The 132,229-nt window shown below is 41.4% G+C and overlaps 3 protein-coding genes and 2 long non-coding RNA genes across 5 annotated transcripts; 2 read left to right on the top strand and 3 right to left on the bottom strand.

Annotated features, from left to right (window-relative positions):
* Positions 1 to 17,746: 17,746 nt before the first annotated feature.
* LOC121269002 (protein LSM12 homolog) lies at positions 17,747 to 66,248 on the bottom strand. Its single transcript, XM_041173351.1, has 5 exons — positions 66,079 to 66,248; positions 55,526 to 55,659; positions 39,321 to 39,430; positions 33,230 to 33,356; positions 17,747 to 18,797 (listed from the first exon to the last, which is right to left on the bottom strand). Exons 1-5 carry the CDS (start codon positions 66,197 to 66,199, stop codon positions 18,702 to 18,704), a joined length of 588 nt encoding a protein of 195 aa, XP_041029285.1. The 5' UTR covers positions 66,200 to 66,248; the 3' UTR covers positions 17,747 to 18,701.
* Positions 66,249 to 78,080: 11,832 nt separating this feature from the next.
* LOC121269004 lies at positions 78,081 to 82,997 on the bottom strand. The gene is made up of 5 exons (XR_005941291.1): positions 82,762 to 82,997; positions 81,113 to 81,238; positions 79,114 to 79,381; positions 78,657 to 78,813; positions 78,081 to 78,363 (listed from the first exon to the last, which is right to left on the bottom strand). It is a non-coding gene; the product is annotated as an uncharacterized LOC121269004 (long non-coding RNA).
* A 716-nt stretch (positions 82,998 to 83,713) lies between these two features.
* On the top strand, positions 83,714 to 106,594 carry g6pc3 (glucose-6-phosphatase catalytic subunit 3). The gene is made up of 6 exons (XM_041173350.1): positions 83,714 to 84,163; positions 87,297 to 87,406; positions 92,265 to 92,355; positions 94,707 to 94,825; positions 97,908 to 98,049; positions 104,662 to 106,594. Exons 1-6 carry the CDS (start codon positions 83,943 to 83,945, stop codon positions 105,023 to 105,025), a joined length of 1,047 nt encoding a protein of 348 aa, XP_041029284.1. The 5' UTR covers positions 83,714 to 83,942; the 3' UTR covers positions 105,026 to 106,594.
* Positions 106,595 to 107,716: 1,122 nt separating this feature from the next.
* LOC121269003 lies at positions 107,717 to 115,079 on the bottom strand. The gene is made up of 3 exons (XR_005941290.1): positions 114,936 to 115,079; positions 114,014 to 114,090; positions 107,717 to 107,883 (listed from the first exon to the last, which is right to left on the bottom strand). It is a non-coding gene; the product is annotated as an uncharacterized LOC121269003 (long non-coding RNA).
* Positions 115,080 to 115,211: 132 nt separating this feature from the next.
* LOC121269064 (twist-related protein 2-like) lies at positions 115,212 to 118,475 on the top strand. Its single transcript, XM_041173494.1, has 2 exons — positions 115,212 to 115,915; positions 116,927 to 118,475. The coding sequence occupies exon 1, from the start codon at positions 115,425 to 115,427 to the stop codon at positions 115,896 to 115,898; it is 474 nt and encodes a 157-aa protein (XP_041029428.1). The 5' UTR covers positions 115,212 to 115,424; the 3' UTR covers positions 115,899 to 115,915; positions 116,927 to 118,475.
* Positions 118,476 to 132,229: the final 13,754 nt, after the last annotated feature.

Consider the following 132,229-nt stretch of genomic DNA (forward strand, 5'->3'; position numbering starts at 1 on the left):
CCTCCACTGACAGAATCATCAATCTCCTGCACAAATAAATTGCCATAGATCAGTTTAGAGGCATTGCATTAGCTCAGGCACTGCCATTTTCACCAACAGTGCTACCTAGCGTAAAAATAAAACTTTAATCTGAATGCTGGGAATGACCAAAGTGAACAGCAATTTAAAAAATATGCACTATAATGCTCAATCCATTTTAATATAAAATAACTTGCACATTTAAATTACTACTGGAATTATTACAATTCTCAACTTAGAGAATTTGAGTCACTAATATAGCATACACAATGCATTAAATAAATGCTAATAAAGGAACAGATATTTCCATTCAGCCTTAGAAATGGGCAGTTTTATCACAAAGCATCTCTACGCAGGGAGCTGTTAAATCACCTCTTAGCAAAGAGACTAGAAGTGGTCAGTTCCAAGCCAAGACTTTGAAAGTGATAAGGTCAAATGGTACTGTGGAAACTGTAACCAGAGAGGTTGGAAAGAAGCAGACTGAAGGTACTTGAAACCAGAAACTCTATATCACTTCACACAAGTGGTGTTCAGTGGTAGTTCATTAAGAGCAGCCTATATCACACCCACTGGCCACATGATTTTGATGAAAGCCCTCAAAACTATAGCCACACACAACAGAATTAGAATTAGCAATTATAAGCAGAGCAAAACTTCTACTTGAGTTTTTCCGGCTATTTTTGTTTTTGCTCTACTTCAAAACACATGGTTGAATAGGATCCAAGTCTGAATTCCTCTGTTAACCAAACTGGATCTTCTTCATTACAAAGAAATAAATTAATGCTAATTAGGCATCAATTAACCTATTAAAATGCACATCTGGTGCACTTCTCATCAGTGTTTTCCACTGTAAATTTGTTTATACAAGCTGATAACCAAAACTTTAGCACATTGTAATTACACTGCCCTAATGGAGAGACTAGTAGCACTACTACCTGCTACCCAAAATCCACAAACAGGACGGTCCCAGCAGACCAATCGTGTCAGCCTGTTTCTGCTCCACAGAACTCATTTCCTGCTATCTTGACTCCATTCTCTCTCCCCTTGTCCAGTCTGTTCCCACCTACACCCGCAATTCCTCCAACACCTACATCATATCAACAATTTCCAGTTTCCTGGCCCCAACCGCCTCTTCACCATGGACGTCCAACTCCTCTACACCTCCATCCCCCACCGGGATGGTCTGAGGGCTCTTCGCTTCTTCCTCAAACAGAAGTCCAAAAAATCCCCATCCACCACTCTCCTCCATCTGGCTGAACTTGTTCTCTCACTGAACAATTTCTCCTTAAACTCCTCTCACTTCCTCCAAATAAAAGGTGTGGCTATAGGTACCCATATGGGCCCAAGTTATGCCTGTCTCTTTATGGGGTATGTGGAACATTCCTTGTTCCAGTCCTACTCTGGCCCCCTCCCACAACTCTTTCTCCAGTACATCAATGACTGCTTCATGCTCTCGCCTGGACCTGGAAAAATTTATTAATTTTGCTTCCAATTTCCACCCCTCCATCATTTTCACACAGTCCATCTCTGACACTTCCCTTCCCTTCCTTGACCTCTCTGTCTCAATTTCTGGTGATAGACTGTCCACCAATATTCATTACAAGCCTACTGACTCCCACAGCTACCTTGACTACAGCCCCGCTTCCTGGAAGGACTCCATCCCATTCTCTCAGTTCCTTCGCCTCTATCGCATCTGTTCTGATGATGTAACTTTCAAAAACAATTCCTCTGACACGTCTTCCTACTTAACCGAGGTTTTCCACCCACGGTGGTTGACAGGGCCCTCAACCGTGTCCGGCCCATCTCCTGCGCATCTGCCCTCACACCTTCCTCTCCCTCCCAGAATCATGATAGGGTCCCCCTTGTCCTCACTTATCACCCCACCAGTCTCTGCATTCAAAGGATCATCCTCCGCCATTTCCGCCAACTCCAGCATGATGCCACCACCAAATACATCTTCCCTTCACCCCCCGGCAGCATTCCACAGGGATCGTTCCCTCCAGGACACCCTGGTCCGCTCCTCCATCACCCCCTACACCTCAACCTCCTCCCACGGCACCCTCCCATGCAACCGCAGAAGGTGCAACACCTGCCCCTTTACATCCCCTCTCCTCACCGTCCAAGGGCCCAAACACTCCTTTCAAGTGAAGCAGCATTTCACTTGCACTTCCCTCAATTTAGTCTACTGCATTCATTGCTCCCAATGCGGTTTCCTCTACATTGGAGACACCAAACGCAGACTGGGTGACTGCTTTGTGGAACACCTTCGGTCTGTCCACAAGCATGACCCAGACCTCCCTGTCACTTGCCATTTCAACACTCCACCCTGCTCTCATGCCTACATGTCTGTCCTTAGCCTGCTGCAATGTTCCAGTGAAGCTCAACGCAAACTGGGGGAACAGCAACTCATCTTCCGACTAGGCACTTTACAGCCTTCCGGACTGAATATAGAGTTCAAAAATTTTAGATCATGAACTCTCTCCTCCATCCCCACCCCCTTTCCGATCTCCCTTTTTTCCAATAATTTATATAAATTTTTCTTTTCCCACCTTTTCCCATTATTTTTAAACGTATTTCCATCTATTGTTTTATCCTATTTCGATCCTACCCCCCACCCCACCCCCACTAGGGCTATCTGTACCTTGCTCATCCTGCTTTTTACCCTAAATGTCACCTATTAGCACATTTCTTAGCTAATATCACCACCTTCAACACCTCTTTGTCCTTTTGTCTATGACATCTTTTGGCAATCTCCACCTATCACTGGCCCTCTATCCAGCTCTACTTGCACCCCGCCCCCCCCCCTTAAACCAGCTTATATTTCACCTCTCTTCTATTTTTCCTTAGTTCTGTTGAAGAGTCATACGGACTCAAAACGTTAACTGTGTTCCTCTCCGCAGATGCTGTCAGACCTGCTGAGTTTTTCCAGATATTTTTATTTCTGTTTTTGCTAGTAGCACTACTGTTGGCAGGAAGGTGTAATTACAACATGACAATTTTGCATTAAAAATTTCTATTATAAATGTGATGTGGGAGTTTATAAAGGAAATATAAAAATAAGGACAGGTTATGAGACTTTAAAATGGATTGACTTAAGCACCAATTTAATCTTGCCCCAGTACCTAATCCTATGTTAGAACCATAGAAAAGTTACAGCGCAGGAAGAGGCCATTTGGCCCATCTTGTCCACGCCAGCCCGAGGACACCCAGGCGCCCTTCCTAATCCCACCTTCCTGCACCCGGCCCATAGCCCTGCAGCTTACAGCACTTAAGGTGCAGATACAGGTACTTTTTTTTTTAAAAAGAGTTTAGAGTTTCTGCCTCTACTACCAACTTGGGCAGCGAATTCCAGACACCCACTACACTCCGCGTAAAAAAGTTCTTCCTCATGTCCCCCCTACACCTTCTGCCACTTATCTTGAATCTATGTTCCCTGGTTCTAGAAGTCTCCACCAAGGGAAACAATTTTATCCTGCCCACTCTATCTATTCCCCTCATAATGTTGTACACATCAAGTCACCTATCAGCCTTCTTTGTTCTAAGGAAAATAACCCCAACCTATCCAATCTCTCCTCATAGCTACACTTTTTTAACCCTGGCAACATTCTTGTAAACCTCCTCTACACTCTCTCCAGAGCTATTACGTACTTCCTGTGATGTGCTGACCAGAACTGCACACAATACTCCAGTTGTGGCCTCACCAGTGTTTTATACAATTCCAACATTATATCCTTACTTTTATATTCTATACCTCTGCCAATGAAGGAGAGCATTCTATATGCCTTCTTTACAACCTTGTCTACTTGAACTGCTGCTTTCAGGGACCTGTGTACTTGCACGCCAAGATCTCTCACTTCATCTATCCCTCTTAATATATTCCCATTTATTGTGTAATCCCTGTAACCGTTTGACCTCCCTAAATGTATGACTTCACACTTCATCACTACCTTCATCAACCCTTCTTGTCACTTCCTCAAAGAATTCAATCAAATTTGTGAGGCAAGACCTTCCTTTAACAAATCCAAGCTGACCATCCCTGACTAGTCCATGCCTTTCCACATGACAGTTAATCCTATCTCTCAGGATTGATTCTACTACTTTGCTCAAGATCGATGTAAGACTAACTGGCCTATAATTGTTTGACATTTCCTTTGACCCCTTTTTAGACAATGGAACTACGTTTGCATTTCTCCAGTCCTCCGGTATCTCCCCTGTATCTAGTGATGATTGGAAAATCATCCACAAAGCATCTGCTATCTCCTCCCTGACTTCCTTCAGCAGCCTCGGAAACAATCCATCTGGCCCTGGTGACTTATCAACTTTCAAGGATTTCAACCCTTCAAGTACTTCCTCTCTCTTTATGACTATCCCATCCAATATCTCACAGTGTTCCTCCTGGACTACTATATCTCCATCCTCCCTTTCTTTTGTAAACACAGAGACAAAATATTCATTCAAAATCCTTCCCACAGCCTCTGCATCTACACACAAGTTTCCATCCTCACCTCTGACAGGTCCCACGTTTTCCTTAACTAACCTCTTAACATTAACGTATTGGTAAAGCATCTTTGGGTTATCTTTAACTTAACTTGCTAATCTTTTTTCATGCCCTCTCTTTGATTTCCTTATTTCCTTTTGTACTTCGTCCTTGCACTTCCTATATTTGTCTGGGCTATCTGCAGTGCTTAGTTCTTTGTGCCTATTGCACACTTTCTTTTTCTGTTTGATCTTCCCCTGTGTTCCTCTAGACAACCAGGGGGGTCTGGATTTGGCAGTACCACTCTTATTTTTGTAGGGGACATGTCTACTTTGTACAATTAGATCTCGCTTTTTAGTGCTTCCCACTGGTTTTCCAATTTTATCCTCCAGCAGTGCTGTCCAGTCCACCTCAGCCAAGTCCCTTCTCATTTAAGCAAAATTTGCCTTCCCCCAGTTCAAGGCTTTTACTCCTGCCTTATCTCTGTCCTTTTCCATGGTAATGCTAAATCTAACTGAATTGTGATCACTGTCCCCTATATGGTCGCCAACTGTCACTTCACCCACTTGCCCTTCTTCGTTCCCCAAGACTAGGTCTAGAATTGCATTTCCTCTCATTGGGTTTGTCACTAATTGGTTGAAAAAATTTTCCTGGACACACTGCATGAATTTTTCTCCCTCAGTGCCCCTTATAATGTTTGAATCCCAGTTGATATTAGGATAGTGGAAGTCTCCTACTATTATTGCCCTCTTGTTCTTACAAGCAGAAATTTGCCTCCATATTTGTTCTTCTATCTCCCGTTCACTGTTTGGGGGTCTGTAGTATACTCCCAGTAATGTGATTGCCCCTTTTTTATTTCTAAGCTCAAACCATAACGCCTCGTTTGTTGACCCATTTAGTATATCATTCCTTCTCACAACTGGAATTGATTCTTTAACCATTAATGCAACCAACCCCCCCCCCCCCCACTCCTTTTTTATCTCCTACTCTATCGTGTCTGAAGACTCTATAACCAGGGATATTAAGCTGCCAGTTTTGTCCCTCCTTTAGCCAGGTCTCCATTATAGCAATGACATCCTGCTGCCATGTGTCTACCCGTGCCCTTAACTCATCTACCTTGTTTGTAATATACTTTGAATTGAAGTATAAACAGTTTAACCCCGTCAATTTCCCTTGCTGGACACTTAGTAAACTTTGCTTCTCCTGTAAATCCATGTCTATCACAATGTCCCTAGCTAATGTTCTACCTGTTTTTCTGATCTGAATCTGACTTACTTCCCAACAGACTAGCAAAAGCTCCCGCAAGGATACTGGTCCCAGCTCTGCCTGGATGCAGCCTGTCTGGTTTGTACAGGTCCCACCTTCCCCAGAACCAATCCCAGTGTCTCAAGAACCTGAATCCCTCCCGGCTACACCATCTCTCCAGCCACATATTCATTTGGTCTATCCTCTAATTCCTGCTCTCACTAGCATGTGGAACTGGGAGTAATCCTGAGATTACTACATTTGAGGTCCTGCATTTTAATTTATCTCCTAACTTCCTATACTGAGCTTGCAGGTCCTCATCCCTTGGTTTACCTATATGTCATTGGTACCAATGTGGACCACGACCACTGGCTGTTTACCTTCCCTCCCCAGAATGTCATGCAGCCGCTGTGACATCCTGGACCCTGGCACCTGGGAGGCAATATACCATCCTTGATTCATGTTTGTGATCACAGAAGCGTCTGTCTGTACCCTTAACTATTGAATCCCCTATCACTATAGCCCTGCCACTTGTTTTCCTCCCGCCCCTTTGAGCGGCAGAGCCACCCACGGTGCCGTGAACTTGGCTGTTGCTGCTTTACCCTGAAAGGCCACCCCCCCCCCCCACCCAACAGTATTCAAAGTGGTATATCTGTTAGAGAGGGGGATGACCTGCACTACCTTCCTGAGTCTTTTACTGTTTCTGATGGTCATCCATTCCCTTTCTGCCTGTGTAATCTTCACCTGCGGTGTGACCACCTCGCTAAACATGCTGTCCACAACTTGCTCAGCATCGTGGGTGCTCCACAATGAGTCCACCCGCAGCTCCAGCTCCGAAATCCGGTTAGCTAGAGGTTGCATTTGGACACACCTTCCACACACATGGTCACCAGGGGTGCTGGAAGCGTCCCTCATTTCCCACATCCTGCAGGAGCAGCATATCATGGGTCTGAGTTCTCCTGCCATGACATCCCTCTCGATTAAGCTAGTTACTCCCTTAAAAAAAACTCTAGCTCAGGGCCTTATTTATGTTAGCTAGGAACCTTGTTTCTTGACTAATACTTGTACAGTACTACTCTATACTCTTTTTCAGCTCCTACCTCAGTATTAAGCAATGAATTACTTTAATAGATTGAAAATAAAAAACTCACCAGGATTTACTCACCAATCAGCTGCTTTTTTTAAAATCCACTTTCAAAAGTGTCCCTCGCAGGTCTGGTGCACTCCTGAAGGTACTGCCTCTCTCCCTCTTTTTTTTTGGTTTGCAGGAGGGATGGAAACACTTCAGCAATGTAATGTTTGGGGCTATTCTGTTCTTTGACAGTGGGTCCTCCTCGATCCCCTTGAGTTGCAGTGACTGCGCTGACTTCTCCCGGAATGCTTCTCAGTCACTTCTCACTTCCGCCCTCTGTTGGATGCTCTTCCTCCTGTTAAAGGCAGGGGTCCTTCTCCTCGATCCCCTTCGGAATTGCAGTGACTTCTCCCAGAATGCTTCTCGGTCACTTCTCACTACCATCTTCTGTTGGATGTTTGACCCAAATGTTATATGGTTCCGACTCCCCACATTCATTGCCCTGGGAGATCTATTAATTTGTAATATTCCTTTATAATACAGTTCAATGGCATTGTTCATTAAAAATATTTAAAATGTAATAAGCATATATTCAGAAAACAAGAAATTCTAACCAAATGTCAAAAATAGAAAAACTTGAGGGGATTAGAAAAAAACTGATATTTCACAATTAAGAATATATTAAGTAAATAGTAATTAAGAATTTTGTGCTGTCTTATTATTTGATGAATAAAATTACCCATACTATTTAGCTTTTCTCAGTGGTAGCACTCTTCCCTCTGAGTCATAAGATTGTAGATCCAAACCCCACGCCAGAACATGAATTGCAGTTGAAAAATTGAAGGGACATCTTAGTTTGCTGTTATTTGATTGCCATCAATCTGCTGTTGGCACAATATGAGCACCCCAATTGCAGGAGAGTTGGGGATCACCTGGTTCCCACGCCAAACCAGCAGGCATGTTGAGAGAAGCCCTCCCATGCATGGCCAACAGGCCAGAGTTTTCTTCTGTGGGCCCAGGAGCGGCAATGCTGTTTTTCTTGGCTCCAGAAAAATACACCTAAAAAATCTTGCCACCTTCAGAGCGCCGCCATCACTCTCTTTAAAGATCACTGGTTAAGTTGCACAACACCTAGTACAAATATGCAGATCATTCACAGCCACTCTGATTTTGACTTCCACCTTAAATGGGTGCTAAGACTTGTCCCTAAAAGTCTAGGCCAACTTTCAGGAATGCTGTATTGTCAGGGAAAATTTTTCAATGAAACCTTGACCAAATCTGCCTATTCATGTGGACGTAAATAATGTGGGGACACTTTAAAGAGCACAAGTTCTGCTGGCTAGCATTCATGCCCCAATCAACATACCAAAATAGGCTACCCTGCCACCAACCCCCACCCATGCCATTAGTGCTAATAGGGGCCTTAACGTAAGCAGATTATTTTATATGCAAATATAGCACCCAATAACTAATTTCAAAAATAATTTATTGGTTGTGAAATACTTTGAGATCCTTACAAGATGAAAGATACAGTAATCAATTCAATTCTTTCTTCACATTGTTTCTTAGCATCTACAGCTAAAATAGCAGGACATGGGGTCACCAAAACACAACCTCAAGACTGCTTAACATTTATTAGCATATATCCTGTAGAAATTAATAAAAAATGTTCTTTTGAAGGGTCATGAGGACTCGAAATGTCAACTCTTTTCTTCTCCGCCAATGCTGCCAGACCTGCTGAGTTTTTCCAGATAATTCTGTTTTTGTTTTGGATTTCCAGCATCCGCAGTTTTTTGTTTTTCTCTTTGTAAAAAATGTAACTTGGTTGGTAGCGAGAAAGGGCCTCCCCATCAGATCCTTCATGAATGCCGGAAATCTCACCCCCTCTGCACGCTGTCCTCGAGGCAACTGTGGTGGGGTAGGAACAGTCACTCACCAACTTCTAGTATATGCCTTTCCAAAGGAGGTCTGGAAAGATATGCAGCAGTTTATTTGATAAGATTCATCCTGAGTAGCGCTGTGATACACTCCATGACAAATGTTGGCTGCTGAAGGACTATCAACTTGGCGAAGGATGCTCTTGGATCTGCCAGAAACTTATTGGTCTTCCAGTGCAAAGAGTTGTCCATGACCAAGTGTTGCAAAGTGGCACATTCCAAGGCTCAGGACTACCCACTGAGGGGTGCATTAAAGCTTGGGACAGCTGCTACAGACTCAATGCAGAAAGGACACTAAGATTGACCTGCCATTGATTCCAGGCTATCAGTATACTATGTAAAACTCATCAGGTGGTATCTTTTCCCATGAAATGTGTATTGTAAATATCACATGTTTATCACAATTGTATTGGGGCACCTCAGAGTGCCACATGCTGTACGGAAAGAACTGTATTGTACTTTCGGTAATGTCCAATTTGAACTGTTATGGAACATAATGTTACAATATTTTATGAATAAAGTGTATTTTTGGAAAAAAGAAACTGGAGCCTCACTGTTTCACTATTTAACAAAACGTCCTGGGAAATAAAGTCATTTTGTTGCAAGCACCCTCAAGTACCTGTATACTGTATTTCATATTTAGGGGTGATAGAAAGTAAGTTAATCTATACCCAAATCCCAGACAAGGAACTTTTACATTTATATAGCACCTTCAACGTAGAAGAACATCCCAAGGTGCTTTAGAGAGATATACAATCAGACAAAATAGACACCAAGCCAATGAAGGAGGAGGGGTGGCATAAAGCTTAATCAGGGGTAGTGGAAAAGTAGTGGAGGGTTTTTTGAATGTTTATTTGCAAATAAAATTGAAGAAATGGTTAGTAGATTGTCAAAAGCCACAGCTGCACAGAAAAACAGGATATGCGGAGGATAAAACTCAGAAGTAATCTATAAAGGCTTAGCAAATGAGCAGATGTTCAATGCTGAGAAATATGTGCACCAATGCTAAAATTAAAAAAAACGATTAAAAGGGCACCTAGTGGCACAGTGTGTTCCTGCACTGTCCTTGTGCTCATGGCACTTTAGTTTGAAGAGTCTGGAAAGTTTTTGTTCTTTTAGCTACAATGTAGAATGATGTAAGTGTGGAAACACTCACTCCATAGTCTGCAGGATCTATAGCAGAAACATAACTTAGAATTGACACCAAATAATCCATCTTACTACCAGAAAAGCAACAAAGCTGGTAAATGGAAATCTCATACTGAAGGGAGAGGGTGTACCCTGAAGCTAGGATAGAAGCGCATTGGCTGTAAAAAGGACAATTTTCCATGCCATACATGTACAGATGCTGGCACTGGTTGCAACTATGAATAAGACAGCTCTGAAGAATTCATACAGACTCAAAACGTTAACTCTGTTTCTTTCTCCACAGATGCTGCTAGACCTGCAGAGCTTTTACAGCATTTCCTGTTTTTATTTCAGGTTTCCAGCATCTGCAGTATTTTAGCTTTTAAAAAAACACAAGTTTCTTAAACATTTCTCAAACAGCAAGTTTCTGTTGTCCTGACGTGCGTGATGCTTTTCTCACCAACTGAATCTTGGTAAAAGGGAATAATGCTTTGAAGAATCATTAAAAAATAACATTCATACATTTTCAAGAGCCATGAAGAGCAAATAGAATGAAATAGAAAATTTCACAGAGACCCATTACTTTTGACTGAAATTGTCATCCTTTGACAATATTAAACCATATTAACCTCCATACCCCTCAAACAAAGAAACAATTTGGATATTGATGAATCTTCATAGAAAGAGTGCAAGTCAAATCCTTTTTGAAAAAAAAAGTGGGGGTGGGGCCTAATCCTACAGCAATTACATTTGAAAACAATCACTTAGCAAAATGGTATTGCAAATAGTCTCATATCTCTATTACAGAAATCCAGGCCACAGCATTTTTAAATACTAAAATTATTACCCAAGTTTTTAGGCATTTTCACCAATTAGGACCACTGGCATTTTTGTTATCTGCAAATTTCAGCTTTAAACTTACTCTTTGCACTCAACCCTCAATATCGTCAGTTTTTTTCCTTTTGTAGCAGCTCTTAAGTCTCATAACTGACAAGAAGTGTGTTTTTAAAATCAATTAATCTGCAGATTATCTGGTCATCACATTGCTGTTTGTGGGAATTTGCTGTGTGAAAATTGGCTGCCATATTTCCTGCATTACAACAGTGTCTACAAATGTACTTCATTGGCTGTAAAGCACTGAGACATTCAGTGATCGTGAAAAGCGCTATACACACTGATTTTCAATAAGAAATCAAAAAAGGGGGCAAAATAATTTCTAAATTTGAAATTACAGAATCCAAACATATAAGAAAGGACAGAAAGATATGATACACCCTACATCAAATACACCCAGCCTTTCCCAACTCTGTCACACAATCTCCTAAGAGAGGCAAGAAAATTGGGAGAGGAGAAAGTCCAGTTTAGGGGAGGGGGAGGTGGGGGAAGGGGGGAAATCCGCCTCCAATTCTTGAAGGCAAAAAAAAACTCCAAGAGACCACAGTCTCTAATTGATGCCACTACTTGAGTCCAACACAACTCCTGTAACTTCTGATGCCCACTCTGTTACCAACTTCTTTTGAAGGCTTGTAACTAATTAATGCCTTATCAAATTTTGACACTATTTCAGAAGGTGATGACTTTCTGCAGAAAGAAAAACTCCGTGACATCTAACCTAAGCCATGGAATTCCATGGGCATCAACCCACTGGTTGTGAGAGAATCTTGTTGATGACAGTGCTGAATTCAGACAGTTTGTGGAGTCACTGGAGTACATTTTATTTGTTAGTCATAATCACTATTTATAGGGTGCATTTCTAGTGCCTGCCTATACCCATGAACATTCAGCTACCCCTTTGTCCCCAGCAATGCACCAACCCAAGCAAGGGTGCTGATCTAGGAATCTTTTTCTTCACCACTGGCATGCCTGATCTTTCTCACTAGCAGCTACCAGTATTATGCCAGGTTCCCATTGAGCCTCAGGGGCAGAAACTACAGATAAAGGAGCCTCCACCCAGAGCCTGTCATTTGTTTTGGAGCTGGCTCTTCCCAACCCTCTTGAGAGTTCTGCCAGTTTCTAAACAAAGTTATGGAGTGTCATAATGTAGTAGTTATGGCAGCAGGTTAGTAATCTACCAGGTGAAAACAGAAGTGCTGAAAATACTCAGCAGGTCTGGCAGGATGAGAGGAGAGAAACAAGAGCTAACATTTCAAATCCAAAACAACTGCAGTGCTGCCAGACCTGCTGAGCATTTCCAGCACTTTATTTTTTATTACAGATTTCCAGTATCCACAGTATTTTGCTTTCATTTTAATAAATTAGAAGCTTGGGTTAATGGTCTGGAGCTACTTTCAAATCCCACCATAGCTACTGGGAATTTTAAATTCAAATAACTTAAATCCAGAAAAAAAAAGCTAGTAAACATAAAGCTACAGGATTGGAATTAAACCCCATCTGGTTGACTATTGTCCTTTAAGTAAAACTGCAGTCCTTACTCAGTCTAGCCTGCGTGACTACACACGATTGACTCTTAATAGCCTTAACTGCCCTCTGAAATAGCCTAGCAAGTTACTCAATTGCATTCTATTCAGCATCATTTTTTCCAAGGGCAATTAGAGATGGATAAATGCTGGCCTTGCCAGTGATGCCCATGTTCCATGAACAAGCAAAGAAAACATTAAGGTCTCTATAGTTCGGCATTCTACGCTGATGTGCCCGAGACCTCCCCTCCCAACTCAAGTAATCTAATGCACCAAATTGAATTGATTCCTTTCATTATTTTAAAAACTGCAAAATTTAAGCTTCTGCAATGGGGAAAGTACTCTGGAGGGAAGCAAGAAATTGGTTTAAAAAGTGTTAAATGCATGGGCAAAAGTATGACAAATTAAGTTCAATATAGGTATGTCAACCATGTGTTGGATCCAAAAAAAGCCAATTTGGAATATTTTCCGAATGGTAAGGAATTGTAGAGGAGCAAAGAGATTTGAGAGTCCATGTACATACATTGCTGATAAGCAATCAACAAGGCTAATGGAATGTCTGCCTATATCTCGAAGGGCTGCAACACAGTGCAGCTTCAGTTGTTAGGTCCTTTGGTCAGACTCCATTTAGTGTACTGCATTCAGTTTTAGCGCTGCATCTTCTGAAGGGTACATTGGCTTTGGAGGGGATGCAGTACAGATTTATCAGAATTATATCAGCACTTGACTGAATAATTTAACACTCAAGTTGCATAAACTTGGCTTGCATTATTTTGAGTTTAGAAGATTGAAGGGCGATCTGATCCAGATGTTTAAAATGTTGAAGGGATTTGATAGGATACAGATGAACTATTTCCTCTGATGGGGTGGTGGTGGGGAGGGAAGTTTAAGAACAAGGAGACATATCTTAAAATCAAAGCTAGGCCTTCCATTAGGAAGTATTTTGCACGCAAAGGATAGCAGAAATTCAGAGCTGTTACTGCACCGCCACATCCCCCCCAACCTCAGAAAAAGAGGTAAGAGTATCAAGGGATTATGGAGCAAAGGCAAATAAATGGAATTGAAATGCAGATCAGCCATGATCTAATTGAATGGCAAAGCAGGTCCTGGGGGTGGTGGGGGTGGGGGAGAGAAAGAGAGAGAAAGGAGCAGCAGCTGAATACCTTCCTCCAATTCCTATCCCAATAACCAACAGGCCTAAAACTAGGCATCAGTCTGATTAAAAATCTTTATGGGATGACACAGAAATAAAAGGGGAAAGAAAAAAGAAAGAAATCTAATTTAAACAATTAAAGGAAACAAGACTCAAACTTTTGTATCTGTACTTATAGTACACTGCCACTATTCCAGCAATATAGGTTTAGATGTGACTAGATTGCTCATGGAAACTATGGCAAGGTGACAAATTTGACCAAGCTTCAAAAAGTATTCATGCATTGTATAATTTTTTTTGCTCCAAGCAGCAAATTATGATACTTATTTGTCTTTATTCTTTATTCAATTTAAAGCACCTTTATAAAATGATGATCTTCATTTAATTGAATAAATCGGTCCAGCATCTGGGGATGACCACAAATATGCAACCAGCCGTTATACAGAAAGTATTGCAACTGGATAACTTGTCTCCTTAGTCAATACATCCATCTAGTGGGCACCCATAAGTACTGCACAAAACTTCCCCACCTGGTAAAACTCTATTATACGATCTTTCAGAATATTCAACACATGACCGTGCCAGCTCTTTGAAAAAGCTATCCAATAAATCTCACTCTTTCCCCAGAATCTGCATTTGGCAAATGAAATACGGTAAGCGAAACCTTTGGGGCGGACTTGCAAAGTAAAAGAATACCTTGTATGGGATGCTGGAGCTACTTTTTCAGTTAACAAGGAAACTGGCTTACTTTTCAACTTAAAAATGAAATACTGAATGCTGTTTAATGCACACCGACCAATTTTAACAAAGCCAACAGACCCTCAAAAATAGGTATGAAATAAAGCTCCAGTTGCTTTACGAGGGCTTCTATCAATTAAAAATAAAGTTGATAATTTTTTTTTTACACATCAACAAATTTAAGTTCAACTAGCTTGGTGTCAGGTGGATTAATTTGGCTTTGCAGCAGCATTTACTGGATTGAAAAACAACAGATAACATGGCTACAATAGAAATCAATTTCACTGCAATTACTTTGCTCAAGATTTGCACACATTTTTAAGTTGAAAAGTAAGCCAGTTTCCTTGTTAACTGAAAAAGTAGCTCCAGCATCCCATACAAGGTATTCTTTTACTTTGCAAGTCCACCCCAAAGGTTTCGCTTACCGTCTGTTCAATACGCACATCTCCTAACTCTTTTCAGTAGGGAAAGATACAAATAATTATTTTTAAATCAGTGCCATAAACAGTTCCAATAAATTTATTAGCAGAGTACCTTACTGTAAGAAGTAACTTACAAGGTGTCTGAATCAATAGGCGTCTGAATTGCCTGCTTGTCAATGTCATGCTACCTCAAAAACTAAACAGCAAGTATGTATTTTGTACTGGATTTCCAGTGGGACTTTAAATAAAAACTGCCACAATGCCGAAGTTCGCATGAAAAAAAAAGCCAGTTGATTGAAACATAACATTGATGTCACATGTAGAACAAAGTAACGGCACATGTGCTATCCTTCACTTTGCTAAGGAAAACTATCCACTGGTTGGAGTCATACCTAGCACAAAGGAAGGTGGATGTTGTTGTTAGCGGTCAATCTTCTCAGTCTCGGAACATCGCTGCAGGAGTTTCTCAGGGTAGTGCCCTAGGCCCAATCATCTTCAGCAGCTCCATCAATGACCTTCCCTTCATCATAAGGTCAGAATGGGGTTGTGGTTGTTCACTGATTGCACAATGCTCAGCACCATTCATGACTCCTCAGATACCGTAGCAGTCCGTGTCCATATGCAGCAAATCCTTGACAACATTCAGGCTGGATTGATAAGTGGTAAGTAACATTCACAATTTACAAGTGCCAGGCAATGATCGTCACCAACAAGAGAGAATATCACCATCTCCCCTTGGCATTACCATCACTGAATCCGACTATTAACATCCGGGGGGTGTTACGACCGACCAAAAACTGAACCGAACCAGCCATATAAATACCGTGGCTATAAAAGCAGGTCAGAGGCTGGAAATGTGGTGGACAGTAACTCAGCTCCTGAATCCCTAAAGCCTGTCCACCATCTAAAAGATACAAGTCAGAAGTGTAATGAAATACTCTCCACTTGCCTGGATAAGTGCAACTCCAGCAACATTCAAGAAGCTCAACATCCAGGACAAAGCAACCCACCTAAACAGCACCCCATCCACCACCTTAAAAAAAATTCACTCCCTCCAGCACTGGCGCATAGTGGCAGCAGCGTGTACCATCTACAAGGTACACTGCAACAACTCACCAAGGCTTCTTTGACAGCATCTTCCAAACCCACAACCTTAACGACTTAGAAGGGCAAGGGTAGCAAAAGCATGGGAACACCAACACAACACCACCCTGACTTGAACTATTTTGCCATTCCTTCATGGTCACTGGATCAAAATCCTGGAACTTCCTTCTTAACAGCACTATGGGTGTGCCTTCCCCACATGGACTGCAGCAGTTCAAGAAGGCAGCTCACCGCCACCTTCTCAAGTGAAAATAATGCTGGGCAATAAATGTTGGCCTAGCCAGTGATGGCTACATCCCATGAACAAATACATTTAAAAATAGTTCCATATTGCAGACACAATGCTGTATTGAACACTCATTGGAACTATGATTGCTGAGCTGCTCACTGCTTATCTTTAAGAGCAGAAATTCTCCTTTTGATTACAGAAAATGTGTGGCATATTGTAAATAAGTAAGCATTCCTCACCTCCTTCCCAAATCTTCTCTTACTGAAACATATCACTATTGTTCTTGGGTGGCATCCGGTGCATGAGATTACCAAAGACAGACTTCTTATTCAATCTGGAAAAACTCAGCAGGTCTGACAGCATTTGCAGAGAGGAACACAGTTAACATTTCAAGTCCGTATGACTCTTCAATAACTTCAGTTCTGTTGAAGAGTCATATGGACTTGAAACATTAACTGCGTTCCTCTCCGCAGATGCTGTCAGACCTGCTGAGTTTTTCCAGGTTTTTTTATTTTTGTTTTGGATTTTCAGCATCCGCAGTTTTTTTTTACTTTTTTCTTATTCAATCTGCTCATTTCACTCCTCATCCAAACAAAGGAGACACTTATGGTCTATGTTCAACAAACTGCCCAAAGGATGAAATCAACTCAACGTGAGACAATTTGCATCTTACCAACTTTGTGACACTATGCAAGATGGAACATCCAAAAGGTTGCATACTTCACAATTTAGGCTTTTGAAAAAAATATAAGAGAGGGAAGCAAGAGGAATTATTGCACTTACTCACCAGCTGCAACATGTCAACTCAAAATTTCCCTGAAGAAATTTGCGAAGATAAGAGTACAGTGCTACTAGAAAACTGATACCATAAACAGTTCACCAGTTTTAAAGATGAATTTTTGTACAAAGATTAACAAGCAGGAAGCTTTTGTACCAAATATAGGACATCCTGAAGAACCCAACTTGCAAACATTAGGAAGCAAAAGAACTCAAGATTCACCTGAATTAAAATTTTGTTGAACCCCAACTCCTCACGGGATAGCCTTCCAATTATAAAGGAACAAGGCATTTATCTATACTGTAATAAAGCATCTTTCAAGCAAACTTTACTGATTCACATAGCTGGATAATAATTAAATTCACATTTAATAAAATGAGCACTATGGTACCACTCAGACAATGTTTTGATTTGAAGTAACACCAAATGGCTTTTTTGTATGCAGAGAGAGAGAAAGAGGGGTGTAAGAAGTAATTATAAAAGTACCTGCTATTGAAGTACAGCAAAATGAAAATTACTGCATTGATAACTGTACACATAGTGAAAGTTCATTTCTGTACTCAATACCAAGCTCATGTCAGCTTGAATGGACTTGAATCCACCAGAAATATCATAGCTAACTGTGGTCAACACACCCTCCAATTTCTTTTGGAATGCTGGGCAACTTTTAAGTGTGCAGGCCCTTGAATTTTTTTGTGCAGCCGCCCATGTGCGGTAACTTAAAGGACTTGTACATTGCAACTTTTGGTTTTCTGTGCTTAGAGGGAACATTGACCGTAACGGTTTTAAAATTTGAGTAAGAAAGGATACAGACATAGTACTGGTTAAATAATCCAGAAAGGTTCAACTTGGGGGAGGATATCAAGGTTATAAATTTCCAGGCTGTGCTAAATTTCAATATCCCACAATGATATTTACTTGCCTCAAAATGTTTTGAACATTAAAATGATATTCCTTGGCACATGGCAAACCATTAAAACATCATGAAGGGAAAGTAAAAGTACAGAATAAAGAACACTGGTTACAAATTTCTTCTTACTCTCTTTAATTTCATTTTCTCAATCAAAATAAGACAATAACAGATTCAGCTTTAAAATGTTTTTTAAATTCCTCCAATTTATATTATAGTGTTGTGCTGACAGGGACTGCGAATAAAAATATACATTATCATAGATTCTTCACCAGCCTATAAAAAGGACTTTTTAAATGACTGTTACTGTCTAATTTTATTATGCAAAGACCAGGCGACAACCTTTTTCTTCCAATTTAATGAAGTGTACAGTACATGACACATGCAAAACTGCATGAACAGTTATATCCTTTAAAACGGCCACACTCTCCGTAAGCACTGTCTTAGCAAGACAAACCGATTCTGTACACAGTCAGAGGATATAAGCTAATGAGCCAAATCTTCCATCATCAGATACTCAATTCTTCACTGGAAGACTTTTCTGTGACGTTTAAAAAAAAAATTGGACTTATTCCTTCATTGAATAAGTTTCTCAAAAAAGGACTCAAAAAGGAAATCTCTCCTAAATGGGACAACCACTTAACATGTTAAATTACCTTCTTGCTTTGCTTTTTCTTTCGCCTCCTTTGAATGCTATGACTACAATCAGCTGATTTGTTACTCTAACAAATGTTTGGAAAGTTGTGTAGGTCACAAACAGCAGTTTAGGGTCTACCTAAAGAGTGTAATGGACAAAATGAAAAAGCAAATGAACATGTAAAAAATAAAATTCACAAAATATCTGACTTTTAAATTTTGTTTAAAAAGCAAACAAAGGAAAAAGGTAATTTATAGTTAGTCAAGTTACAATAGGTGTTGTCTTTTATGTTTTTTTTGTAAAGTCTATTCTGTTCTGGAAGTGGAAATGTCAGCTCACTGTAGATTCTCCCTGGAAAACATGTGGACTACCCCCTCCCAGGAAAAAAAATCCCCCCTCCCCCGATCAAGCTCTGCAAAGGACCTATCCAAGCCACTCAGGACGACAAGGCAGTTTCCTTCTGTGTTTGCTGTGCTTGTGAACGTTGTTGCATTAACTTCTGATTTTCCAAATCTCTAAAATGTTTCTCGACCTGTTAGAAAGGGAGAGAGAGAGAAATAAAACTGAAAAATACAAATACATTTTTTCCATTCAACAGCTAAGACTATTAATTGGCTGTTAAAGATTTTTGCAGAGCAAGTTTTCTTTTAAAGAAAGGCTGACATCCATTTTATGAGGCAAACATTATTGAAGAAATGATTACCACCCTCTGCCTTAACAAATACTCAGGTAAACAGAACTATAAATAATAAAATTGCAAGCTTCCTAATGAGCAAGTCAATAAACATATTATGTGGTACTGTATTGAGCTTTTCAGAGCAGATGGTCCCAGTTTAATTCTTGATAGAGGTATTCTAACCAACCAGAGAGGGCAGTGGGAGTTCAGTGTTTTTGATTCCAATTAAATGTCTACAAATGCACTGATAGGAATGGACTCAGGTGCAGCATCTGACCTGGACAGCATTTTCTTCCTTGGTAAAGACAGATGCAAAGTATTCATTTAATACATCAGCCATGCCCCCGCTTCAGTTTATAAATCCGCTTTTTGGTCCCGTGCACTGCCCCACGCCTCCTACCGCCCGTGCACTGCCCCACGCCTCCTCTTACCGCCCGTGCACTGCCCCACGCCTCTTACCGCCCGTGCACTGCCCCACGCCTCTTACCGCCCGTGCACTGCCCCACGCCTCCTCTTACCGCCCGTGCACTGCCCCACGCCTCTTACCGCCCGTGCACTGCCCCACGCCTCCTCCTACCGCCCGTGCACTGCCCCATGCCTCCTACCGCCCGTGCACTGCCCCACGCCTCTTAATGCCCGTGCACTGCCCCACGCCTCTTACCGCTCGTGCACTGCCCCACGCCTCCTCTTACCGCCCGTGCACTGCCCCACGCCTCCTCTTACCGCCCGTGCACTGCCCCACGCCTCCTCTTAATGCCCGTGCACTGCCCCACGCCTCCTACCGCCCGTGCACTGCCCCACGCCTCCTCTTACCGCCCGTGCACTGCCCCACGCCTCCTCTTACCGCCCGTGCACTGCCCCACGCCTCTTACCGCCCGTGCACTGCCCCACGCCTCTTACCGCCCGTGCACTGCCCCACGCCTCCTCTTAATGCCCGTGCACTGCCCCACGCCTCCTCTTACCGCCCGTGCACTGCCCCACGCCTCTTACCGCCCGTGCACTGCCCCACGCCTCCTCCTACCGCCCGTGCACTGCCCCATGCCTCCTACCGCCCGTGCACTGCCCCACGCCTCTTAATGCCCGTGCACTGCCCCACGCCTCTTACCGCTCGTGCACTGCCCCACGCCTCCTCTTACCGCCCGTGCACTGCCCCACGCCTCCTCTTACCGCCCGTGCACTGCCCCACGCCTCCTCTTAATGCCCGTGCACTGCCCCACGCCTCCTACCGCCCGTGCACTGCCCCACGCCTCCTCTTACCGCCCGTGCACTGCCCCACGCCTCCTCTTACCGCCCGTGCACTGCCCCACGCCTCCTCTTACCGCCCGTGCACTGCCCCACGCCTCCTCCTACCGCCCGTGCACTGCCCCACGCCTCCTCTTACTGCCCGTGCACTGCCCCACGCCTCCTACCGCCCGTGCACTGCCCCACGCCTCCTACCGCCCGTGCACTGCCCCACGCCTCCTACCGCCCGTGCACTGCCCCACGCCTCCTACCGCCCGTGCACTGCCCCATGCCTCCTCTTAATGCCCGTGCACTGCCCCACGCCTCCTCTTAATGCCCGTGCACTGCCCCACGCCTCCTCCTCTTACCGCCCTCGTACTCTCCCACTCCTCCTCCACTTACCGCCCTCGTACTCTCCCACTCCTCCTCCTCCTACCGCCCTCGTACTCTCCCACTCCTCCTCCTCTTACCGCCCTTGTACTCTCCCACTCCTCCTCCTCTTACCGCCCTCGTACTCTCCCACTCCTCCTCCTCTTACCGCCCTCGTACTCTCCCACTCCTCCTCCTCTTACCGCCCTCGTACTCTCCCACTCCTCCTCCTCTTACCGCCCTCGTACTCTCCCACTCCTCCTCCTCTTACCGCCCTCGTACTCTCCCACTCCTCCTCCTCTTACCGCCCTCGTACTCTCCCACTCCTCCTCCTCTTACCGCCCTCGTACTCTCCCACTCCTCCTCCTCTTACCGCCCTCGTACTCTCCCACTCCTCCTCCTCTTACCGCCCTCGTACTCTCCCACTCCTCCTCCTCTTACCGCCCTCGTACTCTCCCACTCCTCCTCCTCTTACCGCCCTCGTACTCTCCCACTCCTCCTCCTCTTACCGCCCTCGTACTCTCCCACTCCTCCTCCTCTTACCGCCCTCGTACTCTCCCACTCCTCCTCCTCTTACCGCCCTCGTACTCTCCCACTCCTCCTCCTCTTACCGCCCTCGTACTCTCCCACTCCTCCTCCTCTTACCGCCCTCATACTCTCCCACACCTCCTCCTCTTACCGCCCTCGTACTCTCCCACTCCTCCTCCTCTTACCGCCCTCGTACTCTCCCACTCCTCCTCCTCTTACCGCCCTCGTACTCTCCCACTCCTCCTCCTCTTACCACCCTCGTACTCTCCCACTCCTCCTCCTCCTACCGCCCTCGTACTCTCCCACTCCTCCTCCTACCGCCCTCGTACTCTCCCACTCCTCCTCCTCTTACCGCCCTCGTACTCTCCCACTCCTCCTCCTCTTACCGCCCTCGTACTCTCCCACTCCTCCTCCTCTTACCGCCCTCGTACTTTCCCACTCCTCCTCCTCTTACCGCCCTCGTACTCTCCCACTCCTCCTCCTCTTACCGCCCTCGTACTCTCCCACTCCTCCTCCTCTTACCGCCCTCGTACTCTCCCACTCCTCCTCCTCTTACCGCCCTCGTACTCTCCCACTCCTCCTCCTCTTACCGCCCTCGTACTCTCCCACTCCTCCTCCTCTTACCGCCCTCGTACTCTCCCACTCCTCCTCCTCTTACCGCCCTCGCACTCTCCCACTCCCCCTCCTCTTACCGCCCTCGCACTCTCCCACTCCTCCTCCTACCGCCCTCGCACTCTCCCACTCCTCCTCCTCTTACCGCCCTCGCACTCTCCCACTCCTCCTCCTCTTACCCCCCTCGCACTCTCCCACTCCTCCTCCTCTTACCCCCCTCGCACTCTCCCACTCCTCCTCCTCTTACTGCCCTCACACTCTCCCACTCCTCCTCCTCTTACCACCCTCGCACTCTCCCACTCCTCCTCTTTCCACCCTTGTACTCTCCCACTCCTCCTCCTACCGCCCTTGCACTCTCCCACTCCTCCTCCTCTTACCGCCCTCGCACTCTCCCACTCCTCCTCCTCTTACCGCCCTCGCACTCTCCCACTCCTCCTCCTCTTACCGCCCTCGCACTCTCCCACTCCTCCTCCTCTTACCGCCCTCGCACTCTCCCACTCCTCCTCCTCTTACCGCCCTTGCACTCTCCCACTCCTCCTCCTCTTACCGCCCTCGCACTCTCCCACTCCTCCTCCTATCGCCCTCGCATTCTCCCACTCCTCCTCTTACCGCCCTCACACTCTCCCACTCCTCCTCTTACCACCCTTTGCCTCTATTTGCCGATAGATGATATTTAGATTCCTTTTACATTAGCTGCCAGTTTCTTCTTATGCTCACATTTCCTGCATTTGCTTTTTCAATTTCCTTCTAAACCTTCTTTATTTAGCCTGATTCTCAATTGTGGTATTCACCTGACATCTGTTACTTTTTCTGCTTCATCTTTATTCTCATCTCTTTTGTCACCCAGGGAGCTCTGGATCTGTTTTCCCTACCTTTCCCCTTCTTGTGATTATACTTTGACTGTACTCAAACTCTCTCTTCTTTAAATGGCAGCCCATTGTTCAGTTACAGTTTTGCCTGCTAATCTTCAATTCTAATTTATGTGGGGCAGATCCATTCTTACCTCGCTCAAGTTGGCTTTCTCCCAATTATTTATTCTTACTTTAGATTGTCCCTTATGCCTTTCCATAGCCAACCCAAACCTTATTATACAATGATCACTGCCTCCTAAATGTTACCCTGCTGACACTTGATCTACTTGGTCCAACTCATTCCCAAAAAACCATATCCAGCAGTGCCTCCTTTCTCACTCGACTGGAAGCACACTGATGTAGAAAATTCTCCTGTACACACTCTAGGAACTCTTGTTCCTCTTTGGCCTTTACGTTAGTGCTATCACAGTCCATATTTTGATAATTAAAGTAATTTTTGCACTTTTCTCTAACTTGCTTGCAAATTTGTTGCACTATATCTTTCCCACTAGTTGGTGGCCTATAGACTACACCAGCAATGTAATTACACTTTTTCTATCTTAGCTCTGGTCAAATAGATTCTGCTCTGGAACCCTTTGGGGCATCCTCTCTCTCCTGCACTGTTATGCTCTCTTTAATCAATATTACTATCCATCTTCCTTTCCTATCTTTCTTGAAAATTATAAGGAGGATTCTAAAGAGCAGATAGAGGGAAATTATTTCTTTTCTTGCGCAAATCCAGAATAATACACAATCTTAAAATTAGGGCTCAGCCACTTAGGGATGAAACGAGGAAGCACTTGTACCTCTCTCCAAACAAGCCATGGTATTGAGTCAATTGAAACGTTCAAGACTAAGTCACAGATTTTTATTAGAGAAGGATATCAAGGGATATGATGCTCAGGTGGGTAAATGGAGTTGAGGTTCAAGTCAAACATAATCTAAGTGAGTGGCAGAACAAGCTGAAATAGTAAAAAGGGAATGTTCCTACACAATCATGAGGTGAAATCAGCTCAGGACTGAAAGTTTAAGGTCTGTGCACCTGCTAAGTTCATCAATTTTGAAAGGCCTTTTTTGTTTTTTTTTAACTCGAGCATAGTGTGCATTAACAATTATCCAAAAAAGGCGACCTCAAATTTTAAATTTATTCTTTACATTTTGTCTATTTACTGCAAAGTAAAAATATGGGGCGGAATTTTACAGCCCTGTCGCAGCAGGGGCAGGGCCAGAAAATGTGGCAAGCATTCAAAGGTCTTTGGTGAGACTGAAAAATCCTGTTGGTGGGAGGAGCCGTAAAATTCTGCCTATGAGATCGTGCTCAGAGTTAAAATGGCATTTGAAACAAGTCCATACACTGAGATAAAAGTACAGGCAACTAGAGTAACTATCACTTGAATAACCTTTTAAATATATTTCATTAACAAAGCCAGATCCAAGTCTACAACAGACTATGCTCATACAAAAGCAAAGTAGGTGCTACTACAGGAAAGGGACCCACAGAGAATGAACCTACTGCAAATCATCATTTGTGATAATGAATCAGGGAGTGCTGTGAATGTACTGAAATATGTTGAATGTAAAATGTTAAACACAAAAACTTTAAATGCATTGCTTATCAAATGCAGAAGAACCATGGCACAAAGAAGCCCGACTGCAAGAGAGATTAAGCTCGTCTTTAATAGCTCCTGGAAAGAAAAGTCCGAAAACCAACAGATGAACTTCAGGCAACCATTTCCTTTCGGAGCCAGAAGTCACAAAAACAAAGTGATTTGAAATAAATCATGGGCTTTCGGTTTCATTCTAGAATTAGATGGTGTGTTTCAGCCAAAATGAACTTTCAGTTTTTACCTCAAAAATAAAATGCTTAGTTCCATACAAATTATCGCATACAGCACTCATCTATATTACAAGCAATGAAAGGATTAAAAATCTAGTCTCAAAGTAAATGCTTTGGAGAAACTGTTAGTTTTGCATAGCCAGATGTTTTACTACTGACGAAGCCAAATGATGCAACTGGATATGCCAACATACAAAGAGCTTTTCTCTTAAGGCAAATAGGTTTTGGTAATGGCAATGCTTAAATAGAACAGTATTCATTATTTAAATCTTTCTACATTGCCCAAAAGAAAAAAGAAATTGTACTAAAAAGCCATCAAATTTTTCTGAAATTTAAGCCAATGACAGATTACAAAAAGTTGGCAATAATTGCTCTAATGTAGCTAACAGATGCTGCTATCATAAGATCAGAATTAGGCCATTCAGCCTCCCGAGCTTATTCAGTCAGTCAGATCATGGCCTCAAGCCACCTTTGATCTATATCCCTTGATACCCTTGCCTAGCAAAATTATATTTGCAGTTTTGTGGCTTCCTCTGATAGAAACAGGGTAAACTATTCAACCACTCAAGACTGTCCTATCATTCAATTAGATCATGATTGTTTTGTAGCTAAACACAATACACCCACCAGTGTTCTATATCTCTCGAAATATATACCCTCCATATCCTTATCCAACAAAAATCTATTGATCTCAACCTTGGAAAATTTTGACTGATCCAGCAGCCAGTCTTTTAGGAGAAGAGTTCAGATATCCATTACCCCATGTGCAAAAAATTGCTTCCTGATTTCATTCCTAAATACTCTAGCTTTTATTTTAACTCTTTGCCCATCCCATTTTTCTGGATTCCTTCATCAGAGGAAATATGTTTATCTACATTTAATATATCAAATCCTTTTCTCATTTTAAACACCTCAAATAGATTACCCTCAACTATCTAAACTCAACAGATACAAGCTCAGCTTATGCAGCCAGCTCTCATATTTTAACTCAAAGCCTTACCATCATTCTGGTGAATCTGCAATGCACATCTCAACAGCCACTGTACCCTTCCTGAAGTGCAATGCCCAAAATTACAGTGCTTTTGATAGGATCTAACCAAAGCTCTGTACAACTGAAGCATAACTTCCTCCCCTTTGAATTTGAGCCCCTTGAGATAAAGGCCAAATTATATTAGACTTTTTATTAAGTTTTTCTACCCAATCATTAGCTTTTAGTGATTTATGTTCTTGGACACTAAAATCCTTTTTTCTCCTCTATCATCCTTAGTCTCACATCATTTAGAAAAAATACAACATCATTCTTGGATCCTAAGTGGATCGCACACTTCCCCACACTGAACTCCATCTGGCAGTTTTGACCACTCACTTTATTTGTCCATGTGCCTTTGCAACTTTTTGTTTTCATCTATACAACCTAGTATGCACCTAAATTAGGGTCAACTGACACCAGTGGAATATACAACTCTTCCTTTCATACAAGTCAATGGAGAAAAGCTGAAGCCCCAGTACAGATCCCTGGGGAATACTTGGTGCACCTTGTCAGAATGCATTCCCTTCATCCCGAACTCTATCTCCTACCTCTCAACCAATTTACAACCTTTGTCAAATTTACCTTCCATCCTTTATTATTTGTTTACTAATCTCTTATGTGAAACCATATCCTGGCAGAATCAAATGCCCTTCAGGAACTTAAGTGGCCACCGATGGGCCTCCCGAGATTGAGGCCCCTTGCCAAAGAAGTCTCCCTCCACTGAGGGCACTCACTGCTACCAGTGGGAGTGGTGGCTGCTGGTAGTAATGTACCCAGAGGCCCAGGAATGTCAAGGAACCCCAGGCTAAAGGTGAGTGACAGTGGGATGGGGGGGCACAGGGGTTTTGGAGACAATGAGGGGAGTGGTTTTCAGCAGCCCCACTTCCCAATGCCAGGGCCCTGATCAAGCACAGTTTATCTGATGAGGGACCCTCCCCCAGGAGGCTGCTGGCAAAGCCACCAGGGTTTGCTGGGCAGCCTTTCAAGAGCACAGGAAAGTCATGCTGCTCCCGTTAAATCCCCAAAGCACCACTAAATTGCAATGGTCTCAGGGATAATGGGTGTCAATTGGCTCATTAATGAGCCCAATTGACATCCCACCCCCAGCAGCTAAGAATCCCACATCATCGCCTTCTGCCCTCTGACTTATCAGGGGATCTTATCCCACCTCTGGAAGGCTGCGAGGCCTCTCCCACAATTAAGTGGGCCCAGCTGCCATGGTTCCCACAGTGACGGACTGCATTAAATCCACGGTGATGAAAGACTAACTTCCCCACAACAGGTCTAAGTTTCCTGCTTCGTCTTTCCCCTCTCTTCTTTAATAACAGAATAATTTTCAATTATCCAAACCAAAGGCACAGTTCTGAACCTGGTGAGTTTAATACTAATGAAGCTACAATTTCTTCATCTATTTTGCCCTGAGGTAGAAACCATTAGGTCACTGAAATTCTTCTCCGAAGTCCCATTACTCCACCATTACAATATTTTAAAGTTTACATTAAAGCCAATTTATTCCAACTTTTGAATTTTTTTCCCCAAAGGTTCCCTTGTATCGCTGGTATTTTGTCCTCTTGGTATCCGTTTTCACAGTACAGCAAGTATTTCATTTAAGCCTGCCATTTCCTGATTGTCTATTATAATCCCAGCTGCATCTGTCCCACAGGTGCCACATTCTCCTTACCACTTCCTTTAATAAATATATTTATAAAAACTTTTGTTAGCTTAGATGTGCTTTACAATTTTCCCCCCCCCAAATTCTCTCTTTGCACCTTATTGTTTTTTTTTATCATTTTGTTCTTAATATCGTTCTTATCCACTAGATTTCTACTTTTTCTTGCATTTGTGCGACTCTTCTTTTAGGCTGATACTGTCCCTTACCTCATTTGTTGACTATGGTTGCTTACATGCTCAAGTGGAGCTTTTGCCTCGTCGGGCATGAATTGGTTTTGCATTACACAAAACACCCGTGAATAATTCTAAGTTCACCTGTAAGTTAAACTCAGTTTACTATGGTCAGTTTATTTCTTTTCTCTTTGAAGTATGTCTCTGTTTGTAAGATGTTTCCTTACCATCAGATGGTTAACCAGTTCTGGTTTGCTACTAGTCATTAAATTTAGTCGTCCTTGATCATTTCAGTTCTAAAACATATTGTTCCAGAAACTCTTACATATACATTCTAGTAATTTATTGCCTTTACTATTTGAACTGCTCCGCTTCTCCCAATCTGTGAAAATTAAAATACCCCATTATAACCACATTATTCCTGTTACATGCTTTCCTGATCTCCATACTTATACATCCTCCCACAATATCACAGAGTTCTGTAGGCAGATCCAAAATCTTGCATCTGTTGTTGCTCCTTAGTTCTACACGTGGTGTTTCCACTGCCTCATCACCCTTACTGAAATCATCTCTTTTTCCTTCTGTAATTAAGTGGAAAATATTCACTTTAAAGTTTATTTTTTCCCTGTGCAGGTCAAATAATGAACTGTTTAGGAACTGAAAGATTGTTCTTTGATTCCAGGAAAATAATCAAGCCAATGGAGGATGGCTACAATTTGCAAATTACCTTAGCCCAAACTGGATTCTTGCATTTTTGTACCAGCTAAGTTTAATCTATCTGGCACGCATGAAAACAAAACATGTTAATGCGTACAAAGATTCAATCATAACAGAAAAGCAGCATATTTTCTAGGATTTAGTCAAATATCACAGTATCGTTTTGGTCCAAGTTCTTAAGCATATCAATTTGTTTGGACAATATTATATGCACACATAATTCTGATTAATTTCTGCTCAGCTCCTTTTCCTATAAATTTGTATGCTTTAAATAATTTGAATACCTGAGTTCAAACAGTAGCTCTGGGTTTTGGAGGATATCAAATAGCTTTAGCTTCAATCACAAAGTTTGGGAAATTAACTGTTCATCACCATATTAATAACCTAGAGCACATCATCAGTATTCCAAGTATGAGCTGCAATTTTATTTAGCTCCAAATTTACTTTACAGTCCTTTACTTTAGAGACAGTTACACAATTATTTCTGGTGAAGTTACACCAGAATCGTGTCAGCTCTATTCTGCAACTGATCATACAAGCTTCATCCAAGCAAAGACCAAAGCACACACAAAAGGGAAATTGTGTTCATGAAAAGTGATTTGTATAAGTGTTCGGAAACATAAAAATGTGTCAAAATCGCCATTCATAACATTGTTGCAATGGACGTAATATATGGCTTTAAAGGTTTATTCAATGCCTTTTCCATGAAAATAGTCATTATTTGTAAGAATCAGCATAAAGGAACAGGGGAATAAAGAGAAGCTAACTAACCGCACTGAATGAAGGAATAGTGTCCATCGGTCAATATCTAATGGTTCTAAAACTTGTATAATATGTTACTAAATTGATTTAGATATCTGCCTTTTGCAATAAAGGCAAAGGCAAGTGGCTATATTGAAGGAAGCTTTCCAGCTATCAATTAACACTGCAATATCTAGTTTTTTCACCTGTATGGGGAAAACAAACAGTTCTTAGATAGCAGCCACTACTTGCACAGAGAGACAAGCAGCCTTATGGGTGGATGGTCCCATGAAGACTGAAATGCAAAACTAAAGCTCACTGCTTTAATTTTTAAAAATTCATTAAAGCAACAAAGGGCTCAGTATACAAAAAAACTTTCATCAAAAAATTCAACAAACAGCAGCCTCATTTATCCCCAACACACTTTAAATTAGCAGCATGCAGCCTACTGACAATAATCTTTAAGTAATTAATGACTGCTATCAGGAAATGGAAACCTCCACTTTGAGATTTGTTTTTACTGTAGAACTGAAATGATAGAAAATAATTAGTACTTTGCTATTAAAAAGTTTACATTTTAGCAATTAAGTGAAACTGAGTGCTTTCAGGCCGGCAATATATGATGTCCACTTGAATTTAGTCCTGTTACTTACAGATTATTAAAATTACTCCATCAGTTTTACTTATGGAGACATTAACTATTGGTTGCAATAAAAAAATGAAGTTGGTTAGAACTTGGGAGATTTGGTTTCATAAGATTTCAAGAAAGTAATGAATCCAATTTAGCAATTTTCCAAGTTTTATGCTCATAATCAATAGTCATCCACCGCAGTAAATGTATTATCTGCTGAATAGACAACGTCGTATCAAAAAATGTACAACAGGGAAAGATTCATAGAAACCACCATGCAAATTCCAATCCTCCACAAGGGATGCAACAGTCTTAAAATTGTCACTTGTGTCGGAAAAATAACTCCTATATCATAATTCATCACTGTCTACCAAACTTACTGAGCTCCTGATTGTTCAGCACTGCAGCTTTGCAGCAGACCTTGTTTGGTTATGTAACTGCTTCAGTGGCATTTATGCTTCGCAATGTGGTACATTTGCATGTACTGGAAGCTACATATATTAATACACAGGGCCTGTTGTTTGCAGACAGAAAGAACATGTACACATATGCTGTGCCTGTTTCAGCTAAACAAAATAAGTGACAGCCATTCACAGACTCATTCCTCAGTGCAATGCCTTGACCAGTCAGGGTCAAGCTACTTGGTTTAAATTTCAAACAATGCTTGGCAGTTAACTGTCAGTCACCATAAGTGGTGCGTTCCCCTTGGCAACACCTCTACTGATCAGTGGCCATTTGCCAACCAATCAGCACATTCTTCACAAACAATATAAATTGTCTTCCCCCATATTGGTATTCTTGAAGTGTCGTGAAGAGTGCAAGACGAAAAGCTTCCACATGCCTCTTTATCAATATTCAAGTACCAACTTTGTTATTTAAGATGCAAAATGCTATAATGTACCTATCTTGCTAAAAACAGGGCTGGCAACAATCACCGTGACAAGGTGGAAATGCCACATTTAAAAGAAACAATAACGTTAGCCAGTTTTAGTGGGATTCACTAACAATATTCATAGATCAATGGGAATGTGCAAGCGCGTGACAGATGAAATTTAATGAGTAGAAAACTGAAGTGATGCATTTTGGTACAAAGAATGAGGAGGGGCAACACAAAGGATACAATTCTAAAAGGGCTGCAGCAGCAGATGGGCCCAGCAATGTAAATCATGGAAGGCGGCAGGGCAGGTGGAGAAAGTGGTTAATAAGACATACAGGATCCTTGGCTTTATGTATAGGGGCCTAGAGTACAAAAACAAGAAGGTCAGAATGAAACTTTAAAACATTAGTTCAGCCTCGAATGGAGTAGCGTGTCCAATTCTCACTACACTTTAGCAAGAATGCAAAGGCATTAAAGAGGATGCAGGCACGGGGAAAGGACAGGGGTGTGGAACTAGCTGAGTTGAGAAAGCCAGAATGAACATGAAGGGGTGAATGGACTCCTTCTGTGCTTTAACCATTCTATGATTTTAACAGCCATCCACTGCATGCAATACAATTCAAATATTTACAAGTATGTTAAAAATGCATACATCTCTACAAATTCCATGTCATGTTTAAAATGTTTTCACATTCTCTCCAAAATATGTATTTACAAAATCTAAAGTTATTAATGGAATTCGCATCCATAATAATGCATTCAATTATATGGAAAACTAGATTGAGGTAAAAAGCAAATTCTGAGTCCCTTTAGTAGAGTCTTTTTTGTGAAGAGTATTTTCTCCAAGTATGTCCCTGAACATGCACCTATGCTGATTGAAGGCAAGAAGGTGGGTCACTGGACTCCCTCATTGATCCACAAACGTCACTCTAGTATTCTACAGAATCACAATGTTACAGCGCAGGAGGCCATTCGGCCATTGTGTCTGCACTGGCTCTCTAAATGAGCATTATGACTAGTGCCATTCTGCCTTTGCACATTACCTGAAAAGAAACAATCATCTAATGCTCTCCTGAATGCCTTGATTGAACCTGCTTCCAGCACACTTCCAGTCAGTGCATTCCAGACTCAAACAACTCACTGTGTGAACAAGTTTTTTCTCACATCACATTTGCTTCTTTTGCACATCACTTTAAATCTGTGCCCTCTCATACTCAATCCTTTCATGAGCAAGAACGATTTCTCTCTATCTACTTTATCTAGCCTGCTCATGATTTTGAACACCTCCATCAAATCTCCTCTTAGCCTTCTCCTCTCCAAGAAGAACAGTCCCAACCTATCTTCATAACTGAAGATTTTCATCCCTGGAACCATTCTTGTAAACTCTTTGGCACTCTCCACAAGCATTCACATTCCTTCTATAGTGTAGCACCCGGAACTGTACACAATACTCCAGCTGAGGTCTAATTAGTGTCTTATATAAGTTCAGTATAATCTCCCCACTCTTGTACTCTATGCCCCTATTATTAAAGCCCAGGATAATGTATGCTTTATTAACTGCTCTCTCCACCTGCCCTGTCACTTTCAATGATCTATGCACATATACACCCAGGTCCCTCTGCTCCTGCACCCCCTTGAGAATTGTACCCATTATTTTATATTGTCTCTCCATGTTCTTCCTACCAAAATGCATCACCTCACACTTCTCCGCACTGAACTTCATTTGCCACCTATCTGCCATTCCACCAACTTGTCTATGTCCTTTTGAAGTTCCAAACTGTCTTCCTCACAGTTTACAATGTTTCCAAGTTTCATATCATCCACAAACTTTGAAATTGTCCTCTGCACACCAAGATCTAGATCACTAAATATATCAGAAAAAGCAAGGGTCCCAATACTGACCCCTGGGGAACTCCACTACAAACCTTCCTCCAGCCCAAAAAATATTCATTGATCATTACTCTGTTTCCTATTACTCAGCCAATTTTATATCCAGTTACTCAAGCAAACAAGGTCTAACTGCAAAGCTGAGCTGTTGAACAATTAGGAGCTCAGTACGTTTGGAAGAGAGGGATGAATTGAGATATTCTACATTCCATCAGCCAGTGGTACAGTTGTTTGAAGTTCTAGCCCAAAACCTCCTTGGGCTAGATATAAATGAAGCAACAACAGCTGAAGACCATGACTTCAAGCGAGGACATTCAATGTCAGAAAAGCCCACAATAATGAAACTATCTGTACTAACGAATATATGAGGAATATAAATAACGTTTAAAGGAAGGTTAATAATTTCCAATATAAACTTAATATCTGTACTGACTGCACCATCTGCCTTTTTTACCTCTTTGCAAGTGGATGGAAGCTATCGCCTGCCCAATTTTTCTCCAAAGTCATCCAGAAGGCAGTTTAAGATAATGAGGGTGAAAAACAGTTCAAATGACCTTTCTTGTGGGGAAAGTACTTGGCCCCTGTGCAGAAATTTCATAAAATCATGAAGCTGCATAGCCATCAGGAACTGCAAACAATTTGTTTGACGTCATTCTTTTAGCTTCACTAAATTCTAACCATGTCTTCACAATCCATTAATAGGTTGTTGGGGTGCTGAACCCATTTGAAAAGTATCAACCTGCAAACCATAAAAAACTGACCACTTGAAATTCTACACAATTGCTCAAAAGTAACCTTTGGAGGTGAAATACAAGGAATGGTGTGTGCTCACCCCAAACAGGTTTCGTCAACTGTCTTTTTGGAAGAAAGACCATGCTAAAGTAACAAAAGTATTCCCACACAGTTCACCCACTCTATTGGCAATGCAATTCTCTACACTGCAGGTTCTTGATCTTAAGCAGGCCATCAGGAATCAGACTTTAGAGAGGCACTTCACCACAAAATATGGGATATTCTCTTCGAGGTCTAAAAATAAGTCACCGGTCTATCCTGTCTGCCAAAGAATTCATCTGGGGAAAAAACCCTAAATGGCGAGAGAGTAAAAGTTCTAAATGGGTTTAACAAAATGTACATATTATACTTACTATTTTGCGTACGTGACTTAATGCGCTTCCCTCTTTGCCTCTACAGTTCTCAACCTGGTAAGGTGGTACAATTACAACTTCTTCCATGACGATTATGCTCTTCTCTTGCCATTTACAGTCCTTGATGCTAAAAAAAGTGTATGTGGTAAGCTTGCTGGGTAAGAGACAACTACAGATTTCCAATCCACTAAGCCACATCAAAATTATAATTGAAACTTTCAAGAATCAAACATTGCGATGGTTTAGTATTGAACACTGTTGCAAGGTCAGGGAAAAGAAAATAGCATTTACCCCCATGTTTATCCACATTTCAAATTAACAAGCTTGGTCACAGTACATTGGCACTGTTTGGGAGGGCAAATATTTCCCCAAAAAGGCAGAAAAGTTAACTTTGCCTCAGATGCTGTCACTGATGCAGAGACACTAATATAAGAAAGTGAAAGAAAATACCTTTTTGAAAAAATGGATAAACAGCAACTGTCTGACCGATTAGCCAACAGTTTTATTAGAATAACATTGCTCTCCTCCGTTCTTTTCTTCTCAAAGCAGAGATCAACTATTTGGCACAGTTCCACACGAACCAATAGCCCTGCACAATCTTATCTGAGTGACAATTATTGTGAAACCCTAGACAGGAAGTCATCAGTTATTATTTTAAGGTGTACTGATACTTTTCTGCATGCTAGGTCTAAACTAATGTCTACATAGGAAGAAAAGAGAGGGGGGGACAACTTCACACTTTTTAAACATATAGTTGCTGTGTCATTACCATAGTGTTCGCACCAACACCTTAATGCAACAGCAAACTTAACACAGATCTTGCTCAAATCAGAGTTTCCTGGTTTGTAGGGCACAATGTGATCTTCATAATTTTATTTTTAGAAAATAAGGTAAAATTGCAAACTTGAAATAACTCTTGTAGAATTGTGCATATGTTATGACCAAAATTCTATTCCCTTGGCAAATGCTGAACAGTCTGGTCAGTATGCTGGGGCAATGGGGGGAAGCAAATCAATGCAAAAGTCACTCCAAGCTGCTGTCAAACTTTTGGTGGACAGATCTAAAATATTAACGCTTGTTTAAAGTCGAAAAGAAAACTTAAAATAACTTTTAAAAAAAGTTAGCTAAAGTGTGAATCATTAAGTAACTGCTCCACCTTAACCACTGCTGAATCTTTAAGTGCAGTAACTGCGAATAATATTCAGAGTAAAAGGATGTTTTGTTGTGGTCAGTTTTACACTGATTATGTAGTGGGAGCAAATCATGGCTGGGTGTTCATCATCCCAGCTCCTGCGCTAACTGTGACATGGTGGAAAGGGAAGAGAGGGTATTGGATTGACATATTCCAGTATCTAGCTTCAAGAACAGAAAAGTGATGGTAATTCTAATTACACCAATCACCACATAAACTTACTTTTAAAAAATTCAGAATCACATTTGGAGTGCAAAGCCTAATTTTTTTTTAATTCATTCACGGGATGTGAGCTTCACTGGCTGGGCCAGCATTTATTGCCCACCTCTAACTGCTCGAGAAGGTAGTGGTGAGCTGCCTTCTTGAACTGCTGCAGTCCATGTGGTGTACATACACCCACATTGGTGTCAGGAAGGGAGTTCTATGATTTTGACCCAGCAACAGTGAAGGTACAGCAATATATTTCCAAGTCAGGATGGAGGGTGGCTTGGAGGGGAGTCACCAGGTGGTGGAGTTCCCATCTATCTGCTGTCCTTGTCCTTCTAGATAGTAGTGGTAGTGGGCTTGGAAGGTGCCGTCAAAGGAGCCTTGCAGAATTCCTGCAGGTGGTACACACTGCTGCTGTGTGTTGGTGGTGGAGGGAGTGAATGTTTGTGGAGGTGATGCCAATCAAGCAGGCTGCTTTGTCCTGGACAGTATTAAGCTTCTTGAGTGTTGTGGGAGCTGCACTCATCCAGGCAAGTGAGGAGTATTCCATCACACTCCTGACTTGTGCCTTGCAGGTGATGGGCAAGCTTTGGGGAGTCAGGAGGTGTGTTACTCGTCACACTATTCCCAGCCTCTGACCTGCTCTTGTAGCCACAGTACTTATATGGCTAGTCCAGTTCAGTTTCTGGTCAATGGTAACCCCCAGGATGTCGAGTGGGGGATTCAGTGATGGTAATGCCATTGAACATCAAGGGGGAATGTTTGGATTCTCTCTTGTTGGAGATGGTCATTATCTGACACTTGCGTGGTGTGAATGTGACTTGCCAATTGTCAGCACAATTCTGGATATTGTCCAGGTCTTGCTGCATTTGGACATGGACTGCTTCAGATCTGCGGAGTCACGAACAGTGCTGAACATTGTGCAATCATCAGCGAACATCCCCACTTCTGACCTTATGATGGAAGGAAGGTTATTGATGAAGTAGCTGTGAAGATGATTGGGCCATGGATACTACCCTGAGGAACTCCTGCAGTGATGTCTTGGAGCTGAGATGACTGACCTCCAACAACCACAACCATCTTCCTTTGTACTGACTCCAGCCAGAAGAGAGTTTTCCCCCCGATTCCAGTTTTGCTAGGGTGCCTTGATACCACGCTCAGTCATTTGCTGCCTTGAGGTCAAGGGCAGTCATTCTCGCCTCACTTTGGGAGTTCAGCTCTTTTGTCCATGTTTGAATCAGGGCTGTAATGCGGTCAGGAGCTGAATGGCCCTGGCAGAATCCAAACTGGGCATCAGTGAGCAGGTTATTGCTAAGCACTTGATAGCACTGTTGGTGACTTCTTCATTACTTTACTGATGATCAAGAGTACACTGATGGGATGGTAATTGGCTGGGTTGGATTTGTCCTGCTTTTTGTGTACAGGACATACCTGGGGCAATTTTCCACATAGCCGGGTAGATGCCAGTGTCATAGCTGTAATGGAACAGCTTGGCTAGGGGCGCGGCAAGTTCTGGAGCACAAGTTTTCAGTCCTATTGCCAGAATATTGTCAAGGGCAATGGCCTTTGCAGTATCCAGTGCTTTCAGCCATTTCTTGATATCACGCGGAGTGAATCAAATTGGCTGAAGACTGGCATTTATTATGCTGGGGACCTCCAGAGGAGACCGAGGTGGATCACCCACTCAGCACCCTCTGGTTGAAGATTGTAGCCTTATCTTTTGTACTGATGTGCTCAATGATGGGCTCCTCCATTATTGAGGGGGAGGGGGATATTTGTGGAACCTTCGCCTCTAGTGAGTTGCTTAATTGTCCACCACCATTCACAACTGGATATGGCAGGACTACAGAGCTTAGATCTGATCTGTTGGTTGTGGGATCACTTAGTCTTGTCTATCCCTTGCTGCTTATGCTATTTGCATGCAAGTAGTCCTGTGTTATAGCTTCACCAGGTTGACACATTTTTAGGTATGCCTGGCGCTGCTCCCGACATGCCTTCCTGCACTCTTCATTGAACAAGGGTTGATTCCCTTGGCTTTATGGTAACAGTAGAATGGGGGATATACCAGGCCATGAGGTTACAGATTGAGTTAGAGTACCATTCTGCTGCTGCTGATAGCCCAAAGCGCCACATGGATGCCCAGCCTTGAGTTGCTAGACTTGTTTGAAATCTATCCCATTTAGCAAGTGGTAGTGCTACACAACAGGATGGAGGGTATCCTCAATGTGTAGGCGGGATTTCGTCTCCATAATGACTGTGCGGTGGTCACTCCTATCGATAGTGTCATGGACAGATGCATCTGTGGTAGACAGGGTGGTCAGGATGAGGTCAAGTATGTTTTTCCCTCTTGTTGGTTCCCTCACCAGCTGCCGCAGACCCAGTCTATGTCCTTTAGGACTCGGCCAGCTCGGTCAGTAGTCATACGACCTAGCCACTCTTGGTGATGGACATTGGAGTCCCCCAGCCAGAGTACATTCTGTGCCCTTGTCACCCTCAGTCCTTCCTCCAAGTGATGTTGGAGGAGCACTGACTCATCAGCTAAAGAGGGGCAGTACGTGATAATCAGCAGGACGTTTCCTTGCCCATGTTTAACCTGATGCCATGAAGCTTCCTGGGGTCCGGAGTCGATGTTGAGGATTCCCAGGGCAACTCCCTCCCGACTGTACACCACTATGCCGGTGGGACAGGACATACCCAGGGATGGTGATGGTGTCTGGGACATTGTAAGATTTGATTACGTGAGGGTGACTATGTCAGGCTGTTGCTTGACTAGTCTATGAGATAGCACTCCCAATTTTGACACTAGCCCCCAGGTGTTAGTGAGGACGACTTTGCAGGGTCGACAGGGCTGAGATTGTTGTTGTTGCTTCTGATGCGTCCAGTTTCATTCCTTTTTTGTGACTTTGTAGCAGTTTGATACAACTACGTGACTTGCTAGGCCATTTCAGAGGGCATTTAAGAGTCACATGCAGGCCAGGCAAGAACGACAGATTTTCTTTCCTAAAGTGAACCAGATGGGTTTTCACAACAGTCAGTCATCATTTGACTTTTAATTCCAGATTTTTATTGAATTCAAATTCCACCTTATGCAGTGGCAGGATTTGAACCCAGAGCATTACTTTGGGTCTCTGGATTACTAATACCACTATGCCATTGCCTCCCCATATTAACAGTTTATGGAGCAAGTAACTCAGACAAAGGTCACTCCAAAGCTATGAACGGCATCAGTGCCCTATGGTTTTGATGGAGGAGGTAGTAAAAATAGAAGGAATTGGACAGAATTTCAGTCACGACTGCTATCCAGCAAACCTTGCCTGACAACACATATAGATGCCACCCAAGGGCAACATCAGAATTAACTTCAAGCTCAGCTGTGAAGGACCTCACTGTCAGGTCTCTCACATGAAGTTCTGAGGAACAAAGGGACCTTGGCGTGTGTGTCCATAGGTCTCTGAAGGCAGAGCGGCATGTTAGTGGGGTGGTGAAAAAGGCATATGGGACACTTGCCTTTATCCATTGAGGCATAGATTACAAAACTATGGAAGTCATGTTGGGGTTATATAGAACCTTGGTGAGGCCACTGCTGGAGTACTGTGTTCAGTTCTGATTGCCACATTATAGGAAGGATGTGATTGCACTGGAGGAGGTGCAAAGGAGATTCACCAGGATGTTGCCTGGGATGAAACATTTAAGTTATGAAGAGAGGTTGGATAGAATTGAGTTGTTTTCGCTGGAGCAGAGAAGACTGAGGGGCAACCTGATCGAGGTGTACAAGATTATCAGGGGCATGGACAGGGTGGATAGGGAGCAGCTGTTCCCCTTAGTTGAAGGGTCAGTCACAAGGGGACATAAGTTCAAGGTGAGGGGCAAGAGTTTTGGGAGGGATGTGAGGAAAAACTTTTTTTACCCAGAGGGTGGTGACGGTCTGGAATGCATTGCCTGGGAGGGTGGTGGAGGCGGGTTGCCTCACATCCTTTAAAAAGTACCTGAATGAGCACTTGGCACGTCATAACATTCAAGGCAATGGGACAAGTGCTGGTAAATGGGACTAGGTAGGTAAGTCAGGTGTTTCTCATGTATTGGTGCAGACTCGACAGGCTGAAGGGCCCCTTCTGCACTGTGAGAGTCAGTGAAAGGGCAACTATCAAAGTGTACACCAATAAAAAGTCGACACCTTTAGAATGAAGATGGAGTTGGGTTGGGGGAGGAAGGAGAGAGGAAAAAAAGTGGTCAAGAAGGCAAAATGGCTAGATATTCCTTCAAAAAAATTCTGATTGATTCTTGGCAAAAGAACAATCTTATATCATATGGGGGAGATGAGAAAGCTGGTATTATTGCAGCAGTCAGATTACAATATTGTGTTAATCATGCATCTATTATTTTTCAATTCCTCTCATAAGTAGGGTTAAAAAAGATTTTTTTTATTTTTTGAATATTTGTAACAAACAACTGATACCTAGCAATATAATTTAATGCAGTTTCTACTGATATCAATGAAATTCAATGTTATTAAGATCACAGAATCACACAATGAATTCTTATTATCCACATACTTATACGAACTATATCTTACCAACTGTCATCTTGTATTACACCTTTTCTACTCCCTGTTTTAACAAAAGTTTCCATTTACTTTTGAAAAGCTGTCTGATGAAAGAAGGCATTGAAGAAAAAAAAAAGTACTGAACTTACGTCTTATGGATAGTCTGAAAAAGCTGCTGCCCTTCTGGAGAGACTCCAGCACTAATTGCATATGCTTGGCTTAATTTCTCTTCCTTCTCTGTCCGTGCTCGGTTGGCAAGCTGGTAATAAAGTAACAGTTTAAGTATCAGACACTTCTGGTGTCACAACCAAAAGCTGATTTTATAATTGGCTGGAACAGTCCAACTGTTGCAATGCTTACCTAAAATGTTACCAAACTTTTTAGAATTTAAAGCTGGTAAACAGTATAGATCTTAAGCAGGTGGATTGTCAAGAACATTTAATCATTCTTCTGATCAGTATTTAAGTATAAAGCACATTAAAAAGATTTTTGGTGGCTTTTAACTCAGGTCTTTTCTTTTACTATTTTAACATATTTCAAACAAAAATGGCACCAAGTTTTAGGCATCATCATGTGAACCCCAGATATGATTCTTGCTTGAGATTTATATACATTTAAATTATCCCATATTCAGTTAACATACAATTTATGAATTTTATGGCCCTCAATGGCTCAACCTAACATCACCAAATCCGAACATTCAGTTAAGTGGCAGCAGAGGTGCTCCTAGACTTGAAGAGTATCAGGGGGCCTGGTGGGAAGGAGCCAAGCTTAACTTAATTCAGAATAAGTTGCCAGGTGAGCAAAGGTCTAGGCTTGGTTTCAATGTCTTCAATAGCCCACCAATCTCACTGTCAGGCTCAGACATGTTTAACGACAAAGCTAAAATATTAGCAGGCAAATAGCATCTGTGGAACTATAAGCTTCAGGAGAAGGGGGGGGGGAATTAAGTTATTTTTAGATTTAAATAATGCCACTTCATGAACGTCACATATGCAGAACATATGAGCTTTTGGATGGCAAAGCTTGACAGCTCTCAACTTATGTATCCTGGAGTCATAAAACCAACAACTTAATTTAACTGAAGGATTCAGCTCAAAGATGAACATCAGTCTTGACAATGAGAATTTGAAATTGTAAATGAGCTTAGGAGAAAGACAACTAAACTGGAACCAGATAAAAAAAAGATAGATGCAGTTATCAGGTCACACCAAAACTGACAACTAAAATAAAAGCAAAAAACTGCAGATGCTGGAAATCTGAAATAAGAACAGAAAATGCTGGAAAAACTCAGCAGGTTTGGCAGCACGTGTGGAGAGAGGAACAGAGTTAACACTTCAAGTTCAATATGACTTCTTCGGAACTGAAGAGAGGTAGAAGTGTGATGGATTTTATACTATGGAAAGAGGGGGGAGCAAAATAGAAGGCCAGGGATAGGTTGGAAGTCAGAAGACATTAAAAAACAAAGACACCATGGAAAGGTGTCATGCTGTCTCTTCTACACTGGGGAGGCTAAAAGCAGACACCTTTGCTCAGTTTGCCAATCATGGCCCCGACCTTCCTGTCCCTTGCCATTTTAAATCACCATCTTGCTCTCATGCCCATATTTGTCCTCGGCCTGATGCAATGTTCCAGTGAAGCCCAACTCCCATTGAGTTTTACAATTTCAGATCATGAGCTATGTCCTCCATTTAGATTTCCTCACCTAAAATGCCAGTCTGTATCTTGTTCTCATGTTTTTGCTTTCGGACAGCTATGCCCTCTTTCTGCTTTTAACATATTCTGCTACTTTGCTTTCAGACAGTGCTGACCTTTATTCTGCTATTAACACTTGCTTTAGTCTTTAATACTATGTCTTTTTGTTTCATGACATCTTTGTCATTCAATCTCCCCCGCCCTCTAACCTACCCCGATCTTCTATTTTGCTCCACCTGCCTCGCCCCTCCTTTATCAACAGCATAAAACTCATACATTTCTACCTCTCTTCAGTTCTGAAGAAGTGTCATACTGGACTCGAAGCATTAAGTTTGTTTTTCTCTCTCCACAGATGCTGCCAGGCCTGCTGAGTTTTTCCAGTATTTCGTGTTTTTATTTCTGGCAACAGACTAAGTTTTAGGAGATGAGAAAAATCTATTGGTGTGTCTGTTAGATTTTATGTAGGTGCAAGACTCAGTATAAAAATTGCTAGAGCGTCAAGTAGCTTGATGGAGCACCAGACTGTTAAAGAAGTGCACAAGAGAACAAAGCATTGCACAAGGATGAACAAAAGAATAAGGTGGCTCAAAATTACAATAGGACTTTGTCGAAGTGGCATCTGATCCGCCATACTAATCACTGAAAGGAACCATGTCACAAGACACTGAAGATTGATCAGCCGCAAAAGATTGTGGATAGATCAGAACCTAGCTAAGGTGCATGAAGTAAATGGCTTGTATTTACCAAGAGCTGCATGTTAAAAGAAAGAGTCCAACATCAGTTTTTCCAATACCAAGATTATACCCGTGGCACAAAATGCATCAATGAAGGCTCAAGAAATTGAGCACCAATGGGAAATAAATTAAAGTGAGTTTCTATAGCAGGGAAGTTGTATGTTTCGAAAAGGGAAAAGTTAAGAAACACATTGGTCTAGTTGGAAGCATTCTGAGCGAGAATGGAAACCATTCTGGAGCAGAAAGATGCAGCATGTGATATGAAAACAACATGTAAGGTTAGTGCCTAGTCAACATTTCTACCAGGCCAAGAAACAGAAGATGCACACTTTGGGAATATACTGTTCAAAAATTATATCAGGTATCAGATAGAAGAATGGAGTGAATACCCACATGGATGAAGGTCAAGTCATATCAGAAGGTAATGGAATGGGGCCCAGCTCGGAAAAGACTACATGCAAAGCCATATTCAACTATAAGAGTAACAACAGATGGAAACCATGAAGGGATGCCCTTATCAAATTTATGACAAGCCTAGTTATCATGGTGAAATTCCCCCCTTTTACATCCTAAGGAGAAAAAGAATGGACAAAAAAAAATACAGACCAGCAAGGTCCCAGATTCAATTCCAAAAGGGTGCCGAGTGAGCTGATTTCAGCTGGAACAGCAATGGGGAACTACAGATAGCTCAGCTTTTATGTAATATAAAGAAAAAGTTAGCCCAAGATTCTGCTTCACATCCCATGACTCCTGCTAGAAATTGTAAGCACTATGAACATTAAGACTAGGCTTAATTGTGATGCTCACTGCAGTAACAAATTGTTGACACAATCGAAGCTATGAAGAGTAATCACTAAGGTGACATACCAGAGCTACCTGGATCAGAGTTAAATGAGCTGGAAGCCAAGCTGCAGACACATCAATACATCAGGGAAGGGAAAAGTAACTTGGACACTTTATTCCAGAAGGCAGTCATACCCCTAAAGATAGGGTTTTCTAATTTGGTCAGGGGCAGGACGGTGTGGCTGAAATTGAAGCATCTAAGGGGAGAAGGGAGAAGTGCAGGAATCTCAGTCCTTGCAACTGTCCAACAGGTTCAAGATTCTTGCCGCTTGTATGTATAAGGGCTTGGGCTGCAGGGTGAATGACCAAACTGACCATGGTTACAGGAGGCCATTCAAGCAGGATAGTTAATAGGAATGTAGTGGTAGTATGGGGCACAATAGTCAGGGGGACAGACACTGTTCTCTGCAACTGAGAGCAAGAGTTCAGAAGACTGAGTTGCTTGCCTGGAGTCGGGTTCAGAATGTCTGCTCAGGACCGGAGAAAACTTGCAGTGAGAGGGGGTGGATCCAATTTTTGTGGTCCACATGGAAACAAACAACATAGATAGGACTAGGAAAGGGGATTCTTGCTGCTCATAATCCTTGGGGTTTATAAGCAGCTATGGGCTAAATTAAGAAACAGAGCCTCAAAGGTAATAATCTCCATTTAATGCCTGAGCCACAAGCAAATTGGCGCAGGGTAAATAAGATTGAGACACGAATGCTTGGCTCAAAGATTGGTGGGGGAGAAATAGGTTTTGTTATGGGGCACTGGCACCAGTAGTGGGGAAAGTGGGAGCTGTACTATTGGATTGGTCTTCACCTGAACTGTGCTGATATCAAAGTTCTGGCAAGTCGTATAACTAGGGCAGCGGAGAGGGAAGGGATCATGTGAGGGGAGATATAGTAAATTTAAGGAAATGGCAGGGTAGTAGCTCAGGGTAGCAATTTGGATTATGATAACCAGAGTGTGGCAGGAAGGAACAGAGTGTACAAATCGTAAGGGCGCACCAGCAGACAAGGCCAGAGATTGCAAAAATGGGAAAAATGTTAAAGGCATCTGAATGCATGCAGCATAACAAATAAATATGTATGACCTGATAGACATGGTTGCAGGGTGACCAAGGTCAGGACCTGAACATTGAAGGATATTTCACACTTCAAAAAAAAACAGGAAGCTAGGAAAGGATGTTGGGGTAGCTCTGTTCATTAAGGTTGACATTAGTGCAGTTGTGAGAGATGACTGTAGCTTGAAAGGGCAAGATGTAGAATCAGTTTGGGGAGTGGTAAGAAATGGGAAAGGTAAGTGGTCACTTATGGGAGTAGTTTAGAGGCCCCTTAACAGCAGTTACGCATAGAACAGAGTGTACAGGAAAAAATAAATGGGGTGTGTAAGTGCCACAATAATCATGGTAAGTTTAATTTACATGTAGATTGGGTGAATCAGATTGGCAAAGGTAGCTTGAAATATGAATTCACAAGAGCGTATTCGGGGCAATTTCTTAGGACAGTATGTTCTAGCACCTACCAGACAGCAGGTTATTCTAGACCTGGTAACATGCAATGAGACAGGATCAATCAACAACCTTATAGTAAAGGAGCCTCTGGGGGACAGCAATCATAACATGATGAATTTCACGTTCAGTTTGAAGGTGGGATGTATGGGTCTATGGCTAGTGTTTTAAACCTAAATAAAAGGTAATTATAAGGGTATGAAGGCAGAGTTGGCTAAGGTGGACTGGGAAACTAAGTTAAAAGGTAGGACAGTAGAGATGCAATGGCAGACTTTTAAGAAGATATTTAAAAACTTTCAGCAAAGATTTATCCCAATGAGAAAGAAAGATTCTAGGAGATGGATGCATCATCTGTGGCTAAACAAGGAAGTTACATACAAAAACACAAATTAACAGCAGGAGCAGGCCATTCAACCCCTTAAGTCTGCTCCGCCATTCAATAGATCATAACTGATCTGATTTTAACCTCAACTTCACATTCCAGCCTACCCCCTCGATAGGCAAGGGGGTGAAAGGTTATCAAGAATCTACCTACCTCTGCCTTAAAGATATTCAAGGACTCTGCCTCAACCACCTTTTGAGGAAGAGAATTCAAAAGTCTTGCTAACCTCAGAAAAATACTTTCCTCATCTCTGTCCTAAATGGGCAACCCCTTATTTTGAAACAGCGACCCCAAGTTCTAGTTTCTCCCACAAGAGGAAACATCCTTTCCACATTCACTCTGTCAAGTACCCTCAGGGTCTTATATGTTTCAATCAAGTCACCTCTTACTTTTCTAAACTCCAGTGGATACAAGCCTAACCTGTCCAGCCTTTCCTCATAAGACAACCTGCCTATTCCAGGTATTAGTCTAGTAAACCTTCTCTGAACTGCTAATGCATTTACATCTTTCCTTAAATAAGTGGACCAATACTGTACACACTACTCCAGACATGGTCTCATCAATACCCTGTATAACTGAAGCACAACCTCCCTACTCTTGTATTCGATTCCTCTTGCAATAAATGATAACATAGAAGTTAAGGATAGCTTCAAATTGAAATAAACACTGCGCAATTTGCAAAGAATAGTGGTAGGTCAGAAGATTGGACAGATTTTAAGAACCAGCAAAGAATGACTTAAAAAAAATAAAAGGGGAGAAAGAGTATGAGAGAAAGCTAGGGAGAAATATAAAAACTGATAGTAACAGTTTCTACAAGTATTTAAACAGGAAAAGAGTAATTAAAGCAAATATTGGTCCTGGGAAAACTATTAGATCTAAAGGCTGACAAATCCCCAGGACCTGATGGCCTGCATCCTAGGGTCTTAAAAGAAGTGGCTACAGAGATAGTAAAGACATAGGTTATAATCTTCCAAGATTTTCAGATTCTGGAAGGATCCCAGCAGATTAGAAAACAACAAATGTAACACCTTTAATTCAAGAAAGCAGGGAGACAAAAAGGAGGCAGTCAAGCTAGCTAGCCTAACATCTGCAATAGGGAAATGGCTAGAATCCATTATTAAGAAAGCTATAGCAGAATACTTAGAAAATTATGTTATCAAGCAGAGTCAATATGGTTTTGAGAAAGGAAATCACGTTTAACTAATTTATTATAGTTCTTTGAGGAAGTAACAGGCAAGGTGGATAAAGGGAAACCTGTAAAGGTCATATACTTAGATTTCCAAAAAACATTTGATAAGATGCCATATCAAAGGTTACTAAACAAGGTAAGAGCTCATGTTTGGGGGCTAACATATTAGCACGTACAGAGGATTGGTTAACTAATTAGGAAGCAGAGAATAAGGATAAATTGGGTCTTTTTCAGGTTCACAAGCTGTATCTAGTGGAGTGCCACAGGGATCATTGTTGGGGCCTAAACTATTTACAATCTATATCAATTACTTGGATGAAGGGGCCGAATGAACAGTAGCTAAATTTGACGATGACACAAAGACAGGTAGGCCAGTTAGTTGTCAAGAGGAGGTAAACAGTCTACAAAGGAATATAGATAGGTTATGCGAGTGGCCAAATTTTAGCAGATGCAGTACAATGTGGGAAAATATGAAATTGTCCATTTTGGCTGGAATAGAAAAGTAGTACACTATTTAAATGGAGACAGATTGCAGAACTTGGTGGTACGGGGGGAATCTGGGTGTCTTGGTACATGAAATCACAAAAGGTTAGTATACAGATACAACAAGCGATTAGGAAGGCATATTGAATGTTGGCTTTTATTGCAAGGGTAATGGAAGAAAAAAGTAGGTGAGTTTTACTGCAGCTGTATAGGGCCTTGATCAGACCACATCTGGATTACTGTTTACAATTTTGGTCTCCAGATTTGAAGAAGGATATAATTGCATTAGCAGTTCAGAGAAGTTGCAGTCGACTCATCCCTGGGATGAAGGGCTTATCTTATGAAGAAAGGTTGAACAAGTTGCACCTATACCCAATGGAATTTAGAAGAACGAGAGGTGATCTTATTGAAACATTCAAAATCCTGAGGGGACTTGACAGACAGGATACTGGGCAGATGTTTCCTCTTATGGGAGGGACAAAAATTAGGGGACACAGTTTAAAAATAAGAGGTTTCTCTTTTAAGACAGAGATAAAGGAAACATTTTTTTCTTTCAGTGGGTTGTTAATGTGTGGAATTCACTTCCTCAGAAAGCAGTGGAGGAGGCTAGGTCATTGAATTCATTCAAGACTGAGTTAAATAGATTTTTGATAGACAAGAGAGTCAAGGGGTATTGGGGGGGTGCAGACAGGAAGGTGGAGTTAAGACCACATTAAAATCAGCCATGATCTTATCGAATGTCAGAGCAGGCTCCAAGGGCCAAATTGTCTACTCCCGCTCCTGAATCCAATGTTCATATGTACCCTTGGAATTGTATCACAGAACGCTACTAACTTCAAGGAAGAGTGGAGAGGCATTAACCTTTTTGCAGATAACCGTGCATAAATTCTCTGTCTGGGCACCAACAGTTCTAACATTTTAGACTTGAACTTATGTAGTCATCCCACAAAAAGAACAGATGCAGGTCACACCGGCTGTTCTTCATTTGGTTACTTGTGAAGTTTAACAGATTGTGTGAACTGCCGTATTGAAATCCTTCCAGAGAAAACCAAAACCCAATGGCTACTTTTTCCTACAATGCCTTACACCTGATATTGCTGTATTTAAAAGACTGGAACAGGTTACATGCCATTCAGCAAGAGAAAGGCACATAGCGACTCAACCACACAAGCTAATAGGAGCTGAATTTTATTTTAGTGCCAACTTTGGCTTCAGTGGGACCATTCTTGTCTGAGTCAGTAGGTTGCAGGTTCAAGCCTCACTCTAGGACTTGAGTATATAACCTATGTACAACAGTGGGAACGCTGCATTGTTAAAGGTGCTGTTTTTCAGATGAGATATCAATGAGATCCTTTCTGCACACTTACAGACTTAGCTGGAGATAAAAGATCCCAAGGCATCAATGGAAAAACAGAAGAATTCCTTCCCTGTCCTGGACAACATTTTCTCTCAACCAACACCACCAAATACAGATTAAATATTCAAGTCACTGACGCTTGAGAGACCTTACCATACACGATTTGGCAACAGTGTTTGAACACAAGAAAACAGAGACTACACTTTCAAAAAGTAATTTGTATGCTACAGAGGAGTCCATTAGAACTTCCCATGTCTGTGTCTTAACCCAGTGAGTCTACCCAAGTTCTGTTTCCTTTACGTGTTTGTTTCAGATTCCATGACTCTTGCTAGTTTCAGAATGATTGTATCACATTTCAGGTTAATATCGCCAGTGTGGGATTGTTTGCTAATTGCAGTTGTCATCACCATTTCATAATTGTTACTTCAGTTGGTCTGCTGTCAATTTTGACTGTCCAGAAACACACATGTATGGTCACGTTTAGAAAAGCAAATTACAATATTGTGGATGCTCAAAATCTGAAATAAAAACAGAAAATACTGGAGACATTGCTGAATACCAGATTTCCATAGGTTCTGCATGACCTGCTGAGTGTTTCTAGCATTTTCTATTTTAGATTAAGAACTTGGATCTTTCTGGGAGGCAGAGAAGGGAAGAGATTTAACCAATGTAGTATTTTTAAATAGGTTCTGTTTACTGTGAATTTGATAAATGCAGAGCTTCAGACAATATAAATACTAGCATCATTCCTCTCCCCTTTTCTGTCCTCAAGTAGAATCATCTTAAAAAGGATGGCTAGTTCTGGTATTTACCATAGACACGTGTGCACTGAAGGAGGTCATTCAGCCATTCAAGTCAATCAGGCTCTCTGCACAATAATCCAGTCAGTCCCATTCCCCTGCTCTATTTGCTCTGCAAGTTTATTTCCCTCAAGTGCCCATCCAATTTCCTTTTGAAATATCGATCATTCTGCTTTTACCACCCTCGTTGGTGAATTCCAGGTTATTACCACGCGCTGCGTCAAAAAGTTCTTCCTCACATCCTTCATGCATCTCTTGCCCAAATCCTTAAATTTGTCTCCTAGACCTTGTGCTATGAGCTAATGAAACAGATTTTTTGTCTACCTTAGCTAAACCTATCATAATCTTGTACACCGATCAAATATCCCCTCAATCTCCTTTGCTCCAAGGAGGACACGCCCAGCTACTCCAACCAAACCTTCTAACATCCATCCCTCATCCCTGGCTGGAACCAATCTGATAAATCTCTTCTTCATCCTCAAGGACCCTCACATTCTTCCTAAAGTGTGGTGACTAGAACTGGATGCAATACTCTAGTTGTGGCCTAACCAGAGCTTCATAAAAGTTTCAGCTTAACTTCCTTGCTTTTATACTCAATGCCTCTATTTATGAAGTCCAAGATCCCATATGCTTTGCTAACTACTCTGAATATGTCCTGTCATCTTCAAAGTCCCATGCAAGAACCCCAGGTCCCTCTGTCCCTGCACATTCTTGAGAGCTGTGCCATTAAGTCTATATTTCCTCTCCCTACCCTTCTGCCAAAATACATCACCTCACACTTATCTGTATAAATTCCATCTGCCAATTCTGCTAGTCTATGTCTTATTGCAGTTGATCTATATCAGCCTCACCATTTGCCACACCTCCAAATTTGGTATGATCAGCAAATTTTGAAATTGTACTCTGTATTCCAATATCCTACTCATTTACACATAAACAAAAAAAGTGGTCCTAGTACTGATACTTGGGGAACTACACTGTCCACTATCTTTCAGTCTGAAAAACAGCCATTTACCACAACTCATTCTTTTCTGTCAAGTTTTTTTTATCCACGTTGACACTGACCCACATACTCCATAAGTCTCAAATTTTTTAACCAGCCTTTTTACGTGGTACTTTGTCACTTTCTTAAAATATATATAGAAAATATCCATTGCATTTCCTTCATCAACCTTCTGTGACTTCATCAAAAAATTCAAATAAGTAAGTCAAACACAATCTGCCTTTTACAAATCTGTGCTGGCTGTCCTTAATTACCTCAAAGCACAATAACTGGGGGAAATTTCAATTCAATTAATAAAAAACTAGAATAAAAATGTAGTCATTAATAATAATCATAAAACTGCTGGATTGTCACAAAAACCCATCTGATTCACTAACCTTCAGGTTACCTGGTCTGGCCTATATGTGACTGAGGTTGACTCTTAACTGCCCTTTGAAATGGCCTACCAAGCATCTGTTCAAGGGCAATTCAGGATGGGCAATAAATGATGATCTTCCCAACAATGCTCACATCCCAAGAACAATTTTTTTTTATAAAGAGGCAAACTAGATCCTATTAGGGACAAAAAGGGTGATATATGCTTTGAGACACAGGCAATGCTAGAATGCTTAATGAGTACTTTGTATTAGTGTTTACTAAGGAAAAGGATGCTGACAAGATATTGGTAGTAGAGATAATGGATGGAGTGAAAATTGACGGATGCACTGGAAAAGCACGCAATGTAGAGTGAATAAGTCACCTAGATTTGATGGCTTACATCCCAGATTGCTATGGGGAGGGTGGAGACAGCAGAAAATTTTGTTATAGTCTTCCAATCTTCCTAGATGCGGCCACCAGAGATTGTGGAGTGACAAATGTGACATGCTTATTCAAGGGTATAAGAACATTCCTAGTAACTACAGACTTGTCAGTTTAACATCGGTGATGGGTAAGGTTTTAGAAACAATAATCAAGGGGGAAAAAAAAAAATCAATTTTTGTAAAAAAAGATGTATGAGCACATTGCTAGCAAGGCCAGAATTTATTTTTCATCCCTAATTATCCTTGAACTGAGTAGCTTGCTAGGCCATTTCAAAGGGCAGTAAAAAAAAAATCAACCTTACGGCTGTGGGCATCGAGTCACATATAGGCCAGACCGGCTAAGGACAGCAGATTTCCCTCCTCGTAGGAGGGCTAGTGAACCAGATTTTTTTTTTAAAATGACAATCTAGCAGTTTCATGATTATTATTATTAATGAGCAGCTTTTTTTCTACTTTTTAAAAATTAATTTAAATTCCCCCAGCTGTCATGGTGGGATTTGAACCCTGTGTGTCTCTGGACTGTTAGTCCGCACCTCTAGATGCCACAATGCTATCGTCCTCCTAATCAAACCATTGAGGGCTGCTGGAGGGAGTCAATTTCATCTTTGCAACGTTTTTCACATATCCCTGCAGTACAAAAAAACCTGTGAATGCAGCTCCAAACACAAATGAGTTAAGGCTACCATTCAGGTGCATGTAAGTCCAAAATCATGGGGTATGCATTATGCTGGTAAATTATACAACTTCATCCAAGGCAAATCTGTATTTATAAACATTGAATCTGTTATAAAACTTGTCAGACCCACACAGAAATAGAAAAGTTAATTTAGGGGAATTCAACCATAGTTTTTACACTTCCCACTCAGTAAGAATTGGAGGATGATACAATGAGAAAAGCCTATGACAACATACTCTTTTACACCTACAATAGTAAATACATTCAAGCCACAACAAGGGCCATTTTGCCACAAAAAGAACATTGTTTCCTGTGAATAAACAACACTAGCTTACATTAAAAAATTATGCAATGAAAGTGTTTGTAGGATCTCCGCAAACTTAAATCAGCCAATTAATACACAAATGAAACAATCTCAGGAATTCTTATGCCACAATTCTCATTACCAAAATATTTTTTCAAGCAAATTCAAACATCGTTGGGGTAGTATCGTAAACACTACTCGCACATCTAATATTACACACTTGAAGAAATAGAATGAGAAAATATATGCAAAACAAAACTGTACCGTTCCTTTTCAGTTTTTAACTAAAATGGTCACAAATCAAATCAATGACTCATTTGCCACACAGAATGGTGTGAATTTGAAAGTTTGCCCCTTTGCTCCAACCCCTCTTCAATACAAAACTGGCATTATACTGATACCTTCCACTTTGTTCCCCAAGTGGATTTCTTTACATGTGAGCTCAGACAGCAATGCTAGGTAATTTGTACAGCTACGTGGAGCGTCACACCTATGCCTTATCTTGTATTCCGCATGGCTTCCATCAGGGATCACTGGAACCCTTGCATCAGGCTGTTGAGACCAACTGTACCATCCCTGCACCCACACAGAAACACAGGAAACTTATGGCCATCCTGGCTGACACCAGCCAACATAGGAAAGGAAGAGTTGAAAAGCTGTCTGAAGGCATAATGAACTGCACTGGCAAATAATCAACCTCTGAAAATAAACTATATACTTAAGCTCATTCGTTGTTCACAATATATGTAATGTTGGCAAAAGGATAATAAAACAAGTGACCTGACACAAACAAGTATGTTTCACGTTCTCCACACTCCTCCACCACCAAAAGCTGACCATGGAACATGAATTTACTCAATACAATTATTAAGTGAAATTTTTATTCGCATTTGCACAAAATACTAGATACAAAATATTACTTTGAAGCTTCATGCAATTCCTGTATAGCCACCATTAAGAATAAGGGCTATTTCTAATCTCATATTTTCAGTCAGAAAAACTGTGCAGAACTGATCTTGGCCATAGAAGCTGTGCATTACAACTGACATGAATGCTCACAGGCTAGGAAAGGGGTAAGCAAAACCAAAGCTTTTACTCCTGCTCTTGTGATCTGTAGATGCAAGCCTAGAAAGGACAAAAAAAATGTGGGCAAAAACAAGAAACAAAAGGTAGGGGAATGGGAAAATTATGCAGTAAAAACTGTAACATACATAATCAGAAAATAGCACACTTTGAGGAAAACAAAACTGAACTAAAGCAAAACTCAAAATTCTCAGTGAAACTGAGACCAGAGACCTTGAAATTAAACATCAGAATAAGTGTAAGCCAGCAACAGACAAAAAGATAGTAAAAACTTCTATAGTTATATAAAAAGATATTAGCCCCAGAAAACGTGGGTCCTTTAGAGGCGGAGACAGGAGAGATTATAACGGGAAGAAGAAAATGAGAGACATTATATGAATAATTTCATTCTGTCTTCACAGTAGAAAAAACAAAAAACGTTCCAGAAATGGCAACAAACCAAGGGCCTCATGAAAATGAGGAACTTAGGGACATTATTACTAAAGAAACAGTACTGGAGGAAATTAAAGGGACTAAAACTCAACAACTCTTCTTGACCTGATGGCCTGCAGCCTAGGGTTTGAAAAGTGTTAGTTCAATGCTCCAGTACTTCCTCGATTCTAGAACAGTTCCCATAGATTGGAAGGTAGCAAATGTAACCCTGTTAATCAGGAAAAAAAGGGAGAGAAAATAAAGAACTAAAAAGGGCAGTTAGCCAAACATTATTGGGAAAATGCTAGAATTTATTATGATGAATGCGGTTACAGAACACTTACAATCATAATAGGATTAGGCAGAGTTAAACATGGATTTGTGAAAGGGAAATTGTGTTTAACAAATCTGTGTTTTGAAGCTACACTTAGCAGGGTAGATAAGGGGGAGCCAATGGAAAAAGTGCATTTGGATTTTCAAAAACATTTGGTTAATACACAATATGGGATTGGGGGTAATCTATTAGCACAGTTTAAGGATTGGTTAACACACAGATAAAAAAGTAGAAATAAACAGGCCATTTTCGGGTTGACAGGGTACAAGGATCAGTGCTTGGGCTTCAGCTGTTTACAATCTATATCAATGATTTAGGTGAGGAGACAGAGTGCCCAAGTTTGCAGATGATACAAAGTTAGGTAGGAAAGTAAGCTGCAGGAGGACATAAAGAGACTGAAAAGGGATATAAATAGGTCAAGTGAGCGGGCAAGAACACGGCAGATGAAAAATAATATGGAAAAATATTAAGCTATCCAGCTTGGAAGGGGAAAGAGAAAAGAATATTTTTTTTAAATAATGAGAGACTGAGAAATGTTGGTCTTCAGAAGAACCTGGATGTCATTGTATACAAATCACAGAAAAGTAACATGTATTGCAAGTAATTAAGAAAGAAAATGGTATATTAGCCTTTATTATAAAGATATTGGAGTAAAAGAGTGAAGTAATCTTATTACAATTGTACAGGGTCTTGGAAAGGCCACACCTAGAGGACCGTGTTCAGTTTTAGTCTCCTTTCTCAAGGAAGACTATTTTTGCTTGGAGGGAGTGCAGTGAAGGTTCACTAAACTGATACCTGGGATGAGGGGACTGTCCTTTGAGGACAGATTGAGTAGACAAGACCTGTATTTCATATAATTTATAAAATGAGGTAATCTCATCAAAACCTATAGGCTGAGAAATTTGCTTGCAAAGCAGTGCTAATAGCCAAGAGGTGCTCTTCAATGACATCAGTGAGGAATGAGCACGAGCCACTTCTACCCCTGAGGAATCAGTACAAATCTGTGTAGCGCTGCTTCCCCTGCACCCCCCTCCCTACCACCCCCCCAACCCCTCCCCCTATAAAATCCTTAAGGGCCTTGATGAGTTGATGCTGTTCCTCCCAGCTAGGGAGTGTTGAATTGGGTTCACAGGCTCACAATAAGGGATTGGCCACTTACAAGTGAGATGAGGAAAAATCGTTTCACACAAAGCTTTGGAATTGTCTATCCCAGGGGACAGCAGATGCACACTCATGGAGCATATTCAAGACAGCAGTTAATAGATTCTTGGATACTCAGGGAATAAGGGAAACAGTGCTAGTGTGGGAAGGTGGAGCTGAGGTAGATAATCATCCTTGATTGTGCTGAATGGCAGAGCAGGCCTAAAAAGCTGAATGGCCTTCCCCATTCCCATTGCTCTGAATAATTGGCACAATCTGTACTTAAGTTGTCAACTTACTTAAATGTTCAAAATTAAGGAAGAGTTTGAGGATAAATTTGAAGATTTACCTTTAAAATTAAAAAACTTCCATGCAAAGGTTTATTCTAATATGGAATCCTAGTCACTCAGACACTTAATCAAGAGATAAACAATTGAAAAATGTTAAAAAATGGAAACAGAGGGAAATGGTATTTCCTAGAGCCAGGTGTGGAACTGGCAGAATAGGCTAAGTGAACTTCTATGCTGACATTTCTACAAGATCTTCCTGATCTGTACTGCTCAAGGCCACAGTACATAATAAATTTAACACGAGTCATCTGCAGAAGGATGGAATCACCAACATGTACTTCTGTAGGATATAGGCAAGCAAAATAATTATTGGATTCAACACAGAAAACAGGGCTGCATTATTGAAATTTAAAAATTGTATTCTTCTTGCAATCGATAATAATAAAGTCACAGGAGACATACTAAATTTATTTGCTCTGAAAGATTGCAGTCTTCCTCCCTAGATAGAAAATTATGAATTGCATACATCACAGCACAAAACGCAGTTGAATGTCAACTTCAGAATTACCATGTGGGGTGTAAAACATGGTGGAACCAATACCATCTGCATAAAGTGCATTAAAAGCTACAGAAGTACTATTTTTGAACATAATCTTAGCTTCTCCATTAGATCAATATATCTGCGAGTAGTTGAACCAGGATGACCTCCAGTTCAGTTCCAGATCTGTGATAGAAAACTGCTAATTCAGCAAAATGTCAGTTGGGGCTCTACAGTGAACTAAAAAATGAAAAGCAGCTAGGGTTCCTATCCTGATCGCTATTTAGCAAGTACACACATATTTCTGAAATGTGCTGCAAATATTTGAATTATCTTTACGGATGGAACCAGGCTGAAAATTTAGCTGTCACACACATGTAGGTTCTAAGAAAATCTACCAATTAAGTGACAATAAAGTTTTAAACAAGGCTGAAATATAAGTTTTTTCTACAATACACACAAGAATGGCAGATAAGTGAATGGAAATAATCAAAAATATAATCGTAATACCAGTTTATAAATATGTTCTGTAACTGCAGGTAACAACCAAAACCCCACGTAAATTTCACTATCAACAGTTAAAGAGAATTGCTAAGTCAATTTTAAAGCCCATCCATAGAGAAATGTATTCCTTCAAGGATATAACATGAAAAAAAAGTGTCAAGGGCTTGAATTATATTTTTTTAAATGCACCATATGAACAAAGTCCTTATTCTTCCATTTAGCAACCTCCCTGCCCCACCATCCATTTTTCCTCTAATGACATTTTTTCAAAACTTTCAGCAGAAGATTCTTACCTTGTTAACATTCAGTGAAGCTAAGGGTGGTGGAGTTTCTGTCCGATCGTTAATTGTTTTAACATCCGAAACATAAGCTAAATTAATCAGTAGAACATCGTTGTGGTTGGGCTTCCCACTGGATGAGGGACATTCTTTAAGAAAATGGTTAAGGAACACACTGAATGAATGGAAATCCTCTGATTATATGCACTGCATTTCCCTTGCCAGACTTCAATATTGAAAAGCCTATAAAAAGGCACTAATTGAAATATATAGTTCCATGAGGCAATAGTCAACACTGTAATAGGAGACATATATTCTTCAAACCCATTCATTAATCTTTCAACTGCAATTCACACTCATGCCTCACTACCACTTAAAGCTTGGTTACTGCACAAAAATCAATACACAACACTTTTATGATTTGCCAGTTAGACAAGTTAATTTTATATTTCGAACATTTGAGTTCAACTTTGCATTCAAGATTTACATGATTTGCTTTTGTAGCATAATCCCTTAAGCATTAGTCGTTGAATTTATGCTAAGAAATATACAACCTATCCTGTACACATACATCATGCATAACTGTTAAATCTTCAAATAAATGAAAAACTATTTTAAAGCAGTGTTATTCAGTGTTTCAGAGTAATTTCTTTAAATATTTAATGCATTTTTAGTGCATTAGTGACACTGGAATATTTCCCAATATGATACGAACATGTTAGGTATAATACATTGATGTCAGGATTCAAAAGTTCATGCACAGAAAATTCAGCCCATCGTGGCTATGCTGCATGAAATAGCTATCCAGCTGAATCCCACTCCCAGTGCTTGGTCCATAGTCCTGCACATTACAGCACTTCATGTAGATATCCAAGTATTTCCTTAAATGCTGTTACAATTAAGAGGTTTGTAAGATTATATTTTGCAACTATAGTTTGAAATTTAGGGTAAATGAAGCAGGTCATGCAACCTGTTCTGCAGTCTGCTGCACAGTAAGCCTGGCTAAGTTTGATTGTTAGAGATTAAAGGCGGGCTCAGATGGTTAGAGATTAAAGGCGGGCTCAGATGGTTAGAGATTAAAGGCGGGCTCAGATGGTTAGAGATTAAAGGCGGGCGCAGATGGTTAGAGATTAAAGGCGGGCGCAGATGGTTAGAGATTAAAGGCGGGCTCAGATGGTTAGAGATTAAAGGCGGGCTCAGATGGTTAGAGATTAAAGGCGGGCTCAGATGGTTAGAGATTAAAGGCGGGCTCAGATGGTTAGAGATTAAAGGCGGGCTCAGATGGTTAGAGATTAAAGGCGGGCTCAGATGGTTAGAGATTAAAGGCGGGCTCAGATGGTTAGAGATTAAAGGCGGGCTCAGATGGTTAGAGATTAAAGGGGGGGCGCAGATTGCTAGAGATTAAAGGGGGGGCGCAGATTGCTAGAGATTAAAGGGGGGGCTCAGATTGCTAGAGATTAAAGGGGGGGCTCAGATTGCTAGAGATTAAAGGGGGGGCTCAGATTGCTAGAGATTAAAGGGGGGGCTCAGATTGCTAGAGATTAAAGGGGGGGCTCAGATTGCTAGAGATTAAAGGGGGGGCTCAGATTGCTAGAGATTAAAGGGGGGGGCTCAGATTGCTAGAGATTAAAGGGGGGGCTCAGATTGCTAGAGATTAAAGGGGGGGGCTCAGATTGCTAGAGATTAAAGGGGGGGCTCAGATTGCTAGAGATTAAAGGGGGGGCTCAGATTGCTAGAGATTAAAGGGGGGGCTCAGATTGCTAGAGATTAAAGGGGGGGCTAAGATTGCTAGAGATTAAAGGGGGGCTCAGATTGCTAGAGATTAAAGGGGGGGCTCAGATTGCTAGAGATTAAAGGGGGGGCTCAGATTGCTAGAGATTAAAGGGGGGGCTCAGATTGCTAGAGATTAAAGGGGGGGCTCAGATTGCTAGAGATTAAAGGGGGGCTCAGATTGCTAGAGATTAAAGGGGGGGCTCAGATTGCTAGAGATTAAAGGGGGGGCTCAGATTGCTAGAGATTAAAGGGGGCTCAGATTGCTAGAGGTTAAAGGGGGGCTCAGAATGCTAGAGATTAAAGGGGGGCTCAGATTGCTAGAGATTAAAGGGGGGCTCAGATTGCTAGAGATTAAAGGGGGGCTCAGATTGCTAGAGATTAAAGGGGGGCTCAGATTGCTAGAGATTAAAGGGGGGCTCAGATTGCTAGAGATTAAAGGGGGGCTCAGATTGCTAGAGATTAAAGGGGGGCTCAGATTGCTAGAGATTAAAGGGGGGCTCAGATTGCTAGAGATTAAAGGGGGGCTCAGATTGCTAGAGATTAAAGGGGGGCTCAGATTGCTAGAGATTAAAGGGGGGCTCAGATTGCTAGAGATTAAAGGGGGGCTCAGATTGCTAGAGATTAAAGGGGGGCTCAGATTGCTAGAGATTAAAGGGGGGCTCAGATTGCTAGAGATTAAAGGGGGGCTCAGATTGCTAGAGATTAAAGGGGGGCTCAGATTGCTAGAGATTAAAGGGGGGCTCAGATTGCTAGAGATTAAAGGGGGGCTCAGATTGCTAGAGATTAAAGGGGGGCTCAGATTGCTAGAGATTAAAGGGGGGCTCAGATTGCTAGAAATTAAAGGGGGGGCTCAGATTTTTAGAGATTAAACTGGGCTTAGCTTGTTTTACTGGGGGAGGGGAGTTTTGGAGACATTGGCTGTAGTCTCTGAGCTTACGATGTGGACTCTGAGTCTCCCAAAGTCTCAGGAAGGTTTTGCAGGTATCTGGCTATAAACAATTGTGCTGTAAACCATCAATTTACTTCTAAGATTAAAAAGGAATTGGAGGCAAGAATAGCTAATCAGAATTTCTACCTGGATGCAAGGTTAATATGTTTCAGGTTGCCACTGGAAAGAGGGCAGAGGAAGTTATTTTTGAGATCAGGTTACAGGCTTCCCTACAAATCAATGAATACCACAAACCCACAACAGTTTGTGTGTGGTCAGCCAAGAGAAAGGCGGCTTGGCTTTGCAAGCTACTATAGCCAGATGTAGGGGAGAGATGGTTGCTAGTCAAAGAGACATATCCTGCAGCCTTCTAAGAAGCCAGGACAAATCTCCTGGAAATATTCAGGGAGAAGGAGAATCATAGGAAGAGGCTTTGCTGCTGGTGGTGCATTTAAGGAACTCTCTGAAAACTGAGGAAGGCGCCTGGAGATGGCCACTCGAAGAATAGGGATATAGGAACACATTGGAAGCTGGCAATATCCATGGACTGTTTGTGAAAAGGACTGTAATTCCATGGAGAGTGCGATGGGATTGAAGTATGAAAGGGGAAAAAAATCACTTTTCCTAAAGTATAAGCTGCCTACAAAAAAAGTTATAGTTTTTTGTCATTTGTTACAGTAAGTTTTAAAATGTGAAATCTTGTGGTGTCATTCTTTCAGCCACTAACTGAAAGTTTGTATCTCTTTTTAAAAGTTATCAGTCCCTATGGAGATCATAATGTGACAACAGAGAGTTCCAGAACCCCAGCAACCTCTGGTGAAAGAATTTCTCAACTCCCTCTAATCCTTCTGTTAATTACTTTAAATTCATACCCACTGGTGATTGCCTTCTCTGCTAAGGAAAACAGGTCCTTCCTATCCACTTTGGACTCCTCAATTTTACACACAATTAAATCTCCCCTCAGCCTCCTCTACTCTAAAGGAAATAGCCTCAGGATATCCAATGTTTCCTCATAACTAAGATTGTCCAGTCATCCTCAAATCTCCTTTGTACACTCTCTAATGCGATCCTTCCTGTAGTGCAGTGAAGTACTTCAGAACTGTACACAGTATCCAAACTGTGGCTTAACTAGTACTTTATACATTTCTAGCGTAACCTCCCTGTTATTATATTCTACACCTCGGCTAATAAAGTATCCAATATGCCACCTTATCTACCTTGGCCTGCCACCTTCAGGGATCTTTGGACTTATGCTTCAAGGTCTCTATACTTCTCAGTATCCTACCATGTATTCTGTATTTCCTTGCCTTGTTTGCCTTCTCCAAATGTACTGCCTCACACTTCCCTGGAATAAATTCCACTTGACACTCTTCTGCCCATTTGAACAGTCAATTTATAGCTGTAGTTTGCAGGAAGATTTCTTCCTCACTATCAACCACAGAACCAATTTTGTATCATCAGCAAACTTCTTAAGCATGCACCCTACATTTAAGTCCAAATCATTGATATATACTATGAAAAGCAAGGGAACTTGCACAGATAACCTCACTGAAACGGCATTCTAGACACAAAAACACCTGTTGATCAGTAACCTTTGCTTTCTGCCACTTAGCTATTATTGGATCAAACTTGCTACTTTCCCTTGGATCCCAAAGGCTCCTACTTTGCAGACCAGGCTGTCATGTGATACCTTGTTAAAAAAACATTAGTAAAACCCATGTAGACTACTACATCAAACATACTACCCTAATCAGCCTTCCCTGTTATCTCAAAACATTCAATCTGTGCCTAAGTTGCAATTAATACCGTCCCTCAGAATTGTTTCCAATAATTTGCCCACCACCAAGGTTAGGCAAGTTCTGTCGAAGGGTCATGAGGACTCGAAACGTCAATTCTTTTCTTCTCCGCCGATGCTGCCAGACCTGCTGAGTTTTTCCAGGTAATTCTGTTTTTGTTTTGGATTTCCAGCATCCGCAGTTTTTTTGTTTTTACCAAGGTTAGGCTGCCTGGCTTGTATTTACTTAGTCTGTCCTTTTTTAAACAATGGCACATTAGTCCTCCAATCCTCCAGGACTACGCCAACAGCCACAGCTAATTAGAAAATGATGTTAAGAACCTCTGCTATTTTCCTTCTTGCTTCTCTTAGCAACCTGGGATATATTTTACCAGTAATGTACATGGTGATTTACCTACTGTCAAAGATGTTAAATCCCTTAATATTTCCTTGCTTACCATGCTTATTTCATATTCCTCCCTAACTGCAATGTGTACATCATTCCCCATTGTGAAGACAGGCACTAGTAACATGCTCATGTCTTCTACCTCCAAACACAAATTTCCCTTATCATTTCTAATAGGCCCTACTCTTATCCACTTGCTTTTCACAAAACGTTTCTGGGATTTCCTTGATTTTACTTGCCAATATTTTCATGCTTATACTTTGCTTTCTAATTTCCTTTTTAATTTCACCCCTGCACTTCCTAAATTCTCCAGGCTTTCTGCACTATTGCACTCTCAGAATTTGATGTAAACTGCTTTTTTTGGCTTGGTGCGGGGGCGGTGAGGTGGAGGTGGTCTATTTTTGGTGGGTTTCTTTGTGGTAACATATTTGTTATGAGCTCTCTCCACCTCCTCCTCAAATGCCTCCCACTGCTTGGATGTTGATCTGCCTTCACGTAGCTAATTCCAGTCTAGTTTTGCCAAATCACATCTCAACTTAGTAAAATTGGTCTTTCCCCAATGTACAATTTTTACTCTTAATCTTTATTGTTTTCACCAACAGCTCTAAATCTAACTGAATTATGATCACTATCACCAAAATGCTACCACCATTAAAACCCTTTCCAACTTCACAGCTTCATTCCCTAAAACTAAGTCCAGAATTGCCCCTCCACTTGCTGGGCTTGCTGCATACTGCCTAAGAAGTTCACCTTGCTCACTGGAGTTTTCAGTGAGTCACCCACAGAATCCAGTTGACTCAGACCAGCACAACTGGACTAGGCCAATTTGTGCTCCAATTTTCAGTGCTGCCAAGAAGTTCCTGGAACCTACTTATTACTTTACCATGACCAAGGTAAAATGATGTGGTGGGACACAGCACATCCTGTCACCTTTCATACTTAGCATTTATTTGCCCAAATATTGCAAGTATTTTAAATTGTAATTTTCTAAAATTACAGCACACAACTATATGTAAATGGATCTTTCAGCAAAGTTACATGTACGAGCAGCTCTAAGAGAATTCCTAGCTGGTGTCTTTAAATCTGAGTATTCAGGACAATATATTTCTTGGCATAGTACTGCAGGTTTCAACTGAGCATCGACATGGTTAACAGTTTAGCTATAAAACGCTGCTAGAATTGAAAATCCTTTGTACTTGTCTACACACACAGGTAGATGCCCAAATTCAAACCCTTGCCAATATGTAGACGGTAAAATGCTAAAGGCTTGAGAGCACTTACACAAGTATTACTCATACAGGCACATTTTTGTACACTATACAATTAGCTTATTCTGTCCTAGCTCTTTTTACTTTCTCCTAACTCTAATTTTGATTCACTGGGATATGGATACAGAGAGCAGTTTCTCTTGTACTGGTAAGGTTAGGTAAGCTCAACCTTCCATCACCTGAATAAATGAGCCATTGTTGTCCAGCTGGAGACTAGGAAAAGTGGCAATACACTACAAGACATGAAAATGCACCATAAAATCCTTTACAGACCAGACCACAAATACACCAAGAACATCAACAGACTATTAACCAAACATTGGACCAAGGAGCAGATTTTTACATTTTTAAGTATACTAAAACTATTGCCTCTTCAGATTATTTATAACTTTAAGAAGCTTCAGTTGCATTGAGTCCACTGACTCTCAAAAAGATGGAAGGTGGTGTGACATTTATAACATAGGTCTTCCCACACAAGATATCTACAACCCTCTAATTCTTACCTCTTGAGCATACCTGATATTAATTGCTCCACCATTGGTGGCCAGGCATTCAACTGCTAAAATGCTAAGCTCTGGAATTCCATCCCTAAATCTCTCTGCCTCTCTTTCCTCCTCTAAGACACTCCTCTAAACCACCTTCTTTGGCCAGGCTTCTGGCCACCTGCCCAAAAATCTCCTTATGCAGTTCAATGTCAATTTTTGCTTTATAATGCCCTGCGAAGCACCTTGGGATATTTTATGTTAGAACCATAAAACCATAAACAAGTCACAGTGCAGAAAGAGGCCATTCAGCCCACCGTGTCTGCGCCGGCCAAATAAAGAGAAAAAAGAAACTAGCCGCTCATTTTAATTCCACTTTCCAGCAGCTGGTCCATAGCCTTGCAGGTTACAGCACTTCAGATAGAACTGTTAAAGGCATTATATAGGTACAAATTGTCATGGTTCTGATTTTTTAGTTGGCCATTTGGAATTTACCCAAGTATTTCAGACAGCATTTTTCATTTTTGCCACGTTATTTGTTTTAAAAAAACCCGAGGCTCCAAGAAACCCTTTAAACACTCATTATTCTGTGCCCTGAAAAGCCTATGCAACCAGCCTTGAAGCAAACATTGATAGCACTCCCAGCACCTACTCACTCAAGGGCAGTTAAAATACACCTGGATTAGAAGCTCAGAAGTGGCATTCAAACTCAATTCTCTGGTCAAGTGTACAGGACTTCAGCAATGAAGCTAGCCCTTCCTTCATTTTTTTTTGTAACTGACCGATTCTTTACCTGAAAATTAGTACCATACAAAAGGTTAATGATTTTAAAACTTAAATACAATCTTGCAAGGTCATTTGATACCGTGAATGAATAGGGGTCAATTCTAATCTGCGGACTCTGCCTGATCTAGTAACCCAAAAAGCATTTCTTCCAACGCTCTTAAATTTAAAAAAAACTCCTATAGCGGTATCAACATCTCATACAACTACATTTAATTCCAGCAGACACATTGGAGTTGATACTGAACTAATATTGTAGAAAATATAAGCACTCAATTTACAACAGGCAACCATATATAATTCCAAAATTTAATATCAGATTACTTTAATTAAAACTAAAAAGTTATTCATTTCACTAACACGTAGTTTGCTACTTTGAAGCAATAATTACCCGAACATGTATATACATTTTTTTGAACAAACTTCAATATTATTACATCCTGACCATATTATAACATACGCTGACAACCCAATTAATGCCTGAAGTGTATATAAAGTAGGCACCTGAGAAACAAAATAACTTTCGCACATGCATTCAAGGGAATACAATAAAAAACTAGCCAAGCCATAGGAATAGTCAGCCATTCAGCCCCTGTTCTTCATCTACAGTTGATCTGTACCTCAATTCTACTTTCCAACTTATTCTCCCATATACCTTGATATCCTTATTTAATAAAAACCCATGTCTTGAAAATTTCCATTGACCTAGCATCCACTTGGTATAGGGAAAGAGTTCCAGACTTCCACTATCCATCTAAATGAAAAAACTTCCCAACTTTGCACCCGAAATGCTTAGCTCCAATTTTAAGATTGTGTCCCCTTGTTCTAGGTGTTCCCACTAGAGGAAATAGATTCTCTGAACATACCTTATTGAGTCCTATTGTCACGTTAAACACCACAATCAGATAGTCCAAGTTCTTAAACTCCAGGGAAAACCATCAAAATTGATAAAGAAACAAGGATTTACATTTATATAGCACCAGGACACCCTAAAACATACTTCCTAGGCTGTAAAGTGCTTAAGTGCAGTTAATCCATTAAGCTCTAGTATCGCTCTGAGGAATCTGTGCTGCACCCTTCTTGTACCAATATATCCTTCCTGCAGTGCACAAAATTGGACACAGCATTCAAGATGGAGTCAGGTAAACTAGCCTCATCCTTTCGAAAGAATGCAAATTAAAGCTCCTGTTGAAAACTCAAGCCTAAGGTCAATGAATAATCCTTTGGATAGCTGCAATCAGCTTCACCTTTGATGGCAATCACAGGAGGAAATAAGATGCAAAGTATCAAAACTTAATTGGCAAGTTGAGAAGCGAATACGGTCACTTCCTCCAATATGACACAAAATTCACCAAATTCCATTCCCCTGTTGCTGATTCTAACTCCTGCCTAGTCATTGTCTCGAGCTGAGCTAGACCATTCACAACCTCAACATCTATGTGACCCTGAGCTGCACTTCCAATCTCCTAGTCCTCTATCACAAGGACTGTCTACATCCACTTACAAAAGATTTCCTGTGCCCAACCCCATCTCAGCCTATTTGCTGCAGAAGCCCTCACCCATTCCATGACACCTCAAGACCTGACTATTCCAATGCTCTCCTTACCTGTCTCCCATCGTCCATGGACTTACTCAGCCAAAACTCTACTCCTTAGATTGTAACTCATACCAAGTTCTAATCACCCGTGCTTGCTGACCTACACTGGCTTTGGCAAATGCCTTGGCTTAAAATTCTCATCCACATTCTCAAATTCCTCCATGGCCTCACCCTCCCCATCTCTGTAACATCCTTCAACCCTGGAATCCTCGGAGAACTTTGCTTTCCTCCAACTCTGGTCACTTGTGCACTCCTCACTTCCTTTGTCCTAACATCAGCAGCCTTCAACTGCATGGTAGCTAAGCTCTGGAATCCCCTTCATAACTTCTCTGCTTCTCTCTCTCCACTTTTAAGATACTCCTTAAAACCTGCCTTTTTGACTAAGATTTTAGTAATTTGTCTTAATATCTCCTACTTTAGCTCGATGTCACTTTTGATCAGCCTAAGTTCCTTGGGCCATTTTAAAGGTGCTATATAAAATACAAACTTTTTTTGGAAGTGTAAATGCCGGTAATGTCATAGACTGAAATCTAGACCTAGAAAATTTAGATATGCAGATTCAAAACACCTATACTTCAACACCAACATTCAAACATATTAATAACTATAGTGTAGAGGCAAATGCAGTGCAGCAAAATATCGAATTAAGTGAAATATTAATATTGTTTAAAATCTGCCTTTTCAATTACATTACATTGAAGCATACATATTAACAGAAAGCAGTTTAGCTGGTCTGAAACAGCAGCTTTACTAGTGTAAACTGTAAGGAAAACTTCCAATGTGAAATATGCTGAAAAACTTCCACCCCCCACTCCCCCATCCCACAAAGCAAATTAACTAAGTCAATTCATCTTCAACTATTTTAAATTTCCTTCAGGAGCACAAAGATTATTGCTTTATTCTGCTGCAATCTCCAATATTAGGTGTGTCCTCTATTTGGTAGAGCTTAATAGCAAACAGAAACCAAAACGGAGGACTCAAGCGTTGCCCTACCCATGGTAACTACATAAGCAGCTAGCCACACATGCTCAGATACAGCTTCACTATCCCAAGGCACCTCGATTACCAGAATTTTTATAACTAAGGATTACTAATGATGCAGCCCTGTCATTACGAATCGGTTGTTAGAATTCAGTGCCACATAAAGGATTTTTTTTTTCATACAATGAGCATCCAGCAAGGCCATGATGCAACCAGCGAACTGCCAAATAGTGTTCATTCAGCCTCACCTTGTGCCAAATCATATACTAACAACTGGAAAACGAAAGCCTGCATCCAGATTCGATTGCTGATCGACCATAGCATGTAATTACAAGCTTATATTGATCAGATAAATTGTAAGGGCTCGTTTCCGAAGAATTATTTCCAGTTTCTACAGTTAACCACTTTTTGACAAAAAAGGGCACCGGCGAGGTGTACGCATGCGTGAACGCACTATCTGGCAGGACACCGGTGAAAGGCTGCCTGATCCCGACCCAAGCTAGGCCTTGACTGACTTCTTTACACATCCGCCAGCGCGCTTCACCACCAACGCCGCGCCCTCTCAACAAAGGATACTTAAAGTTAACATCTTGGATTGGTAATCGAAGGCGACCACCTCTCCGTGCAGCTGCTGGCCCAGGCACGTCAGGCAGGAAACCTGGCTGCCGACAGTGAAGTATTCTCCCGGAGCAGCCATCTTGTTACTGCCGGGCCAGCAGCGCTTTACCCAGCAGCCTTGGTGCGGAGCTGAGCATGCGCGGGTTGGAGCTGTCAATCAAAAGGGAAGGTGGTGAGCAGGGAGCGGGAGGTCTGCAAAAAAAAAGGGCAGTCAAGAATAGTCATAGAGCAATTCCTGATCAGAAAGCAAGTTTGGCCACACACGACAGTGGGGATATTTCCACACACACCCTAACATCCGAAATTGAATTAAGCATCTATAAAGATGAGATACCATAATGCCAACTGTATTGCTCGACAGAAAGACTTGCAGCATTCATATAGCACTTTTCACGACCTCAGAACGTCCCAAAGGACTTCACAGCTATTAAAGCACTTCTGAAGTGTAGTCACTGTTGTAATGTAGCTAACACGGTAGCCAGTGAAGTTGGATTGCCCTCTTTCAGCTGGCCTGCTTCTGCGCAGTAAATTTTAAGCATTTCTATGTTTCTATTTGAACACAGCAAGCTCCCACAAACATCACTGTACAAAGAACCACATAATCAATTTTTAGTCATGTCGGTTGAGGGATAAATGTTGGCCAGGACATGGAACAGAACTCCTTTGCTCTTCTTCAAAATAGTGCCATGGGATCATCAACTACCAACTGACAGGACCTTGGATTAACATCTTGTCGTAAAGACAGCATCCTGATCGAAGAGCACTCAGTATTGCACTATAGTGTCGGTCTAAATTATGTGCTCAAATCTCCAATGGAATTTGAACAACCTTCAGACTCATACATGAGAGTTACCAAGTGAGCCAGGGCTGATAATTCTCCCTCTCTCCAATTTTCATTGTACTGGTATTTAATACAAACGCTTTTATGTTACCTAAATTATACATTGTACAACAAAAACAGAACTATTTATTTATATATATGTTTGTCATTTTTATCTCCTTGGTTGAATTTCACGCTGTTTGCAAACCTTTACAATTATGCCATACATAGTGCACATAGGAAATCTTGTTTGTCAAACAAGTTTTATATACACATACACACAATAGTTAATCTTGTGCATTCTACAACAGCTTTGGATAAATAGGCTTTGTGAACAATAGGAAATCCAACAACAAAAACGTCACAAACACAAATATGTTTTTAAAAAGTTCAGTTTTAGTTTCACACTGTGTAATTTAGTTAATATAAACAAGAGTTTGGACTGAGTATTAACACAACAAAAGTTGAAGGGATTGGAAAATGCAATTTTTAAAGAATTTCCCCTTATATCAATACATGAATTGAAGAAGCAACAGATGCTGCAACATCTTGTAATTTAACCATGCAGCTTCTTTTGCATTTATTACAAAAACAGTTACCTTAGATGGAGGTTCACTACACCAGTATACAATTTTATTCACTAACAAGCATAAAGGCCTTCTATTTCCTAGAAATAGCAGAGAAAAATAAGCCAAAGAAATGCCTGTTAATCTTGTTTATATCGTGGTATGCTAAACTCTTTAATACTATTTCTCTGAGTCAATAGCTGAATCAGTCTCTAACAGGTTTTTTTAGCTGACCAATTCTTCTCATGGGTTTAACAGATTTGTTTAAAACATATTGCTACATGTAGTAAAGAAACGCAATGGAAAAAAATATGTATACTTTCCAGTACCTCAGTAGATAAATATGCCATCAAGAAAGATTACCATGTGCACTGTATATGTGCATAGTTGTAAAGAATTTCCTCTACTCGTGCATAATCAGGGTGCAAATCAAATAGGCAGCCTAAGAGATTGTGAAATTTTGGCGTTAACTGAGTTACGTGTGTTAGTACAATATGCACAAATTTCTTTCATCTCTTACAATTGTCTATCAAACCCTCTGTCCAAACACATCTCCACCCATAAATTTACCATGCCTCCAAGTTTTAAATCAGTTTTCTGCAATTGAACTAGTTTAGATGGTCTACTCAAATTACAACAGATTTTCTGGTGGACAGGCACCTGTTGTCACCTAAAGTAGGTTCAGCTAATCCAAGAAACATTGAAGCTTTTTTTAAACCCAGAAAGCCATTCTATAATTTATTTTCAAAATAAAAATGGCTCTTTGCTTACACTATCCTAATTTATGTTATAGCATAAGATTTACATTCGGCCCAACTGGTCTTGGCCTGTGCTCCATTTCAGCCTGCTCCCACCCTACAGTAATGGAGAAGGAGGAGGAGGAACAGAGAGAAAAGAACCAGAGGCAAGACACTCAATGAGTGAAGCAATACAAGCAGAGACAGTACCCCATATGTAAGTATATGGCCTTTGACTGACGTTTCAGGAGATGTCTGAGGAACTGACTGAGATGGTCCCATATGTAGCAGAGGTCTAACTGTGGAAATAAAGATAACTACAGCCCTCAAGGTTTATAGCGGTCAGGATCTTTCTAGGAATCCCTCAGCAACCCTTACAGGATTAGTTAACAGGCACTAAGGGCCTACATTTAGCAGGTAAATGGTATAGGGCATGGATCCCAGTTTCACTAAATTTGGAGTTTTTAAAAATTATTCATTGGATATGGGCGGCTAAGCCAGCATTTATTGCCCATCCCTAATTGCCCTTGTTCAGGGGACATTTAAGAGTGAATCATATTGCTGTTGGTCTGGAGTCACATGTAGGCAGCTCAGGTAAGGATGGCAGATGGCAGATTCCTTCCCTAAAAGGATATTATTGAACCAGGTGGGTTTTTACGACAATTGGCCATGGTCATGATCAGACTTTTAATTCCAGATTTTTTTTATTGAATTCAAATTTCACCATCTGCTGTAGCAGGATTCAAACCCAGGATCCCACAGCTTTACCCTGGGTCTCTGGCATGCTAGTCCAGTGAAAATACCACTCTGCCATCACCTCCCCATATACAACCAGGAATGTTCCCAGTGGAGCAAAGGCTGAGGGCACCAAGTGTCTCCAGAATGGCCTACTTCTCTAGAGTGCTGGGTGCAATCGACAGAATGCTATTGGGGTGCTGAGGAGCCAATCCAGATTCTTGGATTGTGGAAGTGTCCTCCAACATTTCCCTTGGTGGATTTTGAGGGTTGTCGTAGACTGATGTGCTCTGCACACTTAATCCATGACAGAATCTCTGAATCTTTATGCACTAGGAAAGAAGTCAATGGAAGCAGAAGCTGTCAGAGCAGGAACCAAAGGATGTGATGGATCAAGGGAGCAGGCCTTTCATTCAATGAGTGCCCTATAGATATCACAACCAGCAGTCAGACACAGCCCTCTTAACATTAGAGTCTTTTATTGCAAAAATGTTTCATAACCTTTATGTGCAAATTGTTACAAATAAATACAAATGTTGACTGCAAATGTTAAATTACACTTAGAATTTCAAAAAAGGCTTAGATTAATAAATGGAGAAACATTTCAATTACAAGAGTTTTAATGAAATGTTAAACTCCCTTTAGAAATTTGAACAACTATTTTCAAGAATCTCATGACACCTCATCTGTCTGATGCTTTTCCAAGAGGCACCTCATCACGCCATTATGTCACATTCCATTAACTTACCAGTCTCTCAGGTTTCTTGGGAAAGGTGGTGGATCCTCACAGTCTCCCATTCTCTGAAACTGGATTCTGACACTGGAGTATTCACTTTGCATTGTGGCACTTGCTCACCTGATGGAATGTCTTTGTGCAGGTATCCGGTTAAGGAGAACCAGGTGACTGTGACTGACTTGGAGATGGCCTGAAGAAGGTGGAGAGACTGCACACCCAGGAAAGAGCAGAGATGTGCGGCTCTGGCTTTCCATGGACCTTTCATCTGCTACCACAATCAACACAAGCAGCACAGGAAAGCCAGAGTCCATTCATTGAGCCAAAGTTGAAGAAACAGAACTTATGCTCAAAAGGCATTCTGGGTAATAACAAATCTTAATACATCTGATAAATTCCACCCCAGTGCAGTTGCCAATTTGAGGTACAATCTCTGGTTTGAGACTTTTTCCAGGAAGTCCTTGAGTATAGCAGAACTAAAACTTGGAAGATAGTTGCTGAGCAGTTCTGTATAATTCTCCTATACATAGAAAAGTACAGCATGAAAACAGGCCATTCAGCCCAACTGGTCTTTGTATTGCTTATCTCCTCACAAGCCTCCTCCTACCCCATGACAGTTGAAATAAAATGAATAATTTCAAACCAAGGTAAGTATATACACTGAAAGTGAAGTTTAAAATATTGGTAAAGCCATTTAGTAGAAATGTGTCATAAAATATGCCAAATAGCAAAATCTCACTTAGATTCTACTAATCACAACTTGCAGGGGAAAATTCCAACTGGGATGGGGTGAAAAGGTGAGAATGGACATCAAATAGGAATTAGAAGAACACTTAGAAGAGGTGACCAAAGTTTTAGTTAAAAAGACAGGTTTTGATGATGAAGAGAGAATTGCGGAGTGCAGCGTCTGCCTCCACTGATAGATTGGGTGAAGGAAATGGCCAGTAATCAAGCTTTTGAAGAGAATGTAAGCTAAAAGTTAGAGTAGGTCAAGGACATGGAGGGATTTATAAATAAAAAAATTATTTTTAAAACACTGAATTGGGGGAAAGAAGTCATAGGAAGTTCAATGAGAGCAAGATATACGAACAGGACTTAGTATGGAATAGAATGTAAGTGGAAAAGGTTTAGATAAGATGGAGTTTATGCAAGATGGAGCTCAGAATATTGGCAAGGAAACAGTTGCAGAAGTCGAGCCTAACAGTGAGAAAAGCATAGATGATTGAGAATATCAATAGTGGTAGGGGTAAGATATGAAATGGAGATAAATGATACATCAAAATACATTAAAAACCATAGCAACAGGCTAATCAGCCCAATCAGTCCATTGTAGCATTTACCCTCCATGCAAACCCACAGTCCCAATCACGTTTATCAATACCGTTTCCATTCCCTATGTCCCCATTTCCTTCGTCCAATCTGCATCCTCAACTCTGTGCGTTAAGAGCTTTCCCTTAATCTCTGTTCTGAATCTCTTTAATTTTATCTTGCATCTATGGCTCTTCATTCTAGAACACTCAAGAGACTGCTTCTATCACCCCTGACCTACCATTTCATAATTAAAAATGCTTACACCATATCACCCCATAATATGCATTGTTGACTCTCACATTTTGGCATTGAATTCCATCTGCCACATTTTAGCTCTCTCCAACATGGTACACATTCAATACGGCCCTGAAACATAATTTCTAAGGCCTTGGCTATTGGGATGCATCCCATTGCGCCTTGGAACCTTGTCTTCCTTTGGTGTAACTAACTTATCTAAATTTTCCTTTTATTCATCATATCGTCCACCTTGCTCTCTGAATCTTCAGGATTCACTCCTCTCCAATATTTTTCCCTTTCAATAAGATCAATAGGAAGTATTTACCTCTGTCATTTCTTCATCATCAATTGCAAATTGACAATTCTCTTTTCTCAGGAGTCCCACCTTACTTTTAACAATTCTCTTTTTACAGATATACTTGGAAAATATTTTACTATTGCTTTTGCTGGTTTTAGAATTTTTCCCACATATCTCCACATGGCTTTCACACACACCTTGCTGTTTTTTGCAGATTTTCTTTTGGTTTTCTCAACATCTTTACTATTCTTACCTTCCTTATAGGCTGTCATCTTCAATTTTAATTGGTCTCTAATCTCTAATGCATAGCATTCTGTAACTACTAGTCATTTTCTTTGTTTCATTGGAGAAGACTTAATCTGTATCTTGATCATTAATTCCTTCAGAAAAATAATCTTGCTCTTTCTATTCATCTTTCTAATTGGACTGGAGGCTTCAACTTCTATTCCCTCCCCACAATTTTGAAGTTTGTAATATACCTTTATTAAAGTAACAAGTGCTTTTAAGCTTTAAGGTTCAAATACATTGGTTCTGGATAAAACCCCTTCCTTATCTGCATCAACTCTTTCTAGAGAATATATTCCTTCTTTTATCAACATCGTCACACCAGCTACTTTCTTATCTTTTCTATCTCCCTTAAATATATTTTATTTTCCTATGCAGTTGAAACCGCAGGCAGGAGTTTTAGGACGGTGGGCGGGCTGGCGCATGTCCGACATCATCCCACACTCATGTGATATTTTGGTCAGCGAGCATGTGCAAAAGTCGGAAGCACGCCTGCTGACAATTAAGAGGCCGATTAGTCTAATTAAAGTTGCAATTGTCTCTAACTTTCTGTGGTCCGTCCAACCTTACCGTTGATGGATGGGCGAATTGGCCAGGCAGACTTTGCATTTTTCATGAACCCTCATCCAAGGGCAGGATGAGGTGTCCATTATTAAATTTAAAAAATCTATGGGCAGCATTTTTAGTGTGTATATGTTCAGGTGACTGATTGTAATGCTTGGACATTTTTCTCCTGATTTAAAAAACTTTCTTTAATTGTTTTCAAGTCTACAGCCCCCTGAGGCAGCTCTCTGCCTTCAGGGAGATTTAATTCACTGCTCGCCCATGCTTATGTCAGCGCCCGCCCTCCTCGCACCCCCACCCTGGCAGCACTGAGCATTTCAGCATGTGCTTCATGCTGGCTGGCCTTTAATTGGCCAGCCTGCATGAAACCGCAGTCAGGGGCTGATCGCAATCCGTTCCCCATTGATCCCGGACCCACCGATCGTGCTTGCCCACTGACCTAAAAATTCTGCCCCATGTCACTGTTAATGCAGCTAAGTCTAGATGTTCCAATGAAATTGACATTTCCAGTTCCCTGATGCCTTTCCACATTCCAAACATCACAATACAAGCATTTTAACTTCAAAATAAATTGCTAAACCTTTTCCCATATTTGTGACTGAGCTATCCCCACCTTCTCTTTAGTTTTTTCCCTGTTTATAACTAGACTATTTGGTTTTATTCCACTACTCCATATCCCTCTTGCAAAATTATTTTCTACAAGTGCAATATTACAGTGGTGAAGATCTGGACAATATCCAGGATTGTGCTGACAAATGGCAAGTAGCATTCGCGCCACTCAAGTGCCAGGCAATGATCATCTCCGACAAGAGAGAATCTAACCATCGCCCTTGACATTCAATAGCATTACCATTGCTGAATCCTCCACTGTCAACATCTTAGGGGTTACCATTGACCAGAAACTTAACTGGACTTGCTATATAAATACTGTGGCTACGAGAGCAGGTCAGAAGCTAGGAATCCTGCAACAAGTCCTGACTCTCCAAAGCCTGTCCACCATCTACCAGGCACAAGTCAGGAGTGTTATGGAATGTTCTCCGCTTGCCTGGATGAGTGCAGCTCCAACAATACTCAAGAAGCTTGACACCATCCAGAGCAGCCCACTTGATTGGCACATCCACAAACACTCCCTCCACCACCAACGAACAGTGGAAGTAGTGCGTATCATCTACAAGATGCACTGCAGAAACTCACCAAGGCTTCTCAGACAGCAACTTCCAAACCCACGACCGCTACCATCTAGAAGGACAAGGGCAGCAGTTAAATGGGAACACCATCACCTGGAAGTTCCGCTCCAAGCCATTCACCTTCCTGACTTGGAAATATATCGTCGTTCCTTCAATGTCGCTGGGTCAAAATCCTGGAACTCCCTTCATGAAGTTGAAAGGGTTTGTGAAGCAATAATAAGTTTCCATTAGCATATGTAACTTTACACAGGCTTTTGATTGTAGATTTGCTAAGTGAGATTGATCTCACAATGTGAACACAGGTAGCTGGTGCACAGAAGAACGAAACAAGCATCTTTTGACACAAAATAATAAGCTGAGTTTTGCACCCCAAAATGGGATTGCTGTAGCCCTGCAGTAGCTTAATATCGGTGTGATGACCTCAGGTCACGAATCGAACATCATTATACCAGTGCGCAATAATAGTGTTCGGGTGGGCTCTGAAATCAGCAGTCCACCTACTCTTTTGAATTATCTAAGTAATGCCCATTTAAACTTGTTTGCAATCTAATTGGCTCCAATAATACATTCCAGAAGCGATAATATGGTGCCTACATGTGAAACATGCCAGGTGAGAAGTTTGATTTTATTCAGAGTCTCTGCAAAGGCAGTTATAAAAGCTGGAGGTGGGTTCATGCCTGACTTTAGCGGGACAGGCTGCTAACAGGCATTTCATTATTTGCTGTGCGTGAATTTCTTAACGTAATCCGGGCTATACATCATTACAGTTCTGCGTATTTGTTGATACTGTAATCTTCCATCACTGCACCATTGGTGCTGAGTCCCCTATGAGCATCATGCATTCTCTGAACAATACATCCTCCAGTGAGGAGGAGAGGAGAGGAAGAGGAGAAGGCGAAGAAGGAGCAGGCCAGCTGACCAGGGGCAGGAACCACATGATGTGGAGAAAAGAGGCCAGCCTGCTCAGGATTGAGTGGTTGCTGAGGGCTGGCTGCAACAGGAACAACAGACATAGGCACAGGCAGTACCCTGCCAATTGGATTTATAGGGTGCGTATGTCATACCTGCAAATAACAGAGAAAATAGAGTCTGCAGTGACTTTGCCTTTTCTGAAACACTGACACCTTCCTATGTGATATGCTTGCTCCTGAGATAGCATCCAATTGTGTGGGTGGCCACCTGATGCCTGTGGCATTAGAAGTCACAATGGTGCTGAACTTGTTCACCTCCAGGTCATTTCAGGCTGCCTGTGAAGACATGAGTGGGATCACCCAGCCTGCAGGACATCATTGCATAAGGGTTTCAATAGATACCATGTTTCACCACGCCCATCAATTAATTACCTTCACCCAGACAACAGGAGCCAATGAGAAATAGCCAGAAGCTTTGCGGCCATGGCTGGCTTCCCAAGGGCGCAAGAGGTCATTGATTGCACCCATGTCACTATCAAGGCACCGGAGGGCAGCCAGGGCACATATAAACTGAAAGGGGTGCCACTCCATCAATGTCCATATACCGTGCAACCACCAACAATGTACTAGGCAAGTGTGCATAAGGTACCCGGGTGCAGCCACAGCTTTTACATCCTCAGGCACCACCAGGGATGTTTTATGGACCAGATGCACTGGAAGGATGGCTTCTTGATGATAAAGGTTATCCTCTGAAGAAGTGGCTCATGACAGCTGTTAGAAGGGCTAGGACAGAACCTGAATGCTGCTTTTTAAAAAATTCATCCAGGGGATGTGGGCGTCACTGGCTAGGCCAGCATTCTTTGCCCATCTTTGAGAAGGTGATGGTGGGCTGCCTTCTTGAACCGCTGCAATCCATGTGGTGTAGGTACACCCACAGTGCTGTTAGGAAGGGAGTTCCAAGATTTTGACCCAGCACCAGTGAAGGAACGGTGATATATTTCCAAGTCAGGATGGTGACTTGGAAGGGAGCTTCCAGGTGGTGGTGTTCCTATCTATCTGCTGCCCTTGTCCTTCTAGATGGTAATGGTCATAGGTTTGGAAGGTGCTGTCTAAGGAGCCTTGGTGAATTCCTGCAGTGCATCTTGTAGATGGTACACACTGTTGCCACTGTGCGTCGGTGGTGGAGGGAGTTAATTTTTGTGGATGTGGTACCAATTAAGCGGGCTGCTTTGTTCTGGATGGTGTCAAGCTTCTTGAGTGTTATTGGATCTGCACTCATCCAGGCAAGTGGAGAGTATTCCATCACACTCCTGACTTGTGCCTTGTAGATGGGAAGGTTTTGGGGAGTCAGGAGGTGAGTTACACGTCGCAGGATTCCTAACCTCTGACCTGTTCCTGTAGCCACAGTATTTATACAGTTAGTCCAGTTCAGTTTCTGGTTAATGGTAACCATTGTTGATAGTGGGGGATTCAGAGATGATAATGCCATTGAACATCTTGGGCGATGGTTAGATTCTCTTGTTGGAGATGGTCATTGTCTGGCTCTTGGGTGGCATGAATGTTATTTGCCACTTGTCAACCCAAGCCTGGATATTGTCCAGGTCTTGCTGCATTTCGACATGGACCGCTTCGGTATCCGAGGAGTCACGAATGGTGCTGAACATTGTGCAATCATCAGCGAACATCCCCACTTCTGACCTTATGATGGAAGGAAGGTCATTGATGAAGCAGTTGAAGATGGTTGGGCCTCGGACACTACTCTGAGGAACTCCTGCAGTGATGTCCTCAAGCTGAGATGACTGGCCTCCTACAACCACAACCATCTTCCTTTGTGCTATGTATGACTCAAACCAGTGGAGAATTTTTCCCGATTCCCATTGACTCCAGTTTTGCTAGGGCTCCTTGATGCCACACTCGGTCAAATGCAGCCTTGATGTCAACGGCAGTCACTCTCCTCACCTCGGGAGTTCAGCTTTTTTGTCCATGTTTGAACCAAGGCTGTAATGAGGTCAGGAGCTGAGTGGCCCTCATGGAACCCAAATTGGGTGTTAGTGAGCAGGTTATTGCTAAGCAAGTGATGCTTGATAGCACTGTTGATGACCCCTTCCATTACTTTACTGATGATCGAGAGTAGACTGATAGGGCAGTAATTGGCTGGTTTGGATTTGTCCTGCTTTTCATGTACAGGACATACCTGGGCAATTTTCCACATTGTTGGGTAGATAGCAGAGTTGTAGCTGTACTGGAACAGCTGAGTATAGCAAGAACCATGGCACAGCCAGATCATAATTGAACAGACCATAAGATGAGATTTGGATGCCTCAACAGATTAGATGGATCTCTCCAGTATGCACCATCAAGAATGTCCCTATGATCTTAGTCTGTTGCGCTCTGCACAACCTGGCGCTGCAGAGAGGGGCTGCCCTTTTGGAGGAGGATTCATGGGGAACAAACTGTTCCTCTGATGAGGAATTAGAAGAAGAGGAGGCTGATCCACAGCAGCCAGATATGCAAGGGCCGCCCAGGGAATGTCTTGATGGCCGCGAGACATGGTAAGCTCTTATCCTGAGAAGATTGCAACATATGAGTCTCTCCAAATATATCAGCCTCATAGCCATTGTTTCCTTCTTTGTGCTCCTACATTACATGAAAATCAGTTTGTTACCTTAGATAATTTCAAACATCCAAACCATATCAATCATTTGGATGCACATAATCACAAAGTCACATAAGACCATCACTGGAATCCTTCTCCGTAATAAACCAGTGAATAAACTAGTGAAGGTTTGCAAGATGTTGAAAAAATAAATTATTTATATACACAGCAGCATGTGCAAATAATACAAATGATAAATAAACCCATGTACACACAAGTGTGACGACTGTGGGGTTTTCTTGAATCTGTTCCGGGTGCTGCAGTGTGGTGCTCCCCCCTCACTGCCAGCTGCCATGGAGACAAGCTGCTGATCCTTACGCCACCTTGTCTACAATGACCATGGTGGCCGTCCTCTGGTTTCCTGAGGCCGTGAGGGTCCTAGCATGGTGGGAGCCTCCTGTACAGTGGCAGGAGGCTCATCTGTCGACATGACACGTGAAGGTATCTGTGCCAATGGCAGAGGGCAGAAAAGAGGCTGACTCCATCAGAAGCACCCTGAGAAATGCTCCCTACCCGACCCCTGATGGCATCTGCTGCTGATCACCCTCTGCCATGAGTTCCAGCTGGCCATCCCTACTTTCCTGAGAGGGATGAGAAGCTGGGTGTGACTCCAGGCTCCTCATCCCTCTGGCACCCTAGCTATTAGCCCCTGAGCTCAGACACAAAGTGATGGAGTGCAGGCCAGCCCGCATACCCACAATTATATCAGTTATCTGCTGGCTTTGGTCCTCCATTATAGTCACCAGTCTGTCAATGGAGGAAGCCATATGTTCTGCTGAGAGGGTCATCACAGCACTCATGGCCTGGATGGACTCCTCCAAAGTTCGTGTCAGAGCACAACCTCTCTGTCAAATCTCCACGCACCTTGCGCTGGATGTCCAGTATCTCTCGCCTTACAGATGATTGCAGAGGCTCGTCAACAGACTGGGGCTCAGAATCTTGATTGCCTCTAGCACTCCTCTGACTGCCAGAGGTCTGCTCCATCTCAGTTTCCGGCAGCGGCATGTGTCACCATGATGCGTCCTCACCTGTTTGTGGTTCCCGTATGTCTGAGATGCCATTACCCATTGAAGTGCAAGTATCTATGCTGCTGCTGGGTGCAGAGCAAGGCTATGATGTTGCACCCTCTGGTTTCCTCTTCCTCCTCATAGGTCAATGTGGGACCACAGGAGCTAGTGGCAGCAGCAGCAGCCAATGTTGCACCTGTGTAAGAAACAAAAACAGAGATGGTTAGGGCCATCTTCTACCTTCGGGATGAGTGCGCTGAGACAAGCATTCTTGTTGCTAGCACTGGACTGACACGTTACTCAGTGTTTGTATTTTACTCCTTTCAAAATACAGTCACACGTTCCTCCCTGATGCATGAGAGCCTTCAAAGTCACAAACCATCAATGCCTCATTCCTAACAGCATTTCAACCATCATGCACACTTCACCTTCCCAGCCCTCTTAACACATGTTTGTTTCAATTATAAAGATGCTCCCTTGCAATCTCACCACCCTGGGGTCTTCCTCCTATCTTGTCTCAACCAACAGCTCAGCTCCACTCATTGGCAGCCAATTGTAGCACCTCCTCCTCGATGAGAGTTTAATTGGCCAGGTTTGACACACCGCCTCCAGTTTTGCTTCTCTTCTTGGCATTGTGCCTCTTTTCCTGCAATTAAAGTTCAACATTGTAATGATTTTGATTCTCCTGTGCAAACATTCTTCAGCATGCATTGCCAATGAGAACTCTATCAGCAGCACAAGTTTCATAACTATTTGGACCACCTAGTCAGTGTGCCATTTACATCACCCCCCATACCAAACCCCTTCATACCCCCTGGCGCCATGCAGAATGGCATGTGTGCATCATGCCGCCTTACACATTTGGCCAACATTCAAGACGATCCCTTAATGCAGCCTTCACATAACCGTCCATGTATGCCCATCTCCAGAATGGTGACACACTCACCCTTGCAGATCTGAGAAGGTCATTGAGGGATTTCCGGTACTGAAGCCAGGTTCGTTGGATGACCCAAAGTTGCTCACCTCTGCTGCAACATCTGTCCAGGCTGCTTTGGTCAGGCTGGGAGGTCTCCTCTTCCTGTCAGCAGGAATGAGCACCTCCTGCTGTTCACTTACAGCCTGGAGGAAGGTTCACAGGAAGTCATTGCCAAACCTTGAGGCTATCCTTGACCTTATGCTCTCCCCATCACCTGGCTCCCTTTTCTCTCAGCTACCTGTGGAGAGACACAGAGCGTTAACAGCCTGCTGTTAAACATCTCTCTAAACAGTTGATATTTATCAAGGTGATGGGTCAGCTGCATTCCAATGCTATTTCTTCCCTGGCAAACATCCTGAAAGCTTCCCATCAGTAATAACAATCATACAGATCTAAAAATGTTCACTCAGCTCTTCCTATGGTTGAAATGAAATCTCTCCAATGAATCTCTTAAAACGATGTTCCCTGGCGCAGTCCAATGGTCCCTTTAAATGAGAGGTCATGACCTCCTTTCAGGCCTGACACCTCTATGCCCAGATGTCCCACTTTCATTGGCCCATTGAGCTCACTTCACACCACCCACAGAAGCTGTTGCCCAGCTCCCCGTTGGGCAGCTGTTAACTGGCAGCTACATGTATTATGCGCCATCTTCCAAAGGTGGGGACAAGAATCAATGAGCCACCAACTTCTGGAATGAACCTCCGCCCATTTTCAAGACACATAAAATTCAGCCCAATGATCAAAATGAACAAATAATAAGTAAAAGATTTTCTTGCTGAGACTTTCATATATTTCAATAGCTAATACAGCATGTGCCTTTGATTGACTTAATTTTATGTGTTTCATACTTTCAACTCTCAGCTATCAGGCACAGTGATAGTGACAAAATCTGAGGGATTTACAAAATACAGTTAGATGTTAAAATCCCAATGCTAGGATACTAGTGGAATGAACTTCAACGAGACAAGCGGCCTTTTCTTCTCCCGGCCTTTGCTTATGAAATATTATAAATTACTGTGAAAATTCTAAATGATGCACAGATTATGGTATTTTATTTAAGAGACTCATCATTAGATGAATCTGGCATTATTGCATTTCGAACAGCTGGTGGTCTTCCAGGGCTCACTTGGGCCAATAACCGGAAGAAATGGAGATGGGGACAAAAATGATCCCTATTCTGTGCTGTTAGCTGATCTCAGCCAGGGTTATCATAGGGTGCTACAAGAGACAAGAGCATCCTTGAATTAGGAAGGAGTCAGTGCGAAGGATAGAAATAAAATCAGGCAGGTTTCTCACTCTTGATTACAATTTGGAAATCCCTGCTGGAAGTATGCATGGAGTCAGGTTTAGGTTGTTTTAACTCCCCCGCTGGTCAAAGGCTGCTGAATCATTGTCAACGCTAACACATGAATAATGGTTACTAGGGTGACGTACAGCAGTACTTCCAGTGCCTACAGAATTGTACGTCAGCTCAGTGTTACTACTTTTTGGAAGAGAAAACTGGCAAGAAACAAAGGGAAAAGATGCAGCATTCAATGAAGCTTCAAGCCAAGTACGTGGTGATCATTAAAGATCAATCCTTTCCCTATTCAAGTATTAGATTTTCAATGTAACCATTTAAGAACTAGAACTTCAACTGTGCCAGTAGAAAAACTAAAGGGAATTCCAAATGTTGAATTATGTCAGAAAAAAAACATTCGTGTGGATAGATTTGGAAAACACCAACATTCATCTCAGGCATATTTCCACCTTAAATAGTAATGAGTTTTCCTGGTATGCTGACCCAGCACCACTCAAAACGTTGGCCATACATCTTATTCCTATTCTTGAAATCTAACTGTATGCAAAATGGCTTCCACTTTTCCCTGCAGCAATTGCACTTCAAAGTATTTAATAATATGCGAAATGCTTAGCGATTTTAATGAAATGTTATGGAAATGCAAGTCTTTCCTTTCAGCTGAAAACATACAGTAGGTCAGTTTTCATCTGCTGTTTATTTCCAGCTTTTTGTGTTTTACTTCAGGTTTCCAGAATTTGCAATATTTTGTTCTTTTTCTAACTGTTGCCGGAATTGAGTCAAACGAAAATCATTCCACTGAAATAAAAAACAGAATATATCAAAAGCATATAACAGGTTAGTTTGCACCTATGAAGAGAAAGGAGAAGTTAAGACATTATGACATTTCTTCATAAAACTTACCCCTAATGTTGACACAATGATCTTCAGAGAACAAAGTTATCTATTGTTAAATAATGCTGTGGTTGTAAATATTACTGGTGAAGAATTCAAAATGTTATTAAAGATTTCTTGATAATCTGCTAGCAAACAAAGTTAGTGCTGTGCTTGGAGAGTGACCAACTGTTTCCTCCATCACTGCTTTATACCCTGCTGCAGCCTCTTGTGACTCCCATCCCAAATGCCAGTAACTTTTCTCTGTTTCCTCCTGCTTTTTTCACTGACCTGTTTACTTTGAGCCCCTATTGCTTTCCTCTCAATGTGACATGTTCTTGTCAGAAAATGGTGATCACAATGCCTTCCTCCATCTCCCAGCATCCCAAAATTCTTCTATTTGCCTGTGCCCCTATAACCCCAACATATTTTCATTTCTACCATATCTGAATATTCTCATCCCAAATTCTACCAGATCTACAGTACCCCTCCCATCTCCTGAGAATCTTGCAGGTCTCTGATGCTTCCACATTCTATGACCCTTGCTCTCAGGCCCCAAACCCCAAAACTCCATACCCAATATTTCCAGAATCAAGGACTACTCTTGTAGTGCTGCAAAAACCTGGAAAACACAGCTCATGATTGCTGCATCTCAACATACTGCTCTCAGACTTTGGAACCTGTTCTCACTATTCCCAAACTTCATCTATTTCTATACCAACGCTTTGCACCTCACTTGGCGCACTCGGATAGTTCAAAATTTCCCAATGACTCCCAATCCCAGTGCTTCCTCACCCGATATCATTCCAATATCCTCTTGCACATGCTGCCAAATGCCAAAACCCTCCATCGGGCTAATTGAACATTCCGTGTCTACCCTGCCACTTCTCCTAAAACCTCAACCTTTTTAACAGATCCCATGCTAACTCCCCTAACACATGCTTCTTCTTTCCTAATATTCTGCACCTAAGGTCCTCATAGCTCTCAATCTACTCCCCAAGTGCTTCCTCATCATAAAGCCACCTTCAGTATCCCCAAAATTCTACAACCATACTGACTGCTCCAAGACCTTGAATTTCCTCCCCTACCCATAAACCCCATGTTTCCAATGACCTTAAACACCCTTGCCTCTTTTCAGATACCTATAAATCATCTTCCAAAATTCTCGGAATCCCACCAAACCCTAAGACTCCCCTCCCCAGTGAATTGATACATGCAGATTTAAATACTTTCCTCCATTCTTGTTTCCTTCATCTCTCCTTTAGTATCACTTTAAGTCTTGCACTTCACCCTACCAATTTCATTCATACTCATCTTGAAACTCTGTAACCCCTTCTTCCTGTTTCATCCTCACCTTGTGCTGCTCATCGTTGAAACAAATCCTCAACAACTTGCCACCTCTTCCCCACTCACCATCCGAAAATTGCCAAACTTAAGCTAAAACATACCTGTGTTTGTAATTATACTTTTCATTATGCAAGATGTTGTCCCAGGTATCCAGGCCTCTGTGGTATCACAATTTTCCCTTCTCATCTCTGGAACATTGAGTTGTTTGAAAATAAACCTGCAGAATAATATGGGAGTGTTCCAAAGTGAGGCTCCAGTTCTACATTGATCTAGATAATTAGCAGAGCTAAAATGTTGTACATTGTTCTTCCCATAAACAATTATTTAACAGCCTTCCTCTTATTTAAGTTATGAACATTCCTGTAAGGATGAGAATGTAGAACTAAACCCTATGGACCAAAATACTCCCAGATCCGATGACTGTTTTGTGCACTGTTGCCTGATCTCAATCAGAATGCCATTTGGGGAACTGCAGTTGGCCTCAACAAAGCTGCACGTATATAAAACATACAGAAAAAATGTTTATTTATGTTTGTTCACAATTTTCTACATCAATAATTTCTGGTTTTCTTTTCTTCTGGAGGTGTTGACTGTTTGTTAGGATATGATCCACAGACACTGGCTATCCTTTATTCTTTCCTGCGACCGTTATTCATGCGAACCTGTTGGAGTATTTGCCTTGAAGTATTTGCGGGGTATTTTATCAGCCAGGTCATCGCAACTCGGCGACACCCCGTCCTCATCCAGTATCCACTCGCCAGCACTCGTTGCAGGTGTCATGGAAAACAAACAGGTATGTGAGGGAAAAAAAGGAAAATACTGCGGATGCTGGAAATCTGAAATAAAAACAGAAAATGCTGGAAAACCTCAGCAGGTCTGACAGCATCTGTGGAGAGAGAAACACAAGTGATGTTCAGGCCTGCTGAGTTTCTTTCTCCCCCAGCATTTTCTGCATGTATGTGTTAGAAAGACTGCAATTGAGTACAGTCTATGGGAATCGGTGACAACAGCGACTTCAGCGTCAATGGGTTGAAACTTCAAGCGGTTCGGGTTTAGGCTTTGACTGTAAGCGCCGTGTGAAAGGAACGAGGTTTGTCCTCGCTGGTTTGCTGTCGGACACCGATTGTTAAAAAAAAAAGTGAGCCGAAGTGTTTTGAGTCATTGAGCCGGCCCATGGTTGCAGTGTGAACCAGGAAGGCGCGAGCCACCTCTCGTTCTCTGCTTGGGTTACACCGGCAGGCGCTGGTTACCCATCTGAATTCACTTTGTTGCCATTCGGTAAATGATGGAGCCGCTTTACATCCACGGTGTCCGGGTGGCTGAGAGTTTGCAGCAAACACTCGGCGGCTACGAGAAGGTTTTGCTGTGGATGAGCGGCGTCGGCGACCCCAGATCCTCCTTTTTCATTTATTTCCCCGTCACCTTCTTCCTCAGCAGAAAGATCGGGATTTCCGTTTTGTGGATTACCATACTTGCCGAATGGTTAAATTTAACTTGTAAATGGTAAGTTCCTGTTCCTCTCCTTCTTGACCCACTTTGTTCCCATTGACATCTTCCCCTCTTCTTCTCCAGCTGACAAGACACCCCCTTTTTCCCTCGTCCCCCTCCCCAAATCCCCCGTCCCGACATCATCAGAAGTGGCTTTTTTATAGATAACATGCCAATATTTGGTCCCGTAACCTATTTGCCCCCTCATTTTACCTAATACGGATGTAGTTTAACCCGGATTCAGTGGCAAGTTACTGACAGAGCTCGCTGCAACTTTGTGGCGAGATGTTCAGTCGCTGCCTTGCCCGCTCGCTCCGCTGCTCTGTTGGGTGTAAAAGACGCCTTCGCCGTGTCAGATGATTAGAGAGTTCCGATGTCTGAGGTAATATTCCTCCCTCAGCCTGCGGATTGATCATTCACCGCCTCATGGCTGGTTTTATTTTTGGAACTTCGCAAAATGGCTGCCGGGAGTCGCTTTATTTCAAAGTATGCAAAGCCTTTCATACTTCATGATGAAGGACATTATATAAATACATGCACAATGACCAAATATATATGGGGTTTTAAAACATTTTTAGACGTCATGCTGCAGGGCCAAGTAGCGTGAAAGGAAAATAACAGATTAGAATCGTTCAGTGTTTCTTCTGATTGCTAAATTTAAAGCTAAAAACCAACCTGTCGCCTGTGATTATAATTTTCAGTGTGCAAGGTGTCATCCCACTGTAGGGGTACCAACTCTGGCTGGTTGTATTCCTGGAGGTTTCATCACATGACTTCCTTCTCCCTCTTATTGCCCCAACCCAATGTTACCAAGGTCAGAGGCTAGGAATCTTGCAACGAGTAACTCACCCCAAAGCCTGTCCACCAGTAGCAGCAGTGTGTACCATCTACAAGGTGCACTGCAGGAATTCACCAAGGTGCTTTTGACAGCACCTTGCAAACCCATGATCACTACCATCTAGAAGGACAAGAGCAGCAGATAGGGGGGGAAACCACCAACTGAAAGATCCCCTCCAGGTCACTCACCATCCTGCTTTGGAAATATATCACCGTTCCTTCACTGTCGCTGGGTCAAAACCCTGGAACTCCCTTCCTTGTAACAGCACTGTGGGTATTCTTAAACCACATGGACTGCAGCGGTTCAAGGAGGCAGCTTACCACCACCTTCTCAAGGGCAACTAGGGATGGGCAATAAATGCTGGCCCAGCCAGTGAAGCCCACATCCCATGAATGAATAAAACATAAACCTCCATTGGTTGCCCAACATGCCCATGCTGTCCTTCCCATGCAAATTGGAAAGCAAACTTTGGCTCTTCATTACCCGATTGGATGATTTTTAACTGTCAGACAGTCCTTTCTTTCCAATCAACAGCATTTTTATATCATATAAACAATGGTGTTGAAAGATTTTCTATAATGTCCCTGAGTTTTGACCTGAAGGTTAATCTACAATGCGCGGAGACTCTAAGACAATTCTTGGGTTGGCAACCTATAATTCCAGGTATTCAGGTCTTAATGAGATCTCAATTTTTCAATTCTCATTTATGGAATACTACATTGCTTAACAATAAACCTGCAGAATTACATGGGACAGTTTCTCACTTAGGTTCCAGTTTAACATTGATCATTGATTAATGGAGCTAAAAAAAATCCTTCCCAGTGGACAGTTCCTTTACATTTCACATCTTACTTAGAGTTCCAAACATTCTCGTAAGGATAACAGCAGTACAGTGGAGAGCTAAGCAGTATGGCAACTCCCAAGTTCAATTGCTGGTGTGTGAGGTGGTGGCTGATCTCAACCAGAATAGAAGTGTGGGGGCTAATAGTTGGTCTCAATAATGCTCGATTAGGAAACAACAGAATACTGGCAAAAATTCCTTTTGATGATTGCTATCAAGTAAATCCTGCTGGCATGTGTTTGGAAACTTATAGGAACAGGCTATTCAGCCCCTGAGCCTATTCTGCCATTCAATGAAATCTTGCTGATCTGCAATCTAAATCTTGATACCTAACTTTGCCATATATCCCTTAATACCTTGGACAGATTTTTGTTAACCAATCTCAGATTTACAACTAACAATTGATCAAACATCAATTGTCATTTGCAGAAGACAGTTCCAGACTTCCATCCCCCTTTATGAGTAGAAATGTTTCCTAATTTCATTTCTGAAAAGTCTGCCTTCAATTTTTAGGCAATGCTCTCCCCTAGTCCTAGACTTCCCAACCAGCAGAAATAGTTTCAATGTCTATTCCCCTTAATATCTTGAAAACTTTGATCAAATTACCCCTTAGCCATCTAAATTCCAGGAAATGTGCTCCTAGTTTATATAATCTCTCCTAATTTAACACTTGGAGTCATGCTATAATGCTGTAATAATGCTAATTTCCAGCTGAATTAATCAAACTTTCCCAAGTTATGACTCATAAAATATATCAAGAAATATTTTTAAAGCAAATGATAAAAAAGTTATACTTTGAAAAACTGCTCCATTGCGCTGCATCACATCAAATTTTGCATCTGCCTATTTTTTTTACTCATTCACAGAATGTACACTTTGCTGGCTGGGCCAGCATTTATTGCCCACCCCTAGTTGCCCTTGAGAAGGTGGTGGTGAGCTGCCTTCTTGAACTTCTGCAGTCCATGTGGTATTGATACACTCACCGTGCTGTAACAGTTTGATACAACTGTGTGGTAGTTGGGAACAAGATGGGTTTTTACAACAATCGTTCCATAGTCATCATTAGACTTTTAATTACAGATTTTTATTGAATTCAAATTCCACCATCTACCATGGCAGGATTTGAGCCCAGTTCCCCAGAGCAGTACCCTGGGTCTCTGCATTATGAGTCCAGCAACAATACCACTACACCATCGCCTCCCCATTATACAGATAAGTTTGAACTGAATATTCGGGGGTGCTGGGTATTAAGGAAACACAGGTCACAACAGGACCAATTGTGCTAGAATCATTGTTTGCACTCAAAGTAGAAGCTCCATCCCATTGTATCAGGCAAACAGAAGTTCTATATATGCATATGTTTTAGTAACTTGCTTTGAACACTCTAAGAACATTTGGCTGACCAGAAAGATCTATCAGAAATCACACTTTTTCAGATCAAATCTGAGTATCTCTTACATTTCTAATAGGTTGCTGTTTGGCGAGCGTCCGTTTTGGTGGATTCATGAATCGGGGGTCTATAGCGAGCAGCAGATGCCCGAGTTAAAGCAGTTTTATTCCTCCTGTGAAACTGGTCCAGGTTTGTTCAAATTGAGTGCTATGTGAATTCTATACACAGACGGGCTGTTTTTGTCCGTATTTTCTGTCAAATCGATCACTTAAATTGACATCTAAATTTCAAAATTTTATTTTCTTTCCTTCAATTTTTTCAATATACTTCTCTCCTATTAAAGGCCTGTTTTAAATATACTTCCTTAACCTTAACAAATCTGAACAAACTTGAATCTGCCAATTTCAAGTCGCATTTTTATTGATAATTAGCAATTCAAAATTGAAAATCAGCCATTCTCTTACACAGTTGGTTATGTAAAAGAGGTTTGATTCTACAATTCAATTCCAGTGAATTACTATTCAGTTGGACACCAAGGGCCGGATTTTAGTGAAGTCAGGCTGACTCCAGAGATCTTTAAAAATGGTAGGCAGGACCCAGATGCAGAAGTCCCACCCCAATTTCGACAGATCCCATTTTTGCAGGCAGGGGAAGGGGATAGGGCTTGAGTCACACAAGTGGGAAACCAAAACTCAGCAGGACCATTTGAAATTAGAGCTGAGTTCAATCAGACCCCATTTTTGTGTTCCAAGGGCCTTAACCTGCATTGTGGGAATCATGAATTTATGGAATAGACGTAAACTCTCTTTAAGGGTGGTTAAGATTTGTTTAAGTGTCATGATCTGAAGTTATTTAAATCCTTAGTCTTTTAAAAATGACGAAGAACAGGCTGAAGCTGGCAGAGTTAAAAAAAAGCACTCTTTGCTGGACTACTTTGACTGCCAGGCCATCTGATGTAGGATAGAAAAAAAATTACCATCTGGTCCTGCAATTTCAATGGAGTTAATTGTTGATATTTCCCAAGGGTTGTTATTTACAGCTGATGTCATTATGAATGCTTGGCTGAGTTTCAAAAGCTACACAAGCATGTCAACGGGGGGGGGGTCTGAGTTCACATTATGATCAACAGTTTAAAGAGGCTATTAAAGGATTAGCTGTCTTTGATGTGGTTACTGAACAGAAGTTTTTTTTTTATAATAGATTGAACATTTGAGGGGATTTAAAATTACCAAATGGCTTTCATGAGAGTATTTTTCAGTATCAAGTATGTATGAGCGAGGACTCTGTTAGATTGTTAGAAGTTTATTTTCTTTCATCTTCACATGGTTTCTAAGGCCTGTCCATAGTGGATCCTGGGTGAGTAGCTAAGGAGATGAAATAGGAGTATGAGGGGATATGGGGGTGTGTAAAGATCATGAGAGGTTGGTAGGGAACATGAGTTGGTATGGAGGGTCAAGGGGAGTGGAAGGGGTGGTGTGAGGAATGAGAGCTATAGGTTTAATAGCTTCTAAAACAACTGGGACAAAATCCCAGAGAACAGAGGTGGGCCTTCTAATCCGCCCATCCTGGCACTCACCCGCTTCTGTGGCCACCTATGATCTGCTTCTGGGGTCGGCGTAAAGAATAAAGAAGAGCTGCAGCATGGGGAGAACAGAGAAGACACATTTATAAGGATCTGCGCATGTAATACAGTTAAAAAGGCAAAAACGGAAGACAGGATTAGAGCAGATATTGTGAATTGGAAACTGTACAGCTACAGTTTTTCCAGAGTCAAACAGAGGATTCAACAAAGTTTATTAAAGGAGTCAGATAAAGGATTCTCTGGGAAAACTGTGCCACCAAGACAGTCATGGATCTAGCTAAAGGCGTTATGCAGGAGTGTACGGTTTGGGTGACAGCTGTCTCCAGAGTACTCGGATGAAGTGGAACTACCGTTGAAGGTGACTTGAGGACCAAATCCTGTTAAGATCCTTGTAGAGACTGCTAGTATTTAAAGAGAAATGTGAAATTCTTGTTACTTATTGAAAGAATGAAGCCACAAGATTCCACAGTTTAAAACAAATGAATTTTACTATAGAAGAATCAAGCAAAATAAACACTATGAAGTCAACATTGTCTTAGGTGATTACTTATACTTTACATCGGAAAGCACAGTAAAATGAAACCACGTAGACTCTAGACCAAAATCCTCAACTGAACCCTCACTTCACTTTTCCCCAATGACTCCCCCCAGAAAGTCTTTGATTACCTGTTTGGCTACAGGTTCTCGAAGGTTATCCACTTTCTTGGGACCAACTCCAAATGTTTCCACAGCTGCCTTATAAGGTTTGGGAATTTTTAGTTCATGCCTGAACTTCACGTGCGATTCCCGCGCAGTGACTTAAACAGAAAATTAGAAACACCCCTGGTTTTTAATTGCACTATCCTCCTGTTCCGCAGCCCTTAGCAAATTCTTTCCCTTTGCCTTCTGAATTCAAGATGAACTCAGTTGCTTCCAGCTCCAAGTCTGAAATCTTCTGGTTTCTCCAAACTGAACTGCTTGCCTCTATGGGCAAAACACACAGATTAAACCCCCATTAAAGGGAAGTTCCCTGCAACCTATCTCCATGGCAATGTAGCATACCTGGGATGCCCCAAATGGAAATTTACATTAATGAGTTCTTAGCTTCAAAACCAAACCTTTGATTCTGAGATCCAGATGACTAATTTATATCCCTAATGGAATTAACCACGCACCCTCCAGACTCCCTGACTCCGTCAAGGAATTCTCTTATTCACAAAGGTGCTGTTAGCTTCTTTAATCTGGAGCTATATGAATAATCAGGGGTCATTCAGCAAATTTGGTTTCATTGGCTCTTCATGCAAATAGCTCCACATTGCTTCATTTAGTGCTTCACCCTTTAATTAGCCTTCGGACTCACTTCCTCCCCGCCCCCCACCACATCTGTGTCCGAGTCCCTATGCCCTATTTATTACCAAGTAGTACAGATCCTTAACTTCCACGCCTAAGTAACTTGAGTTTCCACGTGTCCAATTGCATGCAATTATTGGCTATCACTTTGGATCTGAGCCTCTTTCCTCTTTTCTCTTCCTTTCCTTTTCTTCTTTCTCCTTAACCCTCCTACGTTCTCCCTCCAGTTGTCATGCCTCCTTTCACTTCTCTCCTCCTGGGGACTTTGCCCTCTTAAATCCCACTCCAGCCCTTCAGCACTCCTGGATCTTCCTGCTCTCCTACCAGCATCTTAGGCTTGATGCCCCGTGACATAAACCTATTCTTCCCCCTGTGCCACACTTGGCATCCTCCATGGGGCCCATTGAGGCATTCATCACTACCTCTGTACAAGCAGCAACCTGAACTTCCCCATCCTGCTCTCGTGACCCTACTGCCCAGTGCACCCATTGTGGACTAATATTACCAACCTCCTTCTTGTTGAGCTCACCACTTCAGGTGCTGATCCCCTGGATTCTGCCAGCAAACCAGCTTTCTGCTCACCTGTGCCATCCATGAGTTTAATGTGGATGTTTACACCAACATCATAGCCTTGATGACATTCTGGCTGAGGGGTGATAACATGAAACTTCCCTGTCCAGCTATACCATCCACTGCTTACCTAGCCCAAACCACTTACTTCCACCTGACTAACATAACCTAAATCCACCCCACCTCAGCTCATTTGCCGCTGAAACGCTCGTCCAATCTTTGTTTTCTCTAGACCAGACTATTCCAATGCTCTCCTGGTCAGCCTCCAATCTTCCACCCTACATAAACTTGAGCTCATCCAAAACTCTGCTACTTGTCTCTAACTCACATCAAGTTTTGTTCAACCATTATCCCTGTGCTCACTGATCTACATTGGCTCCCAGTCTGGCAATGCCTCAATTTTAAAATTCTCAGTCTTGTTTTCAAATCCCTCCATGGCCTTGCCTCCATCTAATTAGCTTCCAGTCCAAAAGCCTTTGAAATCTCTGCACTCCTCCAATTCTGATCTCTTGAGCATCCCCGATTTTAATCACTCCACCATTGGCATCCATGCCTTTGGCTTTCAAGGGCCTAAGTTCTGGAATTTTCTCCCTAAACATCTTTGTCTATTTACCTCTTTTTCCTCCTTTAAGATGCTCCTTAAAACCTACCCGTTTGACTCAGCTTTTGATCATTTATCCTCATACCTTATGTGGCTCGGTGTTAAATCTTAATTTGATGACATTCCCATGATGTGCCTTGGGATGTTTCAGTACATTATAAGTACAAGTTGGTGTTATTCATCATTCAACATTATCTGACCTGCTGTTGTTGCATTACTGATGTGCCCCATCCATCAGCACTGACATTGGCCAGGCAGTTCCATTCAGTTAATTAGTGAGGAAACCCTCACTGAAGGACTCCATCTGTCATACAGTCACTGCAAATGTATGGAATTGAATCTGCAGTTAATTATTGTGAAATAATGTAGGTTACCCATTGACGAGAAGAAAAGTGCAGGAATGTGTGGAGTACAAGTTGAATTTTCAGTCAGGGCTCTACTGCTGATGTACAAATAATCCCAGAACAGACTGATCACAACTTTCCCTATAATTCCTCCCAGCTCTTTCAATAGATTTATTTTTGCTTTTCATCATTTGTCAAAAGTGGTGAGCCATTTATCACAGGGGGAATTATGGTCAAATCTCAACAATCATGATTCATAGTATACTCTCACATACATAAATACTTTAATGATTAAGACTGAGATGCAGTGAACTTCCCTGGTGTGTAGGACTTAGTTACCATAGTGTGCACCTACCCAGCGCACCATCGGGACAGCTCAGATTCAGCCCCTTATATTAGTCTAAAAGCAAAATATTGCAGATGCTGGAAATCTGAAACAAACATAGAAAATGCTGGGAAAACTCAGCAGGTCTGACAGCATCTGTGGAGAGAGAAACAAAGTTGACGTTTCGAGTCCAAATGACCCATGTTTTTGTCCCTTATATTAGTCTTACTGTTAAACTTTGCTTTGTGATTTGGTGATAAAGTGTTAATTTTCCTGCTATGTTTATGTTATTTTAGGCAGTCCTTCAGGTCATGCCATGATCACAGGTGCAGCCTGGTGGGTTATGATGACCAAACTTTCCACATTCATTTACAATCGTACCAGAAGGTTTGTGTTCCTTGAACTGATAAAATATCAAGATGATCAATTAATTATTCACCATTTAAACACTAGTTGCATAAATATATGTGTGCTCCCTTTTAATGTTATATTAAGTATATTGGTAGGATACACAAGTGAAGGACATTGTTTGATTAAATACTTTGAGCACATATAAATAGGAAAAAGCTGAGACATTGGGTGTGTGGGAGAATAACTGTTGAGATTGAACCAACTCAATAAATTCTCCTAATGAAGAAAAGCTCTGTGTCTTAGTTTCTGCTTTATCAACCTGCTTGGATCCTATTAACATTCCCTCTCTCTCACTGGCAATTCTCTCTTCCATTTCTGAAGGAGCTAATTCTCATCTGGAAGTGGTTCCACAGGCATCAGTTGCTCTCCATTGTCTCACTCTATTGTGCATTCTTATTGTGTAAACCTGAGCATTGGCAGGCTATCTGATCACAGAAAACATATTATGAAAGCTGATTCTGCCCTCACCCAACATCAAAACTTGCATACTTTTGGCAGATGTCGCCTGTTAGTAGCTGTAAATCGATACTGCTTAGAATAGACAGTGATTGAGTTAAGCCATATTTTTGGCAACAGTAGCTGGATTTTTGCTCTGCATCTCCCGAAACTGTATTTAATCTTGGGAGGCTTGATAGATGCCATAAGTGAGAGTTTCCCATTCCCCCAAAACTTCACAAAATTTGCCAAATAAACATTGTAAATTTTAACGGTTATAATATGTTATGACTGTTATGATACGGCCGATAATGTGTAGCAGGCGGATCGAATCCACAAGGGAAACCCAATACCGCTATCACAATGGTTTTCCAATTTGTATTTTATTTTGAGTGCGTGCCCCGAGTCTATCACGAATTCAGAGATTTTTTTTTTAGAAAACCAAATTAAACATTTATTAACAAAAGAAAAGATTTCAAGCACATACATAGGTCTAAGAATTACTACTATAATAACTCCTAAAAGCACTAATTAATCTGGCTTCCAGTTACACCCCTGTTAAGGCAATAGTTAAAAAAAAATAGGTTTAAACAGATCCAAACAAGTCACCACAATACCCTGGACCGTAGAATTCAAAGTGGCTTTTCCCAGCTTCAGTTTCTGTAGACAGCAGCTTTATGCACAAATACTGGAGGCTTTTCACACGTCTGGTAGATCCGACAATGCCTTCTCTGACACATAGAGCAGGATTTTACTTTCATGCGGCAGGTGGGCCCAGGAGTGGCCGGGAAAAGGTCCGCTGCCCGCAATCGGTCTCAGACCGCGAAATCACGCTGGCTGGTCAATTAACGGCCAGCCAGCATAAAAGGCGTGCTGAAACTCTCAGCGCTGCCGGGGTGGGAGCAGGAGGAGGGTGAGTGCAGAAGTCTGCGCATGTGCGCAGGAGCATGCGCTGAAAGGTCCCTGGGGCACAGAGCTGCCTCAGGCGGCTGAAGAACTGGAGAAACAAAAATAAAGATTTAAAAGATGATAAAAACATGTCCCCATATGTGACTCACTCACATGAAGAGAGTCTTGTTCAAAATGAAGTTGAAATTTTTTTTCTTTTTTTAAATTCACCGTTGGAAACCTCATCCCGCCCTTGGGATGAGGTTTCATTAAAGTGCAAAGACTGCCAGGCCTATTTGCCCTCTGTCAACCAAACGGTTGAGTGGGCAGCGAAAAGTACTATTTAATTAATTGCTTAAGGGCATTAATAGTTCTCTTAATTGTTGGTGGGCGCGCTGCCGATTCTTGCGCGCGCCCGCCAACCGAAAGATTCCGAGAGTTCGTGATGATGTCAGGATGCCTACCTGACGTCATCGTGTGTGATTTTACACCCATTCAGGTCAGGTGCACACCCACCCGAAGACAGTAAAATCCTGCCCATAGCTTCAATCTCCTTTATACATGTTTCTCCCTTTTAATGTAAATTCTTTTGCTCTTTGGAACTTTACTTTTCTCATAATATAAATCTATTCATGGTGTTTATATTGTCAATCACCTTTGGGAAAAATAAACACACTGCTTGGCCTAGATTCTCTGGCTAGGTGTAACATCCTACCATCTCTTTGAAATTCAAACTCCCCTGATTTATCTAAAAATGCAAATTCTCCTCACCTCACATTCTAAAACTTCAGCCAAGTTTACTTACTTAGCATTTCAAACTTAGTTTCTTTTGATGAGTCAAAGCCTACAAACCAGCTGTCTCCAATTCAATTAAATCCCCCCCACACACACAAACTATCCAAACCCCACTAGTAACCTAATTTTACAATAAATTACAATAATATTATGAGAATTATTATACTTTCATGACAATTACTAACATCAGATATTTCATGTATTTTAAGCTCACTGGCAAAGACCATCCCTGCAGTATTGTACACCGTGATGCTGCTGGCAATCGGCATCTCCCGAATATTTATTTTGGCTCATTTTCCCCATCAAGTACTTGCTGGAATAATTACAGGTAAGAGTTTTAATCACAATATGTTCAATGGGAGATTGTGTAATTAAAATTGCTGTGCTGATGCTCCTGATAATTATATTATGTTTTAATTTGAAATTCCCTCCTTATTCTCCTTGAGATATTACCAACACCACTGGCAAAGTCAAAATCCAGTATGTCCCAAATAGCTGCTAATGTTTACATAGGAACATACTTACAAATATATGAATCAGGAGCAGAAGTAGGCTAGCTGCATGACAGCAGTTAATGCCATCACCAAGATAAGAAGTAAATATAAACTTACAACTTGTCACTCCCGGGATATTAGTCACGACTCTAATCTATAACAGCTCAGCTAAACCAACATTTCTTCTAAATGAATTCAAGTAGACATTGTACTTTCTAGTCTCTTCAAGCTGTCATCTTTAGGAGGAAATAATTAGTGTAGCTATATTGAATGTGTCAAGCACTGTTATAAATGTGTATTGCTGGTATAACAACAATAGACAGAAGTGTTTAATGCTGATTAGAAGAATTCAAATACTTCCCCTTTGGAGGATGTCCAAAATTTGCCAAATGAGATAACGTCCTACCTGTTTAAGCTAGAGAAGTGATTTTTTATTCTTTCACAGGATGTGGACATCACTGGTAAGCCCAGCATTTGTTGCCCATCCTTAATTGCCCTTAAACTGAGTAATAACGGAGTCAACCACATTGCTGTGGGTCTGGAATCACGTGTAGGCCAGACCAGGTAAGGATGGCAGATTTCCTTCTCTAAAGGACATTAGTGAACCAGATGGGTTGTTATGACAATCCTTGATAGTCATGGTCACCATCATTGCTAGCTTTCAATTTCAGATTTATTAACTGAATTTAAGTTCCACCAGCTGCCAGAGCATTAGACTGGGCCTCTGGATTACTGGTCCAGTGACATTACCACTATGCCACCAACTGCCTCTGAAAAGTTAATAAACCTTTCATAACAAAATAGAAACAAGTGCAATGAAAGCTGGAGAAACACATTGGTAAAACATACATGCATAATCTCCAGATGAGAGGTTAGGCTCCCATTTCCCTTGCAACCCATGCTGACCCATCAACTATCTACAGCGGAGGGGAAGTGGGCAACCAGCTTCAAGATCCATCCAAAATCAACTGCTAATGGGTTGGCTTTGTCATAGTTTTTTCTCTACAAGTGGTAAAACTCTTTGGTTCCACTTGTAACCTCTCCGTGGCAATATAGTGGTTAAAGGGAAACATATCCCACCACTGTGGTGTGTGCAGTGGCCATTTAACATGCCATGTCACATTCAGTGCATGACTCAACTATTAAAGATTGTCCATAAAACTTTAAGGCCTGAATTTGACACTTGGCTTGTGCGCGAATTTGGCGGGACCGGAAGCAGATGTAGAATCCACTCCCGGGCGACATCGCAGTCTCAATGTGATTTCATGCTGGGTGGCCAATTAAGGCCTGCCCAGCGTGAAACACACCTTCCGGCTGGCCTCACAGTGCGGGCGGGGGTGGGAACGATTTGGGCACCAGGTCCACTGGTGTCCCCCATGACTTTTATAACTTCAATTAAACTTCCAGTGGAAAAATAGATAGGTCCCACAACATGGAAACAGACTTGGTGTTAATACTGCGGCTTTTCGGCTGTGAACTGATCCTGACTAAAACTTTCACTGTCTCAATGTATTTGTTACAGCAGCTGTGAAATATGCCTTGAAAATCTACAGGTCATGCCCAGCATCTGCCACTCATCAAACTAAACTTTGTGGCAGCAGTAAGGAAGCTGTGGGTGGGGGGAGGGGGGGGAAGAGTTGGGGTGGGGGTTCCCTTTATCTATTTACATCAGTGAAGGTTGAAAAAATAATGAATAAGCATTTCTCTAAGACCTTTCATGACTTCAGGACGTCCCAGAGTGCCTCACTGCTTTTTTGAAGTGTGGTTACTGCTATAATGTGGAGAATATGTCAGCCAGCCAATTTATGCACAGCAAGCTCCCTTGGACAGCAATGTTGGATCTTTTACACCTATCTGAGAGGGTAGATGTGGTCTCAGATTAACATTTTACCTGAACACTGGCACCACAGACAGTGCAGCACTCTCTCAGTACTGCGCTGGAACTGCGTGCTCAACTTTCTGGAGTGGGACTTGAACCCATGACCTACTGAACCCCAGAGAGCAGAACACTCCAACGTGGTAGACAATGCTGCTATCAAGGCTGCGTCTGCTATTGCAGCAGCTCTGGACTGCCCAGCTCAGGTAGCGCAGCTAGAGCTAGTGCCCGTGGTGCGGGGCAAAATGAGGGAGGGAGTGCAGGGGGCTGCAGACAAAGTGTGGTTGTTCCCTTTTTAGGGGAATCCTTTTTTAAAAAACTGTTTTTAATAATGCAAGGATCTCGTCATATTCCACCTCTATAGCTGGTTCAGTTGGGACACCTCCAATGACAAACTTGCAGTATCTGTGTGCTGGGTGATAATGAAGGCCTGGGTGATGGGGAGTCTCACGTTCAGAGAGCCCCTACCCTCAGGTCAACTGCACGCACCACCCCCCCCCGCCCCCAACCCCCACCAACTCCCCATATAATTACAATGGCAAAATGCCAAATGGCCATGGATTTTAAGGCCAATATCATTTGTAAACGACAATGTTCCCCATAGTTTGTACAGAATGATCTATCTTGTTAGATTTGGCACAGATTTATTGGTGAACCAGCCTTGAAAGCAAGGGCAAAACTCTGAAATACGACAGTAGCAAAATCACAAATAAAATGAGAGTGCTTGTGCTGTGGGGGCCTTTTATCCTGCCCTTTGATGATAATTTGATAAAAACGTGCTGCCCGTTTTTTCCATTCGATGAACACAAAATCGCATGGGCAATGTCAAATCTCACTCAGTAGGCTTTATAATGATCTTAATTGGCTCTTTAATGGTTGGTGGGCACAGCTTCGCCGACCTCAATATTGCCTGTGGGCACAATGGCGCCAGGATGCACGCCCGTCCTCGGAATGTAAAATTCGGGCCTGAGAGTGGGAACACTCCTAATCTTTGAGCATCAAAATATATAGTCATTAATAAACCAGTTTTGGAATTTCAGGTGCTGTACTTGGCTTTCTGCTGGGGAGATATGAACCAGAGAATATCAAACTCATCCATTATGTTACTACTTCAATCGGATTGCTGCTAAGTGCTGTGTGCTTATATTGGGGATTGAATTATATCGGTGTCAATGTCTCCTGGTAAGTCTTGCAATTTCCACACTTTCCCTTTCTGGCAGCAATCACCTGTGATAGGTGAGGTCTGGAATCTTGTGACAAACACCTGGGGATGAGCACAGATTAGAAAGGGGGAAATATACACTTTCGAGAGGAATAAATGGATCAGGGTTCCTGTGGTCAACTCCTACCCCAAGGGGAGGATCTTTTGGTCGGCAAGCAGGGGCGGGGCCCACTCGCCAATTTGTGACGTTGGGTGGAACTCCTGACATCACCTCGTGTCATTTCCATTTTCAGGTCAGTGGGGCGCAGCCGAATCAGCTGAGCAGCCGTCGACCTGTCAACGGCCTATTGAGGCCATTTTAAAAGTAATTAACATCATTAATGGACCTGCCCGTCCAACCTTAGGGTTGGTGGGCAGGCCGGGAGCTCTGGCGGGCTTCAGAAAATGCATGAAACTTCATCCACGGGCGGAATGAGGTTTCATGAGGGTATTTAAATATCTAATAAAGTTTTCAGTTAAAGTTATGGACATGTCCCAACTCATGTCACATGGGGGGATATGTCATGGAAATCTATCTATCATTTGTTTAACAACTTTTAATTTGGAGCCGATCCCTCTGAGGCAGCACTTAGCCTCAGGGAGATGAGTGCGCTCTTTCACGTGCATATGTGAAAGAGCGCACTCTCGGCTGAGGGAATCCACCACCACCAGCAGCCCCCCCCCCTGCGCAGGGAGCACATAGCGCTTCCTGGCGGACGTCACGCTGGGCGGGCCTTAATTGGTCCACCCACGTAAAATGGCAGCCAATTGGAGGCGCGCCTGCTCCCACAATTCCCCCCCACAGAGGGGGAAAATGTTTCCCCATGATTCCTGTCAGAAAGACATTTGTTTATTTGTCAGATATAGAGTGAGTGAAATGAATAACATCTTCATTTTTTTTCCAAATAAGCTTCTAAATTACTGGATGATAACGATGAGGTAGTGGTACAGTTCAGCTGTAGATATCATTCCTCCACCTTCCCCTCCCCCCACCCCCCTTCCAAGTACTGTGGGGTCTCCTATGATGCCGATCAGAATAAACTACAGGATCTGCTGTTAATACTGATGGGAGTGTTAAAATATGCAACAGGTAGTGTATTTTTCACTGTTGAGGTGCAGATTTGTTAACCTGGCCTGAGATCTAATTGCTGTGAGTAAACTTCCTCTGCGATCAGTTAGAGGACAATTGTTTCTCTGTAGATTGGTGCCAGCAGGAAATGAATGATTTCCGTTTTCTTTTGAATGCTTTTTTAAGGTTGTTTTCATCAGTAACAAAGTGAAACCTGTGAAGTATTGTGGATTTAGAAAATTTCTGCAGACTGAAACTTACTTGCTTTATTCGAAGCATTTTCCCTTAGTGTTTTCCACCTTGCAACTGGGCTTTCAAGTCCTGCAGTGATTCCTGTATTTGACATATCAACATCTCAACAGGAAAACATTAAACCGAAACAATAAAGAAGCATTTCAGTTCCAGTCCTTTTCCCCCCTGCATTTCAAGAGACATGGTTCTTCACACAGTAGTTTGAATAAACAGTAAATGTGTTGACACTTGGGTTGCTCAGAAATTACGTTCTTAATTTAGGAAGAGGAATGAGAAGGATGAAAAAAACATGGGAGAAAGAGAGTGAGATAAAATTAGCAGATCAAGAGTGAAAGAACAAATAAATCGAAGAACAAAAACAAAAATACCTGGAAAAACTCGGCAGGTCTGACAGCATCTGTGGAGAGTCTGGGTGACCCTTCATCAGAACTAAGACATATAGAAATGAGATGAAATATAAGAAGGGGGTGGGACAGGAGAGCTCGATAGAGGGTCAGTGATAGCTGGAGGCCAAGAAGAGACTGCCAAAGATGTCATAGACAAAAGGACAAAGGAGTGTTAATGGTGGTGGTATTATCTAAAAGATGTGCTAATGGAGACATTAAGGGTAGCAAACAGGACAAGCGAGTGGCAGATGAAAGAAAAGCTAAATTTATGAAGAAGCTGTTTTTTGTACATTATGTATGTCAGGGGTATTTATTTTCATGGGCCTTATGTGCACCATTGGGCACGAACAAAATTTAATGTTCCCATTAATTTACATAGATCTCAAGCTGTGGATTCTAGCAGACTTTGGTGTTCTGATTTAGGGTTTCTCCATAAATGATTAAAAGGCACTTAAGAACAAAGCCTGCAGGCTCGTGACATTCAAGCAGGACAAACCAGCGAATAAAAAAAAATATAAGCTTGATTAGAGGTGCGCTTGTCTAGCTTTGTGGGCTCGATTGGCAGTGCTCAACCGTTATAGACATTGAATGATGGAATGTAGTTGGCACATCCCTGGCATACCTTACATCAAAATATCTCAACAGTTAAAAAATTTCCACCTACTCCTTGGTGCATTCTCACATGTGTGCACACAGGAAGAGAAACGGGAAGATCACTGAGGAAAAAAGGAAAATATGGAGGGAGAATGCACCATCTAAAGGAAAAAAGTCTGAGCATGACCTGGGAAACACAGAATGATGCTAACATCCTGAGCAAGCAGCGTCCAATTGGTACAGGGTTTGAAAATAAAACAAGAAGTCAGCACAGAGGGACAGTCACTTGTGTGTACATTTTGTGTTATATTTGATTTAACAATGGCTGCAGGAACTGGATGCAGAAGGTGGACATTTTTAAAACCCCAACATAGACATCCTTTACTTTGAGCACAGAGAAACAAAAACTGCCCCTGTCTTTAGCCAGTCTCCATTGTATTTGTGTTGATATTTTGTTCTCTCTCTCTCCTGTTCTTCATTCTAGCCTCTCTTTTTCTGTTTTTCCACCTTGTTCTGGGCCACAACAACAACTTATATTCATCTAGCACCTTTAACGTAGTGAAAATATCCTAAAGTGCTTTTTAGGAGCACAATCAAACAAATTTGACACTGAGCTGCATAAGGAGATATCAGGGCAGATGACCAAAAGCTTGGTCAAAGAGGAAAGTTTTAAGGTGTGTCTTAAAGGAGAGAAGAGAGGCAGAAAGACTTAATAAAAGAGATCCTTGGCAGCTGAAGGCACAGCCCAGTAGCGGAGTAATTAAAATCAGGGATGTTTAGATGGCTAGAATTGGGCGAGCACTCAGACACTGCTGGAGATTATAGAGATAGGGACAGGTGAAGACATGGAGGGATCTCAAAATAATTATGTTTTAAAAAAAAGTTTTTGCTTAACAGAGAGCCAATGTCATAGAAGGCAATTTCTGAACATTCTAATACTGGATGTCAAACAAGCACACTGGCAATTGAGAGACAATGCAGGGGCTGAGAGAGGTCATGGTGAGGTAGAGCTGGCTGACAGCATAAATGTGGAACTTGATGTTGTGTTTCTGAATGATGTCCCCATGGACAATATAGAGGAGGATAGATCCTTGAGAAACTCCAAAGAGGATGGTGCAGGAACAGAAAGAGAAGCCATTGCATCTGGCTACAACAGCTGGAATCTTACGTTCTGGAGTCTAAGTTCGGTGGTGGGGGCAGAAGTGAGAGTGATATCCGCTGGGGGGAATTGTGGCTGACCATGCACAATCTTGCGCTGTTCAGTTCAATATATATGCATCCACAAGGAGCTCGCTGATTCTCACGCAGAGGAAGGCAGGAAATTGCCTTTCCTGCCATTACATAATTTGGTCGAAGTTCTGGGTGCCATATTTAAAGAACACCTGGACTATCCCTTCTGCCTTTGCCCGGCCACCTCTCCACCCTACCCCACTAACACTTCTTCCCCTCCTTGGTCATCCTCCAAGCAACTTGCACTGCCACCACCCACTCAAGCACAGGCTGGTATTTACAAACTCTCCCCAAAGAGCAAAATGTAGTAGCAACTTATCGTCAATCATGGGAATAGTCTACCTCATCATGTGCATGCCACCTATGTGCAGTCATGAATGTAAACATTTGAATGTCTCGCTGGCGAGGAACTTAATTTGGAGGAGAGCTTAATTCTGGCGAGCTGGCCTTTTAATGAGCATGCATGACTTGCTAATGCATGCAAATGGGTTTCCCGACTTGATTCGTCAGGAAGCTCAACCTGCCTCTAACCCGCCTTTAAAGACCCGAAAACTTTATTCCTGAAGTTCATCCTGCTTGTCGGGAAATTGATTGTCAACCTCTCCTCAAATTAAGCTCCCCTGCCTGCTAAGCTTTGCGCTGCTTTTGGGACCGGAAGATTCTGCCCTTCAAGTCAGCCAAGATAGAGGATACTCTTTATCTTCTCCTAAGTGAGGGTTAGGAGTGACAGTTTCTGCCGTCTTCATCAGTCTTCTTGAGCTTGCCAAAATGTTGGGCTGGAGACAGCATTGGTCCACCTTGAGTAGTTCTCTTCCATACAAAGTGTTGTTTCTCCTTCTTGAGCGTTTGTTTATATACCTTATTTCTGGGAGACTTATGCCAATCATTTATTCAATTGTCCATTCGCAAAGGACAGATACTCAAGGGAATTCCTCCTATTTTCATCAGAAGCCCATGTGTCATCTTGTGGCTTATCACTTCCTGGGACGTCCTATTTGACCTTCAGATAGTTGGTTCAGGTAAGGCTCACGAGGCCAAATCAGCATTTGGCTCCCCCAAATCAGGATTAGCAATGCCTTGTTTCAGTGACGGGGTTGGAGACATGTGCTTGGCAGAGATAACAGCCTTTGCTGTCTTGTGTTTGTCAGCCCAAGCAGTTTTCCTTATAAAGGGAGAGAGAGAAAGCTATTCTTCCAATATTCAATAAATTTCTTAGGAGTTTATAAAATCATTATAAAGTGGTTTCTTACACCAAATAAGGCTTCTGAAATTCATCCTCAAGCTCTTCTTGAAATTATTTGAACAAAAGCTATTTAGTTCTTCTCTGAAAGTTTATGGTGGAATTTTATGGCCCCGCCCACTACCGGGATTGTCCAGTCCCGCCGAAAGTCAATGGACTTTTGGCTGGGCCGCTGCACCGCCTGCCACGGCAGGCCCGGAAAAATCCCAGCCGGTGTTCCTAACGTTTGGCCGAGCTTAAATGCTACTGTTGCATCCTGGACCATTCATGCTCAAACTGCAAGACCTTTCTTCAGTTAACAGCATTGTAACCCCATATCAAACTCCAGGCCAGGCTTTTAGAGCGGCTGAGACATTCAAATCTTTAATGAAGGCATTAAAAGACACAAATTCAATAGATAAATTTAATCATGTTACTGTGAAATATGTTTTTCTAATTAATTTCTACGTTGGACATTAGATATTTTGGTTACTAAGGAGTAAATGGCAAATGAAAACATTTCAGAAAGCATTTGAGCATTAATTGGGGATAAGTGCCTTCTGGTGGCCATAATCTGTAGTAATAGAAGACAGCATGTACAATTGATTTAGGGGTTCTCCACTTTAAATGTAGACATAGAAATTTGTTATGTAAGATGTTGATACAAAAGTGTGACAAAAAAAATGACAGGAAGAAACATTTCATGGCCAGGAAGTGCATGCAAATACTACACAAAGCGAGCCAAGAATTGTACTAATTTAAAATGTATTATCTTGATACTGCTTCATAAAACAATGACATCAATCTTTAAAGCAGGAGAGTCAGGGCAGTCCAAATTAATCATTTCATGCCAGTCTCGTATGGCCAGCAGCTCATTCATTAGATAATATATCTCAGGAAGAATCTGAAACGAACCTTGCACTGGACACGTGAATTAAGCCAGGAAGGTTTAGTGGATTGATTTATACCTGCAACATAACAGTTTATTTAATTTTCAGCCAGAGGTTGAGCAGGCTTACTGAATTATTTATTTTAATTTATTGCACATAGACTGTGTTGAAAAGCATTCAGCCAATTACTATATATACACCCAACAACCCTTGTATTTATTTAATTATTGGGCAACAGGTCAAGCAGTCATGCACAATTAATGATTGATTTTTGTGTGACAAAGTGATGAATTGCACCCAGACAATTTATACCTAGAATACCACTAATACATTTTCAAACTGCAGGTCAAGATCCCTGGCAAACTTTTCTACTCCCAGAAATTTTTGGCCACAGTTCTGATTTGATGAAGTCCAATTGAACCAAAGAAGGAAATGAAGTGGGAGCAGAAGACTAGCCAGTCATGTTAATTTAGATGGTTGGAAAGTACTGTTTTGTTAAACAATTAGAAATTCTTAATCATATGGTTTGATGTCAATCTAATCAGACCTTCCAGGGAGGCATAAATTAATGCTTAATCTGAAGTTCCTTTGACAAATATATACAATTGCGCAGTTAAAAAGCCAGCTATTAGTTAGCATTGCCAACCATCCAGGATTGTCCTAGAGTCTTCAGGAATTAAAGATTTATCTCCTGAAAACTGCAGCAAGCAACCATGGAGAAAAACAGTAAGGGCAGTTTAAAAAAGTGTTTTCTTTCATTTGCTTTGAATACTTTTCTTTGCAATGGTGAGGGGAGTGACTATTTGACTTGGTGGGGCAGTTGGAGGCAGGATCATGTGAAGAAATCTCCACATATATGTCTAACCAAGTTGGCAACCTAAATTGTAGCACATGTGAAACTGCATTTAGAGTCACAGACACTCATAGGACTAATTCACGATTGTATGTTCTAGGACAATTCTCCTTGCTACAAAGTGGTGTGCCAAGCCTGAATGGATTCGACTGGATACAGCACCATTTTCTTCACTTAGCAGGGATACAGGGGCACTGCTAGGACTAGGCCTTGGGCTCGCCTCACCAATGTATGCCAGCACACAGCGATGGAAAATGACAGGGAAGCTGAAAATTTTGTGCATAGTGCTCTCCGTCCTCATCATTGAGATCATGGATAAAATACCACTGTCAAAACACTCGAGTGTTCTGTTTTATGTTCTGTTTTACTTGAAGAATGCATTTGTTCCTGTTCTGGTTATTGCTATTATCCCTTGGACAGTGCATTCCATTTTTGTAATTCAGCAGTCACAGAAACAACAGTAGTACCAATGATGGTACACCTATTTAAAAAGAGTTTCACCTTATCCTGCTACATATTTCAAAATACAACATACTGTTATAGTTGATACCTCCTACCTTCCGCAGTTTAATCAATAGCCTGAATCAATACTGGTCAAACTGATTTGAAATCAGATGGTAACTGTAATGATGCTTCCTGTTCAGAGCCATACACAAGGACATTACAAAGTGCCAGCTGTTTACCTATTAGCTCTAGATCTCCATTTAATCCTTCAAAATAAAGATATTTTGTCTCCTTTACAATGTATCAAAATTACTTCCTAGGCCTCATATAAAGTGAGTACACCCAGGGACAAACCTGCTCTGTAAACTCTGCTATAGGAACATTGGAATTTCTGGACAATTAAAGGCCAAGTTCCCTCTAGTGCGCCTTGCACTATCCTGGTACAGTAGTTCCTTGAGTCATGATTGCTCTACACACTGTAGCTTCTTTTTGTTGTGGTCACACTTTTATCTGTTATTTTGCTGTGTATAACATGTAATTTGTTTTTGAATCACTTGTTTTGTTGCAACTATGCTGGCACAGGTCTTTGTCAGAGTGGCTGCTATTGACAAATATAGTCAGTTGATGTCCTAAAATACTGTGCAAAATGGCAGGTTTGTGCCCACAGTTCAAGACTGAGGCCAGGAATTTCTGGCCCCATCGTGGATGGGACCTGCCGTGGGCAAGGCGGCGCCCATTGACTTGCAGTGAGCAGGTGTGGAAAATCTCGCCCTGAGTTCCTGAGCTCAATTAGAGAATGAAAGGGTCACCTGCCTAGGAACTTTCCTGTGAAGGTACTTATGGGGTATCGCTGCCAGTATGCAAAAGCCTCAACACTGGACAGGTGCAGAAGACCAATGTTGATTCTCCTCCTGAAACCCCCCATCATCCCAAAAAAATCGACCTTTTCATTATTAACCTGGTGTCCCTCCTAGCCCCTCTACTGCTCAGTCGATTTTTCTTCAGTGAAACACCTTGGAATCTTTTAACACACTAAGGATACTGTTAAATCCAAGTTGTTGTTTCCATTGCCAGCTTAATCTGGTTAGCAAGGAGGCAATTGAAAGTTTACACCTAAAATAAAAGTGATAATAGTCAATAAAATCAGAAATAACAGCTGTTTTGTTTTACTTTGTCACTTTATACCAGTCAGGTAGATCATGTTTATATCTTCACATTTGTTAAGCGTAGGGTATTAAGGATTGTGCAGCCAGGCAGCTGGATTTGAGTTACAGATCAGACATGATCTAACAATGACAGATTGGGCTCGAGGGGATGAATGGCCTTCTCCAGTTCCTATTACAGTACCTTTTGTGCTATTACTGAAGTAAAGCTGAACATGCACTCTCAGGCTTACATGGGCTACATTTGACAGGTTTAAGGGAACAAAAATTTAAGTTAAAGTTTTATCTCATCAGCAATATGTCTTATTTATTCCAGCCACTGTCCCTTGACTCCTTAATGTCATTTCACTGTTGTTCTATTCCATAAAGTCTGTAATTTACTCTAATCATATATTCAAAAAATAAATTGCAAGAATTTAGATCTTTGCCTCTGTGTTAAAGAAAATTTTTTAAATTGGGAAGGAAATAGTTGTTTTGATTCTAATATGATGCATACTCATTTCATTGCAACCAAAGGAATTCACCCTTCCTGCAAGGAACACAATAGACTTGTTGAGTTAGTAAATCTGAACAGCTTTACAGTGGAACATTCAACATGCCATTATTACAAGTAAAATGCTGACAACAGGTCAGATATGAATCAAAGTATAGAACAGAGGTGCAGAGGATCACAGCATAAGTGTAATACTTGACAATGTTTAATGATAAGGACTTAATGAACATCTGTGTTTGACTTTGAAATGGATTCTTATAATCCATTTAATATTAATTATTATTCATTAGTGTATTAATCTTCAGCACAGTTGTATTCACTATATACTGTATAAATGAATTTTGCTACAATCTACAGAAGGTAAATTGGTAGCAGTATAGGTCCTGTCATGTGATACTGTTGCACTGAAAATTTTGTGCAGATGTGGTGCAAAAATAGATCTACATTGCTATAGATTAAATGTAATGCAGAATTCTGACAACCATTAAAAATTGGCAGATAGCTATTTTTAGTCCTTTTAATATTGTCATAAAGTGTTCTGTAGCATTTCGCTAAGTAAACAAAAAGTTTTTTTTAAACCAGCTATCTCCTTTTCTTGCTGGGGTCTCTTGCTGAGGTTTGATTCCATGGTAGATGAAAAGAACATTGTGAAACTAGAACAACAGATGAGATGGTGGACATTGTTGGCCACTGTAGTCCAGGCGGCTGAAATATGATGATATCCACATTACAGTATTAAGTTATTTTGTAATCATGGTTGACCACCAGAAAATGAGAACAAGTGGAGGTTAGTAGACAACACGTAGGTTGGAGTGAGTTATAAGGCAGTAACACCTTGAGGACTTCATGAGACAAATCCTTACAACAGCTTTAGTCATTTTGAAAATCAATATCATATGAACCTGTAGATGTACTACATCTGTTCCTTTTATTATTTATTCACAGGATGTGGGCTTTGCTGGCTGGGCCAGCATTTATTGCCCATCACTAGTTGCCCTTGAGAAGGTGGTGGTGAGCTGCCTCCTTGAGTCGCTGCAGTCAATGTGGTGTAGGTACATCCACAGTGCTGTTAGGAAGGGAGTTCCAGGATTTTGACCCAGTGCCACTGAAGGAACAGCGATGTATTTCCAAGTCAGGATGGTGAGTGACTTGGAGGGGAACTTCCAGGTGGTGGTGTTCCATCTGTGAAACACCTTCCAGGGTTATTTAGATTGTAGAAAGACTGTGGATACAATTTTATACAATTTTTAAATATTTGATTGCTAGTAAAGGGGCAACATGACATGTAGCAACAATAGCCCCCTATGATCAATTCATAGGACTAGAATTGCATACCTTATACATGTTACATAAAACTATAATATAAAAGTTTACATAAAACTATAATATAAAAGTTTTTAAAAACTCATGCGAAGCATATGAATTTTATTTTCCAACACCACAATTTTAGCCTCCTTGTTGCGATGCTGTGCTCACATGATCACATTGAAAAATATGCCATTATAAAAGAGGTGGTTATTGATGCTGAAAAGATTACTAACACCAATGTAACCTGAACTCCATTAGCAAATTTAAATGAGAAAACATCATTAACCCAGAAAGGTGGAATCTATGTAATAAAATGCCTCTAGTGCCTGTAATTTTCATTGGCTAATGGTTTTATTGACTTTTCGAACCTCTCCAGCCAATCTTATCAATGTTTCCTTCCATTTCTTTCTCCCTCTGTCTAGCTAATGCATCTTTGCTATTTGCCTCAACTACTTGTGGTAACAAGTTCCATATTCTAACCAAAATTTGGGTAATGATGTTTCTCCTGAAATTTCTATTGGATTTATTGCTGACTGTTTTCTATTTATGACCTCTAGTTCTGGACTTTGCAAGTGGAAATAATTTCTCTACATCTTCCATAATTTTAAAAACCTCCATCTGATCAACCTTCAAACTTGTCTGTTCTAGAGAAAACTGCTCCAGCTTGTTCAGCCTTTCCTGATGAGCATATCCTCTCAGTTCTGGTATCATCTTTAAGAGTCTTTTTTGCACCTTTTTCCAGTGCCTTTCTATAATATGGAGATCAGAAATGAGCACAGTACTCCATGAGGTCTAACCAAGGTTTGATACAAGTTCAACATAGAGTTGGATAACAGAGAAGCTCTCCAGAAATATATCCCATTGCTTGGTTTGCCTTTTTTTAAAAAATAGCTTTATTGACCAGTCTCACTACTTTTAGTGATTTGTACACCTATACCTCTAGATCCCTCTGCTCCTCTACCCCATTTAGACCCTTATTATCTAAACAATATATGGCTTCCTTACTCTTCCTACCAAAATGCACCATTATAAACATATGTATTAAAATGAATTTTCTGCTTGCGCACCATTCTACAAGTTCATTAATGACTTCTTGTATTTTGCCACATTTTTCCTAAGTATTAACTATACCCACCCCAATTTGATGTCATCTGTAAATCTTGAAATCGTACAAGCCAAATCATTTATGTAAATTGTGAACATCAGTGGTCCCAACACCAATCACTTGAAAGCACTGCTTATCACCTTTTGCCAGGCTGAATAGCTACATTTAACCCCTGTTTTCTGTTCGTAATCAGCTTCCTACCCATTCTACTACATGTCTTGTGACTCCATGTTCTCTGACCTTGGTCATGAGTCTACTAAGTGGCACTTCACCAAATGCCTTTTGAAATGACCTTGGTTTACATTTCAGAACGGAAGGGACAATCTGTCCTCTCATCTATGGGTCAAAAGGAGTAGGATTGGAATCCATAATCAGGACTTGAAGACGTAAACATGGCTAACATGCCAATGTAGTCATGGGGAAGCCTGTCCTTCACATAAAAAGTAAGACTTGCCTTTATATAATGCCATTTGTGACCTCCAGATGTCCCAAAATGCTTTACAAGGTAATGAAGTACTTCTGAATTTTAGTTACTGTTGTAATGCAGGAAATGCAGCAACCAATTTGTGCACAGCAAGGCCCCTCATCCAGTGATGTAATGAGGATAATCTGTTTTAGTGATGTTGTTTGGGGAATAAATATTAAAGGATAACCTAAACTAGATCAATAAAAGGTGTGTAATTCTTCCTTACAAGGCTTCTGGAGGGAGAGTCAACAATACATACATTTCTGTGGAAACAACATTTCAAGCAGAACATTACAATTATAGAAAGTTTACAGCACAGAAGGTTGCCACTTGGCCCATCGTGTCTGTGCTGGCCGAAGAAACGAGCCACACAACCTAATCCCACTTTCCACCATTTGGTCTGTAGTCCTGCAGGTTATAGCACTTCAGGTACACATCCAGGCACCTTTTAAATGAGATGAAGTTTTCTGCCTCTACCATCCTTTCAGGCAGTAGGTTCCAGACCCCTACCACCCTCTGGGTGAAAAAGATTTTCCTCATCTCCCCTCTAATCCTTCTACCAATCACTTTAAATCTATGCCCACCCCCTAGTCATTAACCTCTCTGCTAAGGTAAAGAGGCCCTTCCCATCCACTCTGTCCAAGCCCCCTCACAATTTTGTACATCTCAATCAAATCTTCCCTCAGCGTCCTCTGTTCCAAAGAAAACAACCCCTGCCTATCCAATCTTTCCTCATAGTTGCAATTTTCCAGTCCTGGCAACATGCTCCCAAATCTCCTCTGTACCCTCTCTAATGCAATTACATCCTTTCTGTAATGAGGTGACCAGAACTGCACTTAATACTCAAATCGTGGCCACACTAATGTTTTATATAGCTCCAGCATAACCTCCCCCTGTTCTAATATTCCATGCCTCGGCTAATAAAGCCAAGGATTCCAAATGCCTTCTTAACCACCTTATCAACTTGTTTTGCTACCTTCAGGGATCTGTGGACATTCATTCCAAGGTCCCTCACTTCCTCTACACCTCCTAGTATTCTCCCATTTATTGTGTTTTCCTTTAACTTGTTTGACCTCTCCAAATGCTTCATCTCACACTTCTCTGGGTTGAATTCCATTTGCCCTTTTCTGCCCACCTGACCAGTCCATTGATAGCTTCCTGCAGGCTATAGCTATCCTCACAATCAACTACATGACCAATTTTTATGTCGTCTGCAAATTTCTTGATTATACCCCCTACATTTATGTCCAAATTGTTAATCTATACTACAAAATAGCAGGGGACTCAGTACTGAGCCCTATAGAACCCCACTAGAAACAGCCTTCCAGTCACAAAAACATCCATCAACAATTATCCTTTGTTTCCTGCCACTGAGCCAATTTTGTATCCAGCTTTCTACATTCCCCTGGATCCCATGGGCTTTTGTTTAACCAGTCTGCCATGTGGGACCTTGTCAAAAGCCTTGCTAAAATCCATGTAAATGACATCAACACCACTAACCTCATCAGTCCTCCTTGTTACTTCCTCAAACAATGTAATCAAGTTAGTCAGACACGACCTTCCCTTAACAAATACATGCCTTTCTAAGTGACAGTTTATCCTGTCTCTCAGAATTGGTTCCAATAATTTGCCTACTTCTGAGGTTAATCTGACCAGCCCTCTGCAATTTCCTCCTTGGCTTCTTTAACAGACTGGGGTACATTTTATCCAGCCCTGGTGATTTATGCATTTTCAAAGATGCTAACCCCATTAATACTTCCTTTCTCCCTACATTTATCACATCCAATATTTCACACTCCCCCTCCTTAATTAACTACAATGTCTGCATTGTCCCCATCTTGTGAAGACAGACATTAAATATTCATTAAGAACCATACTCACATCTTCCACCTCCACACATAGGTTACCTTTTTGATCTTTTATGGGCCCTACTCTTTTGTTAGTTATCCTCTTACTCTTAATGTATTGATAAACATCTTTGGGTTCACCTTGATTTTGCTTGCCAATATTTCTTTCATGCTCTCTCTTTGCTTTCCTAATATCCTTTTTTATTTCACCCCTCTTTTTTCTATATTCCTGTTGGCTTTCTCTAGTATTGAGTTCTCAGTGTCTGACATAAGCTTTCCTTTTCAGCCTTATCATATCCTGTAAGCTCCTTGACATTCAGCAGGCTCGAGATTTGGCCTTCCCACCCTTTTTTGGGGGGAAACATATTTACTCTGAGCCCCTTAAATCTCACCTTTGAATGCCTCCAACTGCTCTGACACGGATTTACCTTCAAGAAACTGTGTCCAGTCCACTTTTGCTGAATCACTTCTCAGCTTAGTAAGATTGGACTTATCCCAAATTAGAACTTCAACTCCTGTTCTATCTTTGTCCTTTTCCACAATTATGTTTTAACTAACTGAATTATGATCACCACCACCAAAATGCTCCTCCACTGCCACTCCTTCCACCTGCCCGGCTTCATTAACTAAAACTAAGTCCAGAACCAAGCCGTCTCTTGTTGGACTTGCTATGTACTGGCCAAGAAAGTTCTCCTGAATGCACCTTAAGAATTCTGTTCCCTCCATTTCTTTCACATTAAAACTATGCCAGTTAATATTGGGGTAGTTAAAATCCCTTACATTTACTGCCCTATTGCTTTTGCTCCTCCCAGAGATTTGCCTACATATTTGCTCTTTTACCTCCCTCTGATTGTTTGGGGGTCTATAGTAATAGTGTGACTTTTTTGTTCCTAAGCTCAAGCCATATGGCCTCAAATGATGATCCTTCTAACATATCAACCCTCCCCTTAGCCATAATTGTTTCTCTAACCAAAATTGCCATCCCTCCTCCTCCTTTATCCCGCTCTCTATCTCATCTGAAAACCCTGTAACTAGGAATATTGAGCTACATTCCTGTTCCTCTTTAAGCCATGTTTCTGTAATGCCAATAGTATCATACTGTCATGTTTCTATCTGTGCCCTTAGCTTGTCTGCTTCACTTGCTATACTCCTTACATTGAAGTATATACCCTTGAGCACTGCCAAACTTGTTTTTTAGAATTTTCTATCCATTGTTTCCTCTGCCTTCCAGACCCATTCACTAACCTTTTACACTCCATTTCAATTTCTGATTTTGTGCCACCTGAGTCTACCCTCAGGTTCCTGTCACCCCGCCAAACTAGCAAACACTAAGAAACCTCCTGGAAAGGATATTGGTCTCAGCCCTATTGAGTTGCAAACCATCCGATTTGTACAAGTCCTGCCTTCCTCCAGACCCAATCTCAATGCCCCAGGAATCTGAAGCCCTCCCTACTGCACCATCTCTCCAACCACACATTCATCAGCTCTAACCTTTTACTATGCTCACCAGTATGAGGCACTGGTAGTAATCCAGAGATTACTACCTCTGATGTCCTGCTTTTTAATGCCTTACCTAGCTCCCTAAAACCTGCTTTCAAGACCTCATCCCTATTTCTACCTATGTCATTGGTACCAATGTGAACCACGACCTCTGCCTGTTTACCCTCCTGCTTAAGGATCTCCTGCAGCCACTGTGTGACATCCTTGACCCTGGCACCAGAGAGACAGCAGGCCATCTATGGCAGCAGAAATGCCTGTCTGTTCCACTAACTATTGAATCCCCTACCACTATTTCTCTTCCACTCTTCTCACCTGTGCAGCTGAGCCACCCCTGGTGCCCTAAACTTGGCTCTTGCAACACACCAATGAGGGACCATTGCCCTCACCAGTGTCCAAAATGGAAAACCGGTTCATAAGCGAGATAGACTCAGAGGACTCCTGTACAACTTGCCTGGCCCTACTCGACTTTCTGGTGGTCACCCACTCCCTTTCATCCCGCACATTTTTCTATTATACAGCTACTTACACATAGTCCTCTACAGTAGATTCACATTGACCAATCCTGCTTGGAGACAAAGGAAGAAAACTGACCAGCTACTGGAGACTGAAAAAGGTAAAAGCAGAAAGGAGCACCTCCTTCCCCTTTACCCTGAACTCCCTCACTCACTAAACTCCCAACTTCAAACTCTGTGCCCAAGCCACACTCCCATGGGATAAAGCTGAACAAATCTCTTGTTAGTCCAACCAACCAACCTCAAGTCTTGAGTTTTATCTTGAGAGGACAAAATAATGTTAGTCTTCACTTGAAACAGTTAATTTTTTTCATCAGCTTATATCAAACCAACTTTTTAAAAATTGTGTTCTTGGGAGGTGGATGACATTGCCGCTGCCCATCCTTAATTACCCTGTAGTTGGTTTAATGTAATAATACATTAAATCAATACCATCTGTCTATTCCAGTGGCTAGAGTAATCACTGAAGATCCTAATGACATTAGGTGAAGAACAGGCTGTTCTGACCAACATCCTTTACCCAACCAGCATCACCCAAAAACAAATTGAGTGGCCTTTTGTTGCTTATGTGATTTTATAAAGGCGGTTTTGAGAAGTGACATAAAAGTACAAACCTTTACCTTTCCGATCACGACTTTCCGGTTGCCAGATGCAGTTTATCCCCCGAATGGACGCTAGGGGGCGCGGTGATCTACACAGACAAGATTAATGGTTAAACATCACAAAATGTGTTGGGTTAAGTTTCCCTTGTCTCACCCCAGACTATGTCCAGTGAGTAAAAACACATAATTCCTCTAGAATTTCTTTAAAAAAAAAACCCATTGCTGTCCACTTTGCAATTGTCAAAGAATTCCTGTAATAATACAACATGGAGTGAAGGGGGTTGGTTAGGGGGTTGTGGGGAGTAACTTGAAGTTGGATTTTCTCTGTTTTAAGATGGTTTGCCGCAAGTCCCCAACTCTTCCACTGACTTCCGAACATGGGCCGATACCCTAATGCGTTACAAACGCACAATGAGGAACAGCACAGAGACATGATGGAAGTCTAAATCTCCAGCACTGCAAGCAGAATTAAGAGTCTTGTAGTTAAACTGACTTTAATAATTGGAATAGGCCAAAAAATATATATGACTGAAAACCACGGAATGTGTGTTAATTTACATATTCCATTGAGGCTGCCCAGATTTAGCAAAGAACAAGAGTTGAGATGCATTAAAATTCACACTTTGCAGCAGAACTTTCCTGGGAGCGTCTTTTGATTAAGTACAAAATTCATTCAGGAATAATGCAAGTTAACGCCATGAACACAACTCGTACTAATAGTTAGAGTCAAGAGAACATTATAAATAGAGCGCTTCATAACTGGTGGACGGTTTCCAACGCGACATCACCAGATTATTTCCCTATCACCATTTAAAACAATTTTTTAAAAAAAACTGCAACCAGCCAATTAAAGCGGTTAAAGTGTAACTAGAAATATACTTCACAGTCCGAATTTATAAATTCGATGCAGTAACCGTTCCTTTTATTTTGTTACCAAATCGCCATTTCCTCCCGATTTGGCCAGCACCTGGCAGAGTTAATGTGCAAATCTCGTTACATGAAACGTTTTGTATCCGTCTGGATTCCACCAAATATCCTTTAAGATCAACTTTTCGCTTTGGAAAAAAATGGGAGTTGATCCGCGGGCTGATTTTATACAGATGTTAGTGGGTGTTTTCTGCACCGTTTGCCAAGAGAATACTCCCACTCATTAGAGGGAATGTGGCCCAATCAGTTCTGAGCTTCCCCGGGATGTGGGCCCTCTCTCGGATCTTGAAAGCTAAAACCCCCCCACGAAAACAGTGAAAGACAGAAAGAAGAATTAGGACCACTGGGACTAAAGTTGCTAAGACACATTTGTAAGTTTGTTTATTTTTACAAATTCATAATTTCTGTTCACAGAGACTTCTTTTTTTTCTCTCTCTCCCCCCGTCGCCTCTCTGCTGACGAAAGCCCTTAAAAAAAAAGTTTGGTGGGACGCAACATGCAGGAGGATTCCAATTCCCCGTTTTCTCCCGTGGACAGTTCAAGCAACAGCGAGGAAGAGCAGGACTCACAGCAGAAGAGAAATGGCAGAAAGAGACGCTCAGGCCAAAGGGCTCAAAGGCCCAGCACCGGGAAGAAAGGGATGAAGATTTCTCCCCTTGCCCAGAGCTTGGAAGACATTCAAACGCAGCGAGTCGTGGCCAACGTGAGGGAGCGTCAGAGGACACAATCCCTGAATGATGCCTTTGCAACTCTTCGGAAAATCATCCCCACTCTGCCTTCAGATAAACTCAGTAAAATCCAGATCCTGAAACTGGCCACCAGGTACATCGACTTCCTCTACCAGGTGCTGCAGAACGACGAGATGGATAGTAAGGTGACAAGCTGCAATTATCTTTCACACGAAAGACTCAGCTATGCATTTTCTGTGTGGAGGATGGAAGAATCCTGGCCCTTGTCTGCTGGACCTTAGCATTTGCTGCTGATCAGGTAATTGTGAGGGGGGTCACATCGCCATCGAGATATTTTGAAAAGTCTCCGTTGTTTCGACTGATATATAAACACAATAGGCAGCTGGATAGACAGACTGACAACCACATGTAAAACTCCTGCAACGTAGAGGCGCTTAAGCAAACATCTAGCAATAATAAACGTCTTTCATCTCAGCTTCAAGCGTTTCCAGCTGCATGAGTACTTCTTCCCTTCCCCGCTTCCCTCTTGTCTTATGAGCATATGTATATTTGCCTTCGCTGCCTGAATTTTTACTTTTTTTAATGCTCCCCCCACCTCATGCTTTCTGCGTAACATTTCTCTTTGTGTGTATTTATTTTTTTTCTCCCTCTGCACGCCCCTACCTCCACCACCCCGGCTGGATGAACAAGGCTTTTAATGATACATTGTTTGATCAGTCAACACTTTCAGGTTGTGAAAGTCAACAAGTAGGCACGATCTCCACTTGTAACCCCTCTTCCCTTGTCGCGAGTATTTATTGGAATTGGCCCCGCCGTAGCGTGAAAGAGTTTAAGCAAACACTAGGAGGAATGCAACCATTCTGGACACCCCCCTCCTCTTCCTCCTGCCCCTGCCCCCCCCCCCCCTCCCCACCTCCCAAACCTTCAGCAAATGTGAACTCTGAGCATCCAAATCAATCTGCACACACACACACACACTTCTAGATACTGCTAAACATGTTCATTCACTCACATTTTCCAGTTCAAGTCAATACATCTTCTAGGATTTTGTTTTTCATAATGATGTGTTTCGTTGTTTTACTTCAACCAAAATAAATAGATGTAAATGGCTGCTTGTCGGGATTCATTATAGTTTTATTTATTTGTAAAGCCAAAAAACTTCCGCATTCGGGTTTATTACTGAAAAGATCTGGAACTCTTCAAAGGCGCTCAGTCACAGGCTGGGGAGTTAGAATTTACTTTTTTTTATTCCCCCCCCCCCCCCCCCTTATTTTTAAATGACCGAAACCATTCTCCCTTTGACTTACAGGCACATTAATATGCTACGTGGGATCTCTACACAATGCACCAGGAGCATTTTAAAGTTGGCCTAGCGTAAGCAAAAGTCAAGAGCACTTAACTACCAAGCTGGGGCTATGGACGTGAGAATACCTAGAAATAAATATACTGGGACATCAGACGACGTTAGTCTGTGGATCCAATGTCATCTATTTATTTGCATGTCTTCTGTAGAGCTTCAATTCCACCGTATATCGTGTGGCGGGACTGGGGAAATGTCTTTTTTTTTAAAAAAAGGAAGAAAGCCGCGGACTAAGAGATATAAACACAGAGCTTTGTTGTGAAATATTATTTTTTATATTTTAATTGGAAACGGAACTTTATTTCCGGAGAATGAGCTCTGAATGTTGTGAACCGTCTTATTATTTTAAGAAAAGTTATATGGCGTTCTGTGTTTTATAATAAATGCACATTGCGAAGTTTTACCAAGTTTTGGTGTGTTTTGCAGTCGAGTTTTGGTGAATTTATAGCTCCCTGAGGAGCAGTGAGGCAGTCGACCGTGAAATAAATATTCCCCTCAAACAGAAGTCAGATGCTTAACAATAGCCTTCAAGTAAAATCAATCTCTCTATATTTAAGGTAGTGGCCTCTCTATATTACGAGACAAATATACTATACAGTTAAAAGATATGTTATAACTATATATACATACGGTGTAGTTTCGAGTTTTTAATTGAATACAAAGTTACAGTTTTGATTGAATAAACAATATTTCATGCAATACCGTGTAATTTCAGAAGTAAGATTTCAGATCATTTACAACTCAAGTTTTTTTTTGGATGCTTATTAAAGTTTGAGATTCGGGAGCAGAAAGTAATTTCACCGTTAATTAAAAAAAGAGTCGGGCAGGATACTGGGTGTTCAAATTTTTATTTGTTGTTCTCCAAAAACTTAGCCTATTACAAGAATTTTCAGGTCGGTTTTGCATTTGCCCAGTAAATACAAAGACATACTTGGTTAGAAATCCGTTTCACGAAATCTCAGGTGTGGTCGGAAAGTGTTACGGCGTGTTTTTATCGGTACCTCTTAATTTCATCGAAATGCCGCTTTTCCAGTCACACTTCTTCATTCGCTAGATTACGTGGATTCACGGTTCACAAAAGCGCCGGTGCCTGCTCCCCGGCGCAGGTCTAGATGGGTTTTTTTTTAAACTGAATTTCACCAAAGCCCCATTGAGAAGAGAGGAGATGGGATGACGACGGAGGAAAGAACTAAAGCATTGAAAGTCACCCCAAGCAAAATGAAAGTGGCAGCGGTTTGGTTTCTCACTGAGACAAGGGGTTGGAAAGGGATGGAAACAAGAGTATATTGGGCCGACGGTCCATCAAATCACCGCAACTTTAAAATATACAAGAATACTTTGTACAAAACAAATGCAACTTTTGTTTCATCGAAGTCAGGCTTGTAAAGTACATTTTTGCAGGAAACTCACATTTGCTTTTAATCGCAATTATATTTTTATAACGTGAAACCTAACAATTTAAAAAAATGCAATAAAGCTGAATGCTGCTTTGAAAGTACAGGAATAGTGATGTTTTTTATTGCTCATTCAACGATTCCTGCTTTTCAGGTCAAAAGACTTCATGAATTAATAGGCGCTATAATGACTACTTTTGAGTATAGTAATGCAGTTAGTTATGATACAAAGCAGGATTAATGTTAATCATCTAGCCAAGGGCTGTGACCACTCAATCTTGTATCTAATAGCAAGGTTTGGCTGCGTAAGATTATTATGAAGAAGTGGGTCACTGAAAATTGGAGTAACTCTTAGCTTAGCGCAGTCCTCATTCTCGTGTGCAGTTCAAAGATGCAATTTGCGTAATTTTGCATAAAATTGCTGCACTTTGACAGCATCAAATGTTCTGTTTTCAGCTCTTTCTTCTAAGGTGGGGAAGGCATTCCCAGCCCTCACCTGGAAAAGTTAGCTTCCTCTCTCTGACCTTGTTTGTATATTTCCAGCTTCCCCACGAGAAACCCTCCTTGAGCCCAGCTCAATACGCAATGAAAACACACACGTATGATCTCACACACAGCCTTCAAAACATGCAAACTCTCTCACAGACACAGCCTTCAAAACACACAAACTCACACACACAGCCTCCAAAACATACAAAATCACACACACACACAGCCTTCAAAACACACAATCTCACGCACACAGATTTCAAAACACACACTCTCTCACACACAGCCTTCAAAACACACAAACTCATACATAGATTTCAAAACACAAACTCTCACACACACATTTCAAAACACAAATCCTCACACACAGGCTTCAAAACAAACACACACATTTCAAAACACAAACACAGATTTCAAAACACACAAACTCACACACATTTCAAAACACAGACTCACATTTCAAAGCACAAACACACATTTCAAAACACAAACACAGATTTCAAAACACAAACACACATTTCAAAATACAAACTCACACATTTCAAAACACGCAAATTCTCTCAGGTTTCAGAACGCACGATCACACGCAGAGTTCTATATACGTTCACTCTTATACATCTCAGAATTAATCTCCAGAAAGGTTTCAAAATACACGGAATTCATACACAACTTCAAAATCCCCACACGGACTGAAATACACTAAAATCATGCACCATTTTATACATTTTATATATGAGGTTTGTCTGTAGTTCTAGACATTTGCATTCACTGACGCATTTGTTATTCTTTCTGATCAAAGTCAAATTCACCTGGGCAAAAATCACCAAACAGCCATTATGAGGAGATTGGGTTTGTTTATTCTTAACGATTGAACACAGGACAATTGTGTTCTGTCTGAAACTTCACTTTCTACCCAACATGTGGTTACCTTCTGGCAAGTGGAAAGATTTTCTTTTTATCTCTTTGTTGTGATTTCGAACAGGCTGGTCGTGTGAGTCGGTTCAGTCCCTTGTGAAATGTTAACGCGAGAAATCAGCACATCTTAACAATCAAAGTCCAGCGTTTCTGCCCGAGCAACAAATAAGACGAATACAAAATATTTTGCGTTCAGAGTTTAATAAAGGGTGTTAGCGAACGATTATCAGTGATCTGAGAGAGAATAGATAGCAGAAGCTTCGACTGACACCGGATTTTGGTGAGAATCGAAGAGCGACTGGAGGAGGCGAGAGGGAGATAGAAGCGGGAGCGAACCAAAGGGAGTTCAGGGGTTCAAAAACAGAAAATGCTGGAAAAACTCAGCAGGTCTAACAGCATCTGTGGAGAGAGGAAAAAAAAAGTTAACGTTTCGAGTCCGTATGACTCTTCTTCAGAGCTTCGGAGTTCAGGGGTGATTGGCCAAGTGCTTTGACCCCTTTATATGCACTTATCAAATCCAAATCTCTTTCACCAATTCCATAATAAAATACTTGTCAGCAGACAGATGCACTGCACGGTTTTTTTTTTTGGCATTGGGAGTTTCTCCATTCCCCCGCTCCTGTTACAAGAAGCAAGGCTGTCTGGTCTGGGTAGGAGAGAGGAGGTCGGTGACCCCGAAGGCGAATCCGATCGGAGCAAAAATCCAAGGAAGTGGAAGCATTATCGAAAGGTCAGGGGGAATAGGACGGTGGAATATCAGAGGTCGGGTCTGGGCGGAGAGGTCATGATTATTAACATTGGGCTTGACAGGGAGAGGGAGACAGCTACTTCGAAATAGGAACAGAATAAACAGGAGATCGAGGTTAGTGCGGAGAATAAAATGGAAAAATGGGGCTGGTAGCCTAGTTTATGGGATGGGGGTGGAGGTGGAAATGATACATTGCCTTTTTCTCTCATGATATTTCTCTGGGGAGGAGCAGGATTAGATCCGGTTCTTGATAATCCTCATTAATGTTCACTGACAGCATCCCTGGGCAGATGAAGAGTTTAGCTAAATCATCTCCGCGGAGTTTAGGTTACACTTAATATCAACATCTCTGTAGGCAAAAGGCCCCTCAATAAACTGTAATTTGATTTATTTTATACGACGGGTTATATCCGGAATTAAAATCAATGTTTGCTCACCCTGATTTGAGTTTAGATAAACCTCTTGCCCTCCTTCCTGCCAGAATGATCTATAAAACTATTTTGTCAAAGAAAATTTTACCTACATCAGTCTGTGAGAAAAACACGACAATATTTCTATTAATGGTATTTCTGTTTAATCTATAAATCCTCAAATTCTCCAGTCAGTGATTTGATGAAAGCAGTTAGCAATGTGCACTGGCTACATCTAGTGGTGCAAATGGCTATTGCGCCCAACCACATCTATCACAATAAGCAAACAAAATATTGCGGATGTTGGAACTCAGATTATAATGAAATAGGTTGAAATTAATTTGCCTTTAAAGATCACTTTAAACGGCAAAGGCTCCGGTAAAAGCGAAATAGCCACAAAGGATTCTGAATTAATCTTTCTGTTGATTTTTCTTGAGAAGTACTGCTTACATTAACGGTTGTAAAATGGTTAGGATCTTAAATTAACATACGCAAGATCTCCCGAGTACCCTGTACTTCTTACTAAATGGGAAACACAATTTCGGTAAAATTTATTAGGATGGTGGACAGAAGCGGGTCACAGAAGTCAATAGATCGCCTCTCACGCAGGGCCGGTCACCTAAGAATATTGACATAACAAAGGGAAAGTCCGTTTTCTGCAACCCTCAAATATTTTCCCTCCTAAATGCAAATCATTCAATGTGTTAACTGCGGTTTCAGAATTTTCAACATGAAGATACAGAAATGGCAACTGGTCACCAAGACATTTCGACTGTAAACAAAGCGGGGTTTACATTTGGTGAATTTACATCCAAAATCCACCACTTCTAAATAATGAACTTAATAAATAAAGACCAAAAACCGTATTTTAGTTTTCACTACAAGCAAACGAAAAGAATACAAGTATAAATGTGCTTTCAGCATTTTTAGTAAAACGTACTCAAACATTAGATAAAATAATCAAAGAATAATTTTCACAATAATTAATGGCAAACGGAGACTCTCATTTGTTTTTTTTTAAAAACCACGGACTCAGGTAGAAAGGACGATGAATGTCAAAATCACAATTCTTGCCACAAATGCCAACAGTGGAAAATGTGATAGCGACAATGAGATGGGGAGGTGCAATATTCAGTACTCAACGAAGCCTTGGTGATAAAATTACCTGTTAAAAATGTTTGTGAAATGAATGACTCTCACGGGTCCTATTTGCTACACTCACCTATCGCCAACTCGCCTTAATTTGAATTAAAACTTTTTGTTTTAAAGGTGAGCTTGTCAAAACAGTACAAACAGAAAACTTAAGGTTGACAATTCACAAAAATTTGGACAAGTCTGAAACAGGAGTGCCGCTCTTTTCCTGCCACATGCTTTCAGGCTGGTTGATTGGGTACATGTGTGCTCTTTGTCCTTCAGCTACTTAACAGAGATCAAAGCCATCAGAAACCTCTTTTCAACTGAGTACAGAACAGCATGGATTGTTTATGGGGTGTTTTTATGACCAAATCTATTATTTCACTGCAAATCCAACCCTGTTAAGATTACCCTTTGTGAAGAGCACGATTAGAAAATTGTAAACCACTAACTTTAAAAAACAAGTGCTCAATGTAACTGTTTTACATCCACTGGTGTATTTTTTTCCAATGTTTTAATGTTGATTTAACCTTTCCAAACTCTAATTCGGGTCAGCCTTGTCCTTCCCGTATTTAGGAATATTTGTGATCTTGTTTCATTCTGATAAGATTGGGAAAGATCCATTCTTTCCTTTCCGCGGGTAGAATAGTTTGGCTGTTGCGGGTTTGGCTCGATTTCAAGTATGTATTTGATGAAATCATAGATCACAACGCTTTAAAAGAGGCTGCAGTGAAGCGCACTCCTTTAGATCTAAATATGTTTGCATTTAACAAGCATTTTCATTCCGTGAAATGCAAAATGTCATGAAAAACAGGCCTTAGCTGGCTACATTTTAAAATCTCACTTATGGATCAACCTTTTTTAAACTGTGCTCATTGGAACTCGGATTCCTGCTTGTTTCTCATACCACAGAAACGTACTAATCAAATCACTGTGTGGACAGGCATCATGGTTACAACTGAAGTCTACCATTTCTAACCAGTTAACTGGCAAACAGCAAACCGTTATAGAGTACTTCACTACTACTTAGCCGGGGGTATTCATGACTAAAAGATCAGAGTTGTTTACCAAATGTTGTGAGTCAACATTCACTGGGTGAATGTACTAGCAAGTATGGGACCAAGCCATGCAGACCAGATTGGTTCCAGGTTTAATGCTCTGTTTGTGTTGAGTTAACTGATCTAAGCTGGGACAATGCAAAGTGTGGTGCAAATGGCTCAGTGCCTCTGAACTAAAAAAGCGGTACAGGGGGGGAAAAAAAAACACAGCCATGATTTCCCCCTCCTGACCGACATCTAGTGGTTCCTATTGGAATGCATAGGTATGTGTTCAGGGTGAGTTGAGTTGCAATGCTATTGATGATGACACTCATTGGCTAAGATTTCACATGAATAATGACCACCATTGTGAGTTTAACAGAGAGCTGTGGGAATGCATGAAACCACATTGCAACATGAAGAAGTACCTTTGCAGAGGAGAACGGAGAAGGGAAGACATCTGGAGAGGCAAATAATACTTGGAGAAGCTTTGAGTTTGCATAAGTATGGAGCTTTCAAATGATTTATCAAAGACTCTTGCATGTAAACATTCAAGATCTTGACATTAATGCATGCCAGAATTGAAAATCATTTAAAAACATTTTATAGAGTACTGGAACTGTTTTTAAAGACCTACATTAGACAAAATTGAATGAAGCTGGTTCTTCTGCATAGTTACCTTGCTGTGGTGGCACTAGCCATTGAACAGACGTGGAGAAGATGTTTGATAAGGTGAAGCCAAATTAACTCTGATGGAAATTCCAAAGAGAATGAGTGCATTCTCCCCAGTAAGCAAGAGAACACCAGTATCTCAGCCAGAAGTATTGCAATTTGAGTACCAGGATCCCAAGGATAGGGATTAAGATATGAAATGATCTCAATCAATGAGAAGACGTCTTTAATAGAAGAAACTTCAGACCAGTCAGCACATCTGCTAAAATCTAATGAAGGAAATAGTCACTGGTTTAGCTGATCACTATGCTACAAGATGTAGCCTAGATGGAATCTCTGGTCCAGCACTATATTAAAGTCCAGAATTTAGCCCAACTTTCTAACTGAGGGAATTAGATCTTTGATGTAATGTAACATCTATCTTTTTGACAGGTGATCATACATCACAACACAGCTGCTACACCATCTCTTTACAGGATATTGTGATTTTTTTCATTTATAATGCTGCACACTCCACAGTTTGTTTAAAAACTATTAATCTAAAATGGCCTGCATGTTCTAATTTTATTAATGCCAAGAATTAGCAAACTGCATGACTTAGTTTTATTTTTTGCTGCAAGGATATATTATTCATGCCTCAAAAATCTGTGAAATCTGAAGTTGGACAGGAGTTGAGAAAGCAAGCAATGGTGACCCTGTTAGACCTAATGATTGTGCACAACAAACTTTGTGAGAGTGGTAGCAGGATTAGTGATGAACAATTGATGGTCCCTCAGCTGGCCCAAAATGAGACGCACTTAAACCACAGGGGATCAATTTCAGCGATAGCACAGAAGAACATCACTGACCTGTTTAGGTCATTGAAGCTTCTCCATGGTACAGTGGAAATACTGAACGAGACTCTCCATGTCCTCTCATTCAGAAGGATGGGTTCAATCAAAATTGGGTGAGTAGTATTACCTCATAATTTGATCTCTTATAACCCTGAGAGGACTCAGAATCATGTAACACTGCCTCACAGCTGCATTTCAGAAAAACAAGACATAACTACAACAACAACATTTAAAAATGGATTTGTGCACATTTTTTTTTTGCTTTCTTCAAACAATCAAAACTCTGGGCCAGAGGCAGAAAGCTCTATTAAGCTAAGTTCATTTTGGGTGTGGGATACTGATTTTTTTTTATAAATCAATATAACTTGTAATTATTCTTTAAAAATATTTTGTCTGAATTTTGTTTTTGTTCCTAGATTGCCACCGATCACATCAAAATTATCTTGAGGGCATCCATTAGCAGTTATCAATTGTCAATCCTTAGCAATTGTCTGATATTCCTGCTTTAGGTTATTGGAGATTTGTTGCATCTTTATCAGATAATCTTAGAAGTAAAATTCTTGTTATATTCCATAACTAATAGCAAAGTTGTGTAAACCACACAACCTACTAGAACTATATGGAGTTTGCTTTCTGGTTGCAATGCAAATGTATTTGGGGCCAAAGGTTCTCCTAATTACACATCTGGCAATTCAGGAAGCTTAGTTATGTTTGACCTGTATTGCTGCATAATTAAGCTGTAGCCCTTGTGTTTCACAAGCCAGAATCCTTTGTTATCATTGTTTTAAATATATCAACCGCTAGGAATAATGACAAGGTCTAGGGAACTAATAAACTAATAATATGGCAGTGCAAGATTCTCATGTTCATCAGATGTTCATGTTTTGCAATCGTGGTAAATGTCTTCATTCTCAGGAATTGCTTGATCCCAGCGCCCACTGGATGACACCCAGCATACATGGGAAGTTTGCCAATTCACAATATTGTTTGAAATGCTGTTGTTGAGGCTGAGATATTGGAAAGAAGACTTAATGAGCTGTTATCCTGACCAATGCAATGCTGTCATAACTCTTGAGCTGCTGACATGTACTTGAACATGGAGGATGACATATTTCAGATACATCTCCAGTGTGGCAAAGCAAAATGTGCCAGAATGCGAAGGGAAAACCTTCAGAAAGTGATACTCCTGGCTTAAAGATATTCCAGAACCTCTTGAAGCTGCTTGGCAAGGTTAATTGTTCATCATGACGATGACTGCATAAAGGCTTGTGTCTCCAGAAATATTTTCTGATGAAGATAAATCCAAACCTCAGGAAACAACGTTCATGGTTTAAGAATGGGAACTTTGACATCATCTATTACAAATATATGACTATTTTCAATTTCTGCCTTACGAATTATTCAGAAGGACTGAAGCCAGGTGTGAATATTTTCATGCGGGTGCCTGATTTATTGATGTAAGGTCCTGAGATACCACATGACAACAAATTTATGATAAAACTGGTACATTTTATTTCTGCTCCTCCCCAGCCCCAGCCCCAGAAGCCTTGGGGAAAAAAAGAAGCCATTTATAATCACAGTGGAAATCCTGAGTTATTACATAACTGTAATGATTAAAGAAAGAGAGTTTGCTAATGTCCATTACTCATGATACTCCACACTGCCCTGATGTTCATCTCCAGCCACTGGTCATGAATTTCTGCAATTCCAAGTTTGAAAAGGGTGTCAATATGGCAAACACCTTGTCAAAGACAATTGCTAGTTAAACAGGTGATGGGCATTGGTTATCCTATCTAAATAGAATAAAAAGATACAGCTGGAACACATTGTGTGGAAACGACTTGGAAATCAGTAGCACTGAGGAATTGTCTTGAAAATAAACCAGCTTGAACCAAAAAACTAGCCTGGATTAATTCTTCCACTGCAACCTCTTATTTTGAGTAACAAAGGGATCTTGGAACTCATTCAAGAATAAGGGCATCAAAAGATGAGGGGAAAGGGCATGTGAGGGGCAGAATAGATGGCTTCAGTTGAAAAGTCAGCACCAGCACAAGTAAGATGGGCTCAATGGCCTCCTTCTTTTGCTATAAATTATATACGCAGGATCAGAATTAAAGTAACGAGAAAGAATGATAAGGTTATTGCTAGTTTATGCAGCAAAGTAATTTGCCAATGCATCATTTGACCACTAAAGGTTCCCAAATCACAGTGACATCTCCAAATGGCCTATGATCACTCTGCTACAGATGCCCCATAACTAAAATTAAATCTTTAAAAAGTTATTAGTAGCTAAAAAGATTTCAGGCTCTAGACTACAATGTGTATCTATGAATTATGTTATTCAAATCCTGTACCACATCAGCACTTGGCATAATTGGTGTTCTAACAGAAAGACAAAAAATAATTTATTCGCTTTTTGGATCATAGTGGAAGAGCTTCTAATAAAGATAAAGGATCACTGAAAGTAATTAACTCAAGGTTGGTTTCTATGGACTATTCCCTGGTTATGTACCCTGTGCTGGAAAATTTGGTTGCAAGGAAAATGGGGTTTTAGGGAATGGAATGGAAAGGGTTCCATCAATAATCATACATGCAGTCCAAGGAATGTATAGAATACTACAGCAAGGTTTCAGCCACCATGCCTTCAAATGTTTAAATATTTAGTTATGACTATTAAATAGAATAAGGTATTATCATATGAAAAAAATAGGGTGTTGGAGAAAGTAAGAGTGCTTGATTTTTCACGATATATTAAAATGCATAGTCGGTCAAATGGAAAAAATAGATTCATAAAATAAATTTTAATTTTAGCTACAATAGAAAATTTGTACAATGATATAGTCTTGAAGAGATTTGATCTAAAGCAGCTGAACTTTGACACCTCATGCTTCCAAGTGTAAAGGGTGGAAATCCTCTTTTGGAAAGCATATTTGTGTAATGGATACATGTATAAATCAAATGGAAGGTATGCAGTCTAAAAGTGCTCCTGGATCATGTTTATGGCTCAATTATTCTCCAGTGCCTTTTTTTAAATTCTTTCATAGATTGTGGGTCTCTGGCAAGGCCAGCATTTGCTGCTCATCCCTAACCGGCCTTGAACTGAGTGGCTTGTTAGAACATAGCAGAATGAAATTAAGAGTCAACCACATTGCTGTGGGCCTGGAGTCATAGGTAGGCCAGACTGGATAAGGTTACGGTATTAGGTATATTGCCAATAAACTTACTATATTTGACTGCAAGGTTCAAAACAAAAAATTAATTTGTCATGTTGGCTTCATTAGCAAGGTCAACATTTAATGCCCATCTCTAACTACTCTCGAGAAGATGGTGGTGAGCCATCTCCTTGAATTGCTGCAGTCTACCTGGGGTGGGTACACCCACAGTGCTGTTAGGGAGGGAGCTCCTGGATTTTGACCCAGCAACGATGAAGGAACGTTGATATGTTGCCGAGTCAGGATGATATGTGACTTGGAGGATATCTTAAATGTGTAGCGTTCCCATGTGCCTGTTGCCCTTGTGGTAGGTGGTAGAAATTGCGAGTTTGTGAGATGCTGTTGAAGAAGCCTTGGTGAGTTGCTGCAATGCATTTTGTAGTTGATACACATTGCTGTCATTAGGCACCAGTGGAAGGAATGAATTTTCAAAATGGTGCATGGGTTGTTATTTAAACAGGTTGCCTGGTGTTGAGAGTGTTGCTGGAGCTGCACTTATCTGGGCAAGTGAAGAGTATTCCATCACACTCCTGACTTGTGTCTTGTAGATGGTGGACAGGCTTTGGGGAATCAGGAGATGAATCATTCACTGCAGAATATCCAGCTTCTGACCTTCTCTTGTCATCACAATATTTACATGGCTGGTGCAGTTAAGCTTCTGTCCAATGGTCACCCCCCAGGATGTTGATGGTGGGAGATTCACTGGTGGTAATGCTATTGAGTGTCAAGGAGAGATGATTAGATTCTCTTTTTGTTGGAGATGATCATTGTCTGGTGCAAGTGGCAAGTAACATTCATGCCACACTAATCATCCCAAGTGAATGTTGTCCTGGTCTTGCTGCATGCAGAAACAGAGTGCTTTAGTATCAGGGGAGTCGTGAATGACACTGAACACTGTGCAATCATCATCCCCACTGCTTATTTAATGATGGAGGGAAGGTCATTGGTGAAGCATCTGATGATGGTTGGGCCTAGGAAACTGCCCTAAGGCACACCTGCAACTAAATCTTTGGGCTGAGCTGATTGGCCTTCAACAACCACAATCATCTTCCTCTGTATTATGTGTGACTCCAGGCAAAGGAGCATTCTCCCCTGATTCCCATTCACTTCAATTTTGCAAGGGCTTCTTGAGGTCACAGGCAGTCAATCTCACCTCACCTCTGCAATTCAGTTCTTTTGTCCATGTTTGGGCCAAGGTTGTAATGAGGTCTGGAACCAAGTGGCCAAGTTGGGACCCAAACTCGGTGAGCAGTTGCTACATGATAGCACTGTCCTCCACCCCTTCTATCACTTTGATGATGATTAAGAGTAGACTGATGGGGTGATAATTGGCTGAATTTGTCCTTTTTTGTGGACGGAACAAATCTGGGCAATTTTCCACTTTGTCAGGTAGATGCCAGCTTTGTAGCTGTATGGGATGCTTGGCTAGAGGTACAGTCAGTTTTGATGCACAATTTTCTGCACTGCAACTGGGATGTTGTCAAGGCCAATGGCATTTGCTGCATTTAGTATGCTCAGCTGTTTCTTTTGTTTGTTGCACCTGCATGGCTTGCTTGGCCATTACAGAGGGCAGTTTAGAGCCGGATACATTGCTGTGGTTCTGGAGTCATATACAGGCCATACAGAGTAAGGACAACAGAGTTCCTTCCCTTAAGCACGTTAGTGAACCAAACAAATTTTTATGCCAATCGGTAGTTACATGGACATCATTACTGATAGTAGCTTTTAATTCCAGATTTATTTAAACAGCATTGAAATTCCCCCACCTGTTGTGAGGGGATTTGAACTCATATCTCCGGACCATTAGTCTGGGCCTCTGTGATACTAGTCCAGTAACATGACCACAATGCTACTGTTGCACTCTGGGACTATGATAGACAACAGACTTGCAGCACTTCATGTTCCCTAGTGGAGAGCAGCTTGCACTGGAGTTTATAATTTTCTTGGTGACTTTCAGTAAGTATTGTAGGATTAATACAATCCTTGCTTCACTTTCCATATTGTGGCATTAGTAAGCAGATATGTTTACAACATAATCTCAGATCATGCCCTACGATTGCAAGAGAAAAACTGACCCTCATCTCCATAACCCTTAGAGATATATTTTCTACTTGCTAATTTTAAAATTGGCCTGAGTATAAAGTCATGATGCTCATTTCATAGTCACAATTATTTAACATATAACAAGCATTAGAACCCTTAAAGTTGGTATTGTGATGACAATCTCCTGTGGCATCCAATTATTCAAAGGTTATGAACATTAGTTGAGAGGTAACACACTTGCCTTTGGTTCAACTCCAGAGACCGGAGCACAATCTAGGCTGACATTCCACTGTAATTATACAGGAGTGCTGCACTGTCACAAGTGCTACCTTTTGAATGCAATGTTAAACAGAGGCTTGAACTGCCCTCTTGCATAATGATCCCTTGGATACTCTTTGATGAAGAATGAGGTGTTGTCTCTGCTGTTCTGGTCAAAATTTCTCTCTCATCCAATATTGTGAAAACAGATTACCTGGTCATTATCGTATTGTAGTTTGTGGGAGCTTGATGAGTATAAATTTGTTGCCATACTTCCCTGCATTACAATAGTAATTGCATTTCAAAAGTACCTTTGTAGCTTTGAAATTCATTCTGATGTCCTGAAGCCATGAAAGGTGCTATATAAATGCAACTTCCTTTTTTCTTCAAAAAGTGCCTTTCTCCGAAATGGCAAGGCTTAAGGTGAATATGGTTATTCTGCTGCCTTATGCCCACTGAGGAAGTCCCACTTAATACAGTCAACTATTATGACAAAGTTATCTCCCAGATCTAAAATATTCAAACTACTAAAAATCATTACAGTAAAAATAAGAGGCAGAGAAATGTTTTGTAAGGTTAAGACTGGAGGCCTGTGACTAGCAGTGTGCCTCAGGGATCTGTGCTGGGACCATTGTTGTTTGTTGTCTACATCAATGATATGGATGATAATGTGGTAAATTGGATCAGCAAGTTTGCTGATGACACTAAGATTGGAGGTGTTGTGGACAGCGAGGAAGGCTTTCAAAGCTTGCAGAGGGATCTGGACAAACTGGAAAAATGGGCCAGAAAATGGCAGATGGAATTTACTGCAGAAAAGTGTGAGGTGTTGCATTTTGGAAGGACAAACCAAGGTAGGACATACACAGTAAGTGGTAGGGTACTGAGGAGTGTGGAGGAACAAAGGGATCTGGGAGTTCAGGATACATAATTCCCTGAAAGTGGCGTCACAGGTAGACAGGGTTATAAAGAAAGCTTTTGGCATACCGGCCTTCATAAACCCAAGTATTGAGTATAGGAGTTGGGACGTTATGGTGAGGTTGTATAAGACATTGGTGAGGCCAACTTTGGAGTATTGTGTGCAGTTCTGGTTGCCTAACTACAGGAAGGATATCAGTAAGATTGAAAGAGTGCAGAGAAGATTTACTAGGATGTTGGCGGGTCTTCAGGAGTTGAGTTACAGGGAAAGATTAAACAGGTTAGGACTTTATTCCTTGGAGCTTAGAAGAATGAGGAGAGATTTGATAGAAGTTTACAAAATTATGAGGGGTATAGACAGATTAAATGCGAGTAGGCTCTTTCCACTTAGATTAGGAGAGATAAACACGAGAGGACATGGCTTTAGGGTGAAAGGGGAAAGGTTTAGGGGGAACATTAGGGGGAACTTCTTCACTCAGAGTGATGGGAGTGTGGAATGAGCTGCCATCTGACGTGGTAAATGCAGGCTCACTCTTAAGTTTTAAGAATAAATTGGATAGATACATGGATGGGAGAGTGCTGGAGAGTTATGGACTGGGTGCAGGTCAATGGGACTAGTGGAATAATATTTCAGAACAGACTAGAAGAGCTGAATGGCCTGTTTTTCTGTGCTGTTGTGTTCTATGGTTAAGAGCTTTCACTATTGGTATAGGTATTGGAGAAGGTATCTTTTCTTATTTGTGAAGCTGTGCTAAGTTTATAGAACTTCACGTATATTCTTCAAATAATTTGTCTATTTATAAAGTATTAAGGTTCTCATATAGTTCTGTAATGTACCTACCCCTACCCAAAGGACAACTGTTAAATCACATGCTTTAATATAATATAGCATTTACCAATAATAATAACGGTGTTTTGAGAGAGAAAGCATACTTTGCAGAAATGTTAACTCCATCATTCATTATTGTTGGAAACAGTCAGAGATATTGGATAAAGTTTGCACACGTTTCTGTTAATCTGAAACAACTGAGAGTGCTCTACTGCATTATGGAAATTAGATTTTCATGAACTCAATAGAAAGATGGTCATAGCAAAACTCCAGGACAGTGAATGCAATTGAGGGGATGAAGCTGCAGGAAATTAAGAACTTTTATTTATGTAAAGCCTTCAATGTAATGAACATCCTAAGGTG

Source organism: Carcharodon carcharias, chromosome 23 (genome assembly GCF_017639515.1).
Source record: "Carcharodon carcharias isolate sCarCar2 chromosome 23, sCarCar2.pri, whole genome shotgun sequence".
In the NCBI taxonomy this organism is placed as follows: domain Eukaryota; kingdom Metazoa; phylum Chordata; class Chondrichthyes; order Lamniformes; family Lamnidae; genus Carcharodon; species Carcharodon carcharias.

Bases quoted from the DNA above. Each gene is read 5' to 3' on its own strand.
- LOC121269002 (XM_041173351.1), bottom strand. From the start codon at position 66,199: ATGGCTGCTCCGGGAGAATACTTCACTGTCGGCAGCCAGGTTTCCTGC. The intron at 39,431-55,525 runs GTAAGAATCTTC...CTTTATTACCAG, and splicing joins CTTCACTGAATGTTAACAAG to CTTGCCAACCGAGCACGGAC. The intron at 33,357-39,320 runs GTAAGTTCAGTA...CACTTTTTTTAG, and splicing joins TTTCAGACTATCCATAAGAC to CATCAAGGACTGTAAATGGC.
- g6pc3 (XM_041173350.1), top strand. From the start codon at position 83,943: ATGATGGAGCCGCTTTACATCCACGGTGTCCGGGTGGCTGAGAGTTTG. The intron at 87,407-92,264 runs GTTTGTTCAAAT...ATGTTATTTTAG, and splicing joins CTCCTGTGAAACTGGTCCAG to GCAGTCCTTCAGGTCATGCC. The intron at 94,826-97,907 runs GTAAGAGTTTTA...TTGGAATTTCAG, and splicing joins ACTTGCTGGAATAATTACAG to GTGCTGTACTTGGCTTTCTG.
- LOC121269064 (XM_041173494.1), top strand. From the start codon at position 115,425: ATGCAGGAGGATTCCAATTCCCCGTTTTCTCCCGTGGACAGTTCAAGC.